General features: G+C 43.4%; 4 protein-coding genes, 2 long non-coding RNA genes and 1 pseudogene across 6 annotated transcripts; 4 read left to right on the forward strand and 3 right to left on the reverse strand.

The window, feature by feature from the left end:
- Positions 1-607: 607 nt before the first annotated feature.
- On the reverse strand, positions 608-2705 carry LOC115191457 (DNA damage-binding protein 2-like). The gene is made up of 3 exons (XM_029749304.1): positions 2568-2705; positions 1889-1934; positions 608-1398 (listed from the first exon to the last, which is right to left on the reverse strand). Exons 1-3 carry the CDS (start codon positions 2694-2696, stop codon positions 1133-1135), a joined length of 441 nt encoding a protein of 146 aa, XP_029605164.1. The 5' UTR covers positions 2697-2705; the 3' UTR covers positions 608-1132.
- Positions 2706-21382: 18677 nt separating this feature from the next.
- On the forward strand, positions 21383-22401 carry LOC115191492 (uncharacterized). The gene is made up of 3 exons (XR_003877697.1): positions 21383-21421; positions 21800-21920; positions 22031-22401. It is a non-coding gene; the product is annotated as an uncharacterized LOC115191492 (long non-coding RNA).
- Positions 22402-28513: 6112 nt separating this feature from the next.
- LOC115191453 (E3 ubiquitin-protein ligase TRIM47-like) lies at positions 28514-30412 on the forward strand. Its single transcript, XM_029749301.1, has 2 exons — positions 28514-29146; positions 30224-30412. Exons 1-2 carry the CDS (start codon positions 28550-28552, stop codon positions 30410-30412), a joined length of 786 nt encoding a protein of 261 aa, XP_029605161.1. The 5' UTR covers positions 28514-28549.
- A 24036-nt stretch (positions 30413-54448) lies between these two features.
- Positions 54449-72168, forward strand: LOC115191411 (tripartite motif-containing protein 16-like). Its single transcript, XM_029749266.1, has 6 exons — positions 54449-55215; positions 57367-57462; positions 70352-70585; positions 71021-71180; positions 71306-71365; positions 71597-72168. The coding sequence occupies exons 1-6, from the start codon at positions 54619-54621 to the stop codon at positions 72112-72114; spliced, it is 1665 nt and encodes a 554-aa protein (XP_029605126.1). The 5' UTR covers positions 54449-54618; the 3' UTR covers positions 72115-72168.
- Positions 72169-100349: 28181 nt separating this feature from the next.
- Positions 100350-106032, forward strand: LOC115193085 (E3 ubiquitin/ISG15 ligase TRIM25-like). Its single transcript, XM_029752068.1, has 6 exons — positions 100350-101012; positions 101435-101530; positions 104149-104197; positions 104683-104718; positions 104844-104903; positions 105140-106032. The coding sequence occupies exons 1-6, from the start codon at positions 100431-100433 to the stop codon at positions 105649-105651; spliced, it is 1335 nt and encodes a 444-aa protein (XP_029607928.1). The 5' UTR covers positions 100350-100430; the 3' UTR covers positions 105652-106032.
- Positions 106033-121101: 15069 nt separating this feature from the next.
- On the reverse strand, positions 121102-131803 carry LOC115191420 (tripartite motif-containing protein 16-like; annotated as a pseudogene).
- Positions 131804-140165: 8362 nt separating this feature from the next.
- On the reverse strand, positions 140166-140796 carry LOC115191485 (uncharacterized). The gene is made up of 3 exons (XR_003877690.1): positions 140645-140796; positions 140390-140510; positions 140166-140279 (listed from the first exon to the last, which is right to left on the reverse strand). It is a non-coding gene; the product is annotated as an uncharacterized LOC115191485 (long non-coding RNA).
- Positions 140797-144179: the final 3383 nt, after the last annotated feature.

Here is a 144179-nt window from a genome sequence, read left to right on the forward strand (position 1 = left end):
ACAAGATATATCTTGGAAACACTGTAGAACAGTGATCAATGTTGAGAGACATATTTGAAACATCTGTGGATTTTATGTTGTGTGGAGTCAAAGTGGGGCGGCAGGGTAGCCTAGTGGTTAGAGTGTAGAGGTGGCAGGTAGTCTAGTGGTTAGAGTGTAGAGGTGGCAGGGTAGCCTAGTGGTTAGAGTGTAGAGGTGGCAGGTAGCCTAGTGGTTAGAGTGTAGAGGTGGCAGGGTAGCCTAGTGGTTAGAGTGTAGAGGTGACAGGTAGTCTAGTGGTTAGAGTGGAGGGGCGGCAGGGTAGCCTAGCGGTTAGAGCGTTGGACTAGTAACCGAAATGTTGCTGGATCAAATCCCCGAGCTGACAAGGTACAAATCTGTCGTTCTGCCCCTGAACAAGGCAGTTAACCCACTGTTCCCTGGTAGGCCGTCATTGAAAATAAGAATTTGTTCTTAACTGACTTGCCTAGTTAAATAAAGGTAAAAAGTCACGATTGTCCCCTGTTCATAACAAATGTGAATGGATCATTTCAATAAAACACATAATTTGAACAAGAAAAAGGTAACAGATTGCAAACAGGTAACTGACAAAATAAACACTTGAGTAAAATGAGGGATACAACATTTATTGAAAGTAGGTGCTTCCACATAGTTGTGGTTCCTGAGTTAATTAAGAAATGAACATCCCATCATGCTCAGGGTCACGTATAGAAATGCCCAGTTGCCCATTATGGCTAGAAGAAGAGATCTCAGTGACTGAAAGAGGGCTCTCAAAGGAATATAGAGGATGTGTCTCAGTCACCAGATCTCAACCCAGTTGAATACTTATGGGGAGATGATTCTGGAGTGGCGCCTGAGACAGGGTTTTCCACCACCATCAATACAGCACCAAATTACGGAATTTCTCGTGGAAGAATGGTGTCGCATCCCTCCAATAGAGTTCCAGACACTTGTAGAATCTATGTCAAGGTGCATTGAATCTGTTCTGGCGGTTGGTGGTGGACAAACGCAATATTAAGACACTTTATGTTGGTGTTTGCTTTATTTTGGTAGTTACCTGTATACGACAATGTCACAGAAATAACTACGTAACTCTTTCAACATCACAAACAACATCTCTCCTTCTCCCTGATTATTTATCTGGACCCTTCCGTGTCTGGCTGTTGTGCTGTTTGTCCCTGGATGTTCTGGTTCTGGTCGTCGAGGAGGAAGACAGCTTCTTCTTCAGCTTCCCAATGTCGTCCTCATCCTCCCCCCGTCCCTCCCCCCTCCTCCGAGCCTCCCCTCTTCTCCTCCGCTGGCCTCTACCTCTGCCAACCTGGACTCCTGCTTCCTGTTGTCCTCTCTGCTGCTTACCAGCCAATGTCTCACTTCTGTTCCACACTAGGATGTTCACTCCTGTGGTGGAACACAAAAGCCTTATTGTCCCAAATGGCACATTATTCCCTATATCGTGCACTACTTTAGGCAGGCACCCTATTCCCAATATAGTGCACTACTTTAGGCAGGCACCCTATTCCCTAAGTATTGCACCACCTTTGACCAGGGCTGGCACCCTATTCCCTATATAGTGCACTACTTTTGACCAGGGCTGGCACCCTATTCCCTATATAGTGCACTACTTTTGACCAGGGCTGGCACCCTATTCCCTATATAGTGCACTACTTTAGACCAGGGCTGGCACCCTATTCCCTATATAGTGCACTACTTTTGACCAGGGCTGGCACCCTATTCCCAAGTTGAACACTGATTTTTAGCAAAAGAATCAAACGCTTTAGAATATTTCCAGCTACAAACATAGTTAGTGGATTAGTTAGTCTCTTAGCTGATTCGATCCTGGGTGCTGAGACTACAAACATAGTCCAGTATTTAAAAAACACAGACTCACCCATTCCAGATCCTAAAACATCTCCCATTGGATTGAACTTGTTGACCTGGAAAGGAAGGTGTGCAGAGATTTAAAAAATTCACATTATTTTTGACCCAATGATGGCTTGAACAATAGTGCAGCACAAATACATAATTGAAGACTTGTAACAAACAGCTTCATCACTTTCCATATCAAAGTCCATGGGCTACAGGCTACCACTGACATTAAACTAAGGCTACAGGCTAACACTGACATTCAACTAAGGCTACAAGCTAACACTGACATTAAACTAAGGCTACAGGCTAACACTGACATTAAACTAACGCTACAGGCTAACAATGACATTAAACTAAGGCTACAGGCTAACACTGACATTAAACTAAGGCTACAGGCTAACACTGACTAAGGCTACAGGCTAACACTGACATTAAACTAAGGCTACAGGCTAACACTGACATTAAACTAAGGCTACAGGCTAACATGACATTAAACTAAGGCTATAAGCTAACATGACATTAAACTAAAGCTACAGGCTAACACTGACATTAAACTAAGGCTACAAGCTAACACTGACATTAAACTAAGGCTCAAAGCTAGCATGACATTAAACTAAGGCTCAAAGCTAGCATGACATTAAACTAAGGCTACAAGCTAACACTGACATTAAACTAAGGCTACATTTCTAATGTGTACTCACAGATATGATGCCAGGGGCGTTGGGGCCCAGTAGTTGGCATGCCAGCTCTCCTGTGTTGGCATCGTAGATATCGATGGTCCTCAGGGCACCTGGACACACCCTCTCGTCAGGGTACCGTCCCACCACCATCAGGTCGTACAGCGGCAGCCACAAGGCCTGGAGACACAAACAAAGATTGAAGATGAAGCTTTTGAGTCAACGAGAGAGAGAGAGACACACACATAAACCCACCCACCCACAATTTCTCACCTTGATAGGTGTGAGGTGCTGATCTGTCTGTGTGGGTGCTGGATAATCTGCTGAGGAGTTGACCAATCAGAAGAGGAGTACACCCTGATCTGGTCATACTGGTCCGTGGTCAGGAGCTTGGAGCAGTCCACTGGATTAAAGAAGGCTGGGGGGAGAAAATAACAGCATGGGGGGAGAGAGACAGAGAGGGAGAGGTGGTCAGGAGCTTGGAGCAGTCCACTGGATTAAAGTAGAATGGGGGGAGGGAGAGGAGAGGTGGTCAGGAGCTTGGAGCAGTCAGCTGGATTAAAGTAGGCTGGGGGGAAGTAATAACAGCATGGGGGGGAAAGGAGAGAAGAGGAGAGGACCAGAGAGAAGGAGGGAGAGAGAGAGAGAGGAGAGGGCGAGAAAGAGAGGAGAGGGTGAGAGAGAGGGAGAGGGAGAAAGAGAGAGAGGGAGGAGAGAGGAGAGGAAAGGAGAGAAGAGAGAGTGAGAGGGAGAAAGGGAGAGAGAGGGAGAAGAGAGAGGAGAGGAAAGAGAGAGAGAGGCAGAGGCAGAGGGAGAGAGAATCTAGAGGTCAAATGTTCTTAAAAAGCATTTATCCCTTCTGATGAACGCGGTGTATGTTAACAAGCAAAAAAAAATATTAACAAATTTGCACCTGTCTTGTCCTACTAGTACTGATAACTTACTACGACTGTGACGTGTGGTTGTCTCACCTAGCTATCTGAAGACCCTATGACTGTGGTTGTCTCACCTAGCTATCTGAAGACACTATGACTGTGGTATGTGGTTGTCTCACCTAGCTATCTGAAGATACGACTGTGGTTGTCTCACCTAGCTATCTGAAGACACTATGACTGTCGTCGTCTCACCTAGCTATCTGAAGACACTATGACTGTGACGTGTGGTTGTCTCACCTAGCTATCTGAAGACACTATGACTGTGGTTGTCTCACCTAGCTATCTGAAGATACTATGACTGTGGTATGTGGTTGTCTCACCTAGCTATCTGAAGACACTACGACTGTGGTTGTCTCACCTAGCTATCCGAAGATACAATGACTGTGACATGTGGTTGTCTCACCTAGCTATCTGAAGGTACTATGACTGTGGTCGTCTCACCTAGCTATCTGAAGACACTATGACTGTGGTTGTCTCAACTAGCTATCTGAAGATACTATGACTGTGGTTGTCTCACCTAGCTATCTGAAGATACTATGACTGTGGTTGTCTCACCTAGCTATCTGAAGACACTATGACTGTGACATGTGGTTGTCTCACCTAGCTATCTGAAGACACTACAACTGTGACATGTGGTTGTCTCACCTAGCTATCTGAAGATACTATGACTGTGGTTGTCTCACCTAGCTATCTGAAGATACTATGACTGTGGTTGTCTCACCTAGCTATCTGAAGATACTATGACTATGACTGTGGTTGTCTCACCTAGCTATCTGAAGACACTATGACTGTGACATGTGGTTGTCTCACCTAGCTATATGAAGACACTATGACTGTGACATGTGGTTGTCTCACCTAGCTATCTGAAGATACTATGACTGTGACATGTGGTTGTCTCACCTAGCTATCTGAAGACACTATGACTGTGACATGTGGTTGTCTCACCTATGGCCCCAGGACCGGCTGATAACCCAACACACATTGGAATGGTGACATGTTGGTGGAGGAGTGGCGCAAAGAGTTCTGAGCCATTTCGGCCCATGGCACGAACCTTGCCCACTCCCCTGGCCGGTCCTGGCAATAGGACCGCAGGAACCTGCCCACCTCCTGGTTTACCCTTTCCACCTGCCCATTACTTTCAGGGTGAAACCCCGAGGTCAGACTGACCGAAACCCCCAGTCGCTCCATAAACGCCCGCCACACTCGGGACGTGAACTGGGGGCCTCGATCTGAGACGATATCCTCGGGCACCCCGTAGTGCCGGAAAACGTGGGTGAATAAGGCTTCCGCGGTCTGCAGGGCCATAGGAAGACCGGGTAACGGAAGCAGACGGCAGGACTTAGAAAACCAGTCCACAACGACCAGGATCGTAGTGTTGCCCTGAGACGGTGGGAGATCAGTCAAGAAATCCACCGCCAGGTGGGACCATGGTCGTTGTGGAACCGGGAGGGATGTAATTTCCCTCTAGGCAGGTGCCTGGGAGCCTTACTCTGAGCGCACACCGAACAGGAGGAGACATAGTGCCTCACGTCCCTCACCAAGGGGACGTTCCAATTTCGTGAAGAAGCGCGCCCCGTGAAATGACTCCATCGCCGAGGCGATGAGAGGTAGTGGGTAACTGCATTTAGTACCACATCTGGCCATTATGAGTACCTCGTCATGCCGTATGGGTTAAAGAATGCTCCCGCAGTCTTTCAATCCTTTGTGGACGAGATTCTCCGGGACCTGCTCGGTCAGGGTGTAGTGGTGTACATCGATGATATTCTGGTCTACTCCGCTACACGCGCCGAGCATGTGTCTCTGGTGCGTAAAGTGCTTGGGCGACTGGTGGAGCATGACCTATACGTCAAGGCTGAGAAATGTGAGTTTTCCAAACCAGCCGTCTCTTTCTTGGGGTATCGCATTTCCTCTTCAGGGGTAGTGATGGAATGTGACCGCGTCTCAGCCGTGCGTAATTGGCCGACTCCCACCACGGTGAAGGAGGTGCAGCGGTTTTTTGGATTTGCCAATTACTACCGGAGGTTTATCCGGGGCTTTGGGCAGGTGGCGGCTCCCATTACCTCACTGTTGAAGGGGGGCCCGGTGCGGTTGCAGTGGTCAGCGGAGGCGGACAGGGCCTTTAGTCGACTGAAGGTTTTGTTCACCGACGCCCCGGTGCTGGCGCACCCGGACCCCTCTTTGCCCTTCATAGTGGAGGTGGACGCGTCCGAGGCTGGGGTAGGAGCCGTGCTGTCCCAGCCCTCATCCGGGAGTTCCACAACCTCCATCCGGATCGCCCTGCGCCTCGCCCTCTGGGGCGTCCTCGAGGCCAGCGTCGGCGCGCTGCGATACACTGCGACAGCGATATTCAAATACCTTAGAAATGCTATTACTTCAATTTCTCAAACATATGACTATTTTACACCATTTTAAAGACAAGACTCTCGTTAATCTAACCACACTGTCCAATTTCAAAAAGGCTTTACAACGAAAGCAAAACATTAGATTATGTCAGCAGAGTACCCAGCCAGAAATAATCAGACACCCATTTTTCAAGCTAGCATATAATGTCACAAAAACCCAAACCACAGCTAAATGCAGCACTAACCTTTGATGATCTTCATCAGATGACACACCTAGGACATTATGTTATACAATGCATGCATGTTTTGTTCAATCAAGTTCATATTTATATCAAAAACCAGCTTTTTACATTAGCATGTGACGTTCAGAACTAGCATACCCCCGCAAACTTCCGGTGAATTTACAAACAATTTACTAAATTACTCACGATAAACGTTCACAAAAAGCATAACAATTATTTTAAGAATTATAGATACAGAACTCCTCTATGCACTCGATATGTCCGATTTTAAAATAGCTTTTCGGTGAAAGCACATTTTGCAATATTCTCAGTAGATAGCCCGGCATCACAGGGCTAGCTATTTAGACACCGACCAAGTTTAGCCCTCACCAAAATCAGATTTACTATAAGAAAAATGTTATTACCTTTGTTGTTCTTCGTCAGAATGCACTCCCAGGACTTCTACTTCAATAACAAATGTTGGTTTGGTTCAAAATAATCCATCGTTATATCCAAATATCCTCTGTTTTGTTCGTGCGTTCAAGACAATATCCGAAACAAAAATAAGGGTCACGCGCACGACGCATTTCGTGTCAAAAAAATTCTAAATATTCCATTACCGTACTTCAAAGCATGTCAACCGCTGTTTAAAATCAATTTTTATGCCACTTTACTCGTAAAAAAGCGATAATATTCCGACCGGGAATAACCTGTATACGTTCAAAACGAAAGAAAGTCAAAATGGAGTCGACCCGCGCACGCCCGTACACGCCCCTTCATTCTCAATGTCCTTTGATAGACCACTTACTGAAGGCGCTAATGTGTTTCAGCCTGGGGTTCCAAAGCCACGATTCAAATTTCTGGCGCCTTCTGAGAGCCTATGGGAGCGTTAGAAAATGTCACGTCATGCCAGAGATCCCCTGTTTTGGTTAGAGATGACAAAGAAGGCCATGAAATGGTCAGAGAGAGCGCTTCCTGTTTGGAATCTTCTCAGGTTTTGGCGTGCCAAATGAGTTCTGTTATACTCACAGACACCATTCAAACAGTTTTAGAAACTTTGGAGTTTTCTCTATCCAAAGCTAATAATTATATGCATATTCTAGTTTCTGGGCAGGAGTAATAATCAGATTAAATTGGGTACGTTTTTTATCCGGCCGTGCAAATACTGCCCCCTATCCCCAACAGGTTTTAACAGTTGGTATTAAATCAGTACATCTGTTGTCTTGTTTTGTTTGTTCATCATGTTTTGACCTCCAGACTCCCCCATCTCATCCCACCAACTCTGTCAGTCCACCAGGCCCCACAATGCAGCCTCCACACCACTGCAGTAACAGCCACCTCTTCCCGTCACAAAGCTTCAGAACTATCTCAATGTGTTGTAAATCCTGTACAGCACTTGGTATTCATCACTGTTCAGACAATGTTACAGCTGATAACATGTAATGACATTTTCAACCTAATCAACCCCTACGATTCTTCTCATTCAGGAAATACCATCCAGGATCCTGTGGCAACACCAATGTGAAACAGCATTGACCCGTGATCACCACCAACCAGGGCTCCACAGCGGTTTCCTTCGATGCCCAGGCTTCGCTCAAGATCAACTAAAGGAGATTTGGAAGGATCCCAGTGAGCAAAATTGACATTTTTTGTTGTTGTATATATGTATTTTCAACGTCTTTTAATCATAGGGATGGCCTCCCGAGAGAGCACACCAGGCAGCAAACAGCACTTTGATGTGATTGGCTGGTCAGCAGGAAGTATTATCTGGCTAAACAGAAGGGATGGTGGATCTGACGGAGAACGTTTTTTATGGAATGATGTCAGGTTAATATTGTAAATAAAAAAGGTGAAATGTACAGAATGACTTGATTGATCAATTAATAACACACCAAACTGTTGTTTTAATACATGGAAGAATTTGATTAGTCAAGGTACAATACACAAAAACATTTATGGAATGACTAGACTAGTCAAAGTATATGGAATATCTTGAGCAGCAAATGCATGATACTGACTTGGACTTTCAACATCAAACAGTCAGTTTTTTATCAGTCCTTCCTCTAGTGACACATTGGCCCCTTGTCAGTGGCACTAGCAGCGAAGGGCCCGACAGGCATACTGCAAATTATAATGTAATAAACAAAAATTAGTGTAATAACTCATTATAATGTAATAAATTAACAGCTGTTTGAAAAGACCACTTGACATTTCAGCCTGTTTTGGTGGGATGGAGTTTTGGCCTGCAGAATGTGTTAATATACCAGTAAGAAAGAGAGTCCCAGCTGAACACCAGATTCCGAATGACTGCATTTCACAAATTTAATCTGTTCACTTTGATATGTTATCAAGTCTGTTAAATACTTCAAATTGTGAAGGTGGAGCACCAAATGGGGGAATATTCTTTTAAAACTCACTGTGAGCGTTTTTGATCAAATCAAATGTATTTATATAGCCCTTCGTACATCAGCTGATATCTCAAAGTGCTGTACAGAAACCCAGCCTAAAACCCCAAACAGCAAGCAATGCATGTGAAAGAAGCACGGTGGCTAGGAAAAACTCCCTAGGAAAAACTCCCTAGAAAGGCAAAAACCTAGGAAGAAACCTAGAGAGGAACTAGGCTATGAGGGGTGGCCTGTCCTCTTCTGGCTGTGCCGGGTGGATATTATAACAGAACATGGTCAAGATGTTAAAATGTTCATAAATGACCAGCATGGTCAAATAATAATAATCATAGTAGTTGTCGAGGGTGCAACAAGCACGTCCGGTGAACAGGTCAGGGTTCCATAGCCACAGGCAGAACAGTTGAAACTGGAGCAGCAGCACGGCCAGGTGGACTGGGGACAGCAAGGAGTCATCATGCCAGGTAGTCCTGTGGCATCGTCCTAGGGCTCAGGTCCTCCGAGTGAAAGAAAGAAAGAGAGAAAGAGAGAATTAGAGAGAACATATTTAAATTCACACAGGACACCGGATAAAACAAGAGAAATACTCCAGATGTAACAGACTGACCCTAGCCCCCCGACATATAGACTACTGCAGCATAAATACTGGAGGCTGAGACAGGAGGGATCAGAAGACACTGTGGCCCCATCCGATGATACCCCCGGACATTGCCAAACAGGCAGGATATAACCCCACCCACTTTGCCAAAGCACAGCCCCTACACCACTAGAGGGATGTCTCCAACCACCAACTTACCGTCCCAAGACAAGGCCGTGTATAGCCCACAAAGATCTCCGCCACCGAACACTTCAAAGTTTCTAAAACTGTTTGAATGGTGTCTGTGAGTATAACAGAACTCAAATGGCAGGCCAAAACCTGAGAAGATTCTGTACCGGAAGTAGCCTGTCTGACCATTTCTTGGGCTACTTTGCCATCTCTTTCCACAACAAAGGATCTCTGCGGTAACGTGACACTTTCTGATGCTCCCATAGGCTCTCAGAAGGCGGCAGAACTTTGAATTATGACTCTGCTGTCTCTGGCTGAAAAACAGGAGCGCATTTTGTAAGTGGCCATCTGAGAGCAATGAGACTGGCGTGCGCGTGCCCGTGAAGAGTCCATTTTACTTCTTTCAGTCTTCGAATGAAAACAAACACTCCCTGTCGGAATATTATCGTTTTTTTACGAGAAAAACAGCATAAAAATTGAATTTAAACAGCGGTTGACATGCTTCGAAGTACGGTAATGGAATATTTAGAATTGTTTTGTCATGTAACCCTTCGTCACCCTTGGATAGTGTCTTGAACGCACAAACAAAACGCCGCTATTTGGATATAACTATGGATTATTTTGAACCAAACCAACATTTGTTATTGAAGTAGAAGACCTGGGAGTGCATTCTGACGAAGAACAGCAAAGGTAATACCATTTTTCTTATAGTAAATCTGACTTTGGTGAGGGATAAACTTGGTGGGTGTCTAAATAGCTAGCCCGTGATGGCTGGGCTATGTACTCAGAATATTGCAAAATGTGCTTTCACCGAAAAGCTATTTTAAAATCGGACAACTCGATTGCATAAAGGAGTTCTGTATCTATAATTCTTAAAATAATTGTTATGTTTTTTGTGAACATTTATCATGAGTAATTTAGTAAATTCACTGGAAGTGTTCGGTGGAAATGCTAGTTCTGAACGTCACATGCTAATGTAAAAAGCAGTTTTTTGATATACATATGAACTTGATTGAACAAAACATGCATGTATTGTATAACATAATGTCCTAGGCGTGTCATCTGATGAAGATCAAAGGTTAGTGCTGCATTTAGCTGTGGTTTTGTTTTTTGTGACATTATATGCTAGCTTGAAAAATGGGTGTCTGATTATTTCTGGCTGGGTACTCTGCTGACATAATCTAATGTTTTGCTTTCGCTGTAAAGCCTTTTTGAAATCGGACAGTGTGGTTAGATAAAGGAGAGTCTTGTCTTTAAAATGGTGTAAAATAGTCATATGTTTTGAAAAACTTCAGTTTTTGGATTTTTGAGGAATTTGTAATTCGCGCCACGACTATCATTGGATATTGGAGTAGGTGTTCCGCTAGCGGAACGTCTACATGTAAGAGGTTAGCTAAAGTCTACTGTTAGCTAGCTAGCTAATGTTTGCTGGCTGGCTCCCTAGCTGACATCATTATTCGTATTCCAGAGCCATTTGCTTTTCTAGTTAGAGCCTAATGTTAGCAAGCTAACATTGAACCTGGTTGGTTAGTTCCCGGCTCTGTGGCATTGTTGGCACTGTTCATTGTTCATTGTTTACCTAGCTAGCAAGCTATATGTCTCAAGCTAAAGTCTACTGTTAGCTAGCTAGCTAATGTTAGCTGGCTGGATCCCTAGCTGATGTCATTATTTGTATTCCAGAGTCATTTGCTTTTCTAGTTAGAGCCTAACATTGAACCTGGTTGGTTAGTTCCCAGCACTGTGGCATTGATGGCACTGTTCATTGTTGTTTAACTCTAACGTTAGCTGGCTGGCTCATTAGCTAATCTTACGTGACATGTGTACCACAACCGTTAAATATGGTCGGGGCCAGTAAACGTCTGCAAAAAAGCATAACGAAATTGTTGCCAGCAGATGTTATCCATAGGTAAATAAATCATCGGCCAGAGCGTCAATTGTGCGCTCCGAGAACGAAACGAGATGGGTAGGGCTAAAGCGTAAGAGGGTGTGAACGATGCTGAATGGGTGTAGACAAAGAGCTCTTCACTAGATACCAAAACATTCAAAGACCATTTTCTCAAAAGCGAGTTTACAAGTTGATCTACTTTCATAGCAGAATTACTTTCCCATTGTTGCTCAAATGCAGTGCATGATATACCATTTTGTAGCTCTGAGTCTCTGCTTTTATGCAATATAAAAAACACAATTTTAAATTTTGCTACATAAGACCGAATCCAGGTGGTGAGTCACATATGATAACAAACACAAGCAGTATCTTTAACAGCACCGTTTCTAGACAGACAACAGAGGATGTTCATGATGTTTTGATAAACAGACTATTAGAATTAGATTATATATTATAACAGAAACTTTACCTTTACAGTTAACTTTCATAGAAAATTGTCAAAATGAGTTAGAAAATAAACTTACCCCAATTTTATGCTCCACCACAAATAAAAACACTTGATAAAATGTCAATGTGAACAGATAAAATTTGTGAAATGCACTCATTTGGGATCTGGTGTTCACTTGGGAACCTCTTTCTTATTGGTCTATTAACTCATTTTGGAGGCCAAAACTCAACCCCAAAACTCCATCCCAAAACTCCATCCTAAAACAGGCAGAAATTTCCAGAGGTCTTTTTAAAAATTTTCTCCCCAATTACGATCTTGTCTCATCACTCCAACTCCCCAACGGGCTCGGGAGGCAAAGGTCGAGTCATGGGTCCTCTGAAACATGACCCGCCAAACCGCGTTTCTTAACACAGACTTCACCTCTTCAGTTAACTTTCATAAAAAATGCTCAAAATTAGTTAAAAGTGTCTTACCCCTATTTTGTGCTCCACCTCCACAATTATAAGTATTAAAAACACTAGATAAGATGTCAATGTGAACAAATTTGTGAAATGCACTCATTTGGGATCTAGTGTTACACTCAAAGGGCATTATCTTCATTTCCACAATTTCTCAGTATTATTATTCCAGTATTATCCCAACCTCATAGCGTGGAAATATATATATATATACCAGTTATGCTCATTTGGATCACCAGGCTGCTGATTTAATGCTGTCTGTCATTTTTGTGTTTATACATTTTCATAACGACAACTACAAGTTTGATGTCAGACTACAATATAATGTTCATGATGCCAATGCGACAACTGTCTACAGACATGTCAATAGATGTAGTATAAACCAGTCTTTAGTCTTGAAATCTTTGGTTGTTTAGTACACTACTGTAGTCACTCTGTTTATCACATGGCCTCACATGTGAATCCTTAAAGAGATGGGTGGGGTCGATACTGAATGAGGGTAGACAAAGAAGAGCTCTCCAGTAGGTGTACCAAAATATTCAAGGCCCATTACCTCAAAAGTGGGGTTACAAGTTTATCAACTTTCAAAGCAGAATCACTTTCCCATTCTTCTTGAAATGTAGTGTACGATATACTATTTTCTATCTCTGAGTCTCTACTTATATCCATTGTAAAAAACTCAATTTCTAATATTGATACATAAGACCGAATAGAGCCAGTCGGTCCCAGTTGTCATCTCATTGTTACTTAGGGAGCTCGTTCTATTATATAGACAGTGGGTGAGTTATTGATCTAGTCACTGGTGTTTGCTGCTTTAATTTTTGCTTGTAAGCAGGAATCAGGAGGATAGAATAATGGTCAGATTTGCCAAATGGAGGGTGAGGGAGAGTTTGTACATGTCCCCGGCTATTAGGAGCACCGCCTCTGGGTGAGCATTTTCTTGTTTGCTTATGGAGGAATACAGCTCATTCAATGTTGTGTTAGTGCCAGCCTCTGACTGTGGTGGTATGTAAACAACTTGAAAGAATACAGATGAAAACTCTCTAGGTAGATAGTTTGGTCTACAGCTTATCATGAGAAACTCTACCTCAGGCAAGCAATAGCTTCCTTAGATATCATGCACCAGCTGTTGTTTACAAAAATACATAGGCCGCCTCCCTTTGTCTTACCAGACACCGCTATTGTATACTGCCAGTACAGCGTGTAACCAGCCAGCTGTATGTTGATGTTGTCGTCGTTCAGCCACGATTCTGTGAAGCATAAGATATTGCAGTCGTGAAAGGAAAAAGAGGATTCTGCTAGTCCGTGGTGAGAAATCGCAGTCCTGATGTCTAGAAGTTATTTTTGGTCATGAGAGACAGTAGCGGCAACATCATGTACAAAATAAGTAAAATAATAAGTTACAAACAACGCAAGTAAGCGAACAAAAAAACACAATTAGCCCGCTCATTTCAAACATAGGTTTTATGTCCCTGTATAAAAATAGCAGAAAAGTTTCAATGTTTGAGTGACAGGTTGGCGGCAAAAAAAATGTCTCTCTTCTGCACTGTGTCCTTGTGTATAGACAGCCTGGTCTCAGACTAGATGTACTGAAGACAAATAATGTATACGAAACGCTTCAGTCTGGTTTAGACCCCATCATAGCACTGAGACTGCACTTGTGAAGGTGGTAAATGACCTTTTAATGGCGTCAGACCGAGGCTCTGCATCTGTCCTCATGCTCCGAGACCTTAGTGCTGCTTTTGCTACCATCGATCACCACATTCTTTTGGAGAGATTGGAAACCCAAATTGGTCTACACGGACAAGTTCTGGCCTGGTTTCGATCTTATCTGTCGGAAATCTATCAGTTTGTCTCTGTGGATGTTTTGTCCTCTGACAAATCAACTGTAAATTTCGGTGTTCCTCAATGCTCCGTTTTAGGACCACTATTGTTTTCACTATATATTTTACCTCTTGGTGATGTCATTCAGAAACAATGTTAACTTTCACTGCTATGCGATGACACCCAGCTGTACATTTCTTTATTTAAAAAATAAATAAATAATTACCCCCTTTTTCTCGGGATCCAATTGTTAGTAGTTACTGTCTTGTCTCATCGCTGCAACTCCCGTACGGACTCAGGAGAGGCGAAGGTCAAGAGCCATGCGTCCTCCGAAACACAACCCAACCAAGCTGCACTGCTTCTTGACACAACGCACATCCAACTCAGAAAACAGCCACACCAATGTGTCAGAGGAAACACCGTACACCAAGCAACCTGCTCAGCGTGGACTGCGCCCAGCCCGCCACAGGAGTCGCTAATGCGCAATGAGACAAGGATATCCCTGCCGGCCAAACCCTCCCTAACCCGGACGACGCTGGGCCAATTGTGAGCCGCCCCATGGGCATCCCGGTCACAGCCAGCTCGAACCCAGAGTCTCTGGTGGCACAGCTAGCACTGCGATTCAGTGCCTTAGACCACTACACTACCCGGGAGGCACTCAGCTGTACATTTCGATGAAACATGGTGAAGCCCCGAAATTGCCCTCCCTCGAAGCCTGTGTTTCCGACATAAGGAAGTGGATGGCGGCAAATGTTCTACTTTCAAACTCGGACAAAACAGATGCTTGTTCTAGGTACCAAGAAACAAAGAGATCTTCTGTTGAATCTGACAATTAATCTTGATGGTTGTACAGTCGTCTCAAATAAAAAACTCAAGGACCTCGGCGTTACTCTGGACTTTGATCTCTCTTGACGAACATATCAAGACTGTTTCAAGGACAGCTTTTTTCCCCCATCTACGTAACATTGCAAAAATCAGAAACTTTCTGTCCAAAATGAAACAGAAAGATTTATCCATGCCATTGTCACTTCTAGGTTAGACTATTGCAATGCTCTACTTTCTGGCTACCCGGATAAAGCACTAAATAAACTCCAGTTAGTGCTAAACACGGCTGCTAGAATCTGGACTAGAACCAAAAAATGTGATCATATTACTCCAGTGCTAGCCTCTCTACACTGGCTTCCTGTTAAGGCAAGGGCTGATTTCAAGGTTTTACTGCTAACCTACAAAGCATTAGATGGACTTGCTCCTACCTATCTTTCCGATTTGGTCCTGCCGTACTGTTACGCACGCTTCTTGGAAGAAGGAACGCTACACCCTGCTACAACTCAACTCCCCGTGGAGGGAAAGAGGTATGGGATTGTAGGTGCAGGTAAGGATGAGAGAGGCAGAGATTAGTACCGTTTACAGGGGGTTTATTTCCTTCACACGGTAATTTGGGGAAAAGGGGCTGGACAGAACCAAAGCAAAGAAAGTAAAAAATAAAGAGCCCCTTCTCCTACCGTACCACTACTTACGTAACTAGCACCACCTGGGGCACTAACCAAAATACAGGGGATGGTCTGCCCAGGTCTTACCTAGTATGCATACACATTGTAAATACTACGGGTATATGTATGCCCGCAGGCCTCTTGCCTAAGCAATCCCAAGGTGCCTTTCCCTTCCCCCCTGGGAACAAATGAAACAGAATAATACAAACCTAAAGTGAACAATTTCACTGTTTTTGATTACAGTAACAAACGTCAGCAGGACCGGCTACAAAATACTATACAAAAATTCATACAGACCAACAACGAAACACAGGACATACCAAGAAGCTCTCTCCTAACAAAGGAACACTTGCTTTTAAAGCTGCCTAAGGAGTCGGTAATTGCAGACAGCTGTATGTCCTGACGAGAGGGCGGGGTCAGAGCTCCAATCGGCAATGGGGCCGACCAATCAGCTCCTTAGAATCTCAGGAAGCCATCCTGAAACAAATCAAATCAAATCAAAACACACACATACAAAGAACCTGGGGAACGTAACACCTACATACCTAAATGTACGCTACGGTCACAAGACGCAGGCCTCCTTACTGTCCCTAGAATTTCTTAGCAAACAGCTGGAGGCAGGTCTTTCTCCTGTAGAGCTCCATTTTTATGGAATGGTCTGCCTGTCCGTGTGAGAGACGCAGACTCAGTCTCGACCTTTAAGTCTTTATTGAAGACTTATCTCTTCAGTAGGTCCTATGATTGATTGTAGTCTGGCCCAGGAGTGTGAAGGTGAACGGAAAGGCACTTGAGCAACGAACCACCCTTGCTGTCTCTGCCTGGCCGGTTTCCCTCTCTCCACTGGGATTCTCTGCCTCTAACCCTTTTACAGGGGCTGAGTCACTGGCTTACTGGTGCTCTTCCATGCCGTCCCTAGGAGGGTTGCGTCACTTGAGTGGGTTGAGTCACTGACGTGATCTTCCTGTCCGGGTTGGCAACCCCTCTTGGGTTGTACCGTGGCGGAGATCTTTGTGGGCTATACTCGACCTTGTCTCAGGATGGTAAGTTGGTGGTTGAAGATATCCCTCTAGGGGTGTGGGGGCTGTGCTTTGACAAAGTGGGTGGGATTATATCTTGCCTGTTTGGCCCTATCCGGGGGCCCTGTCCGGGGCCACAGTGTCTCCCGACCCCTCCTGTCTCAGCCTCCAGTATTTATGCAGTAGTTTATATGTCGGGGGGCTTGGGTCAGTCTGTTATATCTGGAGTATTTCTCCTGTCTTATCCGGTGCCCTGTTTGAATTTATGTATGCTCTTTCTAATTCTCTCCCTCTTTCTCTTTTTCTCTCTTTCTCTCTTTCTCTCTTTCTTTCTTTCTTTCTCTCTCTCTCTCAGAGGACCTGAGACCTAGGATCATGCCTCAAACCTGCCTGGCCTGATGACTCCTTGCTGTCCCCAGTCCACCTGGCTGTGCTGCTGCTTCAGTTTCAACTGTTCTGCCTGAGGCTTTGGAACCCTGACCTGTTCACCGGATGTGCTACCTGTCCCAGACCTGCTGTTTTCAACTCTCTAGAGACAGCAGGAGCAGTAGAGATACTCTGAATGATCGCCTATGAAAAGACAACTGACATTTACACCTGAGGTAATGACATGTTGCACCCTCGACATCCACTGTGATTATTATTATTTTACGCTGCTGGTCATCTATGAACATTTGAACATCTTGGCCATGTTCTGTAAAATTCTCCAACAGGCAGAGCCAGAAGAGGACTGGCCACCCCTCATAGCCGGATTCCTCTCTAGGTTTCTTCCAAGGTTCTGGCCTTTCTAGGGAGTTTTTCCTAGCAAGCGTGCTTCTACACCTGCATTGCTTGCTGTCTGGGGTTTTAGGCTGGGTTTCTGTACAGCACTTTGTGACATCAACTGATGTAAGAAGGGCTTTATAAATAAATTTGATTTTATTTTATTTAGATGTACTGTGTCACTGTGTGTAGACAGACTGGTCTCATAGACTAGATGCACTGTGTCACTGTGTATAGACAGCCTGGTGTCATAGACTAGATGCACTGTGTCACTGTGTGTAGACAGCCTGGTCTCATAGTAAATGTAAATCCAGGACACTCAGATTAGTATGATATGTTATGTTTGTATGGTTACATAAGACAGAAGGTTACTTAAAGGTGCAATATGCAGAAATTGCTCCACCATTTGCTGGTTGCTAAAATTCTAATGGTAGGCCTATTTTCAGTTTGTGACACAATAAGCAGTAATTGTGTAGAGAATCATTATACCATATGAACCCGCTGTGAAATATATTTTCCATAACCAAAAATATTGTATTTTCATCTGTTCGAAGCTGGTGTACAAATCTGACAGTAAAAGATGCAGAAACGAAATTTAAGAACGGGAAGCATAGAAATAGTGCAAATAGAACACATCTACAGCTGATTAGACTTGCTTTAAATTAGAAATTAAAGATCTATAACTCAATGTTTCTATGTGAATTTGTTCTGGTCGCCCAAAAAGTTACATATTTGTCACGTTCTGACCAGTAAAGGGGTTATTTGTTATTGTAGTTTGGTCAGGACACGGCAGGGGGGTATTTGTTTTATGTGGTTCAGGGTTTGTTAGTATATGTGCTTATGTAGAGGGGTGTTTGGTTATATTTCGGGGTTTTGGGGTTATGTTCTATATTTCGTATTTCTATGTTCTGTCTATGTTGTTTATTTCTTTGTTGGCCTGGTATGGCTCTCAATCAGGAACAGCTGTACATCATTGTTGCTGATTGAGAGTCATACTTAGGTATGACTCTTTTCACCTGTCCCTTGGTGGGAAGTTGTTGTTGCATAGCTGTGTGTAGCCTGCAATACTGTTCGTTCGATCGTTTTCTTTCGTATGTGTTCAAATAAAGTTAAGATGAGCACTCAACCCGCTGCGCCTTGGTCCACTACGTATGACGACCGTTAAAATATTGCAGGGGTAAGGCAAAAACATATTGCATGTTTCTAGGCTAAAAGATATGAAGTGCTCCGTGTTCCTGCTGGTAGCAGGCCTTACCTAGATGCGGGGAAATGTCCTGCCTTGGAGTATGGTTGTATCTATCGCCACCAGACTCCTTGGAAATCAGATGACAAACCTGCATGGATTAGCAAGAGAAAACATGGTACGTGTATTTAGACAATTGTAGTCAAGACAGCTTCAGTTTACACCGGAGTATACAGGTTCCAGTACTCTACTAACACTTCACACAACTAATTGGTGCTAGGCAGTAATATAAACATGCACACAGTCCAGTAAGTTTCCCAAAATCCCCAGTTTTCAAAAATGTCCTGCTTATTCCTTCCCGATACTGTGAATCTCCCAACTGGGTTTTCAAAGAATGTTGGGGAAAGTTACCAGATGTTCGCATCTACCTGGGACAGAACTCACCCACTGTCTGTTTAATAGACCGAGCTCCCTAAGTAACAATGAGATGACAACTGGGACCGACCGGCTCGATTCGACGTAGAAAAATTAGAAATTGTGTTTTTTACATTGAATAAAAGTAGAGACTCAGAGCTAGAAAATGGTGTATCATACACTACAGTTGAGGAACAATGGGAAAGTAATTCTGCTCTGAAAGTTGATAAACTTGTAAACCCACTTTTATATAAATGGTCCTTGAATGTTTTGGTACACCTGCACCTCTTCTTTGTCTACCCTCATTCACACTCTTAAGCCTTAGACCCACCCATCTTTTTAAGGATTCACATGTGAGGCCATGTGCTAAACAGAGTGAGTACAGTAGTGTAGTAAACAGAGTGAGTACGGTAGTGTAGTAAACAGAGTGAGTACGGTAGTGTAGTAAACATGGTGAGTACAGTAGTGTAGTAAACAGAGTGAGTACGGTAGTGTAGTAAACAGAGTGAGTACGGTAGTGTAGTAAACATGGTGAGTACAGTAGTGTAGTAAACAGAGTGAGTACGGTAGTGTAGTAAACAGAGTGAGTACAGTAGTGTAGTAAACAGAGTGAGTACGGTAGTGTAGTAAACAGAGTGAGTACGGTAGTGTAGTAAACATGGTGAGTACAGTAGTGTAGTAAACAGAGTGAGTACGGTAGTGTAGTAAACAGAGTGAGTACGGTAGTGTAGTAAACAGAGTACGGTAGTGTAGCAAACAGAGTGAGTACAGTAGTGTAGTAAACAGAGTGAGTACGGTAGTGTAGTAAACAGAGTGAGTACGGTAGTGTAGTAAACAGAGTGAGTACGGTAGTGTAGCAAACAGAGTGAGTACGGTAGTGTAGCAAACAGAGTGAGTACGGTAGTGTAGTAAACAGAGTGAGTACGGTAGTGTAGCAAACAGAGTGAGTACGGTAGTGTAGCAAACAGAGTGAGTACGGTAGTGTAGCAAACAGAGTGAGTACGGTAGTGTAGTAAACAGAGTGAGTACGGTAGTGTAGCAAACAGAGTGAGTACGGTAGTGTAGCAAACAGAGTGAGTACGGTAGTGTAGCAAACAGAGTGAGTACGGTAGTGTAGTAAACAGAGGGAGTACGGTAGTGCAGTAAACAGAGGGAGTACGGTAGTGTAGTAAACAGAGTGAGTACGGTAGTGTAGTAAACAGAGTGTGTAAACAATCAAAGATTACAAGACTACGTTTATCGACATGTCTGTAGACAGTGACATCATGAACATTCTATTGCAGTCTGACATCATGAACATTCTATTGTTGTCTGACATTATGAACATTCTATTGTAGTCTGACATCAAATTTGTAGTTGTCGTTATGAAAAAGTAGAAAAACATAAACGACATACTGCATGACATCAGCAGCCTGGTGGTCCAAATTAGCATAACTGGTGTATATTTATATTTCCACACTATGAGGTTGGAATAATACTGTGAAAATGTGAAAATGTTGATTCCCTCTTAATAAGGATCGAACCCTTTTATTAAATGTTCTCCTAAAATGACCCAAATTTATCTGCCTGTAGCTCAGGACCTGAAGTAGAGATATGCATTTTCTTGATACCATTTGAAAGGAAGCTTTGAAGTTTGTGGAAATGGGAAATGAATGTAGGAGAATATAACACATTAGATATGGTAAGATGGCAGCAGTGTATATTCAAAGTTTTAGACTGATTCAATGAACCATTCTGTTCAAAATGTTGTATCAGGACTACCCAAATGTGCCTAATTGGTTTATTAATACATTTTCAAGTTCAAAATTGTGCACTCTCCTCAAACGATAGCATGGTATTCTTTCACTGTAATAGCTACTGTAAATCAGACAGTGCAGTTAGATTAACAAGAATGTAAGCTTTCTGCCCATATCAGACATGTCTATGTCCTGGGAAATCTTCTTGTTACTTACAACCTCATGCTAATCACATTAGCCTACCTTAGCTCAATCATAGTTAGTGTAACTCAATCATAGTTAGTGTAGCTCAATCATCTTAGTGTAACACCAGATCGCAAATGAGTGCATTTCACAAATTTAATCTGATCACAAGGACAGCTTCTCAAGTGTTTTTAATACTTCATTTGTGGAGGTGAAGATTCTTTCAAAACCCATTTTGAGCATTTATTATGAAAGTTAACTGAAGAGGTAAAGTTTATGTTAACCTATATTCTAATTCTAATAGTCTGTTTATCAAAACATCATGAACATCCTCTGTTGTCTGTCTAGAAACGGTGCTGTTACAGATACTGCTTCTGTTTGTCATCATGTGACTGCATGGGAAGATTAGAACATGTCACCACCCTTTTCTTTATGTTTTAGTTTAATGTGAAAACAAGGTTAATGTGATTCTAATTCTGAAGATGAATAAGAACATTTAGGCATTAAAGTAATTACAATGAAGCAAGGTGTTAGGATGTGAACAGAGTATGAACTCAAAGGGATGCAGAGAAAAGCTCAAACCAAGTTTATTCAGCCCACTGAATGCTGCATCTGCATAGCATAGCTTGTACATAACCAATCAATCATAAAGACAGTATGTCAAGTTAAGGGTGTGACTTCTCAGAAATGTTCATCTGTTTCCTAGAACTGCCTGTTGTGCTGTTGTTGAGCGGCTGGTATCACCTCCCCCCATTATCCCCCATGTTGTTCCACCTCCGCTTCTGGGAGGAACCAGGCAGGGCCACAGAGCAGGTAAGTACAGATTCTTCTCCAGTGACGACAATGCCAACTTGATACTACCTCTGTTACACTGAACACATATCCTAGATCTAGAGGAACTTGATTTACAAGTAGAAGAATGTTCTATAGGTGTTATGATTGGGGTGATGTGTGTTCCAACTTCCACTGCCAACAAGGAACACAACTGCTTAACAAATTGCATTGGTGTCAACCATACTTTTCTTCAGTCTAATCCACCTGAACCCAGTTTTACCTGTTGTAAATCTTTTTTTATCATTACAAACTGTGTCTAAAGTTTCCTGAAATATATTTGAGACTTTAACAGTTGGTATTAAATCAGTTTTTCTGATGTTTTCTTGTTTTGTTTGTTCATCATGTTTTGACATCCAGACTCCTCCATCTCATCCCACCAACTCTGTCAGTCCACCAGGCCCCCCAATGCAGCCTCCACACCACTGCAGTAACAGCCACATCTTCCCATCACAAAGCTTCAGTACTGTCTCAATGTGTTGTAAGTCCTGTACAGCACTTGGTACTCATCACTGTTGAGACAATGTTACAGCTGATAACATGTAATGACATTTTCAACCTAACCAACCCCCTCTGATTCTTCTCATTCAGGAAGTACCATCCAGGATCCTGTGGCAACATCAATGTGAAACAGCATTGACCCGTGATCACCACCAACCAGGGCTCCACAGCTGTATCCTTCGATGCCCAGGCTTCGCTCAAGATCAACTAAAGGAGATTTGGAAGGATCCCAGTGAGCAAAATTGACATTTTTTGTTGTTGTATATATGTATTTTCAACGTCTTTTGATCAAAGGTTGGCCTCCCCAGAGAGCACACCAGGCAGCAAACAGCACTTTGATGTGATTGGCTGGTCAGCAGGAAGTATTATCTGGCTAAACAGAAGGGATGATGGATCTGACAGAGAACGTTTTTTATGGAATGATGTCAGGTTAATATTGTAAATAAAAAAGGTGAAATGTACAGAATGACTTGATTGATCAATTAATAACACACCAAACTGTTGTTTTAATACATGGAAGAATTTGATTAGTCAAGGTACAATACACAAAAACATTTAAGGAATGACTAGACTAGTCAAAGTATATGGAATAACTTGAGCAGTAAATGCATGATACTGACTTGGACTTTCAACATGAGACAGTCATTAGTTTTTTATCAGTCCTTCCTCTAGTGACACATTGGCCCCTTGTCAGTGGCACCTGGAGTGAAGGGCCCGACAGGCATACTGCAAATTATAATGTAATAACCAAACATTTCTGTAATAACTCATTATAATGTAATAACTTAAGGTATAATGTAATTTCCCCCCATTTTAATTAAGTATTAATTATTTTCTAATTTATTAAGAATTTTCCCCAATTTCAAGTGCAGAATGTTTTAAGGCCCAAGTAAATGTGATATTCCTGTGTTTTTATATGTATTTTCACATTATGATGTTGGAATAATACTGTGAAATTGCGAAAAGGACAATGCCCTTTTAGTGTAACAGCTGTTTGAAAAGACCACTTGACATTTCAGCCTGTTTTGGTGGGATGGGTTTTTGGCCTGCAAAATGTGTTAATATACCAGAAAGAAAGAGAGTCCCAGCTGAACACCAGATCCTGAATGAGTGCATTTCACAAATTTAATCTGTTCACTTTGATATGTTATCAAGTCTGTTTGTCACGCCCTGACCTTAGATTGCCGTTTATTTTCTCTTTTTTGAGTTAGGTCTGGGTGTGATGTGGGGTGGGCATTGGATGCATTCTATGTTTTCTATTTCTTTGTGTTTGGCCGAGTATGGTTTCCAATCAGAGGCAGCTGTCTATCGTTGTCTCTGATTGGGAATCATACTTAGGCAGCCCTTTTTCCCTCCTTCAGTAGTGGGATCTTGTTTTTGTACAGCTCAGTAAAGCCTGCAGAACGTGACGTTCATATTCCTTTGTTTTGATTTAGTGTTCTGAGTTAAGTAAAATATAAATATGAACACTTACCATGCTGCACCTTGGTCTACTCCTTACGTTGATCGTCACACTGTTAAATACTTCAAATTGTGAAGGTGGACCACAAAATGGGGGTAAGATTCTTTTAAAACTCACTGTTAAAGATACTGCTTGTGTTTATCATATAAATGCACGAGAAGATTAAAAACATGTCACCGAGGCAGGGTGACAACGGTAGATAGCTAGCCGTAAACCGGTAGGCAGTGTCCTTCGTCCCCGCCTGTTGGGTACGGTTTTCTCCGGTACACAGCAGCAGGGAGGCAGGGGTGACACCGTGTGCTTGCTAACTAGCAAGCTAGCACAAAGTTTAGCTAACTAGCAAGCTAGCTGGTTAGCTAGAACATGATGTTGCCCCAGCCTCCCACCTGCTGTGCCATCGGGAAGCGGGAGCGACCAGTAGACAGTGTCCTCTGCCACCGCCTGTCAGGCACTGTTTTCCCACAGTCCTGTTAATGACAGTGAGGACAGGTATTCGGCAGATGGTCACGAAGGACACTGTATAAAAATAACTCCGATAATACTTTTATTACCCTTTTGACCCACATTCAAAAGTCTCACAAGCAAAAGTCATACTTTTCTCTGAGTTGTAAAAGCAAGCAGAGCAGAAACCAGCTACTCTATTGTTGACTGATGTAGCTGGCAAGGTAACTGATGTTTGACTCAACAGAAAAAAACTACACTAGTGTTTATTCCCACTGTTGAAAGTGACGTTTAACGTTAGCTAATGTTTCATCCCGTCTCGATTGTTACAAACAACACAAATAAGCGAATTAAAAGACACAATAGGCTGGAGGCAGTGAAAACGTCCACCATCTCAAACTGACATGTAATTTTAGTGTTGTAATGTCTCATCCCTTCTCGACTGAGGTGAATGAACTAGCTAGCTAGTAACTACCACATCCAGTTCAGCTCTAGCATCCAGCCTTAGCCTCTAGCTATCTGTCAGATAGGGTAGCAGGTAGCCTAGAGCGTTGGGTCAGTAAACGGAAGGTCTCTGTATCTAATCCCCAAACAAATTATGTGAAAAGTCTGTCAATGTGCCCTTGAACAAGACACTTAACCCTAGCTCTGGATAAGACTGTCTGCTATATGATGTAAATAGTGCTGTAACAATAACAACATCATATTGCTATCTAACAGCTGTTGTGTGTATGGAAATGTTTTGTAGCCTTTGTTTTCAACAGAAGTAAATGAACTTGGCTAGCTTTCCGCAGTTGGTGTACCGTTCGAGCCAGAGCACAAAAAAATACAGCAGGCCATTATGTCTCCCAGAAGAAACAAATAGATAATGAACTGGTATTAACCAGATGTATTTATGTCTCCCAGAAGAAACAAGATATTTGAGAGGAATGTTTTCAACAGTAGATTTCTGTCAAATTGCAGACTTGCTGATACAAGATAATTATCATGGGTTGAGAGACAAGGGGCCGAGAGACAAGGGGCCGAGAGACAAGGGGCCGAGAGACAAGGGGCCGAGAGACAAGGGGCCGAGAGACAAGCGGCTGAGAGACAAGGGGCCGAGAGACAAGGGGCTGAGAGACAAGTTACTTAGTGAGAATGAATTGACACTAGAAAGAGCAACACAAATGTGTCAAGCTGGAGAGGTGACCCAGAGTCACATACAGTCAATGGACAGTGGTGTTCTTAGTGACACAGTATGTAAAGTGGACTATGTTAGCAAAGGAAGAGCTACAGATAAACGGCTAACTGCAGAGGACAGCAACACAATAAAGGGAACCAGCGCTACTGCATCAACTGTGGAGGAGAACACAGACCTCACCAGTACCCAGCATATAGAAAACAGTGTTACAACTGTGGAGGAGAGTACAGACCTCACCAGTACCCAGCATATAGAAAACAGTGTTACAACTGTGGAGGAGAGTACATACCTCACCAGTACCCAGCATATAGAAAACAGTATTACAACTGTGGAGGAGAGTACAGACCTCACCAGTACCCAGCATATAGAAAACAGTGTTACAACTGTGGAGGAGAACACAGACCTCACCAGTACCCAGCATATAGAAAACAGTGTTACAACTGTGGCATGAAGAACCACTTCTCATTCAAATGCAGGCAGCGGAGACAACAAAATACAGTACACTGTGTCAACTAGGACCAGGACAACAGCGGTGACAGTCACACTTACAGGACCAGAGGAGGACTGGACTGCTAACTACAAGACTAACGGAACTGACATTGTGTTCAAACGTGACCCTGGAGCACAGGTCAACATCATTCCAGAGACTGAATTGTTACAGTTACAGGTAAAACCAGTGGAGAACACAAAACAAAGGAGAAGACTGAAAGATTACAGTGGTGAAGCAAATGTCACTTCAGGGACATGAACGTTGGTGCTGGAGGTAGATGATACATCTCACAAGGTTCAGTTTGTCATAGCAAAGGGAATAAAAACAGCCATCATTGGGTTAAAGTCATGTAACTTACTGGGTCTAGTGAAACGGGTTCATATGGTGAAATGACTCATGTTGAGGATGCAGATGCTGATGTTTTTCAGGGAAGAGGAAAACTCAAGGTGCAGCACAACATGGAGTTAGAACAGCCAGATAGACCAGTGATCCATGTACCTAGAAAGATCTCATTATCACTAAGAGACCAGCTAAAAGCAGAGATACTATAGACCAGTGATCCATGTACCTAGAAAGATCTCATTATCACTAAGAGACCAGCTAAAAGCAGAGATACTGTAGACCAGTGATCCATGTACCTAGAAAGGTCCCATTATCACTAAGAGACCAGCTAAAAGCAGAGATACTGTAGTCCAGTGATCCATGTACCTAGAAAGGTCTCATTATCACTAAGAGACCAGCTAAAAGCAGAGATACTGTACACCAGTGATCCATGTACCTAGAAAGGTCTCATTATCACTAAGAGACCAGCTAAAAGCAGAGATACTGTAGACCAGTGATCCATGTACCTAGAAAGGTCTCATTATCACTAAGAGACCAGCTAAAAGCAGAGATACTGTAGACCAGTGATCCATGTACCTAGAAAGATCTAATTATCACTAAGAGACTAGCTAAAAGCAGAGATACTGTAGACCAGTGATCCATGTACCTAGAAAGGTCCCATTATCACTAAGAGACCAGCTAAAAGCAGAGATACTGTAGACCAGTGATCCATGTACCTAGAAATGTCTAATTATCACTAAGAGACCAGCTAACCGCAGGACTCTCCAGAGGGTGGTGGTTTCAGCCCAACGCCTCACCGGGGCCACACTGCCTCCTCTCCAGGACATCTACACCACCCGGTGTCACAGGAAGGCCAAGAGTATCATCAAGGACCTCAGCCACCCAAGATATGGCCTGTTCACCCTGCTACCATCTAGAAGATCATCAAGGACCTCAGCCACCCGAGCCACAGCCTGTTCACCCCTCTACCATCTAGAAGATCATCAAGGACCTCAGCCACCCGAGCCACGGTACCACCAGGTTACTCTACCCTGTCCTGAACTTTAGTCACGTTCACTAGACAGCTACCACCAGGTTACTCTACCCTGTCCTGAACTTTAGTCACTGTCACTAGACAGCTACCACCAGGTTACTCTACCCTGTCCTGAACTTTAGTCACTGTCACTAGACAGCTACCACCAGGTTACTCTACCCTGTCCTGAACTTTAGTCACTGTCACTAGACAGCTACCACCAGGTTACTCTACCCTGTCCTGAACTTTAGTCACTGTCACTAGACAGCTACCACCAGGTTACTCTACCTTGTCCTGAACTTTAGTCACTGTCACTAGACAGCTACCACCAGGTTACTCTACCCTGTCCTGAACTTTAGTCACTGTCACTAGACAGCTACCACCAGGTTACTCTACCTTGTCCTGAACTTTAGTCACTGTCACTAGACAGCTACCACCAGGTTACTCTACCCTGTCCTGAACTTTAGTCACTGTCACTAGACAGCTACCACCAGGTTACTCTACCCTGTCCTGAACTTTAGTCACGTTCACTAGACAGCTACCACCAGGTTACTCTACCCTGTCCTGAACTTTAGTCACTGTCACTAGACAGCTACCACTACGTTACTCTACCCTGTCCTGAACTTTAGTCACTGTCACTAGACAGCTACCACCAGGTTACTCTACCCTGTCCTGAACTTTAGTCACTGTCACTAGACAGCTACCACCAGGTTACTCTACCCTGTCCTGAACTTTAGTCACTGTCACTAGACAGCTACCACCAGGTTACTCTACACTGTCCTGAACTTTAGTCACGTTCACTAGGCAGCTACCACCAGGTTACTCTACCCTGTCCTGAACTTTAGTCACTGTCACTAGACAGCTACCACCAGGTTACTCTACCCTGCACCTTAGCCATGTGTACATAGTCATGGAATCACTGGTCACTTTATTAATGTGTACTGTTTTACCCATTTCAATTGTATATACTGTATTCTAGTCCTGGTTCATCCTATATAACTACTGCTGTCCACTTCATATGTATATACTGTATTCCAGTCATGGTTCATCCTATATAACTACTGCTGTCCACTTCATATGTATATACTGTATTCTAGTCATGGTTCATCCTATATAACTACTGCTGTCCACTTCATATGTATATACTGTATTCTAGTCATGGTTCATCCTATATAACTACTGCTGTCCACTTCATATGTATATACTGTATTCCAGTCATGGTTCATCCTATATCCGTGTTGTGTCTTGTCTAAGAACAGCCCTTAGCCGTGGTACTGTATAATAACCATATATCACACCTCCTCAGGACTTATTGATTAATTACAACACATAGGTGTATTATAAGGCATTATAAAGGTCATTAAAATAATGATACATACGTACTTCATAGAAACTGTTACTCTTGATATATTCTAACAACTCACATTTTAAGATTCATTATGTCATTTGTTCCATGTTAAGGGCTCTAACTTTGGAACAAAACTATTTGTCTCCGTCTTGATGTTGCATGTAGTTCCTCTTTCTCTTCCTTCATTCCTCTAACCTCTCCCTCCCTCCTTCTAACCCCACCCCTCTGGCAGAACCAGGAAGTCCATCCCCCTCCCACAAGCTCTCTTCTGAGGAAACGAAACTGATCTCAGTCTCTGTGTCGTCTGTCTGTGTGAGAGTGAACAACCGTCCCAATGGCTCAGCAGGGAGTTCTGCTGAACCAGGACCAGTTCTGTTGTTCTGTCTGTCTGGATCTACTGAAGGAGCCAGTCACTACTGCCTGTGGACACAGTTACTGTAGAAGCTGTATTGAGGGCCGCTGGGATCAGGATGTTCTGAAAGGGGTCTATAGCTGTCCTCAGTGCAGAGAGACCTTCACTCCAAGGCCTAATCTGAGGAAAAATAACATGTTGGCTGAGCTGGTGGAGGAACTGAAGAAGACAGGACTCCAGGCTGCTCCCCCTCCTGCTCTGTGCTGTGCTGGACCTGGAGATGTGGTGTGTGATGTCTGCACTGGGACCAGAAAGCAGAAAGCCCTCATGTCCTGTCTGCAGTGTCTGGCCTCTTACTGTGAGACTCACCTCCAATCTCACTATGAATCTCCTGCTTTGATAAAGCACAAGCTGGTCAAAGCCACCGCACAACTACAGGAGAAGATCTGCTCTAATCATGACAAACTGCTGGAGGTTTACTGTCGTACCAATCAGCAGTGTATCTGTTATCAGTGTTTGATGGATGAACATAAAGGCCATGATACAGTGTCAGCTGCAGCAGAGAGGACTGAGAAACAGGTAAGACCAGAACAACTTGTTGGTGACTGTCTGATAAACAAAGAATTAAAGATACAGTAGGAACTAAGGCTGTTTGAATATGAGATCATTCAAATGAAATTGAAATTGATCCAAATATGAACACAACCTTGAGTATTTAGATATGTTAACCCAGATTTTCCAAATGTATCACCATTTTCTAAAGTCTGTTATGTTCTGAACAGACAGAGTAAAAACTCAAACCAAGTTTATTCACCCACTGGGTCATACAGCTGCAAAGACAATGTATGATTACCCAAGAACATATATTTATAACCTCATACTAGGCGGTGTCAACTGTTACACATCTAGACAGCCAATACATCTGTGTTGCTAGGCAGGAACTGAATTGGTTCCTGTCACTGGTGAAGTCATGGCCCTGCCTGATGCTACAACCTTGGTGGGTGTGGAAGTGTATGTGTGTGAGATAAGACTGTAGTAGGACGGTCGTTTTGGTGGGCCCCTCTGGCCCCCCTCCCAAATATTTCTTCTCACTTCATCTGTTGACTTGAACTCAAGCCGAATTCCTGGCTCCTCACTAGTTCTGCAGCTGGCCTGCCTTATCAGAGACTGAAACTAGTTGCCCTTTGCCTCAATCCTTAGGAACATTGATATTCAACAATAACATGTTTGAACAGAATATTTCAGCACTTCCCCTTGTCTCTCTCAGTAACTTTCCAACACCAAGTTCCTATCCACCCTTCATTGACCCCAACATATACATTCCTTATACATGTAAAGTCATCAATACGTTATAGTATGGTAACATGAATAAGTATATTTCTAGCTAGAATCCAACAAGTCAAACATCATTATCATTAGTTATCAAACATCATTATCATTCGTTTTCAAACACCATTATCATTCGTTATCAAACACCCAATCAACTCCCTGTTAAAACTATAATCATTCACATGACTACATAATGATATAATTTCAGACAGACACTTCCTCAATATTTTGATCCCTATCTTCTATGGGCCCTATGTCACATTACTATACTATTGATCTACTGGACTAATAAAGCTTGATAGCTCATTGAAGAGTGATTCTCCACAGAGGCAGCTGGGGATGAGTCAGCAGAAGGTCCAGCAGAGATTCCAGGAGAGAGAGATGGAGCTGAAGCAGCTCCAACAGGCTGTGGAGTCTCTCAAGGTGAGTATTGTTGACCAGAGGAGACACACCATTTCACATCTCTCCTCCAGTCAGAGAGAGAGAGAGAGAGGGGCCCCTCTCCAATCCCACTGACCACACTGTTGGGAACAAGATGTCTGGACCCCTTTCAGAGAATAGACTGCTTAATGTAACCAACAGGATATGATCCCAGATCTACCGTGGGATAAACCAACATCTTGACCATTATATCAAGAGGACATTCCCTATTGGGCCGACACTGATTTAGAAGTCGCAGGCTGGGCTACCTCATCACATAACCATGAGTAACCATGACTGACTCATGTCCCCTATACATTAACATGGAGCTCTCTCTCTCTCTCAATTCAATTCAAAGATCTTTATTGGCATGGGAAACATATCTTTACTATGCCAAAGCAAGTGAAGTAGATAATAAACAATCATGAATGAACAGTAAACTTTACACAACATTTATTTTCAAAAGAATAGAGACATTTCAAATGTTATTTACATTTACATTTAAGTCATTTAGCAGACGCTCTTATCCAGAGCGACTTACAAATTGGTGCATTCACCTTATGATATCCAGTGGAAATACCACTTTACAATAGTGCATCTAAATCTTTTAGGGGGGGGGTTAGAAGGATTACTTTATCCTATCCTAGGTATTCCTTAAAGAGGTGGGGTTTCAGGTGTCTACGGAAGGTGGTGATTGACTCCGCTGTCCTGGCGTCGTGAGGGAGCTTGTTCCACCATAGGGGTGCCAGAGCAGCGAACAGTTTTGACTGGGCTGAGCGGGAGCTGTGCTTCCTCAGAGGTAGGGGGGCCAGCAGGCCAGAGGTGGATGAGCGCAGTGCCCTCGTTTGGGTGTAGGGACTGATCAGAGCCTGGAGGTACGGAGGTGCTGTTCCCCTCACGGCTCCGTAGGCAAGCACCATGGTCTTGTAGCGGATGCGAGCTTCAACTGGAAGCCAGTGGAGAGAGCGGAGGAGCGGGGTGACGTGAGAGAACTTGGGAAGGTTGAACACCAGACGGGCTGCGGCGTTCTGGATGAGTTGTAGGGGTTTAATGGCACAGGCAGGGAGCCCAGCCAACAGCGAGCCCAGCCAACAGCGAGTTGCAGTAATCCAGACGGGAGATGACAAGTGCCTGGATTAGGACCTGCGCCGCTTCCTGTGTGAGGCAGGGTCGTACTCTGCGAATGTTGTAGAGCATGAACCTACAGGATCGGGTCACCGCCTTGATGTTAGTGGAGAACGACAGGGTGTTGTCCAGGTTCACGCCAAGGTTCTTAGCACTCTGGGAGGAGGACACAATGGAGTTGTCAACCGTGATGGCGAGATCATGGAACGGGCAGTCCTTCCCCGGGAGGAAGAGCAGCTCCGTCTTGCCGAGGTTCAGCTTGAGGTGGTGATCCGTCATCCACACTGATATGTCTGCCAGACATTCAGAGATGCGATTCGCCACCTGGTTATCAGAAGGGGGAAAGGAGAAGATTAATTGTGTGTCATCTGCATAGCAATGATAGGAGAGACCATGTGAGGATATGACAGAGCCAAGTGACTTGGTGTATAGCGAGAATAGGAGAGGGCCTAGAACAGAGCCCTGGGGGACACCAGTGGTGAGAGCACATGGTGCGGAGACAGATTCTCGCCACGCCACCTGGTAGGAGCGACCTGTCAGGTAGGACGCAATCCAAGCGTGGGCCGCGCCGGAGATGCCCAACTCGGAGAAGGTGGAGAGGAGGATCTGATGGTTCACAGTATCAAAGGCAGCAGATAGGTCTAGAAGGATGAGAGCAGAGGAGAGAGTTAGCTTTAGCAGTGCGGAGAGCCTCCGTGACACAGAGAAGAGCAGTCTCAGTTGAATGACCAGTCTTGAAACCGGACTGATTTGGATCAAGAAGGTCATTCTGAGAGAGATAGCAGGAGAGCTGGCCAAGGACGGCACGTTCAAGAGTTTTGGAGAGAAAAGAAAGAAGGGATACTGGTCTGTAGTTGTTGACATCGGAGGGATCGATTGTAGGTTTTTTCAGAAGGGGTGCAACTCTCGCTCTTTTGAAGACGGAAGGGACGTAGCCAGCGGTCAAGGATGAGTTGATGAGCGAGGTGAGGTAAGGGAGAAGGTCTCCGGAAATGGTCTGGAGAAGAGAGGAGGGGATAGGGTCAAGCGGGCAGGTTGTTGGGCGGCCGGCCGTCACAAGACGCGAGATTTCATCTGGAGAGAGAGGGGAGAAAGAGGTCAAAGCACAGGGTAGGGCAGTGTGAGCAGGACCAGCGGTGTTGTTTGACTTAACAAACGAGGATCGGATGTCGTCGACCTTCTTTTCAAAATGGTTGACGAAGTCATCCGCAGAGAGGGATGAGGGGGGGAGGGGGAGGAGGATTCAGGAGGGAGGAGAAGGTGGCAAAGAGCTTCCTAGGGTTAGAGGCAGGTGCTTGGAATTTTGAGTGGTAGAAAGTGGCTTTAGCAGCAGAGACAGAAGAGGAAAATGTAGAGAGGAGGGAGGGAAAGGATGCCAGGTCCGCAGGGAGGCGAGTTTTCCTCCATTTCCGCTCGGCTGCCCGGAGCCCTGTTCTGTGAGCTCGCAATGAGTCGTCGAGCCACGGAGCAGGAGGGGAGGACCGAGCCGGCCTGGAGGATAGGGGACATAGAGAGTCAAAGGATGCAGAAAGGGAGGAGAGGAGGGTTGAGGAGGCAGAATCAGGAGATAGGTTTGAGCAGAGGGAAGAGATGATAGGATGGAAGAGGAGAGAGTAGCGGGAGAGAGAGAGCGAAGGTTGCGACGGCGCAATACCATCCGAGTAGGGGCAGAGTGAGAAGTGTTGGAGGAGAGCGAGAGGGAAACGGATACAAGGTAGTGGTCGGAGACTTGGAGGGGAGTTGCAATGAGATTAGTGGAAGAACAGCATCTAGTAAAGATGATGTCAAGCGTATTGCCTGCCTTGTGAGTAGGGGAGGAAGGTGAGAGGGTGAGGTCAAAAGAGGAGAGGAGTGGAAAGAAGGAGGCAGAGAGGAATGAGTCAAAGGTAGACGTGGGGAGGTTAAAGTCACCCAGAACTGTGAGAGGTGAGCCATCCTCAGGAAAGGAACTTATCAAGGCATCAAGCTCATTGATGAACTCTCCAAGGGAACCTGGAGGGCGATAAATGATAAGGATGTTAAGCTTGAAAGGGCTGGTAACTGTGACCGCATGGAATTCAAAGGAGGCGATAGATAGATGGGTCAGGGGAGAAAGAGAGAATGTCCACTTGGGAGAGATGAGGATTCCAGTGCCACCACCCCGCTGGCCAGATGCTCTCGGGGTATGCGAGAACACGTGGGCAGACGAGGAGAGAGCAGTAGGAGTAGCAGTGTTATCTGTGGTAATCCATGTTTCCGTCAGCGCCAAGAAGTCGAGGGACTGGAGGGTATCATAGGCTGAGATGAACTCTGTCTTGTTGGCCGCAGACCGGCAGTTCCAGAGGCTGCCGGAGACCTGGAACTCCACGTGGGTCGTGCGCGCTGGGACCACCAGGTTAGAGTGGCAGCGGCCACGCGGTGTGAAGCGTTTGTATGGCCTGTGCAGAGGGGAGAGAACAGGGATAGACAGACACATAGTTGACAGGCTACAGAAGAGGCTACGCTAATGCAAAGGAGATTGAAATGACAAGTGGACTACACGTCTCGAATGTTCAGAAAGTTAAGCTAACGTTGCAAAAATCTTATTGACTAAAATGACTAAAATGATACAGTACTGCTGGCTGGTGAAGTAGGCTAGCTAGCAGTGGCTGCGTTGTTGACTTTGTTTGAAAGTGTAGCTGGCTAAGTAACCTCGATAGTTTCAGTACTACACCTTTATCATGATACAAAGGCAACTATATAGCTAGCTAACATAACACTAATCAAGACGTTCCATTGTAATGTATTTAGTTTCTACAATGCTGCTCGTCGGTAATAGTTGGCTAGGTTTGGAAAATGGCGTCACGGGGGACGAAAATAGCTGGCTAGCTAACCTCGATAATTACTCTAAACTACACAATTATCAAACTATGACAAAGACAACTATGTAGCTAGCTAACACTACACTAATCAAATTGTTCCGTTGTAATGTATTAGTTTCTACAGTGCTGCTAGTCGGTAAAGGTTGGCTAGCTAGCAGGGGGTTTAATGTTGAAAAGGTGTGTTGACTAAGTCTGGAGAACGGCGTCGCGGCGGACGAAAATAGCTGGCTAGCTAACCTCGATAATTACTCTAAACTACACAATTATCTTAGATACAAAGACAGCAAAGACAACTATGTAGCTAGCTAACACTACACTAATCAAATCGTTCCGTTGTAATGTATTAGTTTCTACAGTGCTGCTAGTCGGTAGAAGTTGGCAACCTAGCAGTGTTGACTAAGTTTGGAGAACGGCGTCGCGGCGGACAAAAATAGCTGGCTAGCTAACCTCGATAATTACTCTAAACTACACAATTATCTTTGATACAAAGACAGCTATGTAGCTAGCTAAAAAATTGCTCAGATCAAACAAATCAAACCGTTGTAATGTAATGAAATGTAATATTACCTGCGGAGCTAAGTGCAGCACGACTACTCGCTCCAAATTCAAGAGCAAACAGAGAGAGCCGTGCACCAGACTGAGTTCTGGAGGTGAAATGGAAATGAATGAGGGACAGTTAAGTGAGGTAGAAGGTGTGGAGAAGAGCTCAGAACCAGAGAAGTATTTGGTCATATGAGATTTGACTTCAGAACAGTTCCAGGGTGTGTTGAGTGGTGGTGTCCCATCCTCCCAGGTTGTTGGCATGGTGCAGGAGCAGATAGGGTCAAAGTAGTAGAATGGGGGTAGTGGGTTTTTAATGAGTGTAGGGTTAGTTGGCATGGTGCAGGAGCAGATAGGGTCAAAGTAGTGGAATGGGGTAGTGGGTTTTTAATGAGTGTAGGGTTAGTTGGCATGGTGCAGGAGCAGATAGGGTGAAAGTAGTGGAATGGGGTAGTGGGTTTTTAATGAGTGTAGGGTTAGTTGGCATGGTGTAGGAGCAGATAGGGTCAAAGTAGTGGAATGGGGTAGTGGGTTTTTAATGAGTGTAGGGTTAGTTGGAAGGCTGTTTTATTATTTGTATTACAAAGTAAAATAGATTTATATTATTGTCCAGTTGGGGGCAGTAACACAACATATTGGATGCCAACCGCCGTTAAACTCCAAAGAAGAAGAAACGTGTTATTATGTCTATGTACAGTGTTGTAACGATGTCTGTCTCTCTCATTCCATCACTTTCGTGGTAGTTGGTTGTGTGGGTCTCTGGTTATGAATGGGGTACTGACAGACAATCGTTGATGGATATTTATAGAGCTCTGATCAGGACAACAATTGAATACGGGTGTATAGTTTATGGAACAGCAGCAAAGACTTAAGCTGGACAGAATCCAGTATATAGCTTTAAGGATATGTATTGGTGCATTTAAATCAACATCTGTATGTGTCTTACTAGTGGAGGCAGGTGAGATGCCTTTGGGTTTACGGCGTAATAAATTGTCATTAGCTTATTGGGTTGCAAGGCTGTGAGGTTGAGCATCCCATTGCTTCTGTTCTAGATGACTGTTGGGAATATACTACTAGACAAGGCAGTGGTTTTGGTTGGACAGTTGTAGGTATCAATGTTATTATGGAGAAATGAGAGAATGGGTGTAGTAGTGAGATTCTGCTGGGTGTGCTGGGTTCCCTTCCACATTCAGGTGTGGAAGGGAATGAAATTGTAGACCAGTTATCTAAAAGAGCTTTAAAACAAAGATATAATATATATTAATGTTCCACTGGGTAGTGGTGAGGACAAATGTAAGATCAGAGACATTTTGATAGATGTGTGGGAGAAGAGATGGGACTCTGAGCACAAGGGACGGCATTTATATGTCCTCTAAAGGTTGGTGGACCAAGGTTCAAAGGTCAGATTAGGAAGGAAGAGGTGGTGTTTACTCGATTGTGTTTAGGACATTGTACATTGAACTGGTCCTTACATCTGGTTGGCAGCATGTGAATGGTTTGTGTCTGGGGGGTATTGTCAATGAAACGGTGGAGCATGTGTTGTTATATTGTTGTAAGGATGTTGAAGAGAGGGAAAGATTGAAGTGTAGGGTCATTGAGCTTAGACAGGGTTGGGGGGGTTGTGGCTCTCGGTTGGGTGTCTCTTTTCATAGACAAGTGTTTGTTTCTTAACTAAATTCAAGGTTAAACCGGGGAGGGGTGGTACACAGGGTTTGTTTAGGGCAGACAAGCGCGACCAGCCAGCAGCGGGGGCTAGGACTAGGCTGGACACTACATTTTTAACCACATTTACTGATAAAACTAGTTCCTTGCATCCGCCAAGGAGCCCAGTTATATAATATTACCATATGTCCCAGCTGTTTGCCGTAGTTTTGAAGTAAATGTGAAAAAGTGGGGCTTATTTTAGGTCATGTTTCACCCTGCCAGCTCCTATTAGTTGTATTGAAAAAACAGGTCTTATTTTAGGTCATGTTTCACTGAGTTGTAAACCAAATGGATAGGTGGAGCTCATTGATTTGTAGCTCTGACGCAGTTGCTACCTCAGATTATGAGCCTATCAAGTGTGGTGAATGAGGTATGTAGTACCCACAGAAGACCACAGGGAGGAGCAAGAGAGATATAAACCCATACAGTTTTTCTCTTTAAATACCCTGAACCTAACAATCAATCAAATGTATTTATGAAGCCCTTTTTACATCAGCAGATGTCACAAAGTGCTGTACAGAAACTCTAACCCTACGTATAACCTATTTTAGCCTGAACCCTAATTCTAGGGTAGGGTAGCCTACAACTATTTTAGTAATAATATTATGTTAGTAAATACCATTTTAGTTGTAAATAACATTTGTTATTTTTTAAATTAAACCTATGTAAGCATTTGTTTTTTATTAGTTATTTTATTATATGTATTATTGCAAGGCAGAACACTTGATAAACAAGACTCATTTGTTTTATATGTTAAATGTGGTTTGAACTGGGTAACATAGTAACCTCTATGTGAAAGTCCAGCAATTGGCGTGGGATAGGTGGGGCAGGTTTAGACTGATCTCTCGAATTAAATACACTTTATTTCTCAGCTGCCTCACCAATGTCTTTACGTGAATTAATAACTTTTAATTGGTAAATATTTCCAATAGATGGCAGCATAAGACCACGAAGCATCAGTTATAGACTACAAGCAGCAATATGATTGACATAAAATAGCATGCAACCAAAGACTAAATGTCCCATGATTTTCTAAATGGTCACTCATTACTTTACAGTTAGCTATATATCTCTTGTTAGTCCTGTGTTGCTTTTGGGTGATCAAAACAATATTAACTATAGCAGGTATTGAACCCTGGTCAAATAACCAACAAAAAGCCAAACGCTCTAACCACTAGGCTACCTGCTGCCCAGCCAAACGCTCTAACCACTAGGCTACCTGTCGCCCGGTCAAACACTCTAACCACTAGACTACCTGCTGCCCAGCCAAACGCTCTAACCACTAGGCTACCTGCTGCCTGGCCAAACGCTCTAACCACTAGACTACCTGCTGCCCAGCCAAACGCTCTAACCACTAGACTACCTGCTGCCCGGCCCCACGCTCTAACCACTAGACTACCTGCTGCCCGGCCCAACGCTCTAACCACTAGACTACCTGCTGCCCAGCCAAACACTCTAACCACTAGACTACCTGTCACCTATACACTCTAACCACTGGACTACCTGCCACCTCTACACTCTAACCACTAGACTACCTGCCACCTCTACACTCTAACCACTAGACTACCTGCCGCCTCTACACTCTAACCACTAGACTACCTGCCACCTCTACACTCTAACCACTAGGCTACCTACCACCTCTACACTCTAACCACTAGACTACTTGCCACCTCTACACTCTAACCACTAGACTACCTACCACCTCTACACTCTAACCACTAGACTACTTGCCACCTCTACACTCTAACCACTAGACTACCTACCACCTCTACACTCTAACCACAAGACTACTTGCCACCTCTACACTCTAACCACTAGACTACCTGCTGACCTTTCACAGAGGCCTAGTTTACGTTTACATGTGAGTCATTTAGCAGACTCTTATCCAGAGCCACGAGGGTTAAGAGCCCAAATCTGCCTAAAAAAGGTGATTTACAGATTTTTCACCTAGTCTGCTCGGGGATTCGAACCAGCCACCTTTCAGTTACTGCCCAACGTTCTTAACCACTAGATTACGAACCACTAAATGTTAAACACAAAGTCAAATGGTGGTAGATAAATGGTAAGCTGGTTAAATAAAAGACTGCTGTTATAACTTTCAGACTGCCATTGTTTTGGGGAAATAGGAACATGTCTATTTCTCCAATTATCTGAAATATATGTATTTATTTTAATGGATTGAAGTTATACACCATTTTAATCAGGATAACCTATTATTTCTAATGATGTAAGTTTGAGTAGCTTAGTTATGGTATGTCTGTTTATTTCACTAAATATCTCACAATGGGTAAATTTAGATATTCATGTCAGACACCATTTTAATCAGGGGAATCTCCTCTTTCTAATGACATAAGGTTGGGCAGCGTCCTCTGTTGTCATCGATCACTAGACCAGAAATAGTCAGAAGTTGCCCGTTTTTTACTACTTCCTTGTAACGCAGACATAAACACACTTGGCACCATCGAGGTGCGGATGTTTACTTTCTACACCAGTTGTTATTTCTCAGTTTGGTCCTAAGAACAGGTTTTAATGGTCAAATAAAAAGGTAGACATTTTTTGGTGCCATTTAGGGGAAATGGAATTCTAAGGATCATTCCAGTCAGAAGAGGCTCTGTGAAGGTTCGTTTCAATTCATTTGCTATGGCCTCGCTAGTGTTTCAACTCAGACAACGTTCTTTGGCAGTTTTGACTCGTTCTATTGTCCAGCCTACTAGGACTCAGGGGACAGAGGCTGGGTCTAGCTCTGCTACGGGGCAGGCTACTGGAAGGGGGACCAGGAGGGAGGAGAGTAGAGCAGGGCCAAGCGGTGTTCTGTACCTGCCTGTCCAGGAGGGGGGACAAGGCCTGGTGGACCTGGAGAGCAGGGTGGCAGCATTCTGACTCAATGAGGTGCAGAGGCTATTGTACCTACTGTCTCTTTCTCTCTTTCTCTCTTTCTCACTTTCTCTCTCTCTGTCTCTCTGTTTCTTTCTCTGTCTCTTTCTCTCTGTCTCTCTCTCTCTCTCTCTCTCTCTCTCTCTCTCTCTCTCTCTCTCATCAGCGCTCTGCACAGGCAGCAGTGGAGGACAGTGATCAGATCTTTACTGAGCTGATCCACTCCATTGAGAGAAGGAGCTCTGAGGTGAAGGAGTTGATCAGAGCCCAAGAGAAGGCTCAAGTGAGTCAAGCTGAAGGACTCCTGGAGCAACTGAAGCAGGAGATAGCTGAGCTGAGGAAGAGAAGCTGAGCTGGAGCAGCTCTCACACACAGAGGATCACATCCATTTCCTCCAGGTAACTAATCTGTCTTGTTACATGTGATATGAAATGAACTTAATGTGAAACTATTCATCTCAATCATTATGTTGTCCTCTCTCTCTCCGTCTCTGCCTCTCTCTCTCTGTCCGTCCATCCCTCTCTCTCTGACCCTCTCTCTCTCTGTCCCTCTCTCTGTCCCTCTCTCTCTCTGTCCCTCTCTCTCTCTGTCCCCCTCTCTCTCTGTCCCCCTCTCTCTCTGTCCCCCTCTCTCTCTGTCCCCCTCTCTCTCTGTCCCTCTCTCTCCCCGTCCCCCTCTTTCTCTGTCCCCCTCTTTCTCTGTCCCCCTCTTTCTCTGTCTCTCTGTCTCTGTCTCTCTCTCTGTCCCTCTCTCTCTGTGACTCTCTCTGTCCCTCTCTCTCTCTGTCCCTCTGTCTCTCTCTCTCTCTCTCTCTCTCTCTGTCTCTGTCTCTGTCTCTGTCTCTCTCTCTCTTTCTCTCTCCAGAGTTATCAGTCTCTCTCCAGTATCAGTGTATCTTCAGACTTACCCAGCATCGTTGTCCGTCCTCTTCAGTACTTTGGAGATGTGAGTAAGACTGTGTCTGAACTGAGAGAGAAACTAGAAGACTTCCTTAAAGGAGAATGGATCAAGATCTCCACTACAGGTGTGTTGAAAACAATAAGAACATCAACTTTAGACCATTGAAAGTTCCCTACTAGTCATATACATGTGGAATATGGTATGATGATAACATTCCCTCTCTCTGTCAATGTGTTTGTGTGTCTGTAGTGAATATAGTGGATGTTTTACTGCCTCCAGAGCCCAAGACCAGAGAACAGTTGTTACAATGTGAGTCTCTTTATTGTGAAGTAACTAGCAGTCTCTTTTTACTGACACTCCTAACAATCCCTCTAGAAATATATAGCAATATTAGATCTAATCAAAGACTGGGTATCTATCTGACTCCTCATATTTCTCTGATTTGATCTCTGCTGTGCTCTAATCAAAGACAGGGTAGATACAGTATCTGACTTAACTTATTGTTCTGACTCCCCTCATTGGTCTCTGCTCTGCTCTTCTCCCAGATTCCTGTCAGCTCACACTGGACCCAAACACAGCACACACACACCTCTTTCTGTCTGAAGAGAACAGAAATGTGACCTATACAGACCAAGTCCAACCATATAATGACCATCCAGACAGATTCACCAACATGTTGCAGGTTCTGTGTAGAGAGGGTCTTTCTGGACGCTGTTACTGGGAGGTGGAGTGGAGTGGGGAGTGGGTTTATACAGCAGTCTCATTTAAAGACATCAGCAGAACAGAGAGAGGTAATAGATTTGGAGACAATAACAAGTCCTGGAGTTTACAGTGCTATAGAGGTGATTATTGTTTCAGACACAATAATGTTAAGACTAAAGTATCAGGCCCTCAGTCCTCCAGAGTAGGAGTGTACCTGGATCACAAGGCAGGTACTCTGTCTTTCTACAGGGTCTCTGACACAATGACCCTCCTCCACAGAGTCCAGACCACATTCACTCAGCCCCTCTATCCTGGGTTTAGGCTCTATAGTTACAATGATACTGCTGAGCTGGTTAAACTGTAGTAGGGTCCACATAGATACTAGTCATGCTGGTGTAGTCTATAGCTGAGCTGGTTAAACTGTAGTAGGGTCCACATAGATACTAGTCATGCTGGTGGTGATGGTCCCCAGATGTGATGATTCATTTTGCTCTGTTTTTCTTTCCAATTGATTTTGACTGTTTTGATCTTCAGAGATTTCATCCATTAAATTGCTTTGTATTAATTTGTTTTAATCTTGTTCATTTCCATGAATCATAATGTATGGTGTTGATGTATATTGGTTGTCATTCAGAACCATTGATATGTTTTCTCAGTTGGTTCTCTGTCTCTATGTAATTCTCCTCTGTATCATTGATCAGCTTGTAGTCTCGGCCCTAATTGATGTGTTCTCTGTCACCTGGAGCTGCATGGAAAATGGTCCAGGAACAAAAGGACAATTCAGGACTAGTCAGCCCACTACAAGCTGGACTCACTTACTTTCTGCTAAAAATACAACACTAAACTTAATCTAGTAATAGTTTTCCTTTGTTATTTATTCCAAGGTGTGTCTTTAACTTGTAAATGGATTGTGTGGAGGTGAGCTAGTGGTGTGGCTGATAGAATAGAATGAAAAGGGAGGAGGGGAGGAAGAGGGGAGGAGTGAAGGGCTGTTCAAGAAACCAGATGAGGAAGAGAAAGATGTTCAGGGGAATTACTGGCTCTGTTCCAAATGGTCCCCTATTCCCTACGTAGTGCACTAAGGTGCTTCTGACCAGGTCTAAAGTAGTGTTCTACATAGGGAATAGGGTGTAGATTTATTACAATATCATGCTTTAGTGTTTGGCACAAAAATAATATTAGATCTCCACCCTCCCACTTCATGTCTGTCATCCCCCAGTTCTGTTAAGACTTCCTCTCATTGAACTGGGCCTCATTCTAAATGGTCACTTTGTATTGATAGTCCATACTGGGCTTTACTATGGTTCTACGTACAGTATCTGTATTGATAGTCCATACTGGACTTTACTATGGTTCTACATACAGTACCTGTATTGATAGTCCATACTGGACTTTACTATGGTTCTACATACTGTCGTATCTTTGGCATCATTAAACTGAAGACATGTTTATCAAATAACTATCTGTAATTATTAATACACGATTAACTGAATAATCGTGTAATTGTAATTAACTAGGAGGTCGGGGCACAAAGGAAAATATTCAGATTACAAAGTTGTAGTTTTCCTAATATAACTTTCCGTTATTATAATATCTGATCGGTTAGTCTTCTGATTTAATGATGACACATGTTCCAGCACGTAACAGGAAAAATTATACATTATGAACAAGATTAAACAATCAAAGTGTCACGAATTCCACCAAAGGGCGGTCGTCGTCGCCGGTCTACTAGCTGATCCTTTTTCACACCTTTTGAAATGGTTAATAATACCTCCTTTATGGATGAGTCCTCACCCCTGAACACCTCCAGACCTTTTGAAATGGTTAATAATACCTCCTTATGGATGAGTCCTCACCCCTGAACCCCTCCCCCTTTTGAAATGGTTAATAATACCTCCTTTATGGATGAGTCCTCACCCCTGAACGCCTCCAGACCTTTTGAAATGGTTAATAATACCTCCTTTATGGATGAGTCCTCACCCCTGAACGCCTCCAGACCTTTTGAAATGGTTAATAATACCTCCTTTATGGATGAGTCCTCACCCCTGAACGCCTCCAGACCTTTTGAAATGGTTAATAATACCTCCTTTATGGATGAGTCCTCACCCCTGAACACCTCCAGACCTTTTGAAATGGTTAATAATACCTCCTTTATGGATGAGTCCTCACCCCTGAACACCTCCAGACCTTTTGAAATGGTTAATAATACCTCTTTTATGGATGAGTCCTCACCCCTGAACACCTCCAGACCTTTTGAAATGGTTAATAATACCTCCTTTATGGATGAGTCCTCACCCCTGAACACCTCCAGACCTTTTGAAATGGTTAATAATACCTCCTTTATGGATGAGTCCTCACCCCTGAACCCCTCCCCCTTTTGAAATGGTTAATAATACCTCCTTTATGGATGAGTCCTCACCCCTGAACGCCTCCAGACCTTTTGAAATGGTTAATAATACCTCCTTTATGGATGAGTCCTCACCCCTGAACACCTCCAGACCTTTTGAAATGGTTAATAATACCTCCTTTATGGATGAGTCCTCCCCCCTGAACGCCTCCGGACCTTTTCCTAAACCTGATCCCTAAGTATTGTTAGACTTTTGATTAAATTCAATACATTTTATTTCAATAAGATTATTCAATTTAATATTTGTGACATTCTTTAAACATTTGATGTGAGCATTCACATTTATTATAATGTACTGTGTGTCTGTACTACAACCCACCAGAGAGGTAGCGACAGCAGGATGACTACAGGGTTACCACCACACAGTCCTGTATATATTAATGTACTGTGTGTCTGTACTACAATCCACCAGAGAGGTAGAGACAGCAGGATGACTATTGTCTTGGAAATTGTAACCAAAAGGAAGAGAGACTGTAGATTCTTCAAACAGCAACTTTATTATCAGATTTGAACATCTGGATCAGTTGACCATCACTCAATAGTCCAGAGTCTAAAGCCCAACAAACAGGGTGGGGTCTCAGCTTTTATAGAAAAGTACAACATCTTTGTCTATGTGTCAGTTAACAGCTGTGTGAAGACGTTGGTGGAGGCATAGAGTGCAGACAGTGATAACTACCTGTGTCTTTACACTTTTCTGCTGATATTTAGGTGCTGCTGCTCCAGCTAGTTTCTGTTCTCTGGTATGTCTCCACCCAGCTGTGTCCATCGCAGATACCAACAAACAGGATATGTCACTTACTGTGGTCACACCCAAACTGTTCTTAGCCGCATTACTAAGTTACACAAAGACATTTTGCATCAGTAGAAAAATACAAGTTCATAACAGTAGATCATTCTCTAAATATAAAACAGATTGACAGAGGGGATGTACAGGTAGTGGGTTAGTGTGTGTTACTGATCCTAGACAGAGGGGACGTACAGGTATTGGGTTAGTGTGTGTTACTGATCCTAGACAGAGGGGATGTACAGGTAGTGGTGGGTTAGTGTGTGTTACTGATCCTAGACAGAGGAGACATACAGGTAGTGGGTTAGTGTGTGTTACTGATCCTAGACAGAGGAGACATACAGGTAGTGGGTTAGTGTGTGTTACTGATCCTAGACAGAGGGGACGTACAGGTAATGGGTTAGTGTGTGTTACTGATCCTAGACAGAGGGGATGTACAGGTAGTGGGTTAGTGTGTGTTACTGATCCTCAACAGAGGGGATGTACAGGTAGTGGGTTAGTGTGTGTTACTGATCCTAGACAGAGGGGACGTACAGGTAGTGGGTTAGTGTGTGTTACTGATCCTAGACAGAGGGGACGTACAGGTATTGGGTTAGTGTGTGTTACTGATCCTAGACAGAGGGGACGTACAGGTAGTGGGTTAGTGTGTGTTACTGATCCTAGACAGGGGAGACATACAGGTAGTGGGTTAGTGTGTGTTACTGATCCTAGACAGAGGGGATGTACAGGTCGTGGGTTAGTGTGTGTTTGTGGTGCAGTGTGAGTTGACTACAGTAATAATCCCAGGTGTCTGTAACCTGGTCATAGATTTGTGTTCTTGCCAACTCCATTGCTGTCATTCTCAAGCCAAACATTTGGCATCACCATGAGTAACAAGGAGTTGGCATGATGACACAAATAGACTGGTGAGTAGTATAAATAACCCACAATCCTGGCGTTGCAAACACCATGCTCTACCAACTGAGCCGCAACGAAGACCGTGAGTGACAAGGAGTTGGCATGATGACACAAATAGACTGGGACTCAGGCTAAGGTCTGCAGCAGTGAGGAATGTGTGTGGGAATGTGGAAGAGCATGTTGTGGTGAGAACTGAACAGTGGAAGACATCTCTCCTCTAATCTGTGTTTCATACCTTCTTGTCCCTCAGGGGAAATATTTCAGGTCAATAATCTCTACTCCCCCTCAGTCACATCAGTGATTTATCTGACTAACCTAACCTCTACTATAAATCAGCCCACAAGGTGGAAAATCTGCCAGTGTGCCCTTGAGCAAGGAACTTATCCCTAATTGCTCCTGTAAGTCTCTGGATCAGAGCGTCTGTTAAATGACTACAATGTAAATGTAAATCCCAGTCAGGATGGAAGGAAGAAGATATGACTGTCTTATGGTAGTTGTAGACTGATAGTCAACTTCAAACATGTTCTCAAAAGGGAGTCTGATCAAATAGTCCTAACATTTCATTTCCCATGGAGCCTTGCGTTAGTAAGTAAAGTATGTGAATGTATGTGTGTTTGGTTAGGGGTTGTTAAGCCTGCTTGTTGTAGTACAGTACTGTACCACGTCTGTGTGTGTGTGTTTGGTTAGGGGATGTTAAGCCTGCTTGTTGTACTACAGTACTGTACCACGTCTGTGTGTGTGTGTTTGTTGGGGAGTTTAAGCCTGCTTGTTGTAGTACAGTACTTTACCACGTCTGTGTGTGTGTATCTCTCTGTGTGTCGTCTCCCCTCATCATTTCCTCACCTGTTTCTGGGTCCGTTACCATTGCTGAGGCTGCCTCCTACCAGTGTCTCTAGGAGGGCAGAGCAGAGCGGCTCAGCTGCTATCTACTCTGTCCTCTCCGGCCCCCAGGCATGGCCTGGCACAGGCACCACCTCAACACCCACAGCCACTCCTCCACTGCAGGCTCCTTCTGCCTCTGCCTCTCCAGCTATACCAGCACCCAGAGACCACCACCACCCCCTCCCAGCCTGGCCCAACACAGCCAGGACCCTGGGGGAAATAAGAACAGAGGACAACATGGTCAATACAACAAGAACAACAACAGACCACTGGGGGGAAATAAGAACAGAGGACAACATGGTCAATACAACAAGAACAACAACAGACCACTGGGGGAAATAAGAACAGAGGACAACATGGTCAATACAACAAGAACAACAACAGACCACTACAGAGACGGACAGAGAAGAAGTCAATAAAGGACAGGGTCATGTTTAGAAGCACAACACAGAAGAAAACACAGGAGCTAGAATTTGTGCAATATCAAATGCCTGTTTAGTTTTGCAACACATTTTATTATGGTGTGTGCTCAAATGACCACAACCCAGCTTCAACAGAGAACATCAATAGAGGGCCGCATCAACAGGGTTGAGTTCAGGTGGATGACAATGTAGACATTGAAGTTAGTGGTAGGCTTAACATAATGGGTAGAGATGATATGATTCATTGATAGGCCTACTTGGCAGAGAGACACATTAAGTGGATAGCAGAAAACATGCCTACTGTTTACCCATACTTCTTGGACAGACCAGAAACTGTGATTGGTCTCCACAGTTTTAGAAACTGTTCTTCCTCCTGTAAGCATTTGCAGGAATTCTGATAGCACACAGGGCTGCAGGCCAGAAGGTTGTGGGTTCTCAGACCACCATGTACAAGGATAGGGGTGGAAATGTCTTCTTTATAATAAAAGCATTGCTTTAGTCGATCATTGTATTTGCATATCTGAGAAGAAATGGCCTTTTATGAGCATTTTATGCAATTGTATGTCATTTTACATGACTAGAGACCTTTGCAGATCATTTTTTAATACCACAGAAATTACTGAAATTCCAGGCTAAGAATGGACAGAGAGAAACAGTGGTTCTTCCTTTAAAAGTTGTGTCGTACTGCAACACAGCTTGCAGGCTGCCGCAGAATTCTATGGCACGTTATTTAAGTGTCAGCAATTGCTGCCATTAATGCTAGTTAGTGCTAGTTTGACCGCCAGAGGGCATCTTTGAGAAGCATTTGACTGTTTTTAATATTGGCTGTACTAGAGAATTTAAAACCTTTTATTGTATAAACATAATATATGGGATTGATTTTAAGAAATGTAGCTGAATTAATTTGATTAATATTATGGTGTTTCTATTCCAAGAAAAGCAAAAAACAAAACCCTCAGGGTTTCCGTTAGGAAAATATGGCGCTGTACAACATGACCGGTCAGGAGTAGGCCACTAAGTGACTGCGAGTGAAGAGCAAAATAATCCTAACATTTCCATACGCTAATTGTAGCCTAACCAATAACCAAACGGAGATTCAGTGAAAATAAAAATGTAATTTATTTATCAAGACCAGTCCCCATGCTTGTCTTACAGCAGCATGAAACAATGCTGAAATAGTTGACCACAAGCTTCAAATCCTATTATAACAATTGGATGACTTTATTTTTCCAGTAAGTATTCTTAAAAGAACCCCAGCACAGAGAAGAGAACTGAGCCTTGAATAATTAAACATGAAATGCTGTTAGACTTGAGGATTATGGTCACGGACACGCTACAGAGTGCTATTCTCATGTGTTACGCCGAACGCGAAAGCCCAGGAAAAGGAACAGGTACAGTAGGCTACAATACTGTACTGTAGGCCTAATAATGCTAAAAATAATGCTTAAATGAATCGACTGCTGGTCTTTACTGTCTGCTGCACATTTTTACATTGTATTCCATTTCCAGCGAGACTATTCAAGCCATCGACTCACTGATGATTGAAGATGATGAGCGATCGGCAAAGGCCATCTGGAATCTGCTGGCATCACGGCACAACATCAACATCGCTCTAGTCACAGTCAGAAGACAGTTGAAGAAACTTGAGTGGACTTATGGAAAGGCTCTATAAGACATTTTATTTATCTTCTACTTGCCAGTCATGACTTGGCCTCATGGGCTGAGGATCAGAGATGCCGGCTAGGCAAAGGTTTGAACACCCCCTGTCCTGGGGGCCAGTTTTATGACCGGTCGTAAATAACAGGCAGACTTTCTCTTCCTGGCCACACAGTATTAAGGGAGAGAAACTCTGGTGTAACAAAGGAGTCCTCCCGCCAAAACTCCAACCTTCAGAAGGTTGGACATTGAAACAATATTTCTAACGTAAATAATATGGGAAATGGTTGGTGGGACCCAAACAATAATTCTGTCATATCATTTGTTATTTTGTGTTATGATGAAAAACGGTATAACAAAAGAACTGTAACTCTACAAATGTACATGTCCCAGTTATCAGATTTACATCTAAATGTTGTAAAATGTATATGGCTAAATATGAAACTCTTTGTGAGAAAATTAAATGTGATGTTAGCCTTCTAAATGAGACAGTGTTTCATTTAAACTTTGCCAAATCAGTAACCACCATGAAGAAGAAACTCACAAGACCGTAACATTCCTAGGCTGCAGCTAACAAAGGGAGAGCAGCCATTTCTTCTTCTCCTTTGTTCACACGGCAACTCCTGTGCCGGGGAAAATGGAAGTTCCACCTCATTTGAACTCCCGTTTCATTTCAGCTTTCTGTGAATCGCGGGGTGCACTGTATCTTATCCAACCAATTTCAACTGATTGGATATCGTTCTAATTCAATTTTAACTAAAGATCAAAATGCCAGACTTACCTTTTCAGGTGTATCTTTTGAATAATATCCAAATTGATTGGTTTCTACAAATGAGACAATTTAAACTTTTCCGAATTAACCTAGATAGAGCAACGCTTTCAGGTTAATTAAAGTTTAATTCCCAAATAGTCTATACAGGTTTGATTTATCATGAACACTAATTAATCAATGAAATTTGCTTTTGCAAGCTCAATGAGTCCAACTCCACATTACTGATCCAGTACTGATGGAAGTCCCGTCTCCACGATACAAACCCTACCTGTGCAATTAGGGGTAAAACAGCACAAATTGTGACAAACGCTCTCCAAAATCAACCATTGGTTGTCCTCAATCACCAGAAGATTTGGTTGAAAGGTTAATACCAACTGCTGACAACTTGTACAAAGGGTCCGACCTTTTCGTTTGTGCCTCAGATACCAACACCAACCACTGGTGGGGGGGTTCCGAGACACAAATGGGGGGAATACTAGCCCAGACCCATGATGAGCCTCGTCGAGGCTGGTGGAGGGGTTGGGACCACAAGTAACACCGCACGAGGCCGCCAGAGCAGAAAACAAATCTAGTTGTAAACTTCCCCATGAAAACAGAGAGGAGCGGACAGGCCCCTCGACTGGGATAACCTTAGAAAACATCTAAGATATTACTGAGGTGTACCCGCACTGGTCGTAAAAGAAGTCCACCTCCAAAACATGTTCCACCTCCAAAACAAATGGCAACAATAATAATTCCTCGCCATGTGTAGTTTCAACTGCAATGCAAATAGTAAAATGCTCTAATAAATGCTCAGGATAATATTTCAGAACAAATCGGTAGGATAACTGGTCCCCTTGAGTACCAGTACCAATGCCAGCACAGTCAGTCCAGCCACAATCAGTAGGAAGGTTGAAGAGCTCACAAGTCAAATTGCTATTGATAACAGTGACAGAGGAGATAGTAGTCACTCAGATTGCAACATGTGGAAGAGAATCTCCAAAACACTCTTCTGATGGCATGTAAGAGATATATCTTTAAGAGTTAATTCGGGAAAAAGACACCTACCTTTCCACCCCAGACAGAGTAGGCCTACCTTTCCACCCCAGACAGAGAAGGCCTACATTTACACTCCAGACAGAGAAGGCCTACCTTTACACCCCAGACAGAGTAGGCCTACCTTTCCACCCCAGACAGAGAAGGCCTACATTTACACTCCAGACAGAGCAGGCCTACCTTTCCACCCCAGACAGAGAAGGCCTACCTTTCCACCCGGTTCAACTTTTCCTCTCCTACCAGCCGGGGTCCAAGTACGTCAAGCCGGATGCCCTGTCTCGCCGCTTTAACCCCACCTCGTGCCTGACGCTGTCCGCTCCACGGTCCTGGAGTGGGCCCATTCCTCCAGGCTTGCCTGTCACTCTCGTCGGACTCTGGCCTTCGTGTGACAATGCTTTTGGTGGCCTACTATGGTTCCGGATGTTGCCGCATTTGTCGCCACCTGCACGGTCTGCATACAGAACAAGACTCCTCGGCAAGCTCCGGCTGATCTTCTCCAACCCCTGCCTGTCCCTCACTGTCCCTGGTCCCATATATCCCTGGATTTCGTCACGGGTCTCCCCCCATCTGAGTGCAACACTGCCATCCTGACTGTGGTTGACCAATTTTCCATAGCCGCCCAAGTCATTCCTCTCCCCAAACTACCCTCGGCCAAGGAGACTACCCAGCTTATGGTGCAGCACGTCTTCCGAATCCACGGACTCCCGGTGGACATGGTCTCCGACCGGAGTCCGCAGTTCTTGTCCCGGTTCTGGAAGGCATTCTGCACTCTCATTAGGTCGTTGGCCAGCCTGTCCTCCGGATTCCACCCCCAGTCCAACGGCAAGTCGGAGCGAGCCAACCAGGACTTAGAGACAACTATTTGCTGCCTAGTCTCCGCCAACCCTACCACCTGGAGTCAGCAACTGGTATGGGTTGAGTACGCTCACAAAACCCTTCCTTGCTCTGCCACGGGTCTCTCGCCCTTCAAGTGTTCCTTGTGATGTCAGCCGCCGCTCTTCCCCGAGCAAGAGGAGGAAGTCAGCAATCCCTCTGCCCAGATGTTCTTCGGCAGCTGTCGCCTTACCTGGAAGAGAGCCCGGGCCGCTCTGTTGAAGACCACTTCCAGGTATAGGCGACAAGCGGATCACCACCGGACCCCTGCTCCACTCTATCGACTCGGGCAGAGGGTATGGCTCTCCACCCGGGACCCTCCCTCCATGTAGAGTCCCATAAACTTTCCCCCTGTTATTGACTTACCTCCCTCCCTTATCTCATTTGCACACATTGTATATAGACTTGTTTTTCTACTGTATTATTGACTGTATGTTTGTTTACTCCATGTGTAACTCTGTGTTGTTGTATGTGTCGAACTGCTTTGCTTTAGCTTGGCCAGGTTGCAGTTGTAAATGAGAACTTGTTCTCAACTAGCCTACCTGGTGAAATAAAGGTGAAATAAATAAAAAATCATCCCGTTCCCCATCTCTAGAGTCATTAGCCCCACTGCTGTTCATCTGTTGTTACCTCGTATCCTCCATATTCAACCTACTTTCCATGTTTCAAGGATTAAGCCCGTGTCCCACAATCCTTTGTCTTCTGTTCCCAGTTCCACCCCTCCTCCCTGTGTCTTTTCCAGTATCTATTTTTCTCACCCTCCAGGTTTTGACCCTTGCCTGTCCTGACTCTGAGCCCGCCTGCCTGACCACTCTGCCTGCCCCTGACTCTGAGCCTGCCTGCCGTCCGGTACCATTGCCCCACCTCTGGTTTACTGACCCCTGCCTACCTTGACCTGTCTATTGCCTGCCCCTGTTGGATTATTAAACCATTGTTAATTCGACGTTGTCTGCATCTGGGTCTTACCTTCATACCTGATAATATTATCATATAATACAATATAATGACTAGAATAGAATAACAGTTTTGACATGAAAGGACAGCCAGATGTTTTAGTCCTTTAGCAGAAGCTCTTATCCAGAGCAACTTAGAGGAGCATTATGGTTAAAACCTCTTACATCTAGACGTTCCGCTAGCGGAACACCTGCTCCAATATCCAATGATGGGCGTGGCGCAAATTACAAATTCCTCAAAAATCCCCAAACTTCAATTTTTCAAACATATGACTATTTTACACCATTTAAAAGACAAGACCCTCCTTTATCTAACCACACTGTCCGATTTCAAAAAGGCTTTACAGCGAAACCAAAACATTAGATTATGTCAGCAGAGTACCCAGCCAGAAATAATCAGACACCCATTTTTCAAGCTAGCATATAATGTCACAAAAAACAAAACCACAGCTAAATGCAGCACTAACCTTTGATGATCTTCATCAGATGACAATCCTAGGACATTATGTTATACAATACATGCATGTTTTGTTCAATCAAATTCATATTTATATCAAAAACCAGCTTTTTACGTTAGCATGTGACGTTCAGAACTAGCAATCCCACCGAACACTTCCGGTGAATTTACTAAATTACTCACGATAAACGTTCACAAAACACAGAACAATTATTTTAAGAATTATAGATACAGAACTCCTTTATGCAATCGCGGTGTTTGATTTTAAAATAGCTTTTCGGTGAAAGCACATTTTGCAATATTCTGAGTAGATAGCCCGGCCATCATGGCTAGCTATTTTGACACCCACCAAGTTTGGTACTCACCAAACTCAGATTTACTATAAGAAAAATTGGATTACCTTTGCTGTTCTTCGTCAGAATGCACTCCCAGGACTTCTACTTCAATAAAAAATGTTGGTTTGGTTCCAAATAATCCATAGTTATATCCAAATAGCGGCGTTTTGTTCGTGCGTTGAAGACACTATCCGAAGTGTAAAGAAGGGTGACACGCCCGGCGCATTTCGTGACCAAAAAATTCAAAATATTCCATTACCGTACTTCGAAGCATGTCAAACGCTGTTTAAAATCAATTTTTATGCGATTTGTCTCGTAAAAAAGCGATAATATTCCGACCGGGAAACCCTGTTTTCGTTCAAAGACGAAAAAATAAAAACATGGAGTCGTCTCGTGCACGCACCCCCAGTCTCATTGTTCTCAGATCGACCAATATCCAAATGCGCTACTGTTTTTCAGCCATGGCCTGCAAAGTCATCATTCAACGTTCTGGTGCCTTCTGAGAGCCTATGGGAGCGTTAGAAAATGTCACGTTACAGCAGAGATCCCCTGTTTTTGGATAGAGATGATCAAGAAGTCTAAGAAATAGTCAGAGAGGGCGCTTCCTGTTTGGAATCTTCTCAGGTTTTGGCCTGCCAAATTAGTTCTGTTATACTCACAGACACCATTCAAACAGTTTTAGAAACTTTGGAGTGTTTTCTATCCAAAGCTAATAATTATATGCATATTCTAGTTTCTGGGCAGGAGTAATAATCAGATTAAATCGGGTCCGTTTTTTATCCGGCCGTGAAAATACTGCCCCCTATCCATAACAAGTTAAGTGCCTTGCTCAAGGGTACATAGACAGAGGTTTCACCTAGTCTGCTCAGAGATTCAAACCAGTGACCTTTCAGTTACTGTCCATCCCTACGCTATAAACCACTTGGCTACTTGCCACCTTGACAGTGTGTCTCTATACCTCTCAGTCTCTAAACCACTAGGATACCTGTCACCTTGACAGTGTGTCTCTATACCTCTCAGTCTCTAAACCACTAGGATACCTGTCACCTTGACAGTGTGTCTCTATACCTCTCAGTCTCTAAACCACTAGGATACCTGTCACCTTGACAGTGTGTCTCTATACCTCTGTCTCTAAACCACTAGGATACCTGTCACCTTGACAGTGTGTCTCTATACCTCTCAGTCTCTAAACCACTAGGATACCTGTCACCTTGACAGTGTGTCTCTATACATCTCAGTCTCTAAACCACTAGGATACCTGTCACCTTGACAGTATGTCTCTATACCTCTCAGTCTCTAAACCACTAGGATACCTGTCACCTTGACAGTGTGTCTCTATACCTCACAGTCTCGAAACCACTAGGGTACCTGTCACCTTGACAGTGTGTCTCTATACCTCTCAGTCTCTGAAGACACCCAGCCATGGTTAGGATTATTAGAGAAGCTTTTCCTGCTGAAAGACAGTGTCATTTCATCTGGTTTCAGAAGTAATGATTGGATATGTTCATAACCCCGTCCACCTATAAGATGTGGGGGGATCTGTATGACTAAGAAGAGATACAAAGAACTCTGATTGTAAAACGTCTTCTCTTTTTAGTCCTAGATATGTCTAGGGTTACTGCTGAATGTAGTACCTCTAACCCTGACCCTAGGCCTAACAGTAATAACCACACTGTAATGTAAAGTATTACCTCATTCTCAATGATCAGTCAATACATACAGTATTCATTTCAACTACAGATCATTGGATCAATATCAAGTCCCCTCCTCATTACAACCAATTAAGAATTATTATAGACACTTAAAATCAGTGTTATAACACATAAGTGTATTATAAGGCATTTTAAAGGTCATTAAAATAATTAGAATATGTACTTCATAGAAACTGTTACCCTTTATATATTCTAACCACTCTATTTAATATTAAGGGTCCTAACCTAGGAACTAAAATATCTGTCTCCTTCTCGACGTTGCATGCAGTTCTCTCTCTCTCTTCCTCTAACCCCTCCCTCCTTCCCTCCCTCTAAACTCACCTATCTGGCAGAACCAGAAAGTCCATACCTCCCAAAAACTAACTTCTGTGGAAACAAAACGTATCTGAGTCTCTGTGTCGTCTGTCTTTGTGAGTGTGAACAACAATCAAAATGGCTCAGAAGGGAGTTCTGCCGGACCAGGGCCAGTTCTGTTGTTCTGTCTGTCTGGATCTACTGAAAGAGCCAGTCACTACTGCCTGTGGACACAATTACTGTAGAATCTGTATTGAGGGCTGCTGGGATCAGGATGTTCTGAAAGGGGTCTATAGCTGTCCTCAGTGCAGAGAGACCTTCATTCCAAGGCCTAATCTGAGGAAAAATAACATGTTGGCTGATATGGTGGAGGAACTGAAGAAGACAAGACTCCAGGCTGCTCCCCCTCCTGCTCTGTGCTATGCTGGACCTGGAGATGTGGCATGTGATTTCTGCACTGGGACCAGAAAGCAGAAAGCCTTCATGTCCTGTTTGGTGTGTCTGGCCTCTTACTGTGAGACTCACCTCCAACCTCACTATAAATTTCCTGCATTGAAGAAGCACAAGCTGGTCAAAGCCACCGCACAACTACAAGAGAAGATCTGCTCTCATCATGACAAACTGCTGGAGGTTTACTGTCGTACCGATCAGCAGTGTATCTGTATGCTGTGTACAATGGATGAGCATAAAGGCCATGATACAGTGTCAGCTGCAGCAGAGAGGAATGAGAAACAGGTAAGACCAGAACAACGTGTTGGTGACTGTCTGATAAACAAAGAATTAAAGCAGCAGTAGGAACTAAGGCTGTGTGAATATGAGATCATTCAAGTGAAATCGATCCAGGGCAGAACAAATATGAACACAAACTCCAGGGCGGCAGCGTTGGACTAGTAACCGAAAGGTTGCAAGATCTGACAAGGTACAAATCTGTCATTCTGCCCCTGACCAAGACTGTCATTGAAAATAAGAATTTGTTCTTAACTGACTTGCTTCCCTGGTGGCACAGGGGTCTAAGGCAGTGCTAGCTGTGCCACCAGAGACTCTGGGTTTGAACCCAGGCTCTGTTGCAGCTGTGAAGCTAGTTCATCGCCATAATGTTTTTTTTTTCAGATAGCCAAGTTAACCATGTCATCGCCCCCCCATAAAAGTCGTGAACCTCCGACTCCTGTGATATTTCGAGGAACAGACCCCTAGTTGACTGTTAGTTTACCTTACAGGTGAAATTAAATGTCGTTGATATTCAGCCAACGGCTACTATATAACGTTACCCATGTAAACATTACATCGAATCAAATGACCAACGTTTATCCACATATCTGGTTGATAGAGAGCTTTCCAACGATCCCATGACATGAACTAGGTGCCTGTTGTTGGCTTGAGGGTCTTTACTTTAGCTGGCTCAATTTGCCGAGCGTCGTTCGGGTTAGGGAAGGTTTGGCCGGCAGGGATATTGTCTCATTGCGCACTAGCTACTCCTGTGGCGGGCTGGGTGCAGTACATGCTGACCAGGTCGCACGGTGATTCCTGGCTTCCACATTGGTGCGGCTGGATTCCGGGTTGGATATGCGTTGTGTCAAGAAGTAGTGTGGCTTGGTTGTGTTTCGGAGGACGCATGGCTCTTGACCTTAGCCTCTCCTGAGTCCGTACGGGAGTTGCAGCGACAAGACTGTAACTACTACTAATTGGATACTATGAAATTGGGAAGAAAAGGGGGTAAAAAAGAAAATAAGAATTTGTTCTTAACTGCCTAGTTAAATAAAGGTAAAGTAAAAAAAGACTCAAACCAAGTTTATTAAGACTTTATTCACCCACTGGGTCATACAGCTGCAAAGACAAAAACACAAGAACATATATTTATAACCTCATACAAGACGAGATCAACTCCTTCCACATCTAGACAGCCAATATATCTGTGTTGCTAGACAGGAACATAATTGATTCCTGTCACTGGTGTAGTCATGGCCCTGCCTGATGCTAGAACCTTGGTGGGTGTGGAAGTGTATGTGTGTGAGATAAGACTGTAGTAGGAGGGTCGTTGGGGTGGGCCCCTCTGGCCCCCCTCCCAGAGGTTTCTTCTCACTTCATCTGTTGACTTGAACTCGAGCCGAATTCCTGGCTCCTCCCTAGTTCTGCAGCTGGCCTGCCTTATCAGAGACTATCTAGACTGTTGAATTCCTGGCTCCTCCCTAGTTCTGCAGCTGGCCTGCCTTATCAGAGACTAACTAGACTGTTGAATTCCTGGCTCCTCCCTAGTTCTGCAGCTGTCCTGCCTTATCAGAGACTAACTAGACTGTTGAATTCTTAGCTCCTCCCTAGTTCTGCAGCTGCCCTGCCTTATCAGAGACTAACTAGACTGTTGAATTCCTGGCTCCTCTTTAGTTCTGCAGCTGGCCTGCCTTATCAGAAACTGAAACTAGTTGCCCTTTGTCTCCCTCTTTAGGAACATTTATATTCAACAATAACATGTTTGAACAGAATATTTCAGCACTTCCCCTTGTCTCTCTCAGTTTCTTTCCATACACCAAGTTCCTATCCACCGTTCATTGACTCCAACACATACATTCCTTATACATGTAAAGTCATTAATACGTTATAGTATGGTAACATGAATAAGTATATTTCAAGCTAGAAATCAACAAGTCAAACACCATTATAATTCGTTTTCAAACACCATTATCATTTTTTATCAAACACCCAATCAGTGCCCTGATTTGTGTTCTGTTAAAACTATAATCATTCACATGACAACATAATAATATATTTTCACACAGACACTTCCTCAATATTTTTATCCTTATATTCTATTGGCCCCATGTCACATTACTATACTATTGATCTACTGGACAAATAAAGCTTGATAGCTCATTGAAGAGTGATTCTCCACAGAGGCAGCTGGGGATGAGTCAGCAGAAGGTCCAGCAGAGATTCCAGGAGAGAGAGAAGGAGCTGAAGGAGCTCCAACAGGCTGTGGAGTCTCTAAAGGTGAGTATTGTTGACCAGAGGAGACACACCATTTCACTTCTCTCCTCCAGTCAGAGAGAGGGAGAGACAGGCTCCTATCCAATCCCACGACCCCACTGTTGGGAACAGGCTGTCTGGACCCCTTTCAGAGAATAGACTGCTTAATGTAACCGACGGGATATGAACCTGGGTCTACCGCGGGATAAACCAACATCTTGACCATTACATCAAGAGGACATTCCTTATTGGGCCGACACTGATCACTGATTTAGAAGTCGCAGGCGGGGCTACCTCATCACATAACCATGAGTAACCATGACTGACTCATGTCCCCTATACATTAACATGGAGCTCTCTCTCCCAATTCAATTCCAAGGGCTTTATTGGCATGGGAAACATATGTTTACATTGCCAAAGAAAGTGAAATATTGCCAAAGAAAGTGATAATAAACAAAAGTGATATTTGTTTGTGTTTCTTCTGACCAGAGAGAGTGGGCGCTCCCTGTCATGCAATTTGGGTCAAGATCTGTTTCATGTTTTGCTCTGAGGAAGAGGGCACCATTGAAAGGAGTGATTTCAGGGGTAGCGTTAGTGTGGAGGTGGAGCAATTGAAGTTGAATACTCCTGGTGTTTGTGATGCCCACCGTTTGGTGCGACGCAGACCCGGTGGTGAGCGTGGTGAAACAGAGGAGTCACTGTCAGTCCTTTTGAGTTTTGAGTCTTTACCCGACAAAGTCATGTTGGGATATATCAGTTATCCTTTTATAGTCTTTGTGTTGAATCCACTGAGCTGTTTCAGGTGCAACGTTTATGGTCATGTTGCAGCAGTTTGTAGGAGGGAGATTCCAAGATGTGGGAAGTGTGCATTAGGGCATGGGATAGAGGATTGTGTAGTTTCAAAATAGTTGTTGTGGTGGCAGCTGCAGAGAAGTATTTGGTCATAGGAGATTGGACTTCAGAAGAGTTCCAGGGTGTGTTGAGTGGTGGTGTCCCGTCCTCCAAGGCCGTTGGCATGTTGCAAGAGCAGATAGGGTCAAAGTAGTGGAAAGGGGTAGTGGGTTTTTAATGAGTGTAGGGATAGTTGAAAGGATGTTTTTTAAAATCTTTTTCTATTAAATGTTCTTTTCCCATTTTGTATCACAAAGTAAAATAGATTTATAATATAGTCCAGTTGGGGGCGATAATTCAACATATTGGATTCCAACCGCCGTTAATCTCCAAAGAAGAAGAACACGTTATATTATGTCTATGTACAGTGTTGTAACGATGTCTCTCTCTCTCTCATTCCATCACTTTCATGGTAGTTGGTTGTGTGGGTCTCTGGTTATGAATGGGGTGCTGACAGACAATCGTTGATGGATATTTATAGAGCTCTGATCAGGACGACAATTGATTATGGGTGTATAGTTTATTGAACAGCAGCAAAGACTTAAGCTGGACAGAATCCAGTATATAGCTATAAGGATATGTATTGGTGCATTTAAATCAACATCTGTATGTGTCTTACTAGTGGAGGCAGGTGAGATGCCTTTGGGTATACGGCGTAATAAATTGTCATTAGCTTATTGGGTTGCAAGGCTGTGAGGTTGAACATCCCACTGCTACTGTTCTAGATGACTGTTGGGAATATACTAGTAGACAAGGCAGTGGTTTTGGTTGGACAGTTGTAGGTATCAATGTTATTATGGAGAAATGAGAGAATGGGTGTAGTAGTGAGATTCTGCTGGGTCCCAGCACATTCAGGTGTGGAAGGGAATGAAATTGTAGACCAGTTAGCTAAAAGAGCTTTAAAACAAGATATAATATATATTAATGTTCCACTGGGTAGAGGTGAGGACAAATGTAAGATCCGAGACATTTTGATAGATGTGTGGCAGAAGAGATGGGGACTCTGGGCACAAGGGACGGCATTTATATGTCCTCTAAAGGTCAGTGGACACAGGATCAAAGGTCAGATTAGGAAGGAAGAGGTGGTGTTTACTCGATTGTGCTTAGGACATTGTACATTGAACTGGTCCTTACATCTGGTTGGCAGCATGTGAATGGTTTGTGTCTGGAGGGTATTGTCAATGAAACGGTGGAGCATGTGTTGTTATATTGTTGTAAGAATGTTGAAGAGAGGGAAAGATTGAAGTGTAGGGTCATTGAGGTTGGATGGGGTTGGGGGGGTTGGAAGGGATTTGGGGGATGGGGGAGGGTCTATTAGAAGTTAGTAGGACTCTTTTTTATTTTCTCAGAAGTACTGAGTTAGGTAGGAGGATTTAGAAATGGTGTAAACCGTGATTGAACACACTCCAGCACAGTAGGTGGCACCATGCACCTTTAACGTTGGTTTGCGGACCGCCATTATATCATAGAAGAAGAAGGTGTTGTGTGAGGGTTTTGTGGTTCCTGAGGAGGGCTACTATTCTTTTTGAGTATTTTCCAAATATATTTTGTAGTTGTTAAGGGTTTATTTGTTAGTTTCCACTGTTTATCGGTTAGAGTTGAGGGGGGAGTAGGGTAGTTTGTTAGGGAGGTGTGATGTCCTCTACCGAGTGGAGAAGAAACGCTGTCTCTTCAGGTGTGTTCTGGAGAATGGTGTGGAGGAATTATTGATCATGGTCGGTGAACAGGTGGGAGAGGAACATATACACTCTGTATCCAGAATGAACAAGGCGGTGGTTGTGGTAATGTAAAAGGTGAGTCTTGTTGCCCGGCTAGTTACCAGTATGATTTATGTGAGGGGTGTTGGTGCTGTTTTCAACAAGAGTAGTGGTGTCTAATCTGCCTCCGTTTATTACGGAGGAACAGATCCGTAAAGAGTTGGTTCGTTTTGGTCAATTTTACAAGTGGTTTTCTGAACTAAATTCAAGGTTAAACAGGGGAGGGGTGTTACACAGGGTTTGTTAGCACAGATAGTGTGGACATTTTTTACAAATATTTTCTGTTGAAACTATCCGCCAATATAGGGTTCTCTTCGCTCCACAGGTAATATTACATTTCATTACAACGGTTTGATTTGTTTGATCTGAGCAATTTATTTCTTAGGTAGCTACATAGCCGTCTTTGTATCATAGTTAATTGTGTAGTTTAGAGTAATTATCGAGGTTAGCTAGCCAGCCAGCTGTTTTCATCCTCCTAACTTAGTCAACACTGCGAGCTAGCCAACTAGCCGAATTCTACCGACTAGCAGCACTGTAGAAACTATTACATTACAACGGAACGACTTGATTAGTGTAGTGTTAGCTAGCTACATAGTTGTCTTTGCATCTAAGATAATTGTGTAGTTTAGAGTAATTATCGAGGTTAGCTAGCCAGCCGCGACGCCGTTGTCCAGACTCCAGACTTAGTCAACACACCTAGTCATCATCAAACCCACTGCTAGCTAGCCAACCTTTACTGACTAGCAGCACTGTAGAAACTAATACATTACAACGGAACGATTTGACTAGTGCAGTGTTAGCTAGCTACATAGTTGTCTTTGTCATAGCTTGATAATTGTGTAGTTTAGAGTAATTATCGAGGTTAGCTAGCCGGCTATTTTCGTCCCCCGCGACGCCATTTTTCCAAACCTAGCCAACTATTACCGACGAGCAGCATTGTAGAAACTAAATACATTACAAAGGAACGTCTTGATTAGTGCTATGTTAGCTAGCTACATAGTTGCTTTTGTATCATGATAAGGTGTAGTACTGAAACTATCGAGGTTACCTAGCCAGCTACACGTTCAAACAAAGTCAACAACGCAGCCACTACTAGCTAGCCTACTTCACCAGCCAGCTGTACTGTATAATCTTCGTAATTTTAGTCAATAAGATTTTTGCAACGTAAGCTTAACTTTCTGAACATTCGAGACGTGTAGTCCACTTGTCATTCCAATCTCCTTTGCATTAGCGTAGCCTCTTCTGTAGCCTGTCAACTATGTGTCTGTCTATCCATGTTCTCTCCCCTCTGCACAGGCCACACAAACGCTTCACACCGCGTGGCCGCTGCCACTCTAACCTGGTGGTCCCAGCGCGCACGACCCACGTGGAGTTCCAGGTCTCCGGCAGCCTCTGGAACTGCCTGTCTGCGGCCAACAAGGCAGAGTTCATCTCAGCCTATGCTACTCTCCAGTCCCTCGAACTTCTTGGCACTGACAGAAACATGGATTACCACAGATAACACTGCTACTCCTACTGCTCTCTCCTCGTCTGCCCACGTGTTCTCGCATACCCCTAGAGCATCTGGCCAGCGGGGTGGTGGCACTGGAATCCTCATCTCTCCCAAGTGGACATTCTCTCTTTCTCCCCTGACCCATCTGTCTATCTCCTCATTTGAATTCCATGCTGTCACAGTTACCAGCCCTTTCAAGCTTAACATCCTTATCATTTATCGCCCTCCAGGTTCCCTTGGAGAGTTCATCAATGAGCTTGACGTCTTGATAAGTTCCTTTCCTGAGGATGGCTCACCTCTCACAGTTCTGGGTGACTTTAACCTCCCCACGTCTACCTTTGACTCATTCCTCTCTGCCTCCTTCTTTCCACTCCTCTTTTGACCTCACCCTCTCACCTTCCCCCCTACTCACAAGGCAGGCAATACGCTTGACCTCATCTTTACTAGATGCTGTTCGTCCACTAATCTCATTGCAACTCCCCTCCAAGTCTCCGACCACTACCTTGTATCCTTTTCCCTCTCGCTCTCATCCAACACTTCTCACTCTGCCCCTACTCGGATGGTATTGCGCCGTCCCAACCTTCGCTCTCTCTCTCCCGCTACTCTCTCCTCTTCCATCCTATCATCTCTTCCCTCTGCTCAAACCTTCTCCAACCTATCCCTTGATTCTGCCTCCTCAACCCTCCTCTCCTCCCTTTCTGCATCCTTTGATTCTCTATGTCCCCTATCCTCCAGGCCGGCTCGGTCCCCCCCTCCTGCTCCGTGGCTCGACGACTCATTGCGAGCTCACAGAACAGGGCTCCGGGCAGCCGAGCGGAAATGGAGGAAAACTCGCCTCCCTGCGGACCTGGCATCCTTTCACTCCCTCCTCTCTACATTTTCCTCTTCTGTCTCTGCTGCTAAAGCCACTTTCTACCACTCTAAATTCCAAGCATCTGCCTCTAACCCTAGGAAGCTCTTTGCCACCTTCTCCTCCCTCCTGAATCCTTCTCCCCCTCCCCCCCTCCCTCTCTGCGGATGACTTCGTCAACCATTTTGAAAAGAAGGTCGACGACATCCGATCCTCGTTTGCTAAGTCAAACGACACCGCTGGTCCTGCTCACACTGCCCTACCCTGTGCTTTGACCTCTTTCTCCCCTCTCTCTCCAGATGAAATCTCGCGTCTTGTGACGGCCGGCCGCCCAACAACCTGCCCGCTTGACCCTATCCCCTCCTCTCTTCTCCAGACCATTTCCGGAGACCTTCTCCCTTACCTCACCTCGCTCATCAACTCATCCTTGACCGCTGGCTACGTCCCTTCCGTCTTCAAGAGAGCGAGAGTTGCACCCCTTCTGAAAAAACCTACACTTGATCCCTCCGATGTCAACAACTACAGACCAGTATCCCTTCTTTCTTTTCTCTCCAAAACTCTTGAACGTGCCGTCCTTGGCCAGCTCTCCTGCTATCTCTCTCAGAATGACCTTCTTGATCCAAATCAGTCAGGTTTCAAGACTGGTCATTCAACTGAGACTGCTCTTCTCTGTGTCACGGAGGCTCTCCGCACTGCTAAAGCTAACTATCTCTCCTCTGCTCTCATCCTCCTAGACCTATCTGCTGCCTTTGATACTGTGAACCATCAGATCCTCCTCTCCACCCTCTCCGAGCTGGGCATCTCCGGCGCGGCCCACGCTTGGATTGCGTCCTACCTGACAGGTCGCTCCTACCAGGTGGCTTGTCAAGAATCTGTCTCCGCACCACGTGCTCTCACCACTGGTGTCCCCCAGGGCTCTGTTCTAGGCCCTCTCCTATTCTCGCTATGCACTAAGTCACTTGGCTCTGTCATATCCTCACATGGTCTCTCCTATCATTGCTATGCAGATGACACACAATTAATCTTCTCCTTTCCCCCTTCTGATAACCAGGTGGCGAATCGCATCTCTGCATTTCTGGCAGACATATCAGTGTGGATGACGGATCAACACCTCAAGCTGAACCTCGGCAAGACGGAGCTGCTCTTCCTCCCGGGGAAGGACTGCCTGTTCCATGATCTCGCCATCACGGTTGACAACTCCATTGTGTCCTCCTCCCAGAGTGCTAAGAACCTTGGCGTGACCCTGGACAACACCTTGTCGTTCTCTACTAACATCAAGGCGGTGACCCGATCCTGTAGGTTCATGCTCTACAACATTCGCAGAGTACGACCCTGCCTCACACAGGAAGCGGCGCAGGTCCTAATCCAGGCACTTGTCATCTCCCGTCTGGATTACTGCAACTCGCTGTTGGCTGGGCATCCCTGCCTGTGCCATTAAACCCCTACAACTCATCCAGAACGCCGCAGCCCGTCTGGTGTTCAACCTTCCCAAGTTCTCTCACGTCACCCCGCTCCTCCGCTCTCTCCACTGGCTTCCAGTTGAAGCTCGCATCCGCTACAAGACCATGGTGCTTGCCTACGGAGCTGTGAGGGGAACGGCACCTCCGTACCTTCAGGCTCTGATCAGGCCCTACACCCAAACAAGGGCACTGCGTTCATCCACCTCTGGCCTGCTCACCTCCCTACCTCTGAGGAAGCACAGTTCCCGCTCAGCCCAGTCAAAACTGTTCGCTGCTCTGGCACCCCAATGGTGGAACAAGCTTCCTCACGACGCCAGGACAGCGGCGTCAATCACCACCTTCCGGAGACACCTGAAACCCCACCTCTTTAAGGAATACCTAGGATAGGATAAAGTAATCCTTCTAACCCCCCCCTTTAAAAGATTTAGATGCACTATTGTAAAGTGGTTGTTCCACTGGATATCATAAGGTGAATGCACCAATTTGTAAGTCGCTCTGGATAAGAGCATCTGCTAAATGACTTAAATGTAAATGTAAATGTTAGCACAGATAGCGTGGACATTTTTTACAAATATCTTCTGATGAAACTATCCGCCAAGGATCCCAGTGATATAATATTTATATATATATATATATATATATGTCGTGACGTTGTATTAGTTAATGTGACGACTGTTGCTCATCGAATGATTAACGGTTTATAATTACGTGATTAAATTGAACGAGACAATGATATCCAATCAGTTGAGACTGGTTGGATATCGTACAGCGTAACCTGACTTATTTCACGAAAAATGACTGGCGTTTCTTCGCCAGAGGTTACGGATAGCCCAAGCTGAGATCACACAGGATTCCCGTCTAACGCGGGAATTCACTATGAACAAAGAGGAAAACAAAAATGGCTGCTCCCCTTTGTTAGCTTAGCATCTGGCGCAATGCTTAGCTTTCCTTGCGCGGAGTTTCCCCCTCGCCGCACAAGGGATGTTCCCTCCAACAAGGGACCAGGTTTACTTGGTGACGTCTCACGTTCAACCCTTAACCTCTCCCCGTTACCCAACGCGAGAGGTAGAGAGATAATAACTTCGCTTCGGTCAAACGAATATATCTACTCTAATTTCCGTAATGGCTGGCTCATATGTCCTCTGCTCTAGGAATTACTTATGACCGAGTCAGATCACTCCTGAAAGCGATCGACAGAAATAACACTACGTTAGGCCCAACTAGTATTATTTCTCAGAATGCCTGCATCGGCTGGTACATATGCCCTAGCTCGTAGCATTCGGTAGATCCCCCTTCACACTGGCTTTGGTCAGATATACAACAGGGGTCGTTCTCTCCCGACCAGTATCTGGGTGAAATGGAACGACACACACACTTCTCTCCCGCACTAGTCCTGCCTATAGCTATTAATGGAATGTATATATATTGCTACACAATTGATATGGAATAACACAACAGTGCGGCCTAGTCCTATCTTAGATTCCTCACAGGGGGCGCCATATGTCGTGACGTTGTATTAGTTAATGTGACGACTGTTGCTCATCGAATGATTAACGGTTTATAATTACGTGATTAAATGAATTAAGCAATGAATCAAGCAATTATGAACTCATTAACCTGGGGCACCATGGGAACATTGTTTTGATTGAGTTTCTATTTCCCAAATTAACTCAAAGGATATCAGAATATCGATTACAACAGTCGCTAAATTAATCAATTTCCTCTACAGTCTAATAATCTGAACGTCGTATAATCCGGGAATCTGCACGGACCCGGGCTTTACCACTGAATTTACCACACCAATCTTAGTTGATTATTTATTTACTAGCAAGCTAAAATGATGATAAAAATACACATACACAAAACACAGTCTAGCTATTGATTAGGACTTAGTATAACGGGCCAACACACTATGGCGCTTGTTACCCAAAATGCGGATTTTAAAGAGAGAGAAATAAAGGAAGTACACGAGAGAAATATACATTTGGGTTCATTTGTCAGCCATGCTTATTTAACTAGCCTCGCCCCGAACTGCCGCTCTTATGGGTCAGAATATAATGATGTAATTACGTGTTGGAGGTCTCAGGTGGGAAGCTCCGCGTGGGTCGTTTAGGCTTCTAAATGACGCACTTCTCCGGCGCAACTCTCTGGTTGTCCTCACGATGTCAGTGTCCTTCTTGGCTAAATGGTCTGATCCCTCGCCCTTGATCTGAAAGGGGTCTTCTGAGGACAGACAGCTCTGTAGCTCAGAGCTCACAGCTTCGGCCCGAACGGGGTCGATACCACGATTCAATGGAGAGTGGAGGCTGGGTGGTTCGGCTTGAATTCACCCGCTTAGACACAGCTACTCGTCCGTAGCTCGTGTAGAAAAATATTTCTTTGTCTTCAACCTTGTGTTTCGTTTTGGGGTTCGTCGACTTTGTTAGACCTTAGCTGCAGCTTGGGGTCAATAGTCTCCTATGTTAATTCTTCACTCTCCTGTCTTATACCCTCGGGTCAGAAGTGGGTGTAACCGCCTTTAGGGCAATTCTCTGGGCGGACCAAGTAAAGGGGGCAAGGCTTAGATTTGGCTAAAAATCCGATTTTAGACACTAACTTCACATTTCATCTTTACCAAAACATTCTGTTTGATTTGGATATTTTCCAAACAGCGTACAATGTATAAACATCAGGCATATACTGGGAAAACTCTTAAAGGTACAATGTTTTCATAATAACGTCATCTCTTAACCTTTAAAAACAAATACAAAAGTTACATACATTTTAATATTCCACTTTTCGTCATAACCACCATTGTGGCTGACGGAAACCATTGTTCCAAAGTCCCTTTATTGCATGTTTAATGTTCTGAGGCCAGTTCTCCATTGTTAGGACAAAGGAATTTCTCTGTGGCCTAAGTTTATTATGGGCATGAGGTGTTATAAAACCCCCACATCTTCAGACCCCTAGATCTCTCCTCCTCTGTTGGGGGTTTGGGAGATAATCTGTAGGGTGGTGGTCTCCTGTACCCTGACCTGATCAGGACAGTCATGACATATATATATAATATTAGCATATGTCCCAGCTGTTTGCTGTGGTTTTGAAGTAATTCTCTTCCAGCCCACATTAACCTTGTAGGTCTACCTCAGGTAACTTATTATTAACTAGGTTACAGCTACTTGGTGAGGAAGCTCACTGTTCACCTGGTTACACATTGTAGTGACCTACAGTGTTAGTGAGTAGAACAGATGGTTGGTGCAAAGACATCAAACGTTAAACATGTTTAAACATATTTTATTTCAGAAAAAGGTTTACATGTTCTGTATTTTTTTTAAGTAAAAAGGTGTAAATTCTCAACAAAACGTATATCCCTGTTCTCTTTTTCAAGATGTGGCCGATTTAAACAGATATGTTGTTTCTAAATGGCTGCTGGGTAATATGATAATCGTTGAAATCTGTTGGTTCGTAGGCATCAAATAGAGAGAATGCTCCGCAGGTTCACTGAGTTGTAAACCAAATGGATAGGTGGAGCTCATTGATTTGTAGCTCTGACTCAGTTGCTACCTCAGATTATGAGTCTATCAAGTGTGGTGAATGAGGTATGTAGAACCCACAGAAGACCACAGGGAGGAGCAAGAGAGATATAAACCCATACATTTTATCTCTTTAAATACCCTGAACCTAACAATCAATCAAATATATTTATGAAGCCCTTTTTACATCAGCAGATGTCACAAAGTGCTGTACAGAAACTCTAACCCTACGTATAACCTATTTTAGCCTGAACCCTAATTCTAGGGTAGGGTAGCCTACAACTATTTTAGTAATAATATTATGTTAGTAAATACCATTTTAGTACTAAATAACATTTGTTATTTTTTTAATTAATCCTATTTAAGCATTTGCTTTTTATTAGTTATTTTATTATATGTATTATTGCAAGGCAGAACACTTGATAAACAAGACTCATTTGTTTTATATGTTAAATGTGGTTTGAACTGGGTGACATAGTAACCTCTATGTGAAAGTCCAGCAATTGGCGTGGTACAGGTGGGGCAGGTTTGAGACTGATCTCTCGAATTAAATACACTTTATTTCTCAGCTGCCTCACCAATGTCTTTACGTGAATTAATAACTTTTAATTGGTAAATATTTCCAATAGATGGCAGCATGAGACCACGAAGCATCAGTTATAGGCTACAAGCAGCAATATGATTGACATAAATTAGCATGCAACCAAAGACTATATGCCCCATGATTTTCTAAAATGGTCACTCATTACTTTACAGTTAGCTATATATATCTCTTGTTAGTCCTGTGTTGTTTTTGGGAGATCAAAACAATAATAACTATAGCAGGTATTGAACCCTGGTCAAATAACCACTAGTCAGATGTGCTGACCTCAACCCTAGTAAACATGCATTATAACATCATGTTAATATGTCATATTGGGAGTAAACTGCAGCAGTACTGAATAAAGTGGATATCCGTACTAAAGTAGTAATTACTTAGAATTACAAAATATAAAGTGTTATAGTTCATTTTATCACTAACAGCCATAAAATAACAATTTATAGCATAATGAAACTGACATAAACCAAAAACATCATACATTTAGTTAATAAAATAAAAAAATATATATATTTAGATGGGTGAAATTATCTGCCAAAGTAAAATCCCTTAACATATAAACACAGACACTGGACACAGACACTGAAAATAAGCTTTTTTAATATAAATCTGGTAGCTCTCAAAAGAGCCTTTGCTTTGCTGAACAGTTTTCAGGAGTGTGCTGCCTGCCTGCCTTCAGAGGAGTCTGTCTGTGAATAATGAAAAGTTAATGCCATGCTTTTTATATTTTTCATGTAACCTTTATTTAACTAGGCAAGTCAGTTAAGAACAAATTCTTATTTTCAATGACAGCCTACCAGGGAACAATGGGTTAACTGCCTTGTTCAGGGGCAGAACGACAGATTTTTACCTTGTTAGCTCGGGGATTCGATCCAGCAACCTTTCAGTTCTGATCCAACGCGCTAACCACTAGACTACCTGCTGCCTGGCCAAATGCTTTAACCACTAGACTACCTGCTGCCTAGTCTAACACTCTAACCACTAGGCTACCTGCTGCCCGGCCAAACGCTCTAACCACTAGACTGCCTGTCGCCCGGCCAAACGCTCTAACCACTAGACTACCTGCTGCCCGGCCAAACGCTCTAACCACGAGACTACCTGTCGCCCGGCCAAACGCTCTATCCACTGGACTACCTGCTGCCCGGCCAAACCCTCTAACCACTAGACTACCTGCTGCCCGGCCAAACGCTCTAACCACTAGACTACCTGCCACCTCTACACTCTAACCACTAGACTACCTGCTGCCCTTTCACAGAGGACTAGTTTACGTTTACATGTGAGTCATTTAGCAGACACTCTTATCCAGAACCACTAGGGTTAAGCCCAAATCTGCCTAAAAAAAGGCGATTTACAGATTTTTCACTTAGTCGGCTCGGGGATTCGAACCAGCCACCTTTCAGTTACTGCCCAACGTTCTTAACCACTAGATTACAAACCACTAAATGTTAATCACAAAGTCAAATGGTCGTAGATAAATGGTAAGCTGGTTAAATAAAAGACTGCTGTTATAACTTTCAGACTGCCATTGTTTTGGGGAAATAGGGACATGTCTATTTCTCCAATATTCTCTAATAGAAGTATTCATTTTAATGGTTTGAAGTTCTACACCATTTTAATCAGGATAACCTATTATTTCTAATGATGTTAGTTTGAGCAGCTTAGTTATGGTATGTCTGTTTATTTCAGTAAATATCTCACAATGTGTAAATTTAGATGTTTTCATGTCAGACACCATTTCAATCAGGAGAATCTCCTCTTTCTAATGACATAAGGTTGGGCAGCGTCCTCTGCTGTCATTGATCGCTAGACCAGAAATAGTCAGAAGTTGCCTGTTTTTTCCTACTTCCTGGTAATGCAGACATAAACACACTTAGCACCATCGAGGTGCGGATGTTTACTTTCTACACCAGTTGTTATTTTTCAGTTTGGTCCTAAGAACAGGTTATAGTGGTCAAATAAAAAGGTAGACATTTTTTGGTGCCATTTAGGGGAAATGGAATCTAAGGATCATTCCAGTCTGAAGAGGCTCTGTGAAGGTTTGTTTCAATTCATTTGCTATGGCCTCGCTAGTGTTCCAGCTCAGACAACTTTCTTTGGCCGTTTTGACTCGTTCTATTGTCCATCCTACTAGGACTCAGGGGGCAGAGGCTGGGTCTAGCTCTACAATGGGGCAGGCTACTGGAGGGGGGACCAGGAGGGAGGAGAGTAGAGCAGGGCCAAGCGGTGTTCTGTACCTGCCTGTCCAGGAAGGGAGACAAGGCCTGGTGGACCTGAAGAGCAGGGTGGCAGCGTTCTGACTCAAAGAGGTGCAGAGGCTACTGTACCTACTGTCTCTCTCTCTCTCTCTTAACAGTGCTCTGCACAAGCAGCAGTGGAGGACAGTGATCAGATCTTTACTGAGCTGATCCGCTCAATTGAGAGAAGGAGCTCTGAGGTGAAAGAGCAGATCAGAGCCCAAGAGAAGGCTCAAGTGAGTCAAGCTGAAGGACTCCTGGAGCAACTGAAGCAGGAGATAGCTGAGCTGAGGAAGAGAAGCACTGAGCTGGAGCAGCTCTCACACACAGAGGATCACATCCGTTTCCTCCAGGTAACTAAACTGTCTGGTTACATGTGATATGAACTTAACTTAATGTGAAAATATTCATCTCAATCTTTATATTGTCCTCTCTCTCTCTCCCTCTCCCTCTCTCTCTCTGTCCGTCCCTCTCTCTCTCTTTCTGTCCCCTCTCTCTCTCTCTCTCTCTCTGTCCCTCTCTCTCTCTCTCTCTGTCCCTCTCTCTCTCTCTCTCTCTCTCTGTCCCTCTCTTTCTCTCTCTGCCCCTCTCTCTCTCTCTGCCCCTTTCTCTCTCTCTCTCTCTCTCTCTCTCTCTCTCTCTCTCTCTCTCTCTCTCTCTCTCTCACACTCTCTCTCTCTCTCTCTGTCCCTCTCCCTCTCTGTTTCGCTGTCTCTGCCCCCCTCTCCCTCGCTCTCTCTGTCCCCCTGTCTCTCTCTCTCTCTCTCTCTCTCTCTTTCTCTCTCCAGAGATATCAGTCTCTCTCCAGTATCAGTGTATCTTCAGACTTACCCAGCATCGTTGTCTGTCCTCTTCAATACTTTGGAGATGTGAGTAAGACTGTGTCTGAACTGAGAGAGAAACTAGAAGACTTCCTTAAAGGAGAATGGACCAAGATCTCCACCACAGGTGTGTTGAAAACAATAAGAACATCAACTTTAGACCATTGAAAGTTCCCTACTAGTCATATACATGTGGAATATGGTATGATGATAACATTCCCTCTCTCTGTCAATGTGTTTGTGTGTCTGTAGTGAATATAGTGGATGTTGTACTGCCTCCAGAGCCCAAGACCAGAGAACAGTTGTTACAATGTGAGTCTCTTTATTGTGAAGTAACTAACAGTCTCTTTTTACTGACACTACTAACAATCCCTCTAGAAATATATAGCAATAGTAGATCTAATCAAAGACTGGGAATCTATCTGACTCCTCATATTTCTCTGATTTGATCTCTGCTGTGCTCTAATCAAAGACAGGGTAGATACAGTATCTGACTTAACTTATTGTTCTGACTCCCCTCATTGGTCTCTGCTCTTCTCCCAGATTCCTGTCAGCTTACACTGGACCCAAACACAGCACACACACGCCTCTCTCTGTCTAAAGGGAACAGGAAGGTGACCAATACAGGCCAAGTCCAACCATATCCTGACCATCCAGACAGATTCACCATCTACTACCAGGTTCTGTGTAGAGAGGGTCTGTCTGGACGCTGTTACTGGGAGGTGGAGTGGAGTGGTGATGTTATTGCAGCAGTCTCATATAAAGACATCAGCAGAACAGAGAGAGGTAATATATTTGGAGACAATAACAAGTCCTGGAGTTTACAGTACTATAGAGGTGGTTATTGGTTCAGACACAATAATGTTGAGACTAAAGTATCAGGCCCTCAGTCCTCCACAGTAGGAGTGTACCTGGATCACAAGGCAGGTACTCTGTCCTTCTACAGTGTCTCTGACACAATGACCCTCCTCCACAGAGTCCAGACCACATTCACTCAGTCCCTCTATCCTGGGTTTTGGCTCTATAGTTCTAATGATACTGCTAAGCTGGTTAAACTGTAGTAGGGTCCACATAGATACTAGTCATGCTGGTGTAGTCTATAGCTGAGCTGGTTAAACTGTGGTAGGGTCCACATAGATACTAGTCATGCTGGTGTAGTCTATAGCTGAGCTGGTTAAACTGTAGTAGGGTCCACATAGATACTAGTCATGCTGGTGTAGTCTATAGCTGAGCTGGTTAAACTGTAGTAGGGTCCACATAGATACTAGTCATGCTGGTGTCGTCTATTGCTGAGCTGGTTAAACTGTAGTAGGGTCCACATAGATACTAGTCATGCTGGTGTAGTCTATAGCTGAGCTGGTTAAACTGTAGTAGGGTCCACATAGATACTTGTCATGCTGGTGTAGTCTATAGCTGAGCTGGTTAAATTGTAGTAGGGTCCACATAGACACTAGTCATGCTGGTGTAGTCTATAGCTGAGCTGGTTAAACTGTAGCAGGGTCCACATAGATACTAGTCATGCTGGTGTAGTCTATAGCTGAGCTGGTTAAACTGTAGTAGGATCCACATAGATACTAGTCATGCTGGTGTAGTCTATAGCTGAGCTGGTTAAACTGTAGCAGGGTCCACATAGATACTAGTCATGCTGGTGTAGTCTATAGCTGAGCTGGTTAAACTGTAGTAGGATCCACATAGATACTAGTCATGCTGGTGTAGTCTATAGCTGAGCTGGTTAAACTGTAGTAGGGTCCACATAGATACTAGTCATGCTGGTGTAGTCTATAGCTGAGCTGGTTAAACTGTAGTAGGGTCCACATAGATACTAGTCATGCTGGTGTAGTCTATAGCTGAGCTGGTTAAACTGTAGTAGGGTCCACATAGATACTAGTCATGCTGGTGTAGTCTATAGCTGAGCTGGTTAAACTGTAGTAGGGTCCACATAGATACTAGTCATGCTGGTGTAGTCTATAGCTGAGCTGGTTAAACTGTAGTAGGGTCCACATAGATACTAGTCATGCTGGTTGTGATGGTCCCCAGATGTGACTGGTTTCCTGGACATGGAACAGATAGTAACTAAACTATATGGACTGGTTTCCTGGACATGGAACAGATAGTAACTAAACTATATGGACTGGTTTCCTGGACATGGAACAGATTAAGTGTGAAAAAAGAATGTTCTATGTAGATGTCCAGGAAACCGGCCCTAAATGTGTCATCTTTCATCCTCCCATACTGCTCAGTCCAGCAACATTAAACCTGTCCAGCAGGTGGTACTATTGACCAAACAATAAAACCAGCAGATATCTTGATTTGCCACTCAGTATATCAGTAATGTTCAGAATAGTACTTTAATATCATTGGAGATTGATGGTCTTTTTAATCCACTATCCAGAGTCAGGAACAGATGAAGTTAGGTCTGCTACTGTTCAGTGAATAAATATGATTTATGGTGATGGGAAATAAAAAATACAACACTAAACTTCATCTAGAAATAGTTTTCCTTTGTTATTTATTCCAAGGTGTGTCTTTGTAAATGGATTGTGTGGAGGTGAGCTAGTGGTGTGGCTGATAGAATAGAATGAAAAGGGAGGAGGGGAGGAAGAGGGGAGGAGTGAAGGGCTGTTCAAGAAACCAGATGAGGAAGAGAAAGAAGTTCAGGGGAATTACTGTCTCTGTTCCAAATGGTTCCCTATTCCCTACGTAGTGCACTACGGTGCTTCTGACCAGGTCTAAAGTAGTGTTCTACATAGGGAATAGGGTGTAGATTTATTACCATATCATGCTTTAGTGTTTGGCACAAAATAATATCAGATCTCCACCCTCCCACTTCATGTCTGTCATCCCCCAGTTCTGTTAAGACTTCCTCTCATTGAACTGGGCCTCATTCTAAATGGTCACTTTGTATTGATAGTCCATACTGGGCTTTACTATGGTTCTACATACAGTACCTGTATTGATTGTCCATACTGGGCTTTACTATGGTTCTACATACAGTATCTGTATTGATAGTCCATACTGGGCTTTACTATGGTTCTACATACAGTATCTGTATTGATAGTCTATACTGGGCTTTACTATGGTTCTACATACAGTATCTGTATTGATAGTCCATACTGGACTTTACTATGGTTCTACATACAGTATCTGTATTGATAGTCCATCCTGGACTTTACTATGGTTCTACATACAGTATCTGTATTGATAGTCCATACTGGGCTTTACTGTGGTTCTACATACAGTATCTGTATTGATAGTCCATCCTGGACTTTACTATGGTTCTACATACAGTATCTGTATTGATAGTCCATACTGGGCTTTACTATGGTTCTACACAGTACCTGTATTGATAGTCCATACTGGACTTTACTATGGTTCTACATACAGTATCTGTATTGATAGTCCATACTGGGCTTTACTATGGTTCTACATACATTATCTGTATTGATAGTCCATACTGGGCGTTACTATGGTTCTACATACAGTATCTGTATTGATAGTCCATACTGGGCTTTACTATGGTTCTACACAGTACCTGTATTGATAGTCCATACTGGACTTTACTATGGTTCTACATACAGTATCTGTATTGATAGTCCATACTGGGCTTTACTATGGTTATACATACAGTATCTGTATTGATAGTCCATACTGGACTTTACTATGGTTCTACATACAGTATCTGTATTGATAGTCCATACTGGGCTTTACTATGGTTCTACATACAGTATCTGTATTGATAGTCTATACTGGGCTTTACTATGGTTCTACATACAGTATCTGTATTGATAGTCCATACTGGACTTTACTATGGTTCTACATACAGTATCTGTATTGATAGTCCATCCTGGACTTTACTATGGTTCTACATACAGTATCTGTATTGATAGTCCATACTGGGCTTTACTGTGGTTCTACATACAATATCTGTATTGATAGTCCATCCTGGACTTTACTATGGTTCTACATACAGTATCTGTATTGATAGTCCATACTGGGCTTTACTATGGTTCTACACAGTACCTGTATTGATAGTCCATACTGGACTTTACTATGGTTCTACATACAGTATCTGTATTGATAGTCCATACTGGGCTTTACTATGGTTCTACATACAGTGTCTGTATTGATAGTCCATACTGGACGTTACTATGGTTCTACATACAGTATCTGTATTGATAGTCCATACTGGGCTTTACTATGGTTCTACATACAGTATCTGTATTGATAGTCCATACTGGGCTTTACTATGGTTCTACACAGTACCTGTATTGATAGTCCATACTGGACTTTACTATGGTTCTACATACAGTATCTGTATTGATAGTCCATACTGGGCTTTACTATGGTTATACATACAGTACCTGTATTGATAGTCCATACTGCACTTTACTATAGTTCTACATACAGTATCTGTATTGATAGTCCATACTGGACTTTACTATGGTTCTACATACAGTATCAGCTTTCAGACACTTATATGTACCAATATGTGTTTCTCTAAGATCTGCGATCTTGACATAACACGCTGCATGATTTACAACTGTCCCTTTAACGGGATTCCTATCCCTTAAGACAATCAGAAAACCAGACATTGCCAAATGGTAACTTTCCTACATATTTCCTACATCTGAATGCATTCTGGAGAGAGATGTAACTTCCCTTCTCCTTCTTCTTGATTCAAAATGTTAAATTATTCTCATGACACATTATCTTCACACGTGTTTAAGGCGACTTTCACTGACAGTCGCAACTCAGTCAACTACACCTACTGCCCACTACCCAAATCGTAGGCTTCCCAAACACACTGGGGGGATTTGAAACAATCCACAGCAATTGTTTTTAAAGAAGTGAATGGTCCTCTGTGGCTAAGTCATGCTCCCTGGTGAAGTATTTTTTATAATGTTATTTAGACAGGAGTAATTCTATGATTTTGGCGAAACATCACGTTACTTCAGGGCAATCCAGCATCCTAACAGTGCACTGTGAACGCGCTAACTTTCCTTTCCATTTCGCAAGAAGCTGAAACCAGAGATCTGGATATAATGATGACATGCTCATGTCTCAGCCCTAACAATGGGGGTCTTAGGCTCTACACCGGTTATAAAGGGGATTCATGTGCTTCATTTGAAGGAGTTATTTGGCCACTTTAGTACAGACCTTATCAAAACATGGGCTAGGCTTCATGAGGTGTGATACAGACCTTATCAAAACACATAAGACTATGGGCTAGGCTTCATGAGGTGTGATACAGACCTTATCAAAACATATAGGCCTATGGACTAGGCTACATGAGGTGTGATACTAACCTTATTAAAACATATAGGCCTATGGACTAGGCTACATGAGGTGTGATACTAACCTTATTAAAACATATAGGCCTATGGACTAGGCTACATGAGGTGTGTAACTATGATTTGAAAAAAATCGGCAAAAAAAGGAATGCAGTGTTTCTTGCCTTACTGCACACAAGCTGGGCATCATTCACAAGTGATAGGCTAATATTGTCACCCATCAGACTAATCCAGGTGCTGAGGAGTGAGGGGCAAATCAATCACTACACACGCACATCCTGTTTGATCACATGTGTCACGCCCTAACCATAGAGAGCCCTCTGGGTTCTCTATGGTGTATAGGTCAGAGCGTGACTAGGGGGGTTTCTAGCGTATGTATTTCTATGTTGGTGGTTTGTATGGTTCCCAATTAGAGGCAGCTGGTAATCGTTGCCTCTAATTGGGGATCATATTTAGGTAGCCCTTTTTCCCACCTGTGTTTGTGGGATATTGTTTTGTGTGAGTTCATTCAGCACCACGTAGTTCACGTTCGTTGTATGTTTATTGTTTTTTAAGTTTTCACTGCAAATAAAGATGTGGAACTCAACACACGCTGCGCCTTGGTTCGTCCATTATCACGACCGTGACAACATGATTAATCTAATAAAGTCCCAACATCAGTTTAAAGTAAATTTCACAATATTTTTGTCTGTTCATATTGACATCTTATAGAGCACAAAATGAGGGTATGATTATTTAAAACTCATTTCCAGCATTATTTTAGGAAAGTTAACTGAAGAGGCAATGTAAAACCTGTTAGGGACAGATGTTCCGCTAGCGGAACGCCTCACCAATATCCAATGGTATAGAGTGGTGCGAATTACAAATACCTCAAAAATGCAAAAAATTCAATTTTTCACAACATATGACTATTTTACACCATTTTAAAGACAAGACTCTCCTTTATCTAGCCACATTGTCCGATTTCAAAAAGGCTTTACAATGAAAGCAAAACATTAGATTATTTAAAGAGAGTACCCAGCCAGAAATAATCACACACCCATTTTTCAAGCTAGCATATATGTCACAAAAACCAAAACCACAGCTAAATGCAGCACTAACCTTTGATGATCTTCATCAGATGACACTCCTAGGACATTATGTTATACAATACATGCATGTTTTGTTCAATCAAGTTCATATTTATATCAAAAACAAGCTTTTTACATTAGCATGTTTTGTTCAGAACTAGCATACCCACCGAAAACTTCCGGTGAATTTACTAAATTACTCAAGATAAACGTTGACAGAAAACATAACAATTATTTTAAGAATTATAGATACAGAACTCCTTTATGCAATCGCGGTGTCCAATTTTAATTAAGGATATGAGTTCTGCAGGTATCTGCACTAACAGGTTTTCATCTGTCTGAATTATTGGTGGAGATGTTGCCCCTGTCTCATTCATTTGGTTAATTAAGGATATGAGTTCTGCCGGTATCTGTGATAACAGCTTTTCAAGTGTCTGAATTATTGGTGGAGATGTCGGCCCTGTCTCATTCATTTGGTTAATTAAGGATATGTGTTCTTGTGGTATTCTGGAATGATCGATGTTAGATACAGTTTTTTAACGCTTGTTTTTGCGTTTTTTAATCAGATTGTTGTTTAACAAGCGGGGCATTGTTCTAAGGATAGATATTGACTGTATTGACGCTTTAGTAAAGCAACCATACGTTTGCGTAGCTGAACCTCTCTGGATTTTAGAGCCCTGCAAAAGGCTGTGAGAAACCTATCATGATCTATTTTAGGATCTGTTGTTAAAATAGCAATAAGCATTTAACTGATATGGCAGGCGAAAACCTGAGGAATATCCATCCAGGAAGAGGGATTTTTTTATGTTTGTAGTTTTCAAATGAATGTCTACACAGTATCCAATGGCTTAGGACTCAGAATGCAATTCCCATGGCTTCCACTAGATGTCAACAGTCTTTAGAAATTGTTTCAGGCTTGTATCCTGAAGAATGAGGAAGAATGACCACATTGAATGAGTGGACAGTGGACGCTATTGTCCGGTTGAAATATTATAAATTATTTGGACAAAAGACAACCTGAGGATTGATTAAAAACATCGTTTGACATGTTTCGATGAACTTTACTGGTACTACTTGGATTTTTCTTCTGCCTGTTGTGACCGCCTTTGAGCCAATGGATTACTGAACAAAACGCGCCAACAAAACTGAGTTTTTTTTTTATATAAAGAGGGACTTTATCGAACAAAACAAACATTTATTGTTTAACTGGGTGTCTTGTGAGTGCATCCATATGAAGATCATCAAAGGTAAGTGATTTTATCGCTATTTCTGACTTTTGTGACTCCTCTACTTGGCTGGAAAATGTTTGTATGGTTTTGTGTGCTGGGCGCTGACCTCAGATAATCGCATGGTATGCTTTCGCCATAAAGACTTTTAGAAATCTGACACAGCAGCTGGATTAACAAGAGGTTAATCTTTAAGCCGATGTATAACACTTGTATGTTTAATGAATTTTTATTTGGGGTATTTCTGTTTTTGAATTTGGCGCTCTGCAATTTCACCGGATGTTGGCCAGGTGTGTCGCTAGCGGAACGCCTTTCCCAAACAGGTTTCAACTTGGGGATTTCCTTAACGTCAAGCGTGAGGTTAAACATATAAGGGGGGAGCAATGATGTCAGCAGCTAGGTGCAGGAAGCAGGGGTCTAGTTCATCAGGGACAGGGGCTTTCTTTCTATCAATTTCTTTCAGGGCTTTACTCACTTCTGAAACAGGGAAGGATGAGAAGGAGAACCTGGTGAAGGAGTGCACAAGGGTGTCAGGGATGAGAAGGAGAACCTGGTGAAGGAGTGCACAGGGGTGTCAGGGATGAGAAGGAGAACCTGGTGAAGGAGTACACAGGGGTGTCAGGGGTGAGAAGGAGATCCTGGTGAAGGAGTGCACAGGGGTGTCAGGGATGAGAAGGAGAACCTGGTGAAGGAGTACACAGGGGTGTCAGGGATGAGAAGGAGAACCTGGTGAAGGAGTACACAGGGGTGTCAGGTAAATTCATAGGGGGCTCATTTAGACCTTTTGACCTTTTCAAATAAACTGCCTGCGTCTATAAAATGCTGGTTCAAGGCTTTCAGAATGGAGGTTCTCTCAGTTACTACCTGTGTGTCGACCAACAATAGTTTGGGAAGCTGTGAATCTTCTTTTCACTCCAAACCTTTCACTACTTGTCAAAATGTGGAGGAATTATTTAAAAGATCTGAAGTAGATTTCAGGTAGTGGTCTCCTTTCACTTTTCGGATCATAGCCACACACATATTTCGAAGACGTTTAAAAGCCATCCAATCATCCGCCGAACCAGAACCCTCTTGCTTTAGCCCACATAGCATTTAGTTCCCTTATGATTTTAGTACGTTCCTCAGTAAACCAAGGGTTCTCTCTGCCCTTAATCCTGAATTTATTTAAAGGGGCCTATTGCATACATCCTGGAATGCATTGTGGAAGTAAGAAAAGGCTAATTCAACTTCAGGTATTAATTCCATTCTATTCCATTCAATGCTAGATACATCATGTAAAAAACCTGGAATATCAAACAGCTTCCGGTTTCTTTTCGTAATGACACGTGGAGAAAGCTTAGGAATTTAACCATCTCTCACACGCAATAGCACAGTGATCACTTATGTCAATTGCAAAAATACCAGAAGCATTAAAACGATGAGGAGTATTGGTTAAGATAAAATCAATCAAAGAGGATTTCAGAGGATCCTTTATATTCAACCCCGTTACACTGTTGACAATCTGAGCGAGATTATAGGTATTGCATCGAATTTAGAGATGATCAGAGTTAGATGTTAACCAATCCTGATTCAGATCACCCATCAGGACAAACTCAGAGTTGACATGCTGTGATAACAATCTGAAAATCCAGAGAGCCAACAGTAGCAGATGGTCTATAACAACAAGATACAACAATATTTAAACTCGAGGGAGAAACAGTCATATATTTCCTCATTCACAGAGCAACGGGCTCTAAAAGTATCTCCAACATTGTGAAAGCCAAGGGTAGACAGCAGCAACATGAACAACAGCAACATGTTACTTTATTGCCTCATCGTTTGACCTGAGAGAAACACAGCACTAAGCAATCTAAGACATGTAGCCCTCACAACGCTGAGCCCTCATTAAATGAGCTAAAAAAATCCTAAATAATAATACAAACATAGCAACAATCACTAATCAAACAGTCCAACAGCAGATCAGTAAACAAGTCAGCAATGTGTGATGTAGGCGAGCAAAGCTCCGGGGAGAGAGAGAGTGTCGAGGGCACCTGTACCAGACTGGGAGAGACAGACCAAGGCAGGCGGGGAGCAGTGCAGCAGGTAACGGGAGGAGGCCGAAGAGAGGCCTTTACTAGGCAGACATCCAGGGCAGAAAAGAGACCCTTAACTAGGCAGACATCCAGGGCAGAAGAGAGGCCCTTAACTAGGCAGACATCCAGGGCAGAAGAGAGGCCCTTTACTAGGCAGACATCCAGGGCAGAAAAGAGACCCTTAACTAGGCAGACATCCAGGGCAGAAGAGAGGCCCTTAACTAGGCAGACATCCAGGGCAGAAGAGAGGCCCTTAACTAGGCAGACATCCAGGGCAGAAGAGAGATCCTTAACTAGGCAGACATCCAGGGCAGAAGGGAGGCCCTTAACTAGGCAGACATCCAGGGCAGAAGAGAGGCCCTTATTTAGGCAGACATCCAGGGCAGAAGAGAGGCCCTTAACCTGTTGGGGCTAGGGGGCAGTATTTGCACGGCCGGATAAAAAACTTACCCGATTTAAACTGGTTACTACTCTTTTCCAGAAACGAGAATATGCATATAATTAGTAGATTTGGATAGAAAACACTCTAAAGTTTCTAAAACTGTTTGAATGGTGTCTGTGAGTATAACAGCACTCATATGGCAGGCCAAAACCTGAGAAGATTCCATATAGGAAGTGGCCTGTCTGACAATTTCTGGTCCTTCTGGGTTATCTCTATCGAAAATACAGTATCTCTGCTGTAACGTGACAATTTCCAAGGCTTCCATTGGCTGTCTGAAGGCGTTAGAAAGTGGAATGGGGCGTCTGCTGTCTCTGGGCGAAGAACAGCAGCAGATTTTTTGAGTGGTCAGCCTGGGGACAGTGACACTGGAGATGCGCGTTCATGAGAATTCTCAATTTTTTTCTTTCAGCCATTGAATGAAAACAACGTCGCCCGGTTGGAATATTATCGCTATTCTATGAGAAAAATCGCATAAAAATTGATTTTAAACAGCGTTTGACATGCTTCTAAGTACGGTAATGGAATATTTTGAAAATTTTTGTCACGATATGCGCTCGCGCGTCACCCTTCGGATAGGGACCTGAACGCACGAACAAAACGGAGATACTTGCACATAACTATGGATTATTTTGAACCAAAACAACATTTGTTGTTGAACTAGAAGTCCTGGAAGGGCATTCTGACGAAGAACAGCAAAGGTAATCCAATTTTTCTTATAGTAATTCTGAGTTTACTGAGCGCCAAACTTGGTGCGTGTCAAATTAGCTATATAGCATATATGCTTGCTTTGAAAATGGCTGTGTGATTATTTTTGGATGGGTACTCTCCTGGCATAATATAATGTTTCGCTTTCGCTGTAAAGCCTTTTTGAAATCGGACAATGTGGTTAGATTAACGAGAGTCTTGTCTTTCCAATGGTGTAAAATAGTCATATGTTTGAGAAATTGAAGTTATAGCATTTCTGAGGTATTTGTATTTCGCGCCACTCGATTCCACTGGCTGTTGACTAGGAGGGACGCTCACGTCCCACCTAGCCCAGGGAAGTTAACTAGCCAGACATCCAGGGCAGAAGAGAGGCCCTTAACTAGGCAGACATCCAGGGCAGAAGAGAGACCCATAACTAGGCAGACATCCAGGGCAGAAGAGAGACCCTTAACTAGGCAGACATCCAGGGCAGAAGAGAGACCCATAACTAGGCAGACATCCAGGGCAGAAGAGAGACCCATAACTAGGCAGACATCCAGGGCAGAAGAGAGACCCTTAACTAGACAGACATCCAGGGCGACAATAGATAATAGAATAACCGCCGGGCGAAAACAAAACCACGAAGGTGATATAATCGCTAACCAAAACGGTATTAAAAATCGCTAAAATCCAGACCAGAATGGATGGTCATGTAAAAGCAGGGAGTGAAATATTTGGTGGGTCACTCAGTCAGTTGAGGGCACCTGTACCAGACTAGGAGAGACAGACCAGAGCAGGCGGGGAGCAGTGCAGCAGGTAACAGGGTATGTGAGAGTGACCAGAGATGAGTCTTTCCTTGGAGTAAGAACACATAGAGCAGAACTAGGACAGCATCATACTTTCTGCACTACAGAAACTACAGAACCAGTCAAAAGTTGGGACACACCTGACACAGACAATCAGGTGAGAACAAATGCTAAGCTCAAACCAGATGGGATGGCGTATCGCTGCAGAATGCTGTGGTAGCCATGCTGGTTAAGTGTGCCTTGAATTTTAAATACATCATAGACAGTGTTACCAGCAAAGCACCCCCACACCATCACACCACCTCCTATCAAGTGAAATGCGAATGACTATCTATTGCTGCAAAGAAACCACTACTAAAGGACATCAATAATAAGAAGAGACTTGCTTGGGCCAAGAAACACGAGCAATGGATATTAGACTGGTGGAAATCTGTACTTTGGTCTGATGAGTCCAAATGTAAGACTTTTGGATCCAACCGCCGTGTCTTTGTGAGAAGCAGAGTAGGTGAACAGATGATCTCTGCATGTGTATTTTCCACCGTGAAGCATGGAGGAGGAGGTGTGATGGTGCTTTGCTGGTGACTCTGTCTGTAATTTATTTAGAATTCAAGGCACACTTAACCAGCATGGTTACCACAGCATTCTGCAGCGATACTCCATCACATCTGGTTTGGGTTTAGTGGGACTATCATTTGTTTTCAGCAGGACAATGACCCACACACCTCCAGGCTGTGTAAGGGCTATTTGACCAAGAAGGAGAGTGATGGAGTGCTGCATCAGATGACCTGGCCTCCACTTGATTTGTTTAACACGTTTTTGGTTACTACATGATTCCATATGTGCTATTTCATAGTTTTGATGTCACTATGTCTTCACTACAATGTAGAAAATAGTAAAAATAAAGAAAAACCCTTGAATGAGTAGGTGTGTCCAAACTTTTGACTGGTACTGTATGTTAATTGGATTGTTCCCCCATACCTCTAAATACCATCTTATTAGATGGAGACATTTCCCCCCATTAGTTTGGGATTGAGACCTGCAGTCATCTTGATTTCAGACCACTTTGGAGATATTAACAAACTTACCAAGTGACCTGTGATGAAATCTATTGTAGAATAAATAGAACCATTTCATTCTATTAACATGGTTGATGTGTGTTATAGCAGTAATGGGGTTAAACTGATATTAAAATGACAACTCCATAGGTGGTACCAGGTCAGGGGAGTTCATCTCTGCTCCCAGCATCCCTGGGACAGTACTGATCAACATAGCTGACCTGATGCAGAGGTGGACCAGTGATGTTTTCCTCTCAGTGGTGAGACTTGCCCTTCCATTTGACACACCTTTACCTGAGATCGTACAAGACGTTACAGGCTTATTGCATGTGGAAACAGACCTGCGTTCAATTACTATTTAAAATAATTTGGAATACTTAATAAGCAGTGCTTGATTGAGTTTTTTGTAATGGAACGAATAGAAAAGTCATAAAAGTACAAACAAACCCCTCCCACCTGGAAGACTAAAGGAAATGCTCAAAGTATTTGTAGGATTTCAAATAGTATTTGAATCCAGGGTCATATTTGTTAGGGCACACTGTAGCAAAACATTTAGCAACAGAAAACGAAAACATTTATTTTCTTAAGTTCAGTTAGTCCCTCCCTGTTTGAGTTCAGTTTGGTGCCTAGTGAATATGACTCAGGTCTCTGTGGAAACATCAATGTAAATTCACCTTTGATTTTTACTCCTCACTTTCCCTTTCAGGTCCATAGGGTTTTACTGCCCCCTGCTGGAGACTGGAGCACACTGCAGTCCCTGGCTTTCTTTGTGCAGCTGAAGGATGAGGCCATCATCACCCATTCAGTGGTGGTTCTAGACCATTTCAACTAGGGGGGCCAAGCTGGGGCCAGTTGTACTGTTAGAGGGGCCAGTTACATTAGACATTATTGTTGTCATATCGTTTTCTTCACTGTATTGCAGGCATTAGCAGGCAAAAGACCATGTTCATAATACTCATCGTTGCCACTGTCTAATAAAGGATGTAAAAAAAAAACGATAGCAAAAATTTGTTATGTAAAAATTACTTCAATGATTCTTACAGGAGGAAGAGAGCCTTATCTATCTAACATGAATTATGTTGTGTAATTACTTCAGTGATAAAGAATGTCAGTAATGAGAGAATAAATAAGTAAACCTTTTGATGTTACCATACTCTCTCTACGTTAACAAAGGGCTTTCCAAGAGTCCATTCTGTAGAGTGGAGAGAAAAGAGGGAAAGGTATTTATTGGGGGTCATAAACCGCCCCCAACAGGGCAACTTCATGACAGGATACAGCAAGAAAGCTACATAGAACATGCTTCATTGGGTTGGTTCCTGCATGTGTCTGGCACCGTCTCCTATCTTATAGAACATGCTTCACAGGGTTGGTTCCTGCATGTGTCTGGCACCGTCTCCTATCTTAATTTAACATATTCTGGGCGTTCGACCAAAAGGTCTGAGGAGGAGGTCATGACCGTCTCCCCGTCATATCTCTACCCTGCACCTACAGGAACCAATGATTGTGTGAGACAAGATGTACAATTCATGGCTATATATTCAGACAACATTTCTGTTACACTGAAAACTGTAATAAATGGATACTTCCTTGAATGTACTTATCTTGTAAACTGCAATTATGTTATTGAGGCAGAATAAGTCAGTAATGAGAGAATAAATAAGTCCAGTCCAACCATTACCTCTCTCCTCTTTCACATCCCTCTATCATCTCTCCATGGGGGAGTACAACCATTACCTCTCTCCTCTTTCACATCCCTCTATCATCTCTCCATGGGGGAGTACAACCATTACCTCTCTCCTCTTTCACATCCCTCTATCATCTCTCCATGGGGGAGTCCAACCATTACCTCTCTCCTCTTTCACATCCCTCTATCATCTCTCCATGGGGGAGTACAACCATTACCTCTCTCCTCTTTCACATCCCTCTATCATCTCTCCATGGGGGAGTACAACCATTACCTCTCTCCTCTTTCACATCCCTCTATCATCTCTCCATGGGGGAGTACAACCATTACCTCTCTCCTCTTTCACATCCCTCTATCATCTCTCCATGGGGGAGTACAACCATTACCTCTCCTCTTTCACATCCCTCTATCATCTCTCCATGGGGGCGTCCCAATAATCTCTTCTTCCTCCTGAAGTGTAGAATTTCTTCTCTACTCCTCACAAATGTAAAATCATTGGATTGGTGTTGACATGGAGTAGAGGGAGTTTACATATACCAGTCATTTCCTTTAAATACATGAAGGGAAGTGGGAGAGAGAGAATCAGATAAAGTTGTGGAGATAAAGGAATATGTGAGCAGAAACTCTCCAGGTACAGGTACTGTATGTAGAACCCAGTATGGGCTTTACTACTTCCGGTTTGGAGCGAGCAGTCGCACTACGCTTCACTCCACAGGTAATATTACACTTCACTACATTACAACGGTTTGATTTGTTTGATCCGAGCAATTCTTTTCTTTTCTTAGCTAGCTACATAGCCGTCTTTGTATCAAAGATAATCGTGTAGCTTAGAGTAATTATCGAAGTTAGCTATCTTCGTCCTCCTAACGTAGTCATCACTGCTAGCTAGCTAGTCAACACTGCTAGCTAGCCAACCAGCCAACTTCCACCGACTAGCTGCACTATCTATTACATTACAACGGAACGACTTGACTAGTGTAGTGTTTGTGAGCCAGCTACTTAGTTGTCTTTGCATCTAAGATAATTGTGTAGTTTAGAGTAATTATTAGTAAGTAGCCAGCCGCGACGCCAGACGTAGTCAACACACCTAGTCATCATTAATCCACTGCTAGCTAGCTAGCCAACAGCTAGCCAACCGTTACCGACTAGCAGCGCTGTAGATACCAATACTTTTACAACGGAACGATTTGACTAGTGCAGTGTTGGCTAGCTAGCTACATAGTTGTCTTTGTCATAGCTTGATAATTGTGTAGTTTAGTAATTACCGAGGTTAGCTAGCCAGCTATTGCCGTCCCCCGCGACGCCATTTTTCCTAACCCAGCCAACTAGTAACACTGTAGAAACTAAAATACATTACAAAGGAACGTCTTGATTAGTGTTATGTTAGCTAGCTACAAAGTTGCTTTTGTATCATGACAAGGTGTAGTACTGAAACTATCGAGGTCACCTAGCCAGCTACACCTAGCCAGCTACACGGTCAAACAAAGTCAACAACACAGCCACTGCTAGCTAGCCTACTCCACCAGCCAGCAGTACTGTATCATTTTCGTCATTTCAGTCAATAGATTTTCTGCAACGCAAGCTTAACTTTCTGAACATTCGAGACGTGTAGTCCACTTGTCATTCCAATCTCCTTTGCATTAGCGTAGCCTCTTCTGTAGCTTGTGAACTATGTGTCTGTCGATCCCGGTTCTCTCCACTCTGCACAGGCCATACAAACGCTTCACACCGCGTGGCCGCTGCCACTCTAACCTGGTGGTCCCAGCGCGCACGACCCACGTGGAGTTCCAGGTCTCCGGCAGCCTCTGGAACTGCCGGTCTGCGGCCAACAAGGCTGAGTTCATCTCAGCCTATGCTACCCTCCAGTCCCTAGACTTCAAGGCGCGGACGGAAACATGGATCACCACAGATAACACTGCTACTCCTACTGCTCTCTCCTCGTCTGGCCACGTGTTCTCGCATACCCCTAGAGCATCGAGCCAGCGGGGTGGTGGCACTGGAATCCTCATCTCTCCCAAGTGGACATTCTCTCTTTCTCCCCTGACCCATCTGTCTATCTCCTCATTTGAATTCCATGCTGTCACAGTTACCAGCCCTTTCAAGCTTAACATCCTCATCATTTATCGCCCTCCAGGTTCCCTTGGAGAGTTCATCAATGAGCTTGACGCCTTGATAAGTTCCTTCCCTGAGGATGGCTCACCTCTCACAGTTCTGGGTGACTTTAACCTCCCCACGTCTACCTTCGACTCATTCCTCTCTGCCTCCTTCTTTCCACTCCTCTCCTCTTTTGACCTCACCCTCTCACCTTCCCCCCCTACTCACAAGGCAGGCAATACGCTTGACCTCATCTTTACTAGATGCTGTTCTTCCACTAATCTCATTGCAACTCCTCTCCAAGTCTCCGACCACTACCTTGTATCCTTTTCCCTCTCGCTCTCATCAAAAACTTCTCACTCTGCCCCTACTCGGATGGTATTGCGCCGTCCCAACCTTCGCTCTCTCTCTCCTGCTACTCTCTCCTCTTCCATCCTATCATCTCTTCCCTCTGCTCAAACCTTCTCCAACCTATCTCCTGATTTTGCCTCCTCAACCCTCCTCTCCTCCCTCTCTGCATCCTTTGATTTTCTCTGTCCCCTATCCTCCAGGCCGGCTCGGTCCTCCCCTCCTGCTCCGTGGCTCGACGACTCACTGCGAGCTCACAGAACAGGGCTCCGGGCAGCCGAGCGGAAATGGAGGAAAACTCGCCTCCCTGCGGACCTCGCATCCTTTCACTCCCTCCTCTCTACATTTTCCTCTTCTGTCTCTGCTGCTAAAGCAACTTTCTACCACTCTAAATTCCAAGCATCTGCCTCTAACCCTAGGAAGCTTTTTGCTACCTTCTCCTCCCTCCTGAATCCTCCTCCCCCTCCCCCCCCTCCTCCCTCACTGCGGATGACTTCGTCAACCATTTTGAAAAGAAGGTTGACGACATCCGATCCTCGTTTGCTAAGTCAAGCGACACCGCTGGTCCTGCTCACACTGCCCTACCCTGTGCTTTGACCTCTTTCTCCCCTCTCTCTCCAGATGAAATCTCGCGTCTTGTGACGGCCGGCCGCCCAACAACCTGCCCACTTGACCCTATCCCCTCCTCTCTTCTCCAGACCATTTCCGGAGACCTTCTCCCCTACCTCACCTCGCTCATCAACTCATCCTTGACCGCTGGCTACGTCCCTTCCGTCTTCAAGAGAGCGAGAGTTGCACCCCTTCTGAAAAAACCTACACTCGATCCCTCCGATGTCAACAACTACAGACCAGTATCCCTTCTTTCTTTTCTCTCCAAAACTCTTGAACGTGCCGTCCTTGGCCAGCTCTCCTGCTATCTCTCTCAGAACGACCTTCTTGATCCAAATCAGTCCGGTTTCAAGACTGGTCATTCAACTGAGACTGCTCTTCTCTGTGTCACGGAGGCTCTCCGCACTGCTAAAGCTAACTCTCTCTCCTCTGCTCTCATCCTTCTAGACCTATCTGCTGCCTTTGATACTGTGAACCATCAGATCCTCCTCTCCACCCTCTCCGAACTGGGCATCTCCGGCGCGGCCCACGCTTGGATTGCGTCCTACCTGACAGGTCGCTCCTACCAGGTGGCGTGGCGAGAAGCTGTCTCCGCACCACGTGCTCTCACCACTGGTGTCCCCCAGGGCTCTGTTCTAGGCCCTCTCCTATTCTCGCTATACACCAAGTCACTTGGCTCTGTCATATCCTCACACGGTCTCTCCTATCATTGCTATGCAGACGACACACAATTAATCTTCTCCTTTCCCCCTTCTGACAACCAGGTGGCGAATCGCATCTCTGCATGTCTGGCAGACATATCAGTGTGGATGACGGATCACCACCTCAAGCTGAACCTCGGCAAGACGGAGCTGCTCTTCCTCCCAGGGAAGGACTGCCCGTTCCATGATCTCGCCATCACGGTTGACAACTCCCTTGTGTCCTCCTCCCAGAGTGCTAAGAACCTTGGCGTGATCCTGGACAACACCCTGTCGTTCTCCACTAACATCAAGGCGGTGACCCGATCCTGTAGGTTCATGCTCTACAACATTCGCAGAGTACGACCCTGCCTCACACAGGAAGCGGCGCAGGTCCTAATCCAGGCACTTGTCATCTCCCGTCTGGATTACTGCAACTCGCTGTTGGCTGGGCTCCCTGCCTGTGCCATCAAACCCCTACAACTCATCCAGAACGCCGCAGCCCATCTGGTTTTCAACCTTCCCAAGTTCTCTCACGTCACCCCGCTCCTCCGCTCTCTCCACTGGCTTCCAGTTGAAGCTCGCATCCGCTACAAGACCATGGTGCTTGCCTACGGAGCTGTGAGGGGAACGGCACCTCCGTACCTTCAGGCTCTGATCAGGCCCTACACCCAAACAAGGGCACTGCGTTCATCCACCTCTGGCCTGCTAGCCTCCCTACCTCTGAGGAAGCACAGTTCCCGCTCAGCCCAGTCAAAACTGTTCGCCGCTCTGGCACCCCAATGGTGGAACAATCTCCCTCACGATGCCAGGACAGCGGAGTCAATCACCACCTTCCGGAGACACCTGAAACCCCACCTCTTTAAGGAATACCTGGGATAGGATAAAGTAATCCTTCTACCCCCCCCCCCCCCCCCCCTTTAAAGGATTTAGATGCACTATTGTAAAGTGTTTGTTCTACTGGATATTATAGGTGAATGCACCAATTTGTAAGTCGCTCTGGATAAGAGCGTCTGCTAAATGACTTAAATGTAAATGTAAATGGACTATCAATACAGATACTGTATGTAGAACCATAGTAAAGCCCAGCATGGACTATCAATACAGATACTGTATGTAGAACCATAGTAAAGTCCAGTATGGACTATCAATACAGATACTGTATGTAGAACTATAGTAAAGCCCAGTATGGACTATCAATACAGATACTGTATGTAGAACCATAGTAAAGTCCAGTATGGACTATCAATACAGATACTGTATGTAGAACCATAGTAAAGCCCAGTATGGACTATCAATACAGATACTGTATGTAGAACCATAGTAAAGCCCAGTATGGACTATCAATACAGATACTGTATGTAGAACCATAGTAAAGCCCAGTATGGACTATCAATACAGATACTGTATGTAGAACCATAGTAAAGTCCAGTATGGACTATCAATACAGATACTGTATGTAGAACTATAGTAAAGCCCAGTATGGACTATCAATACAGATACTGTATGTAGAACCATAGTAAAGTCCAGTATGGACTATCAATACAGATACTGTATGTAGAACCATAGTAAAGCCCAGTATGGACTATCAATACAGATACTGTATGTAGAACCATAGTAAAGCCCAGTATGGACTATCAATACAGATACTGTATGTAGAACCATAGTAAAGTCCAGTATGGAGTATCAATACAGATACTGTATGTAGAACCATAGTAAAGACCAGTATGGACTATCAATACAGACACTGTATGTAGAACCATAGTAAAGCCCAGTATGGACTATCAATACAGATACCGTATGTAGAACCATAGTAAAGTCCAGTATGAACTATCAATACAGATGCTGTATGTAGAACCATAGTAAAGACCAGTATGGACTATCAATACAGATTCTGTATGTAGAACCATAGTAAAGTCCAGTATGGACTATCAATACAGATTCTGTATGTAGAACCATAGTAAAGTCCAGTATGAACTATCAATACAGATACTGTATGTAGAACCATAGTAAAGCCCAGTATGGACTATCAATACAGATACTGTATGTAGAACCATAGTAAAGACCAGTATGGTCTATCAATACAGATACTGTATGTAGAACCATAGTAAAGTCCAGTATGGACTATCAATACAGATACTGTATGAAGAACCATAGTAAAGTCCAGTATGGACTATCAATACAGATACTGTATGTAGAACCATAGTAAAGACCAGTATGGACTATCAATACAGACACTGTATGTAGAACCATAGTAAAGCCCAGTATGGACTATCAATACAGATACCGTATGTAGAACCATAGTAAAGTCCAGTATGAACTATCAATACAGATGCTGTATGTAGAACCATAGTAAAGACCAGTATGGACTATCAATACAGTTACAGGAACACAGTAAAGCCCAGTATGGACTATCAATACAGATACCGTATGTAGAACCATAGTAAAGTCCAGTATGAACTATCAATACAGATACTGTATGTAGAACCATAGTAAAGCCCAGTATGGACTATCAATACAAAGTGACCATTTAGAATGAGGCCCAGTTCAATGAGAGGAAGTCTTAACAGAACTGGGGGATGACAGACACGAAGTGGGAGGGTGGAGATCTAATATTTTGTCACGTCCTGACCAGTAAAGGGGTTATTTGTTATTGTAGGATGTGGCAGGGTGGTGTTTGTTTTATGTGTTTCAGGGTTTGTTGGGATGTGTGTTTATGTAGAGAGGTGTTTGTTTAGAGTATTCCGGGGTTTTTGGTTATGTTCTATGTATTTTAGTTCTATGCTCTGTCTATGTTTTCTATGTTGTGTATTTCCTTGTGTTGGCTGGTATGGCTCTCAATTAGGAACAGCTGTACTTAATTAACTCATCAATATATAAATATATATTTAAAGTCAGCTTAACGTCTATACAAATACACCATACTAGGTACGTACCCTTCAATCAGTAGAATCATTTTTGTGTACTCTAGAAAACAACAAATACTTTTTTATTCAATAATAATTTAAGGTCAATAAAGGTTTTCTGCAAATAACAAAAACATACTGTAGTTCAGATAGATCCTGATCAGCAGGGTAATGGAGTACACAACTGTACCGTCTGCATATCTGCAGGTATTTCTGACAAACAATATTATTCATGTTTACAATATTGCTGTGTATTAGACATTCTAACATATAACATAATATCCAGATACTAAAAAATTTATATGCAACATTTGAACAACTTCGACCCCCCCTTCGAGTTATGATGTATACAACATGACGATACATTGGCTATTTTAGTATTCCTTTTTAATTTACATGTTTATAATACAAAAGTATGTTTTTAGAGGGGAGGGATATATTGTTTATGTTAAACTGTAGAGAACAAGAACCTTTGGTGAATCAAGGAGTCACTGATTGTCACGACTTCCGCAGAAGTTGGTGCCTCTGCCACGTCCTGACCAGTAAAAGGGTTATTTGTTATTATAGTTTGGTCAGGACGTGGCAGGGGGGTATTTGTTTTATGTGGTTCGGGCTATGTATTTAGGTAGAGGGGTGTTTGGTTTATGTGGTCCGGGGTTTGTTAGTCTATGTTCTATGTTAGTGTATTTCTATGTTCTGTCTACTCTATTGTAGTTCTATGTTTAGTTAATTGGGGTTGGACCTTCAATTGGAGGCAGCTGGTTATCGTTGCCTCTGATTGAAGGTCCTATAATTAGGAGTTTGTTTGTTTTGGGGGATTGTGGGAGATTGTTCATAGCATAGCTGTGTGTTGCCTGCAAGACTGTTTATCGTCCATCAGTTTATTGTTTTTTTGTGTTTGTTTTGGTGAATCAAATGAGCATTCACGTACCCGCTGCATTTTGGTCCAATTCATATGACGGCCGTGACAGCCTCTCCTTGTTCGTTCGTCAGCGGTCGACGTCCCCGGCTTTCTAGCTGCCAACCAATCTACTTTGCTTTGTCCATTTGTTTTGTCTTGATTGTACACACCTGGTTTCCAACACGTTATAATTTATTCCCTATTTAACCCTCTGGTTCCCACATGGTTTTGTGCGTGTTTGTACTTTGTTAGTGGTCGCTCTTTTGTGTCGAGCTGGATTGTTTTCCCTGTATGGAATGAGTTTGATTTATTCAAGTAAAGTACATTTTTTACTCAGTTCTGTGTCCTGCGCCTGACTCCGTCCTACCTGCTGCACACTGACACTTGACAGAGAGAGAGAGATAAACAGATCGGAGAGACACACTCTTGGCATTCTCTCAACCAGCTTCATGAGGTAGTCACCTGGAATGCACCTGGAATGCATTTCAGTTAACAGTTGTGCCTTGTTACAGGTCAATTTGTGGAATTTCTTTACTTCTTGATGTGTTTGAGCTTGTGTTGTGACAAGGTATGGGTGGTATACAGAAGATAGCCCTATTTGGCAAAATACCAAGTCCATATTATGGCAAGAACAGCTCAAATAAGCAAAGAGAAACGACAGTCCATCATTATTTTAAGACATGAAGGTCAGTCAATCTGGAAAATTTCAAGAAGTTTGAAAGTTCCTTCAAGTGCAAAAACCATCAAGCGCTACGATGAAACTGGCTCTCACAAGGACTGCCACAGGAACTACGGACCCAGAATTACCTCTGCTGCAGAGGATAAGTTCATTAGAGATAACTGCACCTCAGATTGTAGCCCAAATAAATGCTTCACAGAGTTCAAGTAACAGACACATCTCAACATGAACTGTTCAGAGGAGACTGCGTGAATCAGGCCTTCATGGTCAAATTTCTGCAAAGAAACCACTACTAAAGGACACCAATAAGAAGAAGAGACTTGCTTGGGTCAAGAAACATGAGGAATGGACATTAGAATAGTGAAAATCTGTCCTTTGGTCTGATGAGCCCAAATGTGAGATTTTTGGTTTCAACCGCAGTAGTAGACTACTATTAATGTGATGACATGCTATTTATCAAATCGATTACCTAATGTTTAATTATTATGTGATTAAATGAATCATGCAACAATTAACTCATTAGTAACCTGGGCACCACGGGAAAAGTTAATTTAACGAGTTACTGTTTCCCAAATTAACTCAAGAATATCAGAATATCGATATCATACCAGTCAATCAATCATAAGTTATTGTTTACCTCATATCAGTCTCATTCTGAACGTCGTTAACTTCAAATCTGCACGAACCCTAGCCTAAATGATGAATCAGAGATATACAAATTGGCTAAATTATTTATTTACAAACGAACTAAATAGTCACACAGAAATGCATAAACACACACGCGCGGTATCGTTATTGGTTACTAACACAATGCAATGAAAGGTCCCTAGTGGACTAAACCGATATGATGGCTTGTTACACAAAATGGCGGATTCAAAAGAGAGGGAAAGAGAGAGACAAAAGAATTCACCTATGGGGACGTTTGTAAGTTATGCTATACTGAACACCCTAACAACCACTCATTCAGATTTAGAAATGCAACCCATATATTTACACCTGGATGTCTTTGTCTGCCCCTCTGTTGAAACTCCTTTGATGTACGTCTCTGGTTGTCCACCAGAGTTCGCAACGTCTTTTGTAGTTGTAGTAGGCTTTTGTTCTGGAGTGTTCATTAAAATGGATACATCAAAGTTTCACACGGTGGGAGGAATTTGTTCTCCTCTTGTCTTCGGTCGAGTTTCCTTGAATATGTTACATGTACCAGCTGCAGCCTGGGGTCTAGTGAGTTTCTTCTTCTTGTGTATAGAGTTTCAGAGGGTATTACCATTTTCTGGTCTGGTAGTTTTAAACCATTTGCTTACGCTGTACTTTGGCTGGCCTAATGTAAATTCAACCGTTTGCAACACCCGGCTTACACCGTATGTAGGTTTGATGTTTCCTCATGTTTGTGCTCACCTGGGCGTTGCCACTGACTGAGAGTAAGTGAGTATGGAAAACAATCATCTCATCTAGAATGCTAAAATCACATTGTTATCTTCACAAAAGTATTATTATACTTCATCATTCATTTTATACAACAATTACTGTAGATGCAAACCTCATAACTGGGAAATGTACAGTATATATGTAGAACTATGTTTTGTAGGAAAAACTGTTTAGTATTTTTTCCTTAGAGGAAAAGAAGAATCAGCATTTTCCTCCTTTTCAGGGGCCTATTGTAACCCGACACCCCATCAGTCTCTCCCTTTCAGGGGCCTATTGTAACCCAAATCCCCATCAGTCTCTCCTTTTCAGGGGCCTATTGTAACCCGACAACCCATCAGTCTCTCCTTTTCAGGGGCCTGTTGTAACCCAACACCCCAATCAGTCTCTCCTTTTCAGGGGCCTGTTGTAACCCGATACCCCCATCAGTCTCCAAATCCCTGTCTTCAAGCTGTGAGGCCTCAGACATCGCCTCTTCCATGCAGGCTCTCCATTTCCTTCAAGGTTTCGTATGTTTTCTTTTCCACAATAGATCAACCTTCTTGCCGTTCAGCCCAAGTTATTTCTTAAGGACAGAAGGGACCATCTATGTAAATGTTCACAATGGTGGAAAAACTGCTGAACTTGTTTCATCATATCAAGCACCTTAAACCAATCTCACCACTTGAAGCTAAAGACAGGCACAAAATAGATGACCTCCAGCTAACAGATTTGGTGGCATTTGCACTATTGAATTCAGAACAACCTTAAATTGTCCCTTTGCAGTCTGGACTATATGCACTGAAGAGATTCTTATGGCTTTCAAATCATCTTGCCCGCAGACTTCCTCTTCCAATGCGTATCCCGGCAGGGTTGTCCCCCTCAGGGCCTGTTCGGTCTGATATAGAGCAAGTCTTATCTTAAGGCTTTCTCTCATACGCAACGCAGGAGAAAAACTCAATGTTTTTGGCTGAAAAAGGGTGTTGAGGCAGCTGTTTGTGAAAATCTTCACTGTTGAATCGTCTGGTTGGAAATGTAACCCATAGGGCCTTCAGTCATATCAATCACACCATTAAAACAATCAGGTGCATCACAAAGAATGGCGTCGATGGTTTTGTCATTGTGGCCCAGACATGAAGGACACAATACACCTAGAATTGGTCTAGGATACATGTTTTCTGTAGTTTTCTGTGGTTTATCTCTCTTGAGGTTTCTTGTCATTTTCTTTAAGGTAACGACACCACACATCAATCACCAGGCCATTACTCTATATTACCACATCAATCACCAGGCCATTACTCTATATTACACACATCAATCACCAGGCCATTACTCTATATTACACACATCAATCACCAGGCCATTACTTTTTATTTCAAACGTGTTTTACTTCAAAGAAACAGCTGCACTATAAAGTTACATTACACTAAATACACACTACATACACACTATACTACACTACACACTACACTACACACTACAATACACCCTACACTACACACTACACTACACACTACAATACACACTAAATACACACTACAATACACACTACACTACACACTACAATAAACACTACTCTACACACTACAATACCCACTACATACACACTACAATACACACTACAATACACACTACAATACACACACTAAGTCCCACAGGGTGGCGCACAATTGGCCCAGTGTCCGGGTTTGGCTGGGTAGGCTGTCATTGTAAATAAGATGTTGTACTTAACTGACTTGCCGAGTTAAATAAAAGATAAAATGTGTGAGAACATCCAGACAGGATGTCCTTAAAAGGTCATAAACACAGAGCACGGGAAAAACTCATCAATCATTTTTTGACAGGAACCGTCTACTATATTCTCTCTGACAGCTAGGTGAGACAACAACATATTACAATTGTATCAAGTGCATGTTCCCTCAACAAAGTATTTATCAACATTTTTACATAAACATTTATATTTAGTACATTTATCAAACCATAGTGCCTTCATACTGCTGATACCAATGTTGTCATTTAGCAGAGTCTTATCAAACCATAGTACTATCATACTGCTGATACCAATGTTATCATTTACCAGACAGTCTTATCAAACCATAGTACTATCAGACTGCTGATACCAATGCAGGATGAAACGGGGACACAACCTTACCAACCCCTATATAAAATGGAATAGAAAAATATTTATTATTTTACAACAACAATGTTTTCACAAATTACAGGTCTCAAAAGAATCTTGTTACAAAATACATAGGATTGCAGTTCAGGCCAGTGAAATACAAATGACAAAATACTCAAAAGTCATTGAAATATGTATTTCAAATACATATAACAGAAATACTACCCATCTCTATCTCCACATTATCTTCTGTAACGTGTTGAAGGGAATGCCTGCTGTTGGAAGTGTACTCCACCCTAAAGCCACTCTCCAACTAGGACCACATCCTAGTTAAGCAGTACACCTTGCTGCAGTCAGCTCTCTATGCCCGTTTGGTGAGCCACCATGCAGCTGGTGGGTCTCCAACCCAGGCACTATCTCAAGACTATGGACCTCTTGAGGAACTCTTTTGATGTAGTTTAAATTGGTATGGTGGCCAAAGACATGTCATTTATAGTTTTAATTGGTATGGTGGCCAAAGATATTTCAGTTATAGTTTTAATTGGTATGGTGGCCAAAGATAATTCAGTTATAGTTTTAATTGGTATGGTGGCCAAAGACATTTCAGTTATAGTTTTAATTGGTATGGTGGCCAAAGACATTTCAGTTATAGTTTTAATTGGTATGGTGGCCAAAGACATGTCATTTATAGTTTTAATTGGTATGGTGGCCAAAGACATTTCAGTTATAGTTTTAATTGGTATGGTGGCCAAAGACATTTCAGTTATAGTTTTAATTGGTATGGTGGCCAAAGATATTTCAGTTATAGTTTTAATTGGTATGGTGGCCAAAGACATTTCAGTTATAGTTTTGATTGATATGGTGGCCAAAGACATTTCAGTTATAGTTTTAATTGGTATGGTGGCCAAAGACAATTCAGTTATAGTTTTAATTGGTATGGTGGCCAAAGACATGTCATTTATAGTTTTAATTGGTATGGTGGCCAAAGATATTTCAGTTATAGTTTTAATTGGTATGGTGGCCAAAGACAATTCAGTTATAGTTTTGATTGATATGGTGGCCAAAGACATTTCAGTTATAGTTTTGATTGGTATGGTGGCCAAAGACATTTCAGTTATAGTTTTGATTGGTATGGTGGCCAAAGACATTTCAGTTATAGTTTTGATTGGTATGGTGGCCAAAGACATTTCAGTTATAGTTTTAATTGGTATGGTGGCCAAAGACATTTCAGTTATAGTTTTAATTGGTATGGTGGCCAAAGACATTTCAGTTATAGTTTTAATTGGTATGGTGGCCAAATACAATTCAGTTATAGTTTTAATTGGTATGGTGGCCAAAGACATTTCAGCTTTAATTTTGACTTAAAGAGAAACTTCAGGATTTTGGCAATGAAGCCCTTTATCTACTGACCCAGAGTCAGACGAAGCCCTTTATCTACTGACCCAGAGTCAGATGAAGCCCTTTATCTACTGACTTAGTCAGATGAACTTGTGGAAAACATTTGTGGTGACAGAAATTAACTGAGGTACAAGGTAATTAAGTAAGATGACATATAGTTAGTCTTCAAGGTACTAAACTGAGTTATTGTGTGAAGAAGATACAATTAAGAAAACATTGTGCCAGTAAATCTGAATTAGAACAGCGTGTCGTACAAGTTCCTCTTCCTGGTCCTCTGTCTAAACCAAATGTTGTAGGCAGAGTGCAAAAAGAGCTTCTGGGTAGGGGCAACGTCCTGTTGTTGAGATAGAAGTCACGATAACAGCTCAGTATTAGGGTTGACCACTGAGATGTGTCAGTTCTCAGAAACATGTTCCTAGAACTCAAACCACACCCTGACCACACCGAGAGTTTCAACTAATAGCTGAGCAGCATGATTCAGCTTATCCCCTGAAATGAGCCTTTTGCAAACTGCTTGTGTAAGATGGTGACACTTGAATCTCATGTAAAAGAGTGTCTATATAAGAGAGCTGTTGTTACTGAATCATTGGTCTCTCTACCGTGCACCCTGAGTGATGGTTGACCTCATGTCTCCACATCTTAATAGAGCTGTTGTTACTGAATCATTGGTCTCTCTACCGTGCACCCTGAGTGATGGTTGACCTCATGCCTCCACATATTAATACAGCTGTTGTTCCTGAATCCTTGGTCTCTCTACCATGCACCCTGAGTGATGGTTGACCTCATGTCTCCACATATTAATACAGCTGTTGTTCCTGAATCATTGGTCTCTCTACCGTGCACCCTGAGTGATGGTTGACCTCATGTCTCCACATATTAATACAGCTGTTGTTGAAAGATTCTTCAGTCTCTCCCCTTTCTGGTTAGAATTTCTACAACACATTTTTATGCCTCTGCGTGCAGTTTTTAAGAGACCGCCTGTGATTATGCTCTGAGGAGAGCTAGGTATTTTATTTAGTATTTTGAAATCTTTTTGAAAGTGATTTGTAAACATTTTTTTTAAATAAAACTCCATGACATTTTCCTGTTTAAACCAGTCCTTTACCTCCATTGTCCTGGTCCTGAAAACACCCTACAGACAAGAGTATTCTACTACCAGGGATGGACAGAAATTACTACATACAAATACAATATTCAGATACAAAATACCATAAAGATCAATGTATCAAATTAAACTACTAAATACTTGCATTTTGTAATGTATATAATTACATGTAATGTATTTAATTTTATATACAAAATATATTTGGAAGTGTCCGGCCCGTACAGCAACAAGATTCTCAGTAACGGTTAAAAAAAACGTTTTTCTTGCTTGTTGACAGTGATACTGTATGTTGTTATCTACCTTAGTTGAGCAAGTCACTCTGGCGAAGCTAAATTACTAAAATATGAATGTATATGTGATAATTAACAAACCAAATAAACTGCAAAGCACACTGGATATTATTATTAGTCTTGTTTCGGGACAGAGCTCATTAGAATAATACTCAACATGCTTTGCATATTATTAATTTTACATTTACATTTTAATCATTTAGCAGACACTCTTATCCAGAGAGACTTTCAATTAGTGCCGTCATCATAAGACAGCTAGGTGACAAAACAATATATTACTAACGTATCAAGTACATTTTCCCTCAACAAAGTATTTATCAACATACTTCCTTATCAAAGAAAGTCATACCTCCTTATCAAAGAAACCACACCCCCTCTACATACAGATTACACAGTCCAGTAGGAAACCACTCCCTGTACTCTGGTGTAGAGTTACATGAAACAGAAAGTCATCTTTCACACTGAACAGAAAGTAATCCTTGACACTGCCATTGCTTAACCTACAGGAGAGAGCACCAAAATGGCAGAGAATCAGAAACTGTTCTGTTGTTCCATCTGTCTGGATCTACTGATGGATCCGGTGACTACTGCCTGTGGACACAGCTACTGTATGGGTTGTATTAAAGAAAGCTGGGATCAGGATGTTCTGAAAGGTGTCTACAGCTGTCCTCAGTGCAGAGAGACCTTTACCCCAAGACCTGTTCTGAAGAGAAACACCGTTCTGGCTGAAGTGGTGAAGAAACTGAAGAAGACAGGACTCCAGGCTGCTCCCCCTCCTGCTCTGTGCTGTGCTGGACCTGGAGATGTGGCGTGTGATTTCTGCACTGGGACCAGAAAGCAGAAAGCCCTCATGTCCTGTCTGGCATGTCTGGCCTCTTACTGTGAGACTCACCTCCAATCTCACTATGAATCTCCTGCTTTGAAGAAGCACAAGCTGGTCAAAGCCACTGCACAACTACAGGAGAAGATCTGCTCTCATCATGACAAACTGCTGGAGGTTTACTGTCGTACCGATCAGCAGTGTATTTGTTATCTGTGTACAATGGATGAACATAAAGGCCATCATACAGTGTCAGCTGCAGCAGAGAGGACTGAGAAACAGGTAAGACCAGAACAACTTGTTGGTGACTGTCTGATAAACAAAGAATAAAAGATACAGTAGGAACTACATCTGTTTGAATATGAGATCATTCAAATGAAATGGATCCACAAATATGGACACAAACCTTGAGTGTATAGATATGTTAACCCAGATTCTCCAAATGTATCAATATTTTTAAAGTCAAACACTATTATCATTCTGAACGGCCTTATATGAGTCCAAAGTTCAGTCTCAACCCCTTGATACATGTAGGCCTACCATAAAAACTATAATCATTCACATAGCAACATAATATAATATTGTAAAGGGACTTCCTCAGGATTGTAGACCTTCCTCTCTACGGGTCCTATGTCACATTACTATACTATTGATCTACTGGACAAATAAAGCTTGATAGCTCATTGAAGAGTGATTCTCCACAGAGACAGCTGGGGATGAGTCAGCAGAAGGTCCAGCAGAGATTCCAGGAGAGAGAGAAGGAGCTGAAGGAGCTCCGACAGGCTGTGAAGTCTTTCAAGGTGAGTATTGTTGACCAGAGGAGACACATCATTTTACCTGTCTCCTCCAATGAGAGAGAGAGATTGAGAGAGAGAGAGAGAGAGAGAGAGAGAGAGAGAGAGAGAGAGAACCTTCTCCAATCCCACTATGTCTGGACCCCTTTCAGAGAATTGACTGCTTAATGTAACTGATTGGATATGAACCCAGGTCTACCGTGGGATAAACCAACATATTGACCATTACATCAAGAGAACATTCCCTATTGGGCCGACACTGATTTAGAAGTCGCAGGCGGGGCTACCTCATCACATAACCATGAGTAACCATGACTGACTCATGTCCCCTATACATTAACATGGAGCTCTCTCTCTCTCAATTCAATTCAATTCAAAGGTCTTTATTGGCATGGGAAACATATGTTTACATTGCCAAAGCAAGTGAAATAGATAATAAACAACCAGAAATGAACAGTAAACATTCAACTCACAAAAGTTTCAAAGGAATAGAGACATTTCAAATGTTATAATTCAAGTGCAAACAGAGAGAGCCGTGCGCCAGACTGAGTTCTGGAGGTGAAATGGAAATGAATGAGGGAGAGTTAAGTGAGGTAGAAGGTGTGGAGAAGAGCTCAGAACCAGAGAAGTATTTGGTCATATGAGATTTGACTTCAGAAGAGTTCCAGGGTGTGTTGAGTGGTGGTGTCCCATCCTCCCAGGTCGTTGGCATGGTGCAGGAGCAGATAGGGTCAAAGTAGTGGAATGGGGTAATGGGTTTTTAATGAGTGTAGGGTTAGTAGGCATGGTGCAGGAGCAGATAGGGTCAAAGTAGTGGAATGGGGTAGTGGGTTTTTAATGAGTGTAGGGTTAGTTGGCCTGGTGCAGGAGCAGATAGGGTCAAAGTAGTGGAATGGGGTAGTGGGTTTTTAATGAGTGTAGGGTTAGTTGGCATGGTGCAGGAGCAGATAGGGTCAAAGTAGTGGAATGGGGTAGAGGGTTTTTAATGAGTGTAGGGTTAGTTGGCATGGTGCAGGAGCAGATAGGGTCAAAGTAGTGGAATGGGGTAGTGGGTTTTTAATGAGGGTTAGTTGGAAGGATGTTTTTTTATTAGAAAAATATGAAATGTTCCTTTTCCCATTTTGTATGACAAAGTAAAATAGATTTATATTATTGTCCAGTTGGGGGCGATAATTCAACATAATGGATGCCAACCGCCGTTAAACTCCAAAGAAGAAGAAACGTTATATTATGTCTATGTACAGTGTTGTAACGATGTCTCTCTCTCTCATTCCATCACTTTCGTGGTAGTTGGTTGTGTGGGTCTCTGGTTGTGAATGGGGTGCTGACAGACAATCGTTGATGGATATTTATAGCGCTCTGATCAGGACGACAATTGATTACGGGTGTATAGTTTATGGAACAGCGGCAAAGACTTAAGCTGGACAGAATCCAGTATATAGCTTTAAGGATATGTATTGGTGCATTTAAATCAACATCTGTATGTGTCTTACTAGTGGAGGCAGGTGAGATGCCTTTGGGTTTACGGCGTAATAAATTGTCATTAGCTTATTGGGTTGAAAGGCTGTGAGGTTGAACATCCCACTGCTTCTGATCTAGATGACTGTTGGGAATATACTAGTAGACAAGACAGTGGTTTTGGTTAGACAGTTGTAGGTATCAATGTTATTATGGAGAAATGAGAGAATGGGTGTAGTAGTGAGATTCTGCTGGGTCCCAGCACATTCAGGTGTGGAAGGGAATGAAATTGTAGACCAGTTATCTAAAAGAGCTTTAAAACAAGATATAATATATATTAATGTTCCACTGGGTAGAGGTGAGGACAAATGTAAGATCAGAGACATTTTGATAGATGTGTGGCAGAAGAGATGGGACTCTGAGTACAAGGGACTGCATTTATATGTCCTCTAAAGATCGGTGGACCAAGATTCAAAGGTCAGATTAGGAAGGAAGAGGTGGTGTTTACTCGATTGTGTTTAGGACATTGTACATTGAACTGGTCCTTACATCTGGTTGGCAGCATGTGAATGGTTTGTGTCTGCAGGGTATTGTCAATGAAACGGTGGAGCATGTGTTGTTATATTGTTGTAAGGATGTTGAAGAGAGGGAAAGATTGAAGTGTAGGGTCATTGAGGTTGGATGGGGTTGGGGGGGTTTGGAAGGGATTTGGGGGATGGGGGAGGGTCTATTAGAAGTTAGTAGGGCTCTTTTTTATTTTCTCAGAAGTACTGAGTTAGGTAGGAGGATTTAGAAATGTGCTGCCATCTATTGGAATTATCAGTACTGAATAAAGTGTATATCCTTACTAAAGTAGTAATTACTCAGAATTGCAAAATATAAAGTTTTATAGTTCATCTTATAACTAATAGCTGGGTCTAGCTCTGCTCTGGGTCAGGCTACTGGAGGGGGGACCAGGAGGGAGGAGAGTAGAGCAGGACCAAGCGGTGTTCTGTACCTGCCTGTCCAGGAGGGGGGACAAGGCCTGGTGGACATGGAGAGCAGAGTGGCAGCGTTCTGACTCAATGAGGTGCAGAGGCTACTGTACCTACTGTCTCTCTCTCTCTCTCTCTGTCTGTCTCTGTCTCTCTCCCGCTCTCTCTCTGTCTCTCGCTCTCTCTTAACAGCGCTCTGCACAGGCAGCAGTGGAGGACAGTGATCAGATCTTTACTGAGCTGATCCGCTCCATTGAGAGAAGGAGCTCTGAGGTGAAGGAGCTGATCAGAGCCCAAGAGAAGGCTCAAGTGAGTCAAGCTGAAGGACTCCTGGAGCAACTGAAGCAGGAGATAGCTGAGCTGAGGAAGAGAAGCACTGAGCTGGAGCAGCTCTCACACACAGAGGATCACATCCATTTCCTCCATGTAACTAAACTGCCTTGTTACATGTGATATGAAATTAACTTAATGTGAAACTATTCATCTCAATCATTATGTCTGTCTCTCTGTCCTTGTCTCTCCCTCTCTCTCTCTGTCCCTCTCTTTCTCTGTCCGTCCCTCTCTCTCTCTCTCTCTCTCTCTCTGTCTCTCTGTCTCTCCAGAGTGATCAGTCTCTCTCCAGTATCAGTGTATCTTCAGACTTACCCAGCACCGTTGTCCGTCCTCTTCAGTACTTTGGAGATGTGAGTAAGACTGTGTCTGAACTGAGAGAGAAACTAGAAGACTTTCTTAAAGGAGAATGGACCAAGATCTCCACTACAGGTGTGTTGAAAACAATAAGAACATCAACTTTAGACCATTGAAAGTTCCCTTCTAGTCATATACATGTGGAATATGGTATGATGATAACATTCCCTCTCTCTGTCAATGTGTTTGTGTGTCTGTAGTGAATATAGTGGATGTTGTACTGTCTCCAAAGCCCAAGACCAGAGAACAGTTGTTACAATGTGAGTCTCTTTATTATGAAGTAACTAACAGTCTCTTTTTACTGACACTCCTAACAATCCCTCTAGAAATATATAGCAATAGTAGATCTAATCAAAGACTGGGTATCTATCTGACTCCTCATATTTCTCTGATTTGATCTCTGCTGTGCTCTAATCAAAGACAGGGTAGATACAGTATCTGACTTAACTTATTGTTCTGACTCCCCTCATTGGTCTCTGCTCTGCTCTTCTCCCAGATTCCTGTCAACTCACACTGGACCCAAACACAGCATGCACATACCTCTCTCTGTCTGAAGGGAACAGAAAGGTGACCTATACAGACCAAGTCCAACCATATCCTGACCATCCAGACAGATTCACCAACTACTGGCAGGTTCTGTGTAGAGAGGGTCTGTCTGGACGCTGTTACTGGGAGGTGGAGTGGAGTGGGGAGTGGGTTTATACAGCAGTCTCATATAAAGACATCAGCAGAACAGAGAGAGGTGGTGGATTTGGATACAATAACAAGTCTTGGAGTTTACTGTACTATAGAGGTGGTTATTGTTTCAGACACAATAATGTTAAGACTAAAGTATCAGGCCCTCAGTCCTCCAGAGTAGGAGTGTACCTGGATCACAAGGCAGGTACTCTGTCCTTCTACAGTGTCTCTGACACAATGACCCTCCTCCACAGAGTCCAGACCACATTCACTCAGCCCCTCTATCCTGGGGTTTGGCTTACTGGTACTGTTGAGCTGGTTAAACTGTAGAAGGGTCCACATAGATACTAGTCATGCTGGTGGTGATGGTCCCCAGATGTGATGATTCATTCTACTCTGTTTTATCTACAATGATTTAACTGATTTGATCTTCAGATGTTATGAATTAAAATTCAATGTATTCATATTTTTTTAAGTGCAATGTTTGATCTTGTACATTTCCATGAATCATGATGTATGGTGTTGATGTATATTGGTTGTCATTCAGAACCATTGATATGTTTTCTCAGTTGGTTCTCTGTCTCTATGTAATTCTCCTCAGTATCATTGATCAGCTTGTAGGCTCGGCCCTAATTGATGTGTTCTCTGTCACCTGGAGCTGCATGGAAAATGGTCCAGGAACAAAAGGACAATTCAGGACTAGTCAGCCCACTACAAGCTGGAATCACTTACTTTCTACTAAGGTATATGCTCTGGTTTCCCAGACACAGATTAATCCTAGTCCTGGACTAAAAAGTTTGTTCAATGTAGATGTCCAGGAAACCGGCCTTAATAAATGTGTCATCTTTCATCCTCCCATACTGCTCAGTCCAGCAACATTAAACCTGTCCAGCAGGTGGTGCTATTGACCAAACAATAAAACCAGCAGATATCTTGACTTGCCACTCAGTATATCAGTAATGTTCAGAATAGTACTTTAATATCATTGGAGATTGATGGTCTTTTTAATCCACTATCCAGAGTTAGGAACAGATGAAGTTAGGTCTGCTACTGTTCAGTGATTAAATATGATTTATGGTGATGGGAAATAAAAAATACAACACTAAACTTCATCTAGAAATAGTTTCTTTGTTATTTATTCCAAGGTGTGTCTTTAACTTGTAAATGGATTGTGTGGAGGTGACTTCACAATAAAGAGACTCACATTGTAACAACTGTTCTCTGGTCTTGGGCTCTGGAGGCAGTACAACATCCACTATATTTACTACAGACACACAAACACATTGACATAGAGAGGGAATGTTATCATCATACCATATTCCACATGTATATGACTAGTAGGGAACTTTCAATGGTCTAAAGTTGATGTTCTTTTTGTTTTCAACACACCTGTAGTGGAGATCTTGGTCCATTCTCCTTTAAGGAAGTCTTCTAGTTTCACTCTCAGTTCAGACACAGTCTTACTCACATCTCCAAAGTACTGAAGAGAATGGACAACGATGCTGGGTAAGTCTGAAGATACACTGATACTGGAGAGAGACTGATAACTCTGGAGAGAGAGAGAGAGAGAGAGAGAGAGAGAGAGAGAGAGAGAGAGACAGAAAGACATATAGATACAGATATACTGATAGACAGACAGTAGAACAGAATAATTGAGTTTCACATTCAGTTCATTGTCATATCACATGTAACAAGGCAGTTTAGTTACCTGGAGGAAATGGATGTGATCCTCTGTGTGTGAGAGCTGCTCCAGCTCAGTGCTTCTCTTCCTCAGCTCAGCTATCTCCTGCTTCAGTTGCTCCAGGAGTCCTTCAGCTTGACTCACTTGAGCCTTCTCTTGGGCTCTGATCAGCTCCTTCACCTCAGAGCTCCTTCTCTCAATGGAGCGGATCAGCTCAGTAAAGATCTGATCACTGTCCTCCACTGCTGCCTGTGCAGAGCGCTGTTAAGAGAGAGAGACAGAGAGAGAGACAGAGAGAGAGACAGAGAGAGAGACAGAGACAGAGACAGAGAGAGAGACAGAGACAGAGACAGAGAGAGAGACAGAGAGAGAGACAGAGAGAGAGAGACAGAGAGAGAGAGACAGAGAGACAGAGAGACAGTAGGTAGTGACCATTTTAGAAAATTATGGGACATATAGTCTTTGGTTGCATGCTATTTTATGTCAATCATATTGCTGCTTGTAGCCTATAACTGATGCTTCGTGGTCTTATGCTGCCATCTATTGGAAATATTTACCAATTAAAAGTTATTAATTCACGTAAAGACATTGGTGAGGCAGCTGAGAAATAAAGTGTATTTTTCTTATTAATTAGAGAGATCAGTCTCAAACCTGCCCCACCAATTGCTGGACTTTCACATTGAGGTTACTATGTCACCCAGTTCAAACCACATTTAACATATAAAACAAAAGTGTCCTGTTTATCAAGTGTTCTGCCTCGCAATAATAAATATAATAAAATAACTAATAAAAAGCAAATGCTTAAATAGGTTTTATTTAAAAAATAACAAATGCTATTTAGTAGTAAAATGGTATTTACTAACATAATATTATTACTAAAATAGTTGTAGGCTACCCTACCCTAGAATTAGGGTTCAGGCTAAAATAGGTTATTCGTAGGGTTAGAGTTTCTGTACAACACTTTGTGACATCTGCTGATGTAAAAAGGGCTTCATAAATACATTTGATTGATTGTTAGGTTCAGGGAATTTAAAGAGAAAAACGGTATGGGTTTATATCTCTCTTGCTCCTCCCTGTGGTCTTCTGTGGGTACTACATACCTCATTCACCACAATTGATAGGCTCATAATTTGAGGTAGCAACTGAGTCAGATAAGTAAAATAAGAGCTGTTTATTCAATACAACTAATAGGAGCTGGCAGGGTGAAACATGACCTAAAATAAGACCTGTTTGTTCAATACAACTAATAGGAGCTAGCAGGTTGAAACACGACCTAAAATAAGGCCTGTTTTCTCAATACAACTAATAGGAGCTGGCAGGGTGAAACATGACCTAAAATAAGACCTGTTTTTTCAATACAACTAATAGGAGCTGGCAGGGTGAAACATGACCTAAAACATGACCGCTTTTTGCGTTTAACTACGGCAAACAGCTGGGACATATGGTAATGTTATATAACTGGGCTCCTTTTTCATATGCAATAAACTAGTTATATCAGTAAATGTGGTTAAAAATGTAGTGTCCAGCCTAGTCCTAGCCCCCGCTGCCGGCTGGTCGCGCTTGTCTGCCCTAAACAAACCCTGTGTACCACCCCCCCCAATATGTTGTATTACCGCCCCCAACTGGACAATAATATAAATCTATTTTACTTTGTGATACAAAATGGGAAAAGGAACATCTCATATTTTTTCAAATAAAACAACACCCTTCCAACTAACCCTACACTCCACTACTTTGACCCTATCTGCTCCTGCACCATGCCAACTAACCCTACACTCATTAAAAACCCACTACCCCATTCCACTACTTTGACCCTATCTGCTCCTGCACCATGCCAACGACCTGGGAGGACGGGACACCACCACTCAACACACCCAGTAACTCTTCTGAAGTCAAATCTCATATGACCAAATACTTCTCTGGTTCTGAGCTCTTCTACACACCTTCTACCTCACTTAACTCTCCCTCATTCATTTCCATTTCACCTCCAGAATTCATTCTGGCGCACGGCTCTCTCTGTTTGCTCTTGAATTATAACATTTGAAATGTCTCTATTATTTTGAAAATAAATGTTGTGTAATGTTTACTGTTCATTCATGATTGTTCATTATCTGCCACGGGTTTCTCGCCCTTCAAGTGTTCCTTGGGATGTCAGCCGCCACTCCTCCCGAGCAAGAGGAGGAAGTCAGCACTCCCTCTGCCCAGATGTTCTTCTGCCGCTGTCGCCGTACCTGGAAGAGAGCCCGGGCCTCTCTTTTAAAGACCACTCCCAGGTATAGGAGACAAGCTGATCACCACCGGACCCCTGCTCCACGCTATCAACTCGGGCAGAGGGTATGGCTCTCCACCCGGGACCCTCCCTACAGGTAGAGTCCAATAAACTATCCTCCTGTTAAGTTAACCCCGCCGCATCCACCACATCGTGCTCTAATACCCAACTGTTGAACTTTTGGGGCCAGTTTTTCCAAAGGACCAACACCCATTTTTTACCCTTTCTCTCTTTTGATCCAGAATCTCCTCGACGTGAAAGACTTTGTCTTTACCTAGCTATACCTTCTGGAGTTCCTTCTCATAAAAGGAACCCTCTATAAGCTCCCCATCATAATCTTTTAACTTGTAGACAGGAGGTATACGTAGTAGACATTCGGTAACTGTGAACAACTCATCGCTGTAACCTTTGTCGTGACGTTGTATTAGTTAATGTGACGACTGTTGCTCATCGAATGATTAACGGTTTATAATTACGTGATTAAATGAATTAAGCAATGAATCAAGCAATTATTAACTCATTAACCTGGGGCACCATGGGAACATTGTTTTGATTGAGTTTCTATTTCCCAAATTAACTCAAAGGATATCAGAATATCGATTACAACAGTCGCTAAATTAATCAATTTCCTCTACAGTCTCATAATCTGAACGTCGTATAATCCGGGAATCTGCACGGACCCGGGCTTTACCACTGAATTTACCACACCAATCTTCGTTGATTATTTATTTACTAGCAAGCTAAAATGATGATAAAAATACACATACACAAAACACAGTCTAGCTATTGATTAGGACTTAGTATAACGGGCCAACACACTATGGCGCTTGTTACCCAAAATGGGGATTTTAAAGAGAGAGAAATAAAGGAAGTACACGAGAGAAATATACATTTGGTTTCATTTGTCAGCCATGCTTATTTAACCTGTTAGGGTATAGGGGGCAGTATTGAGACTTTTTTGAAAAAAGATGTGCCCATTTTTAAATGCCTCCTACACCTACCCAGTAACTACAATATGCATATACTTATTATATATGGATAGAAAACACCCTAAAGTTTCAAAAACTGTTTGAATGGTGTCTGTGAGTATAACAGAACTCATTTGGCAGGCAAAACCCTGAGACAGATTCTGACAGGAAGTGGATACCTGATGTGTTGAATTGACTTTGAGCCTATGCCATTGAAAAACAAAGGGGGTGAATTATATTCTGGCACTTCCTATTGCTTCCACAAGATGTCCCCAGCCTTTACAAAGTGTTTTGAGTGTTCTACAGTGAGATCTGACCGAATAAGAGCCATGGAACGTGATGGTCCATCATTCACCCTGGCGCGCGATTTGATGGTGGGTACTCTCATTCCGAAACGTTTTAAAAGAAAACCCAATGGTCCGCCTTGAATTTTATTCATGTTCTGGTTAAAAAAGGCCCTAATGATTTATGCGATACAACGTTTGACATGTTTGAACGAACGGAAATATATTTTTTCCGTTCTTGAAGTGAAGTGAAGTCCGGCTGGCTTAGATCATGCGCTACAACACGGAGGTTTTTCGACATAAATGATGAGCTTTTTTGAACAAAACTACATTCGTTATGGACCTGGGACTCTTTGGAAGTGACATCTGATGAAGAGAATCAAAGGTAATGGATTATTTATATAGTATTTTCGATTTTAGATTCCTCCAACATGGCGGTTAGTCTGTATCGCGATGCGTATTTTTCTGGCGCAGTGCTCAGATTATTGCAAAGTGTGATTTCCCAGTAAGGTTAATTTAACATCTGACAAGTCCATTGCGTTCAAGAGATGTAAATCTATAATTCTTTGAATGACAATATAATATTTTAGCAATGTTTTCTAATATTAATTAATTATTTTGTCGTCATGACTTGACTGCCGGTATTGGAGGGAAACGATTTCCTGAACATCAACGCCATAGTAAAACACTGTTTTTAGATATAAATATGAACTTGATAGAACTAAAAATGCATGCATTGTCTAACAAAATGTCCTAGGAGTGTCATCTGATGGAGATTGTAAAAGGTTAGTGCATAATTTTAGCTGATTGTATGGTTTTGGTGACGCATGTCTTTGAATCGACAATGCATTGCACACAGCTATTGTCAATGTACTCTCCTAACATAACCTAACTTTATGCTTTCCCCGTAAAACCTTTTTGAAATCGGTAAACGTGGTTAGATTAAGAAGATGTTTATCTTTCAAAGGCTGTAAGTTAGTTGTATGTTTGAGAAATTTGAATTTGTACATTTATTTGGTTTCAAATTTGCCGCTCTTGAAATGCACCTGCTGTTGATAGGGTGCGCCACAGGTGGCACGCTAACGTCCCAGGTAGCCTCAAGAAGTTTTAACTAGCCTTGCCCCGAACTGCCGCTCTTATGGGTCAGAATATAATGATGTAATTACGTGTTGGAGGTCTCAGGTGGGAAGCTCCGCGTGGGTCGTTTAGGCTTCTAAATGACGCACTTCTCCGGCGCAACTCTCTGGTTGTCCTCACGATGTCAGTGTCCTTCTTGGCTAAATGGTCTGATCCCTCGCCCTTGATCTGAAAGGGGTCTTCTGAGGACAGACAGCTCTGTAGCTCAGAGCTCACAGCTTCGGCCCGAACGGGGTCGATACCACGATTCAATGGAGAGTGGAGGCTAGGTGGTTCAGATTGAATTCACCCGCTTAGACACAGCTACTCGTCCGTAGCTCGTGTAGAAAAATATTTCTTTGTCTTCAACCTTGTGTTTCGTTTTGGGGTTCGTCGACTTTGTTAGACCTTAGCTGCAGCTTGGGGTCAATAGTCTCCAATGTTAATTCTTCACTCTCCTGTCTTATACCCTCGGGTCAGAAGTGGGTGTAACCGCCTTTAGGGCAATTCTCTGGGCGGACCAAGTAAAGGGGGCAAGGCTTAGATTTGGCTAAAAATCCGATTTTAGACACTAACTTCACATTTCATCTTTACCAAAACATTCTGTTTGATTTGGATATTTTCCACACAGCGTACAATGTATAAACATCAGGCATATACTGGGAAAACTCTTAAAGGTACAATGTTTTCATAATAACGTCATCTCTTAACCTTTGAAAACAATACAACAGTTACATACATTTTAATATTGTTTCTCTCGTCATGACCACCATTGTGGCTGACGGAAACCATTGTTCCAAAGTCCCTTTATTGCATGTTTAATGTTCTGAGGCCAGTTCTCCATTGTTAGGACAAAGGAATTTCTCTGTGGCCTAAGGTTTATTATGGCGTGAGGTGTCATAAAACCCCCACATCTTCAGACCCCTAGATCTCTCCTCCTCTGTTGGGGGTTTGGGAGATAATCTGTAGGGTGGTGGTCTCCTGTACCCTGACCTGATCAGGACAGTCATGACACCTTGCTCATATTTTTTGGCAAACACCCCTCAACTTGGATATACCAAGTCCCCCACTATGAATATCAAATAGATTTTTTTCTTACGGTGAAGGGGGAACAAACCATGCAGATTTTTAAAGACTTGAAAATAGTTTTCAGAAGAGACCTCGGAGGGCTTCATCCGTATACTCTTATGGTAGCTGTAGTTATAACCCTTTACTGAATCTTGAACTGTATCCACAGTTCTGGTCAGCAGGGTGGTGGTACTGGAATCCTCATCTCTCCCATGTGGACATTCTCTTTTTCTCCCCTGACCCATCTGTCTATCTCCTCCTTTGAATTCCATGCTGTCACAGTCACTAGCCCATTCAAGCTTAATAACATCCTTATCATTTATCGCCCTCCAGGTTCCCTTGGAGAGTTCATCAATGAGCTTGATGCTTTGATAAGTTCCTTTCCTGAGGATGGCTCACCCCTCACAGTTCTGGGTGACTTTAACCTCCCTGCGTCTACCTTTGACTCATTTCTCTCTGCATCCTTATTTCCACCCCTCTCCTCTTTTGACCTCACCCTCTCACCGTCCACCCCTTCTCACAAGACAGGCAATACGCTTGACCTCATCTTTACTAGATGCTGTTCTTCTACTAATCTCACTGCAACTCCCCTCCAAGTCTCCGACCACTACCTTGTATCCTTTTCCCTCTCGCTCTCCTCCAACACTACTCACTCTGCCCCTACTCAGATGGTATTGCGCCGTCGCAACCTTCGCTCTCTCTCTCCTGCTACTCTCTCCTCTTCCATCCTATCATCTCTTCCCTCTGCTCAATCCTTCTCCAACCAATCTCCTGATTCTGCTTCCTCAAACCTCCTCTCCTCCCTTTCTGCATCCTTTGATTCTTTATGTCCCCTATCCTCCCGGCCGGCTCGGTCCTCCCCTCCTGCTCCGTGGCTTGACAACTCTTTGCGAGCTCACAGAACAGGGCTCTGGGCAGCCGAGCGGAAATGGAGGAAAACTAGCCTCCCTGCGGACCTGGCATCTATTCACTCCCTCCTCTCTACATTTTCTTCCTCTGTTTCTGCTGCTAAAGCCACTTTCTACCACTCTAAATTCCAAGCATCTGCCTCTAACCCTAGGAAGCTCTTTACCACCTTCTCCTCCCTCCTGAATCCTCCTCCCCCTCACCCCCTCCTCCCTCTCTGCGGATGACTTCGTCAACCATTTTGAAAAGAAGGTTGACGACATCCGATCCTCGTTTGTTAAGTCAAACGACACCACTGGTTCTGCTCACATTGCCCTACCCTATGCTTTGACCTTTTTCTCCCCTCTCTCTCCAGATTAAATCTTGTGAGTTGTGACGGCCGGCCGCCCAATAACCTGCCCGCTTGACCCTATCTCCTCTCTTCTCCAGACCATTTCCGGAGACCTTCTCACCTCGCTCATCAACTCATCCTTGACCGCTGGCTACGTCCCTTCCGTCTTCAAGAGAGCGAGAGTAGCACCCCTTCTCAAAAAACCTACACTCGATCCCTCCGATGTCAACAACTACAGACCAGTATCCCTTCTTTCTTCTCTCTCCAAAACTCTTGAGCATGCCGTCCTTGGCCAGCTCTCTTGCTATCTCTCTCAGAATGACCTTCTTGATCCAAATCAGTCAGGTTTCAAGACTGGTCATTCAACTGAGACTTCTCTTCTCTGTGTCACGGAGGCTCTCCGCACTGCTAAAGGTAACTCTCTCTCCTCTGCTCTCATCCTTCTAGACCTATCTGCTGCCTTTGATACTGTGAACCATCAGATCCTCCTCTCCACCCTCTCCGAGTTGGGTATCTCCGGCGCGGCTCACTCTTGGATTGCGTCCTACCTGACAGGTCGCTCCTACCAGGTGGCGTGGTGAGAATCCGTCCCCGCACCACGTGGTGTCACCACTGGTGTCCCCCAGGGCTCAGTTCTAGGCCCTCTCCTATTCTCGCTATACACCAAGTCACTTGGCTCTGTCATATCCTCACATGGTCTCTCCTATCATTGCTACGCGATTCGCCACCTGATAACCAGGTGGCGAATCGCATCTGCATGTCTGGCAGACATATCAGTGTGGATGACGGATCACAACCTCAAGCTGAACCTCGGCAAGACGGAGCTGCTCTTTCTCCCAGGGAAGGACTGCCCGTTCCATGATCTCGCCATCACGGTTGACAACTCCATTGTGTCCTCCTCCCAGAGTGCTAAGAGCCTTGGCGTGACCCTGGACAACACCCTGTCGATCTCCGCTAACATCAAGGTGGTGACCCGATCCTGTAGGTTCATGCTCTACAACATTCGCAGAGTACGACCCTGCCTTACCAAGGAAGCGGCGCAGGTCCTAATCCAGGCACTTGTCATCTCCCGTCTGGATTACTGCAACTCGCAGTTGGCTGGGCTCCCTGCCTGTGCCATTAACCTGTCTGGGGTATGTGGGACGATTTCGTCCCACCTACGTAACAGCTACTGGAATTCCAGTGGCGCGATTTTTGAATCGTTAGAAATACTATAACTTCAATTTCTCAAACATATGACTATTTCACAGCTATTTAAAGACAAGAATCTCGTTAATCTAACCCCACTGTCCGATTTCAAAAAGGCTTTACAACGAAAGCAAAACATTAGATTATGTCAGCAGAGTGCCCAGCCAGAAAAAATCAGACAGCCATTTTTCAAGCTAGCATATCATGTCACATAAACCCAAACCACAGCTAAATGCAGCACTAACCTTTGATGATCTTCATCAGATGACACACCTAGGACATTGTGTTATACAATACATGCATGTCTGTTCAATCAAGTTCATATTTATATCAAAAAACAGCTTTTTGCATTAGCATGTGACGTTCAGAAAACGCATAACCCCCGGCAAACTTCCGTTGAATTTACTAACAGTTTGCTAAATTACTCACGATAAACGTTCACAAAAAGCATAACAATTATTTTAAGAATTATAGATACATTACTCCTCTATGCACTCGATATGTCCGATTTTAAAATAGCTTTTCGGATGAAGCACATTTTGCAATAATCTAAGTACATAGCCCGGCATTACAGGGCTAGCTATTTAGATACCCACCCAGGTCAGCATCCACCAAAATCACATTTCCTATAAGAAAAATGTTCTTACCTTGCTTGTTCTTCATCAGAATACACTGCCAGGACTTCTACTTCAATAACAAATGTTGGTTTGGTCCCAAATAATCCATCGTTATATCCAAACAGCGACGTTTTGTTCGTGAGTTCTAGAATGCTTCTTCCCGGTTTCGCGCATGGCGCATTGGCGTGTCAAAAATGTCTAAATATTCCATTACCGTACTTCGAAGCATGTCAACCGCTGTTTAAAACCAATTTTTATGCCATTTATGTCGTAGAGAAGTGATAATATTCCGACCGGGAGTATGCATTGAGCCTAAACAGCCGAATAAAATTTCTCCTCAGAAGCGACTCATGCACGCGCATCATTCAAAGGTCCTCGGAGCATCCACTTACAAAAGGCGATAATATGTTTCAACCTGAGGCTCCCTCGTAAACCTTCAGTTATTTCGCGGGCTCTGAGAGCCTATTGGAGCCCTGGGAATTGTCACGTTACAGCTAAGATCCTTACTTTTCAATAAAAAGATGCAAGACGCACGACTCCTTGTCAGACAGGGTACTTCCTGCTTGAAACCTTGTCAGGTTTTTGCCTGCCATAGGAGTTCTGTTATACTCACAGACACCATTCAAACAGTTTTAGAAAATTCAGAGTGTTTTCTATCCAAACCTGAACAATAATATGCATATTCTAGCTTCTGAGTTGGTGTAGGAGGCAGTTAAAAATGGGAACATATTTTTCCAAAATTCTCAATACTGCCCCCTAGCCCAGACAGGTTAAACCCCTACAACTCATCCAGAATGCCGCAGCCCGTCTGGTGTTCAACCTTCCCAAATTCTTTCACGTCACCCCGCTCCTCCGCATACTCCACTGGCTTCCAGTTGAAGCTCACATCTGCTACAAGACCATGGTGCTTGCCTACGGAGCTGTGAGGGGAACGGCACCTCCGTACCTTCAGGCTCTGATCAGTCCCTACACCCAAAGAAGTGCACTGCGTTCATCCACCTCTGGCCTGCTCGCCTCCCTACCTCTGCGGAAGCACAGTTCCCGCTCAGCCCAGTCAAAGCTGTTCGCTGCTCTGGCACCCCAATGGTGGAACAAGCTCCCTGACGACGCCAGGACAGCGGAGTCAAGCACCACCTTCCGGAGACACCTGAAACCCCACCTCTTTAAGGAATACCTGGGATAGGATACAGTAATCCTTCTAACCCCCCCTATCCCCCCCCAAAAAAAATAATAAGATATAGATGTACTATTGTAAAGTGGTTGTTCCACTGGATATCATAAGGTATCATAAGGTGAATGCACCAATTTGTAAGTCGCTCTGGATAAGAGCTTCTGCTAAATGACGTAAATGTAAATCTATGGCTGTTGTGAGCCGTAAAGTATTTCCACATCCTCTCCTTCAAAGTTCTGGTAAAGCGTTTACCAACTGAAGCATTCAAATCTGAACCTGTAGCAAAATGTACGGTATTGTGCATCTTCATGAGTTTCTGAAAAGTACTATTAAAAAATTATTTACTGCCGTTTGTCTGCACTTTCTTGGCTGCTCCTCCTTCCTTCAAGATAGAGTCAAAGGCCCGGGTCACCTCAGCCCCACTCTTATTTTTTAAGACCCTTATAAATGCTATTTTAGAGAAAATATCTATAACCGTTAGCATGTAGCGATTTCCATCATTTTTATCTGCAAGGGCCTGCATGTCACATAGATCTGCCTGAAACTGGGACAAGGGATGAGTAGAAAAAACTCTATTTCATGGAAATTGTTTTCGCACAGGTTTATGCAGTGTAATCATCCTGCTCTGCTAGCCATTCATTCACTTGAGCAGCGCCTAACCTGCTACCTGTTTCTTCGGCTATAGCTCTCTGGAACCTCTCCATCCCCCCATAAGACCCAGGGTTAGAGGGGGTTTAATAAATGTTTTTCAACATCTGCTCCGCCATCCTTCTTGCCTCTCTGATGTAGATTAACATTAATGAGCCCCTTTTAAATAACGAGAACATTTCATTTTCATTTTGCCTTTTATTTTTGCAAACATTAAGTATTACGCATCCATCCACTTCAGGATACGTAGCAGGATATTAGCACCCGTTTTCTCAATGACCCATGCATGCAACACCTTGTATACTTGGTTTACATTTACAGGCTTGTATCGCTGAATTTTTAAGACACACACATCCATTATATAAGTATTTAAACAACAAATATGATACATGTTACAATTAAATGGTGTTTCAAACAAATAAACAAAAATCTTAGACAAGGATGTTTCTAGTTCTTCAGAATCGTCCACAAGACGGGATACCAGTTGTGTCCATTGCAGATTCTCGCTCTAGATGTCTTACATGACTCATGATTTGCTCCATTTTTAGCACAGACTCTGCATTAACCCCGGTATTGGGGGTTGTGTAGAACGATACATTGTTCACTTTATTTTAAATCATTTGCTGCATAACATCTTGTCACGATCACTGTCCTCAAACTCCCTGTCGTAAATCAACCAAGGCGCAGCGTGCCGGTAATTCCACATCCTTTATTGTAGGGAACCCAAACAAAATAATAAACAGATAAACAGAAATTAAAGTGACGCAACTGAGGCGCACACAAAACACACACAGAAATAATAATTACCCACCAATACAGGTGGGGAAAAGGCTGCCTATGTATGATTCCCAATCAGAGACAACAATAGACAGCTGCCTCTGATTAGGAACCATACTCAGCCAAACACAAAGAAATACATGACATTGAATGCCCACCCCACACCCTGACCTAACCAAAACCAAAAGAGAGGAAATAAAACGTCTGTCTCAGGTCAGGACGTGACAGTACCCCCCAAAGGTGAGGACTCCTGAACCTATAGGGGAGGGTCCGGGTGGGCATCTACCCATGGTGGCGGCTCCGGTTCGGGGCGTAGCCCCCGCTCCACCCGCTGATCCCTCCGCTTTTGTCTAATTGAACCATAGATCGTCGTCGTCGGAACAGTAAAATAGATCGACGCCGGAGGCTCTGGACTGCAGACCGCGGCTGGAGGCTCTGGACTGCAGACCGCCTCTGTACTGCAGACCGCCTCTGGAGGCTCTGGACTGCAGACCGCCGCTGGAGGCTCTGGACTGCAGACCGCCGCTGGAGGCTCTGGACTGCAGACCGCCGCTGGAGGCTCTGGACTGCAGACCGCCGCTGGAGGCTCTGGACAGCAGACCGCCGCTGAAGACAGAGAGGTAGAGAGAGAGGCAGAGAGAACATCAGGTAAAGTTGTGGAGATGAGGGAATATGTGATCAGAACCCCTCCAGTCTGGTTAACCACAGTTAGGTCCAGTATGGACTATCAATACAAGTCACCATTTAGAATGTGATTCAGTTCAATGGGTCTGAACAGAACTGGGGGATGTCAGACATGAAGATGCCTAAACACAACTGGAATATTCACCCACACCACTAGCTCACCTCCACACAATCCATTTACAAGTTAAAGACACACCTTGGAATAAATAACAAAGGAAAAAAAATACTAGATGAAGTTTAGTGTTGTATTTGTTATTTCCCATCACCATAAATCATATTTAATCACTGAACAGTAGCAGACCTAACTTCATCTGTTCCTGACTCTGGATAGTGGATTAAAAAGACCATCAATCTCGAATGATATTAAAGTACTATTCTGAACATTACTGATATACTGAGTGGCAAGTCAAGATATCTGCTGGTTTTATTGTTTGGTCAATAGCACCACCTGCTGGACAGGTTTAATGTTGCTGGACTGAGCAGTATGGGAGGATGAAAGATGACATATTTAGGGCCAGTTTCCTGGACATCTACATTGAACATGCTTTTTAGTCCAGGACTAGGATTAATCTATGTCTGGGAAACCAGACCATATACTTTAGTAGAAAGTAAGTGATTCCAGCTTGTAGTGGGCTGACTAGTCCTGAATTGTCCTTTTGTTCCTGGACCGTTTTCCATGCAGCTCCAGGTGACAGAGAACACATCAATTAGGGCCGAGCCTACAAGCTGATCAATGATACTTAGGAGAATTACATAGAGACAGAGAACCAACTGAGAAAACATATCAATGGTTCTGAATGACAACCAATATACATCAACACCATACATCATTATTCATGGAAATGTAAAAGATTAACACATTGCACTTAAATAAATATAAATACACTGAATGTTTATTTTAATTCAGAACATCTGAAGATCAAATCACGTAAATCATTGTACATAAAAAAAGAGTAGAATGAATCATCACATCTGGGGACCATCACCACCAGCATGACTAGTATCTATGTGGAGCCTACTACAGTTTAACCAGCTCAGCTATAGACTACACCAGCATGACTAGTATCTATGTGGACCCTACTACAGTTTAACCAGCTCAGCTATAGACTACACCAGCATGACTAGTATCTATGTGGACCCTACTACAGTTTAACCAGCTCAGCTATAGACTACACCAGCATGACTAGTATCTATGTGGACCCTACTACAGTTTAACCAGCTCAGCTATAGACTACACCAGCATGACTAGTATCTATGTGGACCCTACTACAGTTTAACCAGCTCAGCTATAGACTACACCAGCATGACTAGTATCTATGTGGACCCTACTACAGTTTAACCAGCTCAGCTATAGACTACACCAGCATGACTAGTATGTATGTGGACCCTACTACAGTTTAACCAGCTCAGCTATAGACTACACCAGCATGACTAGTATCTATGTGGACCCTACTACAGTTTAACCAGCTCAGCTATAGACTACACCAGCATGACTAGTATCTATGTGGACCCTACTACAGTTTAACCAGCTCAGCTATAGACTACACCAGCGTGACTAGTATCTATGTGGACCCTACTACAGTTTAACCAGCTCAGCTATAGACTACACCAGCATGACTAGTATCTATGTGGACCCTACTACAGTTTAACCAGCTCAGCTATAGACTACACCAGCATGACTAGTATCTATGTGGACCCTACTACAGTTTAACCAGCTCAGCTATAGACTACACCAGCATGACTAGTATCTATGTGGACCCTACTACAGTTTAACCAGCTCAGCTATAGACTACACCAGCATGACTAGTATCTATGTGGACCCTACTACAGTTTAACCAGCTCAGCTATAGACTACACCAGCATGACTAGTATCTATGTAGACCCTACTACAGTTTAACCAGCTCAACTATAGACTACACCAGCATGACTAGTATCTATGTGGACCCTATTACAGTTTAACCAGCTCTGCTTTAGATAACACCAGCATGACTAGTATCTATGTGGACCCTACTACAGTTTAACCAGCTCAGCTATAGACTACACCAGCATGACTAGTATCTATGTGGACCCTACTACAGTTTAACCAGCTCAGCAGTACCATTGAGCCAAAACCCAGGATAGAGGGGCTGAGTGAATGTGGTCTGGACTCTGTGGAGGAGGGTCATTGTGTCAGAGACACTGTAGAAGGACAGAGTACCTGCCTTGTGATCCAGGTACACTCCTACTCTGGAGGACTGAGGGCCTGATACTTTAGTCTTAACATTATTGTTTCTGAACCAATAACCACCACTATAGTACTGTAAACTCCAGGACTTGTTATTGAATCCAAATATATTATCTGACCCTTTTCTGCTGATGTCTTTATATGAGACTGCTGTATAAACATCACCACTCCACTCCACCTCCCAGTAACAGCGTCCAGACAGACCCTCTCTACACAGAACCTGCCTGTAGTAGGTGATTCTGTCTGGATGGTCAGGATATGGTTGGACTTGGTCTGTATTGGTCATCTTTCTGTTCCCTTCAGACAGAGAGAGGTGTGTCTGTGCTGTGTTTGGGTCCAGTGTGAGCTGACAGGAATCTGGGAGAAGAGCAGAGCAGAGACCAATGAGGGGAGTCAGAACAATAAGTTAAGTCAGATACTGTATCTACCCTGTCTTTGATTAGAGCACAGCAAAGATCAAATCAGAGAAATATGAGGAGTCAGATAGATACCAAGTCTTTGATTAGATCGACTATTGCTATATATTTCTAGAGGGATTGTTAGGAGTGTCAGTAAAAAGAGACTGTTAGTTACTTCACAATAAAGAGACTCACATTGTAACAACTGTTCTCTGGTCTTGGGCTCTGGAGGCAGTACAACATCCAATATATTTACTACAGACACACAAACACATTGACAGAGAGAGGGAATGTTATCATCATACCATATTCCACATGTATATGACTAGTAGGGAACTTTCAATGGTCTAAAGTTGATGTTCTTATTGTTTTCAACACACCTGTAGTGGAGATCTTGGTCCATTCTCCTTTAAGGAAGTCTTCTAGTTTCTCTCTCAGTTCAGACACAGTCTTACTCACATCTCCAAAGTGCTGAAGAGGACGGACAACGGTGCTGGGTAAGTCTGAAGGTACACTGATACTGGAGAGAGACTTATAACTCTGGAGAGAGAGAGGGACAGAGAGAGAGAGAGAGAGTGAGAGAAAGGGACAGAGAGAGAGAGAGAAAAAGAGAGTGACACAGAGAGAGAGGGACAAATAGGGAAAAAGAGAGAGAGGGACAGAGAGGGAGAGGGACAGAGAGAGAGAGGGACAGAGAGAGAGAGAGGGACAGAGAGAGAGAGAGGGACAGAGAGAGAGAGAGAGAGAGGGACAGAGAGAGAGAGAGAGAGAGAGGGACAGAGAGAGAGAGAGAGAGAGAGACAGAGAGAGAGAGGGACAGAGAGAGAGAGAGAGAGAGAGAGAGAGAGAGAGAGAGAGAGAGAGGGAGAGAGAGGGACAGAGAGAGAGAGAGGGACAGAGAGAGAGGGACAGAGAGAGAGAGAGAGGGACAGAGAGAGAGGGACAGAGAGAGAGAGAGAGAGAGAGAGGGACAGAGAGAGAGACAGAGAGGGACACAGAGAGAAAGGGACACAGAGAGAGAGGGACAAAGAGGGACAAAGAGAGAAGAGGACAAAGAGGGACAAAGAGAGAGAGGGACAGAGAGAGGGACAGAGAGAGGGACAGAGAGAGGGATAGCGAGAGGGACAGCGAGAGGGACAGCGAGAGAGGGGGACACAGAGAGAGGAGGACACAGAGGGACAGAGCGAGAGAGCGAGAGGGACAGAGAGAGAGAGAGAGAAAGGGACAGAGAGAGAGCGAGAGACAGAGAGAAAGGGACACAGAGAGAGGGGGACAGAGAGAGTGGGGGACACAGAGAGACAAAGAGAGAAAGGGACAAAGAGAGAGACAGACAAAGAGGGACAAAGAGGGAGAGGGACAGAGAGGGAGAGAGGGACAGAGAGGGAGAGAGGGACACAGAGAGAGAGGGGGACAAAGAGAGAGAGGGGGGGACACACAGAGAGAGTGGGGGACACACAGAGAGAGGTGGGGACACACAGAGAGAGGGGGGATACACAGAGAGAGGGGGGACACATAGAGAGAGAGGGGGACACAGAGAGAGAGGGGGACACAGAGAGAGAGGGGGACACACAGAGAGAGAGGGACAGAGGGAGAGAGAGGGGGACAGAGGGAGAGAGAGGGGGACAGAGGGAGAGAGAGGGGGACAGAGGGAGAGAGAGGGGGACAGAGGGAGAGAGAGGGGGACAGAGGGACACACAGAGAGGGAGGGGGACACACAGAGAGAGAGGGGGACACACAGAGAAGAGGGGGACACACAGAGAAGAGGGGGACACACAGAGAGAGAGGGGGACACACAGAGAGAGAGGGGGACACACAGAGAAAGAGGGACAGAGGGAGAGAGAGGGGGACACAGAGAGAGAGGGGACACAGAGAGAAAGGGGGACACAGAGAGAAAGGGGGACACAGAGAGAAAGGGGGACACAGAGAGAGGGGGGGGACACAGAGAGAGGGGGGGACACAGAGAGAGGGGGGGACACAGAGAGAGGGTGGGAGACAGAGAGAGGGGGGACACAAAGAGAGGGGGGAGACAAAGAGAGAGGGGGACAAAGAGGGACAAAGAGAGAGAGGGACAAAGAGGGACGAAGAGAGAGGGACAAAGAGGGACGAAGAGAGAGAGGGACAAAGAGAGACAAAGAGGGACAAAAAGAGAGAGGGACAAAGAGAGAGAGGGACAGAGGGGGGGACACAGAGAGTGAGAGGGGGACACAGAGAGAGAGAGGGGGACACAGAGAGAGAGAGGGGGAGACAAAGAGAGAGGGGGACAATGAGGGACAAAGAGAGAGAGGGACAAAGAGGGACAAAGAGAGAGAAGGACAAAGAAGGACAAAGAGAGAGGGGGACAAAGAGAGAGAGGGACAAAGAGAGACAAAGAGAGATAGAGGGACAGAGGGGGGTACACAGAGAGAGAGAGGGGGACACAGAGAGAGAGAGGGGGACACAGAGAGAAAGGCAAAAAGACAGACAAAGAGAGAGAGAGGGACAAAGAGGGACAAAGAGAGAGGAACAAAGAGAGAGAGGGACAAAGAAGGACAGAGAGAGAGAGAGAGGAACAGAGGCAGAGAGAGGGACAGAAACAGAGAGAGGGACAGAAACAGAGAGAGGGACACAAAGAGAGAGAGGGACAAAGAGAGAGAGGGACAAAGAGGGACAAAGAGGGACAAAGAGAGAGGAACAAAGAGAGAGAGGGACAAAGAAGGACAGAGAGAGAGGGACAAAGAAGGACAAAGAGAGAGAGAGAGGGACAGAGACAGAGAGAGGGACAGAGACAGAGAGAGGGACAGAGACAGAGAGAGGGACAGAAACAGAGAGAGGGGGGGACACAGAGAGAGGGGGGACACAGAGAGAGGGGGGACACAGAGAGAGGGGGGGACACAGAGAGAGGGGGGACACAGAGAGAGGGGGGGACAGAAACAGAGAGAGGGACAGAAACAGAGAGAGGGACAGAAACAGAGAGAGGGACAGAAACAGAGAGAGGGACAAAGAGAGAGAGGGACAAAGAGAGAGAGGGACAAAGAGGGACAAAGAGAGAGGGGGGGACACAGAGAGAGGGGGGGACACAGAGAGAGGGGGGGACACAGAGAGAGGGGGGGACACAGAGAGGGGGGGACACAGAGAGAGGGGTGGAGACAAAGAGAGGGGGGGAGACAAAGAGAGGGGGGAGCCAAGAGAGAGGGGGACAAAGAGGGACAAAGAGAGAGAGGGACAAAGAGGGAAAAAGAGAGAGAGGGACAAAGAGAGAGAGGGACAAAGAGAGACAAAGAGAGAGGGGGACAGAGGGGGGGACACAGATAGAGAGAGGGGGACACAGAGAGAGAGAGGGGGACACAGAGAGAGGGGGGAGACAAAGAGAGAGGGGGACAATGAGGGACAAAGAGAGAGAGGGACAAAGAGGGACAAAGAGAGAGAGGGACAAAGAGGGACAAAGAGAGAGAAGGACAAAGAGAGAGGGGTACACAGAGAGAGAGAGGGGGACACAGAGAGAGAGAGGGGGACACAGAGAGAGAGAGGGGGACACAGAGAGAGAGAGGGGGACACAGAGAGAGAGAGGGGGACACAGAGAGAGAGGGGGACACAGAGAGAGAGACAAGGACACAGAGAGAGACGGACACAGAGAGAGACGGACACAGAGAGAGACAGGGACACAGAGAGAGACAGGGACACAGAGAGAGACAGGGACACAGAGAGAGACAGGGACACAGAGAGAGACAGGGACACAGAGAGAGACAGGGACACAAAGAGAGAGCAAGAGAGACACAGAGAGGGACACAGACAGAGAGAGGGACACAGACAGAGAGAGGGACACAGACAGAGAGAGGGACACAAAGAGAGAGGGACACAAAGAGAGAGGGACACAGACAGAGAGAGGGACACAGACAGAGAGAGGGACACATACAGAGAGAGGGACACATACAGAGAGAGGGACACATACAGAGAGAGGGACACATACAGAGAGAGGGACACAGACAGAGAGAGGGACACAGACAGAGAGAGGGACACAGACAGAGAGAGGGACAGAGAGAGAGGGACACAGACAGAGAGAGGGACAGAGAGAGAGAGAGGGACAGAGAGAGAGGGACAGAGGGACAAAGAGAGAGAGGGACAAAGAAGGACAGAGCGATAGAGGGACAGAGAGATAGAGGGACAGAGAGAGACAAAGAGAGAGACGGACAAAGAGGGACAAAGAGAGCGAGGGACAGAGAGCGGGACAAAGACAGAGAGCGGGACACAGACAGAGAGAGGGACACAGACAGAGAGAGGGACACAGACAGAGAGAGGGACAAAGAGAGAGAGAGGGACAAAGAGAGAGAGAGGGACAAAGAGAGAGAGGGACAAAGAGGGGCAGAGGGAGAGAGGGACAAAGAGAGAGGGACAAAGAGAGAGAGACAAAGAGAGAGAGGGACAGGGACAGAGAGACAGACAGGACAACATAATGATTGAGATGAATAGTTTCACATTAAGTTAAATTCATATCACATGTAACAAGGCAGTTTAGTTACCTGGAGGAAATGGATGTGATCCTCTGTGTGTGAGAGCTGCTCCAGCTCAGTGCTTCTCTTCCTCAGCTCAGCTATCTCCTGCTTCAGTTGCTCCAGGAGTCCTTCAGCTTGACTCACTTGAGCCTTCTCTTGGGCTCTGATCAGCTCCTTCACCTCAGAGCTCCTTCTCTCAATGGAGCGGATCAGCTCAGTAAAGATCTGATCACTGTCCTCTACTGCTGCCTGTGCAGAGCGCTGATAAGAAAGAGACAGAGACAGAGAGAGACAGAGAGAGACAGAGAGAGACAGAGAGAGACAGAGAGAGACAGAGAGAGAGACAGAGAGAGAGACAGAGAGAGACAGTAGGCAGAATAACAAATGCTATTTAGTACTAAAATGGTATTTACTAACATAATATTATTACTAAAATAGTTGTAGGCTACCCTACCCTAGAATTAGGGTTCAGGCTAAAATAGGTTATACGTAGGGTTAGAGTTTCTGTACAGCACTTTGTGACATCTGCTGATGTAAAAAGGGCTTCATAAATACATTTGATTGATTGTTAGGTTCAGGGTATTTAAAGAGAAAAACTGTATGGGTTTATATCTCTCTTGCTCCTCCCTGTGGTCTTCTGTGGGTTCTACATACCTCATTCACCACACTTGATAGGCTCATAATCTGAGGTAGCAACTGAGTCAGAGCTACAAATCAATGATCTCCACCTATCCATTTGGTTTACAACTCAGTGAACCTGCGCAGCATTCTCTCTATTTGATGTCTACGAACCAACAGATTTCAACGATTATCAAATTACCCAGCAGCCATTAAGAAATAACATATCAAAAATAATGTTATTTCTTCATTTAAAAAAAATATTTTCTGTCTGTTTAAATTGGCCACATCTTGAAAAAGAGGACAGGGACATACGTTATGTTTAGGTTTTAAACCTTTTTCTGAAATAAAATCTGTTTAAACATGTTTAACGTTTGATGTCTTTGCACCAACCATCTGTTCTACTCACTAACACTGTAGGTCACTACAACGTGTAACCAGGTGAACAGTGAGCTTCCTCACCAAGTAGCTGTAACCTAGTTAATAATAAGTTACCTGAGGTAGACCTACAAGGTTAATGTGGGCTGGAAGAGAATTACTTCATAACCACAGCAAACAGCTGGGACATATGCTAATATTATATATATATATATATATCAATATTATATCACTGGGCTCCTTGGCGGATAGTTTCATCAGAAAATATTTGTAATAAATGTCCACACTATCTGTGCTAACAAACCCTGTGTACCACCCCTCCCCTGTTTAACCTTGAATTTAGTGAAGAAAACCACTTGGAAATTGACCAAAACGAACCAACTCTTTACGGATCTGTTCGTCCGTAATAAACGGAGGCAGATTAGACACCACTACTCTTGTCGAAATCAGCACCAACACCCCTCACATAAATCATACCGGTAACTAGCCGGGCAACAAGACTCACCTTTTACATTACCACAACCACCGCCTTGTTCATTCTGGATACAGAGTGTATATGTTCCTCTCCCACCTGTTCACCGACCATGATCAATAATTCCTCCACACCATTCTCCAGAACGTACCTGAAGAGACAGCGTTTCTTCTCCACTCGGTTGAGGACATCACACCTCCCAAACAAACTACCCTACTCCCCCCTCAACTCTAACCGATAAACAGTGGAAACTAACAAGTAAACCCTTAACAACTAGAAAATACATTTGGAAAATACGCTAAAAGAATAGTAGCCCTCCTCAGGAACCACAAAACCCTCACACAACACCTTCTTCTTCTATGATATAATGGCGGTCCTCAAACCAACGTTAAAGGTGCATGGTGCCACCTACTGTGCTGGAGTGTGTTCAATCACGGTTTACACCATTTCTAAATCCTCCTACCTAACTCAGTACTTCTGAGAAAATAAAAAAGAATCCTACTAACTTCTAATAGACCCTTCCCCATCCCCCAAATCCCTTCCAACCCCCCCAACCCCATCCAACCTCAATGACCCTACACTTCAATCTTTCCCTCTCTTCTACATCCTTACAACAATATGACAACACATGCTCCACCGTTTCATTGACAATACCCTCCAGACACAAACCATTCACATGCTGCCAACCAGATGTAAGGACCAGTTCAATGTACAATGTCCTAAACACAATCGCGTAAACATCACCTCTTCCTTCCTAATCTGACCTTTGAATCTTGGTCCACCAACATTTAGAGGACATATAAATGCCGTCCCTTGTGCTCAGAGTCCCATCTCTTCTGCCACACATCTATCAAAATGTCTCTGACCTTACATTTGTCTTCACCTCTACCCAGTGGAACATTAATATATATTATATCTTGTTGTAAAGCTCTTTTAGCTAACTGGTCTACAATTTCATTCCTTTCCACACCTGAATGTGCTAGGACCCAGCAGAATCTCACTACTATACCCATTCTCTCATTTCTCCATAATAACATTGATACCTACAACTGTCCAACCAAAACCACTGCCTTGTCTACTAGTATATTCCCAACAGTCATCTAGAACAGTAGCAGTGGGATGCTCAACCTTACAGCCTTGCAACCCAATAAGATAATGACAATTTATTACACCGTATACCCAAAGGCATCTCACCTGCCTCCACTAGTAAGACACATACAGATGTTGATTTAAATGCACCAAACCATATCCTTAAAGCTATATACTGGATTCTGTCCAGCTTCTGAAGACAAGTCTTTGCCGCTGTTCCATAAACTATACACCCGTAATCAATTGTCGTCCTGATCAGAGCTCTATAAATATCCATCAACGATTGTCTGTCAGCACCCCATTCACAACCAGAGACCCACACAACCAACTACCACGAAAGTGATGGAATGAGAGAGAGAGACATCGTTACAACACTGTACATAGACATAATATAACGTTTCTTCTTCTTTGGAGTTTAATGGCGGTTGGCTTCCAATATGTTGAATTATCGCCCCCAACTGGAGAATAATATAAATCTATTTTACTTTGTGATACAAATAATAAAACACCCTTCCAACTAACCCTCATTAAAAACCCACTACCCCATTCCACTACTTTGACCCTATCTGCTCCTGCACCATGCCAACTAACCCTACACTCATTAAAACCCACTACCCCATTCCACTACTTTGACCCTATCTGCTCCTCCACCATGCCAACTAACCCTACACTCATTAAAACCCACTACCCCATTCCACTACTTTGACCCTATCTGCTCCTGCACCATGCCAACTAACCCTACACTCATTAAAAACTCTATACCCCATTCCACTACTTTGACCCTATCTGCTCCTGCACCATGCCAACTAACCCTACACTCATTAAAAACCCACTACCCCATTCCACTACTTTGAACCTATCTGCTCCTGCAACATGCCAACGACCTGGGAGGACGGGACACCACCACTCAACACACCCTGGAACTCTTCTGAAGTCAAATCTCATATGACCAAATACTTCTCTGGTTCTGAGCTCTTCTACACACCTTCTACCTCACTTAACTATCCCTCATTCATTTCCATTTCACCTCCAGAACTCAGTCTGGAACACGGCTCTCTCTGTTTGCTCTTGAATTTTAACATTTGAAATGTCTCTATTCTTTTGAAAATAAATGTTGTGTAATGTTTACTGTTCATTCATGATTGTTTATTATCTACTTCACTTGCTTTGGCATAGTAAAGATATGTTTCCCATGCCAATAAAGCCCTTTGAATTGAATTGAGAGAGAGAGAGCTCCATGTTAATGTATAGGGGACATGAGTCAGTCATGGTTACTCATGGTTATGTGATGAGGTAGCCCCGCCTGCGACTTCAAAATCAGTGTCGGCCCAATAGGGAATGTTCTCTTGGTGTAATGGTCAAGATGTTGGTTTATCCCACAGTAGACCTGGGTTCATATCCTGTTGGTTACATTACATTTAAGACATTTAAGTCATTTAGCAGACGCTCTTATCCAGAGCGACTTACAAATTGGTGCATTCACCTATAATATCCAGTTGAACAAACACTTTACAATAGTGCATCTAAATCCTTTAAAGGGGGGGGTTAGAAGGATTACTTTATCCTATCCCAGGTATTCCTTAAAGAGGTGGGGTTTCAGGTGTCTCCGGAAGGTGGTGATTGACTCCGCTGTCCTGGCATCGTGAGGGAGATTGTTCCACCATTGGGGTGCCAGAGCGGCGAACAGTTTTGACTGGGCTGAGCGGGAACTGTGCTTCCTCAGAGGTAGGGAGGCGAGCAGGCCAGAGGTGGATGAACGCAGTGCCCTTGTTTGGGTGTAGGGCCTGATCTACATTAACATTAACATTAACATTAACATTAAGCAGTCTATTCTCTGAAAGGGGTCCAGACAGCCTGTTCCCAACAGTGAGGTCAGTGGGATTGGAGAGGGGCCCCTCTACCTCTCTGATTGGAGGAGAGAGGGTAAATGGTGTGTCTCCTCTGGTCAACTATATTCACCTTGAAAGACTCCACAGCCTGTTGGAGCTCCTTCAGCTCCTTCTCTCTCTCCTGGAATCTCTGCTGGACCTTCTGCTGACTCATCCCCAGCTGCCTCTGTGGAGAATCACTCTTCAATGAGCTATCAAGCTTTATTAGTCCAGTAGATCAATAGTATAGTAATGTGACATAGGGCCCATAGAGAGTAAGGATTCAAATGTATCTGTGTGAAATTATATTATTATGTTGCTATGTGAATGATTATAGTTTTAACAGTATACGTAAATGTATCAAGGGGTTGAGACTGATCTTTGGACTCATTAAAGGCCATTCAGAATGATAATAGTGTTTGACTTTAGAAAATGGTGATACATTTGGAGAATCTGGGTTAACATATCTATACACTCATGGTTTGTGTTCATATTTGTTCTGCTGAGGATCCAATTCATTTGAATGATCTCATATTCACAGCCTTAGTTCCTACTGTATCTTTAATTCTTTGTTTATCAGACAGTCACCAACAAGTTGTTCTGGTCTTACCTGTTTCTCAGTCCTCTCTGCTGCAGCTGACACTGTATCATGGCCTTTATGTTCATCCATCACACACTGATAACAGATACACTGCTGATCGGTACGACAGTAAACCTCCAGCAGTTTGTCATGATGAGAGCAGATCTTCTCCTGTAGTTGTGCGGTGGCTTTGACCAGCTTGTGCTTCTTGAAAGCAGGAGATTCATAGTGAGGTTGGAGGTGAGTCTCACAGTAAGAGGCCAGACACACCAGACAGGACATGAGGGCTTTCTGGTCCCAGTGCAGAAATCACACACCACATCTCCAGGTCCAGCACAGCACAGAGCAGGAGGGGGAGCAGTCTGGAGTCCTGTCTTCTTCAGTTTCTCAACCAGCTCAGCCAACATGTTATTTTTCCTCAGATTAGGCCTTGGAGTGAAGGTCTCTGTGCACTGAGGACAGCTATAGACCCCTTTCAGAACATCCTGATCCCAGCAGCCCTCAATACAGATTCTACAGTAACTGTGTCCACAGGGAATAGCCACTGGCTCCTTCAGTAGATCCAGACAGACAGAACAACAGAACTGGTCCTGGTCCAGTAGAACTCCCTGCTGAGCCATTTGGACGGTTGTTCACTCTCACACAGACTGACGACACAGAGACTCAGATCAGTTTTGTTTCCTCAGAAGAAAGTTTGTGGAGGGGATGGACTTCCTGGTTCTGCCAGAGGGGTGGGGTTAGAAGGAGGGAGGGAGGGGTTAGAGGAATGGAGGAAGAGAGAGAGGAACTGCATGCAACAGCAAGAGGGAGACAAATAGTTTTGTTCCAAGGTTAGAGCCCTTAACATGGAACAAATGACATAATGAATCTTAAAATGTGAGTTATTAGAATATATGAAGGGTAACAGTTTCTATGAAGTACGTATGTATCATTATATTAATGACCTGTATAATGCCTTATAATACACCTATGTGTTGTAATGAATCAATAAGTCCTGAGGGGGTGTGATATATGGTTATTATACAGTACCACGGCTAAGGGCTGTTCTTAGACAAGACACAACATGGATTGAGAATTATCTAACACTTTCAACAATACAATCACATTTTATTTTATTGGTCGCGTACACATATTTATCAGATGTTATCACGGGTGTAGTGGAATGCTTGTGTTCCTAGCTCCAACAGTGCAGTAATATCTAACAATGCTTGTGTTCCTAGCTCACAGAGGGCAAATCTAAAAAGTAAAAGAAAATACTAGGACAAGCAATGATATATAGATATATACTGTGTACTGTGATATGATGTATAGACAATTTGGAGTACATCTGTAGTATATCTGAAGAATAGCATATGTACAGTAGTAGTTATATAGGATGAACCATGACTAGAATACAGTATATACATACGAAGTAGACAGCAGTAGTTATATAGGATGAACCATGACTAGAATACAGTATATACATACGAAGTAGACAGCAGTAGTTATATAGGATGAACCATGACTAGAATACAGTATATACATATGAAGTAGACAGCAGTAGTTATATAGGATTAACCATGACTAGAATACAGTATATACATATGAATTGTACAACAGTAGTTACATAGGATGAACCATGACTAGAATACAGTATATACATATGAAGTGGACAGCAGTAGTTATATAGGATGAACCATGACTAGAATACAGTATATACATATGAAGTGGACAGCAGTAGTTATATAGGATGAACCATGACTAGAATACAGTATACACATATGAAGTTCAGGACAGGGTAGAGTAACCTGGTGGTAGCTGTCTAGTGACAGTGACTAAAGTTCAGGACAGGGTAGAGTAACCTGGTGGTAGCTGTCTAGTGACAGTGACTAAAGTTTCAGGACAGGGTAGAGTAACCTGGTGGTAGCTGTCTAGTGACAGTGACTAAAGTTCAGGACAGGGTAGAGTAACCTGGTGGTAGCTGTCTAGTGACAGTGACTAAAGTTCAGGACAGGGTAGAGTAACCTGGTGGTAGCCGTCTAGTGACAGTGACTAAAGTTCAGGACAGGGTAGAGTAACCTGGTGGTAGCTGTCTAGTGACAGTGACTAAAGTTCAGGACAGGGTAGAGTAACCTGGTGGTAGCTGTCTAGTGACAGTGACTAAAGTTCAGGACAGGGTAGAGTAACCTGGTGGTAGCTGTCTAGTGACAGTGACTAAAGTTCAGGACAGGGTAGAGTAACGTAGTGGTAGCTGTCTAGTGACAGTGACTAAAGTTCAGGACAGGGTAGAGTAACCTGGTGGTAGCCGTCTAGTGACAGTGACTAAAGTTCAGGACAGGGAAGAGTAACCTGGTGGTAGCTGTCTAGTGACAGTGACTAAAGTTTAGGACAGGGTAGAGTAACCTGGTGGTAGCTGTCTATTGACAGTGACTAAAGTTCAGGACAGGGTAGAGTAACCTGGTGGTAGCCGTCTAGTGACAGTGATGTAGAGGGGTGTTCAGGGCAGGGTACTGGGCGTGGGCTAGCTAGTGGTGACTATTTAACAGTCTGATGACCTTGAGATAGAAGCTGTTTTTCAGTCTCTCGGTCCCAGCTTTGATGCACCTGTACTGTCTCCGCCTTCTAGATGGTAGAGGGGTGAACAGGCCGCGGCTCGGGTGGCTGAGGTCCTTGATGATCTTCTAGATGGTAGAGGGGTGAACAGGCCGTGGCTCGGGTGGCTGAGGTCCTTGATGATCTTCTAGATGGTAGCAGGGTGAACAGGCCGTGGCTCGGGTGGCTGAAGTCCTTGATGATCTTCTAGATGGTAGCGGGGTGAACAGGCCGTGGCTCGTGTGGAAGGTCCTTGATGATCTTCTAGATGGTAGAGGGATGAACAGGCCGTGGCTCGGGTGGCTGAGGTCCTTGATGATCTCCTAGATGTTAGAGGGGTGAACAGGCCGTGGCTTGGGTGGCTGAGGTCCTTGATGATCTTCTTGTCCTTCCTGTGACACCGGGTGGTGTAGATGTCCTGGAGGGGAGGCAGTGTGGCCCCGGTGATGCGTTGGGCTGAACCCACCACCCTCTGGAGAGTCCTGCGGTTAACTGGTCTCTTAATGATAATGAGATCTTTCTAGGTACATGGATCACTGGTCTAAAGTATCTCTGCTTTTAGCTGGTCTCTTAGTGATAATGAGATCTTTCTAGGTACATGAATCACTGGTCTACAGTATCTCTGCTTTTAGCTGGTCTCTTAGTGATAATGGGACCTTTCTAGGTACATGGATCACTGGTCTATCTGGCTGTTCTAACTCCATGTTGTGCTGCAGCTTCCCATATTCCCTGAAAAACATCAGCATCTGCATCCTCAACATGAGTCATTTCACCATATGAACCCGTTTCACTAGACCCAGTAAGTTACATGACTTTAAACCAATGATGGCTGTTTTTTCTCCCTTTACTATGACAAACTGAACCTTGTGAGATTGAAAGGACCCCTCACTGTACTTGTTGTCACTGCTGTTGTCCTGGTCCTAGTTGACACAGTGTACTGTATTTTGTTGTCTCCGCTGCCTGCATTTCAGTGAGAAGTGGTTCTTAATGCCGCAGTTGTAACACTGTTTTCTATATGCTGGGTACTGGTGAGGTCTGTGTTCTCCTCCACAGATGTAACACTGTTTTCTATATGCTGGGTACTGGTGAGGTCTGTGTTCTCCTCCACAGTTGCTGCAGGAGCGCTGGTTCCCTTTATTGTGCTGCTGTCCTCTGCAGTTAGCCGTTTATCTGTAGCTCTTCCTTTGCTAACATAGTCCACTTTACATACTGTGTCACTAAGAACACCACTGTCCATTGACTGTATGTGACTCTGAGTCACCTCTCCAGCTTGACACATTTGTGTTGCTCTTTCTAGTGTCAATTCATTCTCACTAAGTAACTTGTCTCTCAGCCCCTTGTCTCTCGGCCCCTTGTCTCTCTGCCCCTTGTCTCTCAGCCGCTTGTCTCTCAGCCCCTTGTCTCTCGGCCCCTTGTCTCTCGGCCCCTTGTCTCTCAACCCATGATAATTATCTTGTATCAGCAAGTCTGCAATTTGACTGAAATCTACTGTTGAAAACATTCCTCTCAAATATCTTGTTTCTTCTGGGAGACATAAATACATCTGGTTAATACCAGTTCATTATCTGTTTGTTTCTTCTGGGAGACATAATGGCCTGCTTTATTTTTTTGGGCTCTGGCTCTAACGATACACCAACTGCGGAAAGCTAGCCAAGTTCATTTACTTCTGTTGAAAACAAAGGCTACAAAACATTCCCATACACACAACAGCTGTTAGACAGCAATATGATGTTGCTATTGTTACAGGACTATTTACATCATATAGCAGACAGTCTTATCCAGAGCTCGGGTTAAGTGTCTTGTTCAAGGGCACATTGACAGACTTTTCACATAATTTGTCTTGGGATTAGATACAGAGGCCTTTCGTTTACTAAACGAACGCTCTAGGCTACCTGCTACCCTATCTGACAGATAGCTAGAGGCTAAGGCTGGATGCTAGAGCTGAACTGGCTGTGGTAGTTACTAGCTAGCTAGTTCATTCACCTCGGTCGAGACGGGATGGAACATTACAACACTAACGTTACATGTCAGTTTGAGATGGTGGACGTTTTCAATGCCTCCAACCTATTGTGTCTTTTTGTTCACTTATTTGTGTTGTTTGCAACAGTCGAGACGGGATGAAACATTAGCTAACGTTAAATGTCAGTTTCACTACTAGCTCAACAGTGGGAATAAACACTAGTGTAGTTTTTTTTCTGTTGAGTCAAACATCAGTTACCTTGCCAGCTACATCAGTCAACTAAAGAGTAGCTGGTTTCTGCTCTGCTTGCTTTTACAACTCAGAGAAAAGTACGACTTTTGCTTGTGAGACATTTGAATGTGGGTCAAAAGGGTAATAAAAGTATTATCGGAGTTATTTTTATTTTTGTAGTGTCCTTTGTTACCATCTGCCAAATACCTGTTCTCACTGTCATTAACAGGACTGTGGGAAAACAGTGCCTGACAGGCGGGGCAGAGGACACTGTCTACTGGTCGCTCCCGCTTCCCGATGGCACAGCAGGTGGGAGGCTGGGGCAACATCATGTTCTAGCTAACCAGCTAGCTTGCTAGTTAGCTAAACTTTGTGCTAGCTTGCTAGTTAGCAAGCACACGGTGTCACCCCTGCCTCCCTGCTGCTGTGTACCGGAGAAAACCTTACCCAACAGGCGGGGACGAAGGACACTGCCTACCGGTTTACGGCTAGCTATCTACCGCTGTCACCCTGTCTCGGTGACATGTTTTGAATCTTCTCGTGCATTTATATGATAAACACAAGCAGTATCTTTAACAGCACCGTTTCAAGGCAGACAACAGATGATGTTCATGATCGTTTGACAAACAGACTTTTGTAAATAGAATATAGGTTATTAACATAAACTTCACCTCTTTAGTTCACTTTCATAAAAAATGCTCACAGTGAGTTTTAAAAGAATCTTATCCCCATTTTGTGCTCCACCTTCACAATTTGAAGTATTAAACAGACTTGATAACATATCAAAGTGAACAGATTAAATGTGTGAAATTCACCCATTCAGGATCTGGTGTTCACCTGGGACTCTCTTTCTTACTGGTCTATTAAAACCTTTTATTAAAGGATAGGGGGCACTATTTTCACGTCCGGATGAAAAGCGTGCCCAAACTTAATAGCCTGTTCCTCAGCCCCAGAAACTAGGATACGCATGTAATTGGTAGATTAGGATAGAAAACACTCTAAAGTTTCCAAAACTGTTAACATAATGTCTGTGAGTATAGCAGAACTCATATGGCATGCAAAAACCTGAGGAAAATCCAACCAGGAAGTGGGAGATTTTGAGACTTGTAGTTTTCAAGTCAATTCCTATCCAAACTACAGTGATTTAGCGGTCATGTTGCACTTCCTAAGGCTTCCACTAGATGTCAACAGTCTTTAGAATGTTGTCTGAGGCTTCTATGGGAAATTTTGAGGGAATACCACCCGGAACAAGAAGTGGTCTGGCTGAGGTCATTCATTTACCTCATGCGCGTGCACGAAGGGCTAGCCTTTTTTATTTTTCTTCTGTAATGAATACGCTATTGTCTGGTTGGAATATTATCGAAGTTTTATGTTAAAAACACCCTAAGGATTGATTGTAAACATGGTTTGACATGTTTCTATAAACGCTAAGGGAACTTTATGACTTTTCGTCTATGCTGGATGGACGCGCATCATGCCTTTTGGAATAGTGATCTGGATGCACGAACAAAACTGATTTATTTGGACATAAATGATGGACTTTGTCGAACAAATTAACATTTCTTGTGGAAGTGGGAGTCCTTCCGAGTGCATTCCGCCGAAGATCAGCAAAGGTAAGAAAATATTTATAACAGTATTTTAGAGTTTTGACAACGCCGCGACTTGGCGGCTAACTGCATAGCTTGCATTGATGGCCGAGCTCTGTACTCAGAATATTGAAAAATTTGCTTTCTCTGTAAAGTTATTTTGAAATCTGACACAGCGGTTGCATTAAGAAGTAGTTTATCTCTAATTCTTTGAATAACTGTTGTTTATTTTGTCAACGTTTATGAGTATTTCTGTAAATTGATGTGCTCATTCGCCGGCACTTTTTGGGAGGAAAACATTTTCTGAACATCACGCGCCAATGTAAAATGGGGTTTTTGGATATAAATATGAACTTGATCGAACAAAACAAACATGTATTGTGTAAAATGATGTCCTATGAGTGTCATCTGATGAAGATTGTTAAAGGTTAGTGCTTAATTTTAGCTGTATATCTGGTTTTGTGACGCCTATCCTTGCTTGGAAAATGGCTGTGTTTTTATTTTTTTTGCTGGGGTGCTATCCTGACATAATCTAATGTTTTGCTTTCACCGTAAAGCCTTTTTGAAATCGGACAATGTTGTTGGATTAACGAGAAGATTATCTTTAAAATGCCGTATTATACTTGTATGTTTAAGGAATTTTAATCATGAGATTTTTGCTGTTTTGAATTTTGCGCCACGCTATTTCACTGGTTGCTGTCAAATCAATCCCGCTAATGGGATTCTATCTCGAAGGGGTCCTCAACAGCTTAAAACATTCTGCACTTGAAATTGGGGAAAATGCTTAATAAATTAGAAAATAATGAATATTTAATTAAAATGGAGGGAAATTACATTATACCTTAAGTTATTGCATTATAATGAGTTATTACAGTAATTTTTGGTTATTACATTATTTTTTTTTATTTTTTTTTATTTCACCTTTATTTAACCAGGTAGGCAAGTTGAGAACAAGTTCTCATTTACAATTGCGACCTGGCCAAGATAAAGCAAAGCAGTTCGACAACATACAACAACACAGAGTTACACATGGAATAAAACAACATACAATCAATGATGCAGTAGCAAAAAATAAGACTATATACAATGTGAGAAAATGATGTGAGATAAGGGAGGTAAAGGCAAAAAATGGTGGCAAAGTAAATAAAGTATTGCAAGAAAAACACTGGAATGGTAGATTTGTAGTTTGAAGAAAGTTCAAAGTTAAAATATAAATAATATGGTGCAAAGGAGCAAAATAAATAAAATAAATAAATACAGTAGGGGAAGAGGTAGTAGTTTGGGCTAAATTATAGATGGGCTATGTACAGGTGCAGTGATCTGTGAGCTGCTCTGACAGCTGGTGCTTAAAGCTAGTGAGGGAGATAAGTGTTTCGAGTTTCATAGATTTTTGTAGTTCGTTCCAGTCATTGGCAGCAGAGAACTGGAAGGAGAGACGACCAAAGGAGGAGTTGGCTTTAGGGGTGACCAGAGAGATATACCTGCTGGAGCGTGTGCTACAGGTGGGTGCTGCTATTGTGACCAGTGAGCGGAGATAAGGAGGGACTTTACCTAGCAGGGTCTTGTAGATGACCTGGAGCCAATGTGTTTGGCGATGATTATGAAGCGAAGGCCAGCCAACGAGAGCGTACAGGTCGCAGTGGTGGGTAGTATATGGGGCTTTGGTGACAAAAAGGATGGCACTGTGATAGACTGCATCCAGCTTGTTGAGTAGGGTATTGGAGGCTATTTTGTAAATGACATCGCCGAAGTCGAGGATTGGTAGGATGGTCAGTTTTACGAGGGTATGTTTGGCAGTATGAGTGAAGGATGCTTTGTTGCGAAATAGGAAGCCAATTCTAGATTTCACTTTGGATTGGAGATGATTGATGTGAGTCTGGAAGGAGAGTTTACAGTCTAACCAGACACCTCGGTAATTGTAGTTGTCCACAAATTCTAAGTTAGAACCGTCCAGAGAAGTTATGCTGGACGGGCGGGCAGGTGCAGTCAGCGATCGGTTGAAGAGCATGCATTTAGTTTTACTTGTGTTTAGGAGCAGTTGGAGACCACGGAAGGAGAGTTGAATGGCATTAAAGCTCGTCTGGAGGGTTGTTAACACAGTGTCCAAAGAAGGGCCAGAAGTATACAGAATGGTGTCGTCTGCGTAGAGGTGGATAATATAATTTGCAGTATGCCTGTCGGGTCCTTCACTCCAGGTGCCACTGACAAGGGGCCAATGTGTCACTAGAGGAAGGACTGATAAAAAACTAATGACTGTCTCATGTTGAATGTCCAAGTAAGTATCATGCATTTACTGCTCAAGTTATTCCATATACTTTGACTAGTCTAGTCATTCCATAAATGTTTTTGTGTATTGTACCTTGACAAATCAAATTCTTCCATGTATTAAAACAACAGTTTGGTGTGTTATTAATTGATCAATCAAGTCGTTCTGTACATTTCACCTGTTTTATTGACAATATTAACCTGACATCATTCCATAAAAAACGTTCTCTGTCAGATCCATCATCCCTTCTGTTTAGCCAGATAATACTTCCTGCTGACCAGCCAATCACATCAAAGTGCTGTTTGCTGCCTGGTGTGCTCTCTGGGGAGGCCATCCCTATGATCAAAAGACGTTGAAAATACATTTGAACAACAACAAAAAATGTCAATTTTGCTCACTGGGATCCTTCCAAATCTCCTTTAGTTAATCTTGAGCGAAGCCTGGGCATCGAAGGATACCGCTGTGGAGCCCTGGTTGGTGGTGATCACGGGTCAATGCTGTTTCACATTGACGTTGCCACAGGATCCTGGATGGTACTTCCTGAATGAGAAGAATCAGAGGGGGTTGATTAGGTTGAAAATGTCATTACATGTTATCAGCTGTAACATTGTCTCAACAGTGATGAATACCAAGTGCTGTACAGGACTTACAACACATTGAGATAGTACTGAATCTTTGTGATGGGAAGATGTGGCTGTTACTGCAGTGGTGTGGAGGCTGCATTGTGGGGCCTGGTGGACTGACAGAGTTGGTGGGATGAGATGGGGGAGTCTGGAGGTCAAAACATGATGAACAAACAAAACAAGACAACATCAGAAATACTGATTTAATACCAACTGTTAAATTCTAAAATATATGTCAGGAAACTTTAGACACAGTTTGTAATGATAAAAAAAAAGATTTACAACAGGTAAAACTGGGATCAGCTGGATTAGACTGAAGAACAGTATGGTTGACACCAATGTAATTTGTTAAGCAGTTGTATTCCTTGTTGGCAGTGGAAGTTGGAACACACATCACCTCAATCATAACACCTACAGAACATTCTGCTACTTGTAAATCAAGTTCCTCTAGATCTAGGATATGTGTTCAGCGTAACAGAGGTAGTATCACGTTGGCGTCACTGGAGAAGAATCTGTACTTACCTGCTCTGTGGCCCCGCCTGGTTCCTCCCAGAAGCAGAGGAGGAACAACGTGGGGGATAATGGGAGAAGGGTGATACCAGCCGCTCAACAACAGCCCAACAGGCAGTTCTAGGAAACAGATGAACATTTCTGAGAAGTCACACCCTTTACTTGACATACTGTAATAAATGATTGATTGGTTATGTACAAGCCATGCTGTGCAGATGCAGCATTCAGTGGGCTGAATAAACTTGGTTTGAGCTTTTCTCTGCATCCGTTTGAGTTCATACTCTGTTCACATCCTAACACCTTGCTTCTATGTATTTACTCTAATGCCTAAATGTTCTTATTCATCTTCAGAATTAGAATCACATGAACCTTGTTTTCACATTAAACATAAAGAAAAGGGTGGTGACATGTTCTAATCTTCCCATGCAGTCACATGATGACAAACACAAGCAGTATCTGTAACAGCACCGTTTCTAGACAGACAACAGAGGATGTTCATGATGTTTTGATAAACAGACTATTGGAATTAGAACAGAAACTTTCATAAAAAATTGTCAAAATGAGTTAGAAAGTAACCTTACCCCCATTTTATGCTCCACCTCCACAATTAAAAACACTTGATAAAATGTCAACGTGAACAGATTAAATTTGTGAAATGTACTCATTTGGGATCTGGTGTTACACTAAAATGGCATTATCCTCTACGGGATCGGTATCCCCCCACGAGACGGTTGAGCTAACGTAGGCTAATTTGATTAGCATGAAGTTGTAAGTAAAAATAATATTTCCCAGGACATAGACATATCTGATATGGGCAGAAAGCTTAAATTCTTGTTAACCTAACTGCACTGTCTGATTTACAGTAGCTATTATAGTGAAAGAATACCATGCTATTGTTTGAGGAGAGTGCACAGTTAAACTTGAAAACGTATTAATAATCAAATTAGGCACAATTGGGCAGTCTTGATAGAACATTTTGAACAGAAATGTTCATTGAATCAGTCTAAAACCTTGCACATACACTGCTGCCATCTAGTGGCCAAAATCTAAATTGCGCCTAACCTGGAATATTACATTATGGCTTTTCTCTTGTTTTTCAAAGATGATGAAAGAAAAATGTTGTTTGTATGATCTTTTACCAGATCTAATTTGTTATGTTCTCCTACATTCATTTCACATTTCCACAAACTTCAAAGCGTCCTTTCAAATGGTATCAAGAAAATGCATATCTCTACTTCAGGTCCTGAGCTACAGGCAGATAAATTTGGGTCATTTTAGGAGAACATTTAATAAAAGGGTCCGATCCTTCAGAGGGAATCAACATTTTCACAATTTCACAGTATTATTCCAACCTCATAGTGTGGACATATACACAAGTTATGCTATTTTGGACCACCATGCTGGAAATATAATGCAGTATGTCATTTTTGTGTTTATACTTTTTCATAACGACAACTACAAATTTGATGTCAGACTACAATATCATGTTCACGATGTCACTGTCTACAGACATGTCGATAAACGTAGTCTTGTAATCTTTGGTTGTTTACTACACTACCGTACTCAATCTGTTTGCTACACTACCGTACTCACTCTGTTTGCTACACTACCGTACTCACTCTGTTTGTTACACTACCGTACTCACTCTGTTTGCTACACTACCGCACTCACTCTGTTTGCTACACTACCGTACTCACTCTGTTTGCTACACTACCGTACTCAATCTGTTTGCTACACTACCGTACTCACTCTGTTTGCTACACTACCGTACTCACTCTGTTTGCTACACTACCATACTCACTCTGTTTGCTACACTACCATACTCACTCTGTGTGCTACACTACCGTACTCACTCTGTTTAGCACATGGCCTCACATGTGAATCCTTAAAGAGATGGGTGGGTCTAAGGCTTAAGAGGGTGTGAACAATGCTGAATGAGGGTAGACAAAGAAGAGCTCTCCAGTAGGTGTACCAAAACATTCAAGGACAATTTTTATAAAAGTGGTGTTACAAGTTTATCAACTTTCAAAGCAGAATTACTTTCCCATTGTTCCTCAACTGTAGTGTATGATATACCATTTTCTATCTCTGAGTCTCTAATGTTATTCAATGTAAAAAACACAATTTCTAATTTTGCTACGTCGAATAGAGCCGGTCGGTCCCAGTTGTCATCTCATTGTTACTTAGGGAGCTCGGTCTATTATACAGACAGTGGGTGAGTTCTGTCCCAGGTAGATGCAAAAATCTGGTAACTTTCCCCAACATTCTTTGAAAACCCAGTTGGGAGATTCACGGTATCAGGAAGGAATAAGCAGGAAATCTGGAATCCTCCATCCAGGATTTTTGAAAACTGGGGATTTTGGGAAACTTACTGGACTGTATGCATGTTTATATTACTGCCTAGCACCAATTAGTTGTGTGAAGTGTTAGTAGAGTACTGGAACCTGTATACTCCGGTGTAAACTGAAGCTGTCTTGACTACAATTGTCTAAATACACGTACCATGTTTTCTCTTGCTAATCCATGCAGGTCTGTCATCTGATTTCCAAGGAGTCTGGTGGAGATAGCTACAACCATACTCCAAGGCAGGACATTTCCCCACATCCAGGTTAAGGCCTGCTACCAGCAGGAACACGGAGCACCTCATATCTTTTAGCCTAGAAACATACAATATGTTTTTGCCTTACCGCTGCAATATGTCAAAAAAGAATTGGGCAACCTGACCAAATCCACATAGAAACATTGAGTTATAGATCTTTAATTTCTAATTTAAAGCAAATCTAATCAGCTGTAGATGTGTTCTATATGCACTTTTTCTATGTTTCTGTCACGTCCTGACCAGCAGATGGAGCTGTTGTAGTAGTTTGGGGGTCAGGACATGGCAGTCTTGTGTGTGTGTGTTTGATTGTTCTGTGTGTCTTGTGACTCCTGATCAGGAACAGCTGGGGATCGTTGTTCCTGATTGGGAGTCATATATATATAGGAGTATGTTTGTCACTGGGGTTTGTGGGTGGTTGTTTTGCACTGCGTTTTCAAGCCTGCAAACTGTTGCTGTCGTGTTTTTGTTTCCTGTGGATGCTTTACTCCTCTTCTTTTTGAATTAAAGAAAATGAGTATCCACAACACCATGACATAATTTGTGACAGTTTCCCGTTCTTAAGTTTCGTTTCTGCATCTTTTACTGTCAGTTTTGTACACCAGCTTCGAACAGATGAAAATACAATATTTTTGGTTATGGAAAATATATTTCACAGCGGGTTCATGTGGTATAATGATTCTCTAAACAATTACTGCTTGTTTTGTAACA

The sequence above is a fragment of the Salmo trutta genome, chromosome 4 (assembly GCF_901001165.1).
Source record: "Salmo trutta chromosome 4, fSalTru1.1, whole genome shotgun sequence".
In the NCBI taxonomy this organism is placed as follows: Eukaryota; Metazoa; Chordata; class Actinopteri; order Salmoniformes; family Salmonidae; genus Salmo; species Salmo trutta.

Bases quoted from the DNA above. Each gene is read 5' to 3' on its own strand.
- LOC115191457 (XM_029749304.1), bottom strand. From the start codon at position 2,696: ATGGTGGTGGGACGGTACCCTGACGAGAGGGTGTGTCCAGGTGCCCTG. The intron at 1,935-2,567 runs GTGAGTACACAT...CTTCCTTTCCAG, and splicing joins ACGCCCCTGGCATCATATCT to GTCAACAAGTTCAATCCAAT. The intron at 1,399-1,888 runs GTGAGTCTGTGT...GTTCCACCACAG, and splicing joins TGTTTTAGGATCTGGAATGG to GAGTGAACATCCTAGTGTGG.
- LOC115191453 (XM_029749301.1), top strand. From the start codon at position 28,550: ATGGCTCAGCAGGGAGTTCTGCTGAACCAGGACCAGTTCTGTTGTTCT. The intron at 29,147-30,223 runs GTAAGACCAGAA...GATTCTCCACAG, and splicing joins CAGAGAGGACTGAGAAACAG to AGGCAGCTGGGGATGAGTCA.
- LOC115191411 (XM_029749266.1), top strand. From the start codon at position 54,619: ATGGCTCAGAAGGGAGTTCTGCCGGACCAGGGCCAGTTCTGTTGTTCT. The intron at 55,216-57,366 runs GTAAGACCAGAA...GATTCTCCACAG, and splicing joins CAGAGAGGAATGAGAAACAG to AGGCAGCTGGGGATGAGTCA. The intron at 71,181-71,305 runs GTGTGTTGAAAA...GTGTGTCTGTAG, and splicing joins GACCAAGATCTCCACCACAG to TGAATATAGTGGATGTTGTA.
- LOC115193085 (XM_029752068.1), top strand. From the start codon at position 100,431: ATGGCAGAGAATCAGAAACTGTTCTGTTGTTCCATCTGTCTGGATCTA. The intron at 101,013-101,434 runs GTAAGACCAGAA...GATTCTCCACAG, and splicing joins CAGAGAGGACTGAGAAACAG to AGACAGCTGGGGATGAGTCA. The intron at 104,904-105,139 runs GTGAGTCTCTTT...CTCTTCTCCCAG, and splicing joins CAGAGAACAGTTGTTACAAT to ATTCCTGTCAACTCACACTG.